At 35.5% G+C, this 144,179-nt stretch overlaps 1 protein-coding gene across 1 annotated transcript; it reads left to right on the top strand.

Moving 5' to 3' along the window:
- The first annotated feature begins 42,961 nt into the window (after positions 1-42,961).
- Positions 42,962-86,911, top strand: LOC124367279 (superoxide dismutase [Cu-Zn]-like). Its single transcript, XM_046823986.1, has 4 exons — positions 42,962-43,199; positions 70,091-70,306; positions 81,057-81,240; positions 86,246-86,911. The coding sequence occupies exons 1-4, from the start codon at positions 43,005-43,007 to the stop codon at positions 86,401-86,403; spliced, it is 753 nt and encodes a 250-aa protein (XP_046679942.1). The 5' UTR covers positions 42,962-43,004; the 3' UTR covers positions 86,404-86,911.
- The last annotated feature ends 57,268 nt before the right edge of the window (positions 86,912-144,179 follow it).

Genomic DNA, 144,179 nt, shown 5'->3' with positions numbered 1-144,179 from the left:
GGAGTCAAGTCTGTGACTGCGTCATATTCCAGACGCTGAACTTATAAAAAGGTGTACCTTAAGGCCTCTAAGAGAATTATGAGGTAATAAAGACATTAGCCATTACCACATTACTTTATAGCAGTGTCGACTAATTATTTGATAGTGTATGAAAGTGGCGCACCCGTACTAGGATTCGAACCTGAGTTCCTGGGACGCCAATTATTTACATACTAGGGACATTATTATTACTGTTTTACATTGGAATATCCAATTATATTTCAAAATACATGGTAATTGTTTAAAAATACATGTTAGATGTTGTGGTTTTTGTCAGGAAATGACCAGGTGATTAATGTAGTGCCGAGTTAATATGAATAACTAACTGCTGAGTTAATAATTAACTCGTGGTCGGTATAAAACACCAATCCGCAATAACCACATTACAGTAACCACGTGGCGGCTTGTAACCGATAACAGCAATAACTTATCGAATAACCCCCTTTCCTCCCCCCAATCTTTTACCGTCAACGCATCAATAGATTATGACTTTTCTTCCCTGAAATTTTGCTTCTTCCAGAATAATTCAAAATTGATATTAATTTTACTTTTTTAAATTGAAGTTATCGTTATAAAATATAATTTCAGTCGGCTCGTGCAGAACTTTAGCCTGAAGTAAGAAAACATCGTTTGTGGTTTTAAATTAAATGCCCGTTACAGCGCACGGCTGTGCATTTGGAACGGTCCCAGTAAAAACAAGGTAAAATACCGCTAATTGCGGGAAAACACATAATGTTTGTAAAATACTAGAGCAAATCTCGCGATTTAATTAACCTTTGTACGACCCGTGAGTGGAAAATTTAATGAAAATAGCGAGGTAATACATTTGAGCGCTTGGAACACCAGCTGTTACTTGTTGTCAAAACAATCGTGTTGGGAACTGCGCTGGATGTGGCCAAACTGGCTGAAAGGTGACACTACTTACATGGCTTTGGGTGTTTTCTAGAGTGATAAGCTTCGCGACAGGTGTCTGTGCCATTTTACCGTCCAAATTAACTGATAACATAGTGAATAAATTATACAGTAATAATATTTTTACAGGCGCTCTATATGTGACGCTAACTTTATTTTGCGATCTAACGTCCAATGAGGGGAATAAGCACTGATAACCTGTATTACACATTTTTTGAAGCTACATATCGAAAATACAAACTAAATGTGTTTTTAGGGTATGAAGCTGACTTCGGTTACCATAACTATTTGCTTGTATACCAACAGTCCTAATATGTCATCAACTCAATTAATACAATTCCTGACTTCTGGAATAGGCCACACCCTATGGGCCTGGGATAGGCGACGTAAGTTACGATTGGGATAGGAATGTAAAATGCTTCTCGATTAGGCCACATAAAAGATATCTGGGATAAAACATATAAAAGGCATCTGGTTTTTAAGAAATATAAATGTCAACTTGGATAGGCCACGTAAAAGGCGTGTGAAATAGGCAATGTAAATGGTTTCTGGGACTGGCCACGTAAATGGTTTCTTGGATAGGCCATATAACTGACGCTTGGGATAGGTCACGTAAGTAACATGTGTGTTAGGCAATGTAAATGGTTTCTGGGACAGGTCACGTAGATGGTTTCTTTGATAGACCATATAACTGACGCCTGGGATAGGTCACGTAAGTAACATGTGTGTTAGGCAATGTAAATGGTTTCTGGGACAGGTCACGTAGATGGTTTCTTGGATAGGCCATATAACTGACGCCTGGGATAGGTCACGTAAGTAACATGTGTGTTAGGCAATGTAAATGGTTTCTGGGACAGGTCACGTAGATGGTTTCTTGGATAGGCCATATAACTGACGCCTGGGATAGGTCACGTAAGTAACATGTGTGTTAGGCAATGTAAATGGTTTCTGGGACAGGTCACGTAGATGGTTTCTTGGATAGGCCATATAACTAACGCCTGGGATAGGTCACGTAGGTAACATGTGTGTTAGGCAATGTAAATGGTTTCTGGGACAGATCACGTAGATGGTTTCTTGGATAGGCCATATAACTGACGCCTGGGATAGGTCACGTAAGATAACATGTGTGTTAGGCAATGTAAATGGTTTCTGGGACAGGTCACGTAGATGGTTTCTTGGATAGGCCATATAACTGACGCCTGGGATAGGTCACGTAGATAACATGTGTGTTAGGCAATGTAAATGGTTTCTGTGACAGGCCACGTAAATGGTTTCTGAGATAGACCATATAACTGACGCCTGGGATAGGTCACGTAAGTGACTTGTGGGATAGGCATTGTAAGTGGTTTCTGGGACAGGTCACGTAAATGGTTTCTTGGATAGGCCATATAACTGACGCCTGGGATAGGTCACGTAAGTAACGTGTGTGTTAGGCAATGTAAATGGTTTTCCGGGACAGGCCACGTAAATTAGTTCTTTGATAGACCACATAACAGACGCCTGGGATATGCCATGTACGTAGTCTCGTATATGGACTCTGAGATTGACAATATGTTTATATGTTTGATAAATTTCAATGACTCATGAGACCAGATTGTGGACGAAACTCCCAGTGACAATAACAATGGGATAACTTAAACATCTGCACCCCATACCCGTTTAATTTATTTTTTTAGTACACTGAATAAACATTGTAACCAAGAATGAGACAGTTATCCAATATTGTACTAAGTTTTGAAGAAAGTTCTATCACTCGAGCGATACGTTTGAATGGATTCCCACATTTTGGCTAATATTGTTTTGCGAAATGTATATACTTGTTTCTGACAAGAAGAGTACGAATTTACTAATGTTTATTGAGTAATTTTATTATTAAGACCAACAATGAGTAAAAAAGAGTACTAACAATATTTCAACTTTAACTTTTTGTAACTTTGCATAATTTTGTAAAGCACGATTTTATTTCTTGTAATCTCAATTATTTTTGTCTCTATATTGAATGTAGCTAATGAGTTTGAAAATGGAGTTGTATGTTTGTTAGGTTCAATGGCTGTAAACCGAACAAGACAATTTGGTCACAGTTCTGTTTAAAATACGTTTGGTCACAAATCTTTGTGTTTAATTAATATACCTACCTTTTACCAGATATTAATGATGTTTAACATAAGCCTGTTACATAAATATACTGTAATAAACACAAATGAGTTAATTATTGCATAATGTCTTCCTTGTGTTATCTGTTATCATTACTAGTTTTGTTGTGTTATTGGATTGTTGTTACCACAGTTATTAGTCATTGTATGCCATCTTTATTAGTTTATTCTTAGTTAAGTCAACTCATGTGTAAATGGTGGAACCGTTGGAAAAAAAAAAATGAATGTCTTTGTGTACTGAACTGCACAATGACGAGGGTGGGAGCGGGCGGTACATAGACGGCCTCGGGTGCCATGTAATCGTGGTGATTAAACACAAACAAACACATTTTACAAGAATTAAGATTGTATTACGAGTATATTTTACAGGAACACCCATATTAGAAAAACAGCCCCCATACTGACTAGTAATGAAAAACAGAGTCAATACTATAAAATGCTGCATGGTGTATTTTTGAACGGCCACCACCAAATGTAATGCTTGTAGCCCTCTCGCTGTACAAAATAACATTACTTTTGTGTAAACAAACACTGATGATCATAACAGAAAATTAGAAACAAATAACACAGAAGTCTCATTATTTTAGAAAATTGTTCGTTAGTTGTTTGTGATGCCGAATTTGCTGCGCCAGCGTTTGTGCACGTAATCAACTGGCAACAATAATAAACAATTAAAAAACAAATGGCGAAACCATACTTACATACTTAAATGTTTTAAAACCGATCAACGGGTAGTTGATCCATTCATATTTTCTGTTTAATAACTTCCATGGGATGCTCAAATAAATGTTTGAAATTCTCGGCATCTTAAACAAACTATAACCAAATGATGATATAGGCTACATGTTTATGATGGACTTATTGACCGAACAATTATTTTTTAAATTCAAAACCTATTTATTATATTTACTATCACGATGTAAATTTTAAGGATAATTAATATTTGTTACTTAACTAACTTATTCAAACCCACTAGTTTTTTCTAACTAAACTAATAGTTTTACCATTAAGTTAGTTTTAGTGTTGAATGTAATTGGTTGAAATATAAGGGACACTTCATAATGTAATTTTACATGAAATATATTTTTTGTTGCCAATGGCGCAGTGTAGTGGGTACGGCGGTTATCGCAAGATAACCAGATCAAGCAACGTCGAGCGTGGCCACTGCTTGGATAGGTGACCGCTGAGCGATCCTGCCCTTGCAAGCGGCCCACCTGCCCGGCCATTGGTGGTGGTTCGGAAGTCACCTTTAAGCCGTTGGTCCCCAGGTTAAGTGTTAGAGAGGGCTTCTTAGCCCTAACTTCGCCTGGTAAAATAGGACAAATAGGACACATACTTTTTTACTTTACTTTATTTTTCATCTTTTTTGTCAATAAGGCCACACCATACTATACTTTGATTGCCTGCAAAGTCTACAGCTAATTTTATTATGATACTTGTATTACACTGTGACAGAATAGGATGTTAAAATGTCATGTGACTGGACTTAGTTTATTTTGAAATATACTCATTCTGATATTTTCCGTTACTATTATGGGTACGGTACCGATAAGAGTAAAGTCGAAATGTTAGCTAATGTTTAGTCTATTCCAATGGGGTGACGTGTACCATCATCGAACTCAATTTTTCTTCTGTAAAAAAAGAAGCTTTAAGCAAAATTTCTAGTCTAGGGGTCAGTTTCATTCTCCAGATATTATGTGGAAAGACAGACCATACAGTGGTTTTAAATTTCCCAGTCTTCCCTAGCGCTCAGCCAATAATTCGAATTTCTAAAAAGTTAAAAATGTATTTTGGTAACATTTTTCTTTTCAATGCGCATTGTTCATTTTTAGCATATTTTCCATAATTTATTGTCGGAAAATAATTTTGAATACATTTCCTTATATGAAAAAGTCTTACAGAGATAGTTTTATACATAAAATACTTACTCTAAAACCTGAGCGATGAGTGGGTTGTAAATTTTAATTCCATGTGAGAGTGGTTTTTAAATATTTGAAACAATTTTAGAAACAATTCATGTAGTTATTAGATCTATCTATGCACAGCTTGTCAGATTGCAATGCCATGTAAAGTTTTTATTTTTGGAATTTTTTGTCCATCATAAATTTTGTGCACTTTTTTTCTCCTTTTATGCCTTATTCTGCCCGTCCTCATGGGCCACTGGCCTGTGTGAGGATGTTATCAAAACAGAATAAGGGGGGGAGTCGATACAGTACGAGGTCGATGGTACTGATAAAAAGGGCAACGGTCACAGACAGGACTCGAACCTGCGCTATCTCTAACTCAGACTCAAGTCCAACGTCTTAGACCACTCGGCCATCGGCACTCCCAATTTTGAGATTTTTGTTCGTAACTAATCAAACCGTTCTTAATAATAAGAAATTACACCGCTTAAAATCAAGTATATAATCTAATGGCTATGATAAATTTCATATTTTATGAAACTACAAAAACATGAAAATTCATGTATAGTGCTACGATCATTTTCCATTTATGTTGCTTATAAGGAGGGTTAAATAGAGCCATATAGAAACCATAAGAAAGTGTAAATATATTCAGTTCTGTTGATACACACATGAAAATTAAATTGGTTTTGTTGTTGATTTTATATTATCATCTTAACGTTACACGGATGAGAGCACAGCTTCGTGTACGAACTCTACGGGAAGACAAACAGTCACGTCCCTAATTAAATGTAAACCCTATTTGTGGATCCCGATTAATTTAGAGATCCATTTAAGTAGATATGGAACACTGGAACACTGCTCAAATAACAGAAGGTAATTAGGTTGGCGAACAAACATCGGGCAGAGGGAACAGTGAACACCGTAAGAGAGGGGAAGGGGGTAATTGATGTAGCAAAATAGTAATTAATTGTCTCTTTTGTTTTATGTCAACTGACATTCACATTTGACCAAACCACATCACTTAAGGCACGCTATATAATATGTTGTTAATACATTAATGAAAAAAAAAAAAAAAAAAAAAAACAGCTATAAATCTCATTATATGTTTTATATTTCTTTTACATCAAGAATGAATTAGCTAAATTTTTTTTGTTTTTGTTAGATGCTTCTAGTATAAAAGAATTTATAGATAAAATTTCAAAAAAATGGATTTGGATTTTTAGTGGAAAACTATCCATCTGTTTTGGGAGCCAAAAAACAGTGGTTTTCATAAGATAGCTGCCCGACCGCCTAATGGTACGATTATGTTGTGGCTAAAAGGATAAAATAATTCACTTAAGTATAGGATGCAAAGTGTAGTTTATGAATAACCTGAACGTAAAAGCTTTTATTATAATGTCGAAGTTCTCAACTTATACCTAAAACAGTACTTGCACACAAATTGCATAAGATTAAAATCTTAGGTAAATAAAAATTGAAATTACATTATGGTCTGTATGTAACGTATGATTTGGAACGTGTCAGAAGTTTAAGGGGCATTCACAAGTCTCACTCAGGTAACTTTCTAGTGTGTTGGACTGAAAAGCTAAAACACATAATGAATTTATAAGGCATAAAAATATAATTATATACCGACGTGCTCAAAAAAGTGGATGTATTTTGGGTAGCTCAAAATTTGTAAATGCAAACAAAATATGACCACACTTTTGATACTAAAAAGTAAAAACTAGAGGTGCAGACAAAATCTCCACGTATCAGTAAATTTAATTTAATAAAAAAAATTACCTAAATTTTAATGCAAAAGGTCGATGCAAAAGATCTTATAAGTTTCAGCACATCCCAACTAATATTATAAATGCGAAGAGTTTGTTTGAGTGTTACGTTTTCACGCGTAAACTATTCAACCGATTGCACTTAAATGTTTACTAGAACACTATTAGGGTCCCTGGTTAATGTATGAGCTTATTTTTATCTCAAAATCCCTCCAGGATACGCCATACTGGTCTTTAAAGTTGTGAAAAATCACATCTTGGTCTCTAAAGTTGCGTTACCGCAAACAAATATGATTAATTCAAAGAGCCTGTTAAATACAATCAACTGTTCTGTGTAAACATTGTTTTATTACGTCACAACCATATTTTTATAAATGTAACCAATATTTACAATTTACTAAAGTTTATAGTATGAAAGTATAGAGTAAGGCCACTTCTTACTCAACATTTTTTGTGACCGCTGCTCAGCACAAAGTAAGAATATACCCACATAAGAAAAATAAAAGTTTTAGTAAAATTACACGTTTCACTGTATATTTTAGCTATTTGCTAATATGACACAGTTACGAACTTTTATTATGAATTTAAATATTAAAACCCATCTTAGTTGTCTTTTGACAGAAGTAGGCTTCTCAGACCTGTATATGTATATATTTTATTGATCGGGAAACAAGGCAAACATTGTCGTAGGAAATTAAATCGAACCAGACGTGCAATGTCTAAGAAATTACGTGCGAAGGAGCGGGTATCTACAAGTTTTCCATATATGACCCAATAAAGGATAAAAAAGAATTTAAATCTGTAGGAAAAGTTCTCTTTCATAATTATTAATTGTTATTAAATCTTAAAACTTCTTCTAAAGAAAACGACCAGACGACTGTCCTCTCATATACCATTCATGATTATGCGGCTGGACTTTGTTTGAAGTTTGTGTTTGACGATGTAAGGATTGTAAAGCAGAAATTTTTCCGGACATTTGCAATCGTTTAGTTTTTTTTTTATCACTGAACGATGACCAAATACATCTTGTAAAAGAGAGTAGTATTAACACAAACAAGAATTGAACACATGAAAATTGGGCAAAACTAGTATAGAAAAGACAATGGTGTGCTGCAAGATTGCCAGTGGCGAGGAGTGGAGCGGCATCGAGGAAGTTATGGTTATGGTGTCTCACGACGTTAGGGGCGCCACTTTTACACCCTGGCACCTCATTATCTACTTGTCTTATTACACGAGCCTAACACTGTCCTTGGTTAAGGGTGGTAGTGGTGTGCTGTTGCGTGCTGCAAGATTGCCAGTGGCGAGGAGTGGAGCGGCACCGAGGAAGTTATGGTTATGGTGTCTCACGACGTTAGGGGCGCCACTTTTACACCCTGGCACCTCATGAACTACTTGTCTTATTAAACGAGCCTAACACTGTCCTCGGTTAAGGGTGGTAGTGGTGTGCTATTGCGTGCTGCAAGATTGTCAGTGGCGAGGGGTGGACCGCGCCGAGGAAGTTATGGTCATGGTGTCTCGCGACTTAGGGGCGCCACTTTTACACCCTGGCATCTCATTAACCACTTGTCTTATTACACGAGCCTAAAAATTTCCTCGGTTAAGGGCGGTAGTGGTGTGCTGTTGTGTGCTGCAAGATTGCCAGTGACACGGGGGGAAAGGGGGTGGAGCGTCGCGTCGCCGAGGAAGTTATGGTCATGGTGTCTCGCGACATTTGGGGCGCCACTTTTACACCCTGGCACCTCATTAACGACTTGTCTTATTAAACGAGCCTAACACTGTCCTCGGTTAAGGGCGGTAGTGGTGTGCTGTTGTGTGCTGCAAGATTGCCAGTGGCGAGGGGTGGAGCGGCGCCGAGGAAGTTATGGTCATGGTGTCTCGCGACATTAGGGGCGCCACTTTTACACCCTGGCACCTCATGAACTACTTGTCTTATTAAACGAGCCTAACACTGTCCTCGGTTAAAGGCGGTAATGGAGGAGGGTGGAGTGTTATGGGGTGGGAGGGGAGCACTTGACAAAGTTGGTTCGCTGGTGTCAAGTGACAAATTGATGGCCTTAGTGTCAAGTGGCATATTTTTATTTATTTTGTAGTTATAAAAAATACTAACATCTTTTTTGGATTGTTCGTAATAGCTATTATGTTATCGTGGAAATAATATTAATTACTCATCTTTTATGGGAATCGCCTAAAACAATTTATCACCTTTTTAGATACATCTTGCAAGCAAAATCGACTTGTTGAAATTGAAGTCATGGTAGCACTAACGAACAATGTTTTCGTAACTTCACAGAAATTGAGACCCGAACCACTAAACCAACTTCAGTTCCAAAGTTTTTTTACAGAGTGTGCAAACTGTCTGGAAACACTTATAATATTTCTTGTTCAACCATATCTGATAAAAGTAACAAAGTTGTACAATGTTATACGGCTATGTTAACTAATGTTTTTGCAATAGCCATCACACACCTACACTTGGAGACGGCTCATGTAATTTTCTAATTAGAAAATATGTATTTAAAATTTGAATCGTCGCTATGTTGTATCTAATAAACATTTTAAGAATCACTCTATTGGTAAATAAAACACTTTGAGTACTGGAAATATTGAATTTCTTAACTGAATCTTTGAGTGTTTCATTTTGAGTATTAAAAATAATGTTTAGGTGATCTCGTGGAAACGATAGTTGTACCCAAACACCCAAGGAAGTTGATCTTATAAATTGCTCGCCTTAGTTCATAAGCCATGTTGGTACACCATTCCGTTCCAACATAGTGGCCTTTAAACTTAAAAAAATTAAATATAATAACAACTCATTTCATGGAAATAGAGGAATTCAAAAGAGTGTTTAGGAATTCATATTTGATTTTCCACAATTGTTGTCACAATTTCTTTTTGTGTAAAAAAACACAATATTTTCGAAATACAATATTTCGAACGGTTTCGAGATTTCGATTGCGTGTAAAATATTTAAATAAGCGTGTAAGATATTTTAATAAGCGTGTAAAATATTTAAATAAGCGTGTAAAATATTTAAATAAGCGTGTAAAATATTTAAATAATATTTTAGTTGTCACCTACTAAAACTGTAGCAAGTTCTATTTATTTAGACAAAAATGAATTTATTTAAATAAAATATTAATATATTTGTACATTTTTATGTGAAACACAGGTAATAAGTTCCATTTAGCGTGTAATTTATTAATATAATTAATTGTAGACGAAAATAACAGTTTGGAACTCTATAACAGCGTCCACTTCAAGAGAGTTTCCCGACGTTTCGGCAATGTTTGCACCATCTTCTTTCAGTCCGGTTGTTTCAATTGTTGCCCAACGCTTTTCCCACCGACATCGACAGTCCTCAGTCCACCGCCCGCTCCCGACGATGTTGTGTCTCTTCCTCGTACTGCTGCCCGGCCTCCGAGCCCTGCAACTCCTGGATGACCGATCCCCCTGGGCCACGGTCTACCCCTGGGTAGACTCTTCGCGCCCCTTCTACTATCACCAGCCGTACTCCGATGTGGGATACGACGGCTTTCTGTACCGCACAGTTCCAGCTACTCGTCCATTCTACTTCGTGAGTCTACTTCTGTTTCATTTTTTGTGATTTGATCTATACAGGGGTTTTATGTCATTATACCAACTCCTTAAAGATGCCGTTCAGTAAAATACGCCTCTTGAAGATATTTAAAAACTGAAATTCATGGATTTATCGTCATTGATGTTAAATTCAACTATTCCTGTTTTTACAAATTTACTTACTTAAGTTGTTTGACAGGTATTCAGGCTCCGACCACAACGTTACTTTAGTTTTTTAAAACACTTGTGATATATAAACGGCAAAATTCAAAATAATCAATTACACATGTGTATCTCTGTAGTGCCGCTCTCTTAGCAAGTGAGGGTTCCGGGTTAGAGTCCCAGCGGAACAAGTACTTTTTGTGAATCAATCATTGTCGATAAATATTTTATATGTAGTTTAGTTAAAAAAACCGTGTACTATTTGGAAATACTGGTAATAGCAGTAGGTGTACCAAGATTTAGAAAATCGTGTAAAATTGTACCCTTAAGACTTCCTTCACAAATAATCGGACGCGGGTCACTCTTTGAATCCAACTTTCTTATTTACAAAATAAAAGAATTAAGTCAACAACTCAATTCAGAAATCGAGGGGGATTTATTAAAGATGAGGAACCTTTTTGTAATGTTTAGCCGTGAACGCACCAGTCTCACTTTTGTGAAAAATTTGACACTTCCAACTACTTAAACGCAAACATAATTTAAATACATTTTATTTAGAGGGAGGTTTTTTATGGTTCTTATCTAAACTGAGCGTTATTCATAAATATATACGTGTACGTTAGTACATTTAACTTCCTAACATATATTGTTTAAAATAAAACTACAAAAATACTGTAAATAGGGCTGTGCCTTAAAGCTGAGTAGCCATTGCCTCGAATGTTGTTGTGCTTGTGATCCCGGTATATAGTTAGATTTAGTGACAAGTTTTCTAGTTTTATGATTAATTATAGTATATTATATAACATTGTTGTGGTTGTATTGTAGAGAAGGCTGACAGCTCCAATTTCGTCTCTTTAATAAAGCTATTTTTCATTTTATAACAGCTGTTATTTTTAATATTTGCTATGTAATCACTAACTGGATTTACTTATATTTAATTACGTAACTCATATTTAAGGTATACTTTATCATTTCACACATTGACCATTAATGGTATATTTTAAACCAGTAATGCATTATTAATACAGAGATTTAAACACAAGAAGTTGTAGGTAAGGTATTTCACTGGGTAACCAGTAACAATAGTAACAATTGTTTAATTCCCCACGATATTTTACTACTTTTACATTTCGTACATGCTGGTAATACGACTTTTCCAAACTCACATTAAAAATTTCGATAAGGCAGACTATTCAAATATCATAACCTAATTAAAGAAAGTAACTTATTTCTGTCCATCACTTGATGGTAACCCTGATTTGTTCATTTTTTATTTAATTTGATGTTTAACTCAGGTTATAACAAAAATACGTTTGTTTCATTTAAAGATAGAGTCCTAGGAAGAGTAAGATGGGATCGCGCATCTTTATACTCGGTCAGTACGTAATTATAGCTAATTAAGAATTAAGGGTTAGTCGTAAGGTTTGATATCAGTCGTAGGGCTGGTGAACAGTCGTAAGATCGGACGTCTTCCGTAAAGCCTTTTACCAGTCGTAAGGCCTGACGTAATCAGTAAACCCTGTTACCAGTCGTCATGTCTGAAAAATTTGAAAAAGCCTGTTGTCAGTCGTAAGGTCTGACGTCATTTGTAAAGCCTGTTGTCAGTCGTAAGGTCTGACGTAATCAGTAAACCCTGTTACTAGTCGTCATGTCTGAAAAATTTGAAAAAGCCTGTTGTCAGTCGTAAGGTCTGACGTCATTTGTAAAGCCTGTTGTCAATCGTAAGGTCTGAGGTCATTTGTAAAGCCTGTTGTCAACCGTAAGGTCTGCCGTCATCCGTACCAGTGTTGAGATCTAATTCTGCAAACACACCACCTTGAAACAACCTCTCGTATATTAATGTTTTAACATGTCAGAGTAGTAGACACTTTGGGAATTAATAATTTAAGTACTAGTCGAATAAGAGAATTCATTAGAATTTTGATTAGATTGATTAACTAAATACTTACTATAACTGTAGCTTCACGACACCGATATGTAGCTATTTCTTGAGATAGAGAATTAGCTCTTCCTAATCTTTACTATCATTAAACATAATTTATTTCCTATCCTGTTTCCTATTTCTTTAAAATTATTCCTCCTCATGTGACCTCAATACGCCTAATTTTCTTTCTTAACTCTTTGGCATCGCAGTAAGATTGTCTCTAGCCATTTTTCCTTGGAAACAAAGTCTCAAAATGATTTATCTACAAGGTATTATACTTTAAATCTCACTCACATCTTCTTTAGTATATAGAAATATTGATTTTACATTGCACTGTTTAGAGCAACTAAACAAAGGAGGCGCCTATCTTCTTGGGCAGCTAGCAATAAAAAGAAGGAAGCTACGTCATACTATCCATAATTATTTATTTATAAAACCACTGAGTCGTTCCTGACTGAAAACAAGCATTACTATATAAAATGAACATTTTCGATACAAATAATTTATTTATTCTATTTGTTTGACTTTTATTGAAATTAAAATTATACTATTACTCAAAACAATTGTACAAGAGCGAAAGATGTGAAATACAAAGTAAATTTGGTACACCAAACGTATAATCGTAATTATCACCTCTATGCTAATTGGCTGGAAGTGTACCAAACTCTTCGTATGTGGTAGTCAAGTCGGAGAAGGGTGCAGCTGTCAAGATAATTAGGACTACAGTTCACTCATATGATGTTGGTTCAATACACCAAACTCATAATCTAATGATCACTACCATGCTAATTGGCGTACTTTGTACCAAACCCTTCGTATGTGGTATTCAAGTCGGAGAAGGGTGCAACTGTCAAGGTAATCAGGACCACAGTTGACTCATTCAACATTATCAGAACACATGCACTTAGCAATCAGGCCAGTCTCTTGACACGTATCCGCGATACAGTGGTTTCCTCTATTACGCCATCCAAGGCCTTATAATTCATTGTAATTGGGCAAAACGTTGGGTTGAAAGTCGATGTTTTGAAGGGCATTATTAGCCTGCAGTTGTGCGGAGGCGTTACCTGAGCGCAAACGGAATAATGATCATTACTCACATGATTATTACTTACATGATCATTACTTACATGATCATTACTCATGTGATCATCATGAATGAGGGTAGCCTACATATCACCAGTCTCGCACGTGAACGCTTTACAACCCTTTTATCAAAAAGACTGAAACAGAACGAGTTTAAATTAAATAACTTCTAAAAGGACGGAGGTCAAGAAATAGATTTCACTCCACAACATCCTAAGCTCTAACGGGTAATCTCTACTCACTGTGTAAAATATTATTATTGCCTTAATACTGCTTGTTTTCAATACTACGTATATAATTTGACTAATATTGTTGAGTATTGTGAAAATTTCTAGACCAATATTTCCTTAAGCTGGACCAGTTCTAAGATGCTCCATTGCTATAATCTCAAAGATTCCTAAGTCATAAGATTGCTAATTAGAGTTAAAAATATGCTATATCGTCACTAATCATTAATGTCTTAGCTTTGAAGAAGCGTACGTAATGAAGCAACATCTTGTAATCAAAAACAGCAACATCAAAAATTGTAACAAAAAACAACTATGTCAAGATTTGTAAAGCAATTAACTATACAAAGTGACTTTACTGTATACAAACGTAACTGTTACCGAAGGTAGGAGGTTGCATAGTTATAATGATAAAACCCTCATTTATCTATTTAAAATGAAACTCTTAATCAGAAATAACAACCAGCTACGTACGTACATTATATTATGTCCTGAAGTAAGTACATGGTACGTGACAGTAATTGAGGGAAATCTTCATCTCTAATTCCCACCGTAATTCACTGCACTAGTTCGCGATTTAATGGTCTCTGATTTGTTGTCACGGGGTGTTCTTACACGAATAACAACTAGTTACGTACATTAAATAATGTTCCGAAGTAAGTACATGGTACGTGACAGTAAATGAGGGAAATCTTCATCTCTAATTCCCACCGTATTTCACTGCACTAGTTCGCGATTTAATGGTCTCCGAACGTTGTCACTGGGTGTTCTTACACGAATAACAACTAGTTACGTACATTAAATGATGATCCGAAAGTAAGTGCATGTTACGTGACAGTAATTGAGGGAAATCTTCATCTCTAATTTCCCACCGCATTTCACTGCACTAGTTCGCGATTTAATGGTCTCTGATCGTTATTGCTATGTGTATTCTTACACGAATAACAACTAGTTACGTACATCGATGTTCCGAAGTACGCTCATGGTACGTGACAGTAATGAGGGAAATCTTCATCTCTAATTCCCACCGTATTTCACTGTACTAGTTCACGATTTAATTGTCTCCGATCGTTATTGCTGGGTGTTCTTACACGAATAACAACTAGTTATGTACATTTAAATGATGTTTCGAAGTAAGTACATGGTACGTAACAGTAATTGAGGGAAATCTTCATCTTTAATTCCCACCGTATTTTACTGCACTATTTCACGATTTAATGGTCTCCGATTGTTGTCACGGGGTGTTCTTATATGAATAACAAATTACTTCTAAACATCCACGAGTTCATGTAATATGTAGTGAAAGTCATTTTGGTTAATGAAACATATGATGTTACATTTTCCACGTCCTGAAACTTGATGATTCCAGAAATGATTACAACGGAAATCTGTTGTCTAGATGGAAATATCTATATAATTCGAAATCATTACCAGTTGGTGGTAAATTAACAAAAAAAGAAATTAACAGATGCAACGTTATTTTTTTAATTACCGCTCGGGAAGTGATGATGCAGGCGGGAGTAAAAATATACTGATGTTTCATCGCGCAACGCACCGACAACTGTTTTATTAAAATCTCATTACGTATTCATAATCGACGTTGACTATATTCTTGTTTGATATAGACCCTAGAGCGACACAACTGATATTGAAAACGTGTTTATTTTCCATCTGTTGGAATGAATGTTATTTTTATAATGACATCGCAATCTCCGTGAAACATGCATAAATACCTTCAGCTTTATCTCATTATGAAGTGTTTTATGACTATTAAATTAATAGTTCTTCTCTACTGTGCATTCGATGAGGCAATTAGAACACATCTTCGTCTAGAATACATTTTTTATACTATTTTAGGTGTTTTTGATGTTGACGCAACTTTTTTGGATCTCTTCGGACGGACGTTGACTCCAGATTTCAGGAGTCGAGTCTGTGGCAGCGTCAAATTTTAGACTGCTCTAAACGGAAGGTGTCATGGAGATGAACTCAACACTCTTCATTTCCTATTAATACATTCAGGACATGTAGAGAAGTCACCAACAACCTTTTATAATTTTTTACAATATAAACTTCTCATATTTACTAAACAAAGCATTATTACTAATAGTACTGTGAAGAGTTAAATTAATAGGCTGTTACTCGGTACGAGGTATGAATATGTGACTGGGCGCATTGTACGCGCTGAATCAACAACATTTTTGTCTTTGATGAAGGGAGGCATTATCGCTTCCTCCACGAGCTGGCAAGAAATACAACAGAAAAGGCTGACCTAACGGAGAAACAGCCTGAGTTGACCTTTTTATTTAAAAAAAAAACGTTATGATAAATTAGCCCATTGAATTACTTTCTGATTGTGAAGCTTTTAAATCTTTTGGAGGCCAAGGAGCTTCTTCCTCGGTTGGAAGTCTGGACGTTCGCCAACCTTATCGTCCTTCCGATTTCGTTTTTGGTACCGGCCAACTGTAACCTTCACTAGAATTAGCAGACTCAGTTTCTCGGGAAAGATGACTCCTAATGCTGGGCTGATGCCTGGCATGAGTGTGCCAACCCGTCCAGCTTCTAAACTACACGTTTGGAATAGCCTTGCACAATCTAAGTTTTACAGAATAAATGAAGCTTTCCAGGCAGAAAAAGCTCCTTTAACATTTGTTACTTTGGTCAAATCTTTGATCCACGATCATGAGAGCGCGTGCGTCAATACCTATTGAACATTCGTTGCTGACGCCAAACATCTTCTGCCTGAGACTCAATACGGCTGTAAGTAAGGACGATATGGCTCTATAGGCCTTAAAGGATTCACTTATGGTGTACCTGCTAGTAGAACCTTTGCTAGGTACAGGAAAAACTGATTTTGGTCAAAAAAGTTTGGACTACCAGAAGCAACCCAAGAACTTTAATTACAGATTCCAAAATTCCGAGGATATCAGTAGATACCAGCATTTCTTAGATACCGCTTTTGCCTGTAGACGCTGAAATACTGCTTTTCTTCTTCTTCCAATATAGCAAGGCTGAGGTAGTGCCCACTTTCTTGCCTTATGGTGGCTATAAAATGGAACCTCGGCAAGAAGTTGCCCAATTTGATCCTGAATATCGAAAATCACTCCGTAAGCTGGGCAGATATTTAGGGTTAAATTGACGTAGAGATATTTTCAGCTTTTTTTCCTAGAGAAAAAAAGAAAGACAAGATATAATTAAGTGCAATATGTAGTTGCAGGTGTGCAACAATAGACAACTGTCCACTAAAATATCTACCTATGTTATATGAGGTTAAACTTTCACTACTGCCCGAGATTGGTGTGACTAAAGATGGCAGCGATTGCAGTTGGGTGTGTCCGAACCAGTCGACATGTTAAGTCTGACACTGATTTAAAGTTCACAGTCCGCAATTGCTATTCAAGTGTTCAATCTTTTTATAACGACATCATTTCTCCTGTCAAACAAATCTTTATTGTATTGATTGATGTAGGCGCCTTACGATATATCTTCCATCACGGTTAGTAATAATAAAATAGAAAAACAGTTTCGGTTATTGTAATCTATTTTCTTCCTCAGATGCCAAAAAACCTTAAGGCATAAGTAAAGTTTACGGATGATCCAAAAATTAATTATTTAATAAGTAGCGATAGAATCGCTCATGTTATGGTTAACAAGAAAATATGTTATTGTAAAATTAACTATGTAAAAAATTCGCAAAATGTTTTATCATTTAAGATTATCAATCATTAATACAAAATTTTAAACAAAGAATTGTTTGTGATTATTCGAGATTTTGAATATTCTAGTAGCTGATGTATAATTTACAGTACATCTTTCTGAGATTTCGTCGAAAATAATAAATATACAAATATATATATACCCACCTAACTACACAGATATATAAAAATTTATATATTTTTCAATTACTAAATACATATACAATCTACAAAAACAAATATATAATTGAATTTTGTGCGTAGAGAAGTCTAAGCAAAGAGTCCTGTTGGCCATCAAACAAAATTACAGTACACAACACTAACTGATCCGATGGCTTCCAGGCGTGCCGAACTGTAACATTTTCTGAGCCAGTTCCCATGCGACTAGAGGTTGACACTTGCTCGGCCTCGCCTCTGACAATAGATAATCAAGTGATTGGATGAACGATTGATTGACGGCTGTTCCAAGAGCAAAGGGATCACTACGACCTTGTACGTGTAGCTTATGTTGGGCGCGCACTACACATTGTCTGAGCCAGTTCCCATGCGACTGGAGGTTGACATTTGCTCGGCCTCACCTCTGACAACGGATAATCAAGAGATTGGTGGACGATTGATTGACGGCTGTTCCAAGCACAAAGGGAGCACTATGACCTTATATGTGTATCTTGTGTTGTGCGCGCATTACACATTGTCTGAGCCAGTTCCTTTGCTATTGGAGGTTGACATTTGCTCGGCCTCACATCTGACAACGGATAATCAAGTGATTGGATGAACGATTGATTGACGGTTATCCAAAGCACAAAGGGAGCACTACGACCTTATACGTGTAGCTTGTGTTGTGTGCGCATTGCACATTGAGCTATCTCCCATGTGCCTGGAAGTTCACATTTCCTGGGTCTTAAAATAATTAATCATTTTTAAAAGTTTAATCCAAAATGCGATGAGTTATTGCAATACGAAAAAGGAAAAGGATTGAAGCAATAGTAAGCAATAATCAATAATTAAGTCTTTTTGGTTTCTAGGGTTAAACAGCCCGTCTCTTGACTATATCCTACGTAATATTGTGATTTTAGGTAACTTCGCTTCAAAACATTGTTAATACAATTATAATTTGGAGGGTTTCAGACTTCAATGTTGGAAGTCATCTTCAGGCAATGGATGTAGATTGTAAATAAGAGATGTTCATAAAAAGTTTAAGAAGTGTACATAGTTTCAATATGATTCCCAGCATTTGCATGAAAATAATAACATTTACATTCCAGTTCGACCAAAGCAAGAAGTAAAGTTTTGATCAAACATTTCAGCAAACGCTCCACTGATTCTTCCTCTCAGTTGTTCTGTGATGTTTACCTTATTGCCATGTTACCAATCCTTGAAAAATCCCCAACATGAAAATTACACGGAGTAATATCTGGAGACCTAAAAGGCCAAGACACGTTATAAAGTACGAAAGTAAAGCTTTTATAAAACTGTATATGGCAAATCTGAACCAATATTCAAAATTTAAAAAAAAATGCGAATTATATTCGCATTTAGTATGAAAATGGCGAGATTTACATCATCCAGTTTTGAAGGAATAAAAATTAAAAAATAATATACAAACTGCTTTTTTTGTTTACACAATTCTCGGACCGAGGAATAGAAATACAATAACAGGAGTTTCATTAAAATTTAGCTAGTTTACTTCTGCTTTATTTATATTGGGGTAATTATTCACACAATTTTTATGATGGTGACATAGGTTACGAACTAAAAATGGTACCGGTTTTTGGTACTTCATATCCAAAGTACAATGATGAAAATTTATAATTTAGAAACGTGTAATATGATTAAAACCAAATTTTTATACAACATAGGCACCAACGTACTGGTTTTGTGTATGCAATTTATAATTACGTGACAAAAAGTTAATATTAAATTACCATCTTAAAGTTTATCTTTGATTGGTAGGTCGGTTAAAAGATTCAGCATTGGTCTCATTATTCTTTACTATAAAAATGTTTAATTTTGTACACGGATTTAACTGAAAAGGGTTTTTGTTAATTTGCCATTACCGGCGCTTGCCCATTTTAACGCGCAAACCTCCAGACTGCCTGTGGTATTGATGTATGTAACTCCCATTATAGTAGTAGCTCTCTAAAGTTAGTGTGTGGTTAACTTACAAAGCGCGGTATGTCTGCAGGTTTTCGTTTTTGATCCGAGAGTATAAAATTAAGTTTCTTAGTTAACAACACTTACAACAAGATTAATGACGTAATTTTATTACGAAATAAAAGAGTTCAGATATAAATTGAATTTAAGAAGTCATACTGCCATAAAACGTGTAAATTAATCCACTTATATAAGCCAAGTTGATGAAAAATACCAAGATAACATCACCTGTGAAGAGATATTCTGTTCTACCGTAGGGGAGAAACAGAAACTAGTGACTGGTGATGATGACCTTGGGGGGGGGGGGAGTGAAACTGGTGATTGTGATCTGATACCAACAGGTGTGTCCCATCTGATAAGGGTCGGCACGGGTGAATGGATTCTAGATCCTTTCTCGGAAAAAGAAGATTTCACCAGAAAGGCCAATGTCAAAGTGCCAGTTATCTTAAGGCATGGAAGGAACAATTGCTGTATTTTAAAAGTAAACCGTTGAAATTGAGAGCACTACTGAACAGCGTAGCTGTAGTGGGAAGGGTTGATTCAATGTGAATGTTGAGTTTAGCTCCAGTTTCCCTTCCTCTTAATTCATCGTCATCGTGCACCTGATGAGACAATGAGAATACCTCTTCATTTTGTAGTCTAGGTGTCTCTGATGTAGAAACTGTGTAAACTATTCATATTGAGCTTCTACATTACCGAATTTTTTGGATCACTTCAGACAAACATGACTCCAGATTCCAGGAGTCAAGTCTGTATTCAGATCCAAACGCTGTACTAAGAGGAAAGTGAACTGAAGCTAAATTCAACATGCACACTGTTGGACATTTTAGAATTTTAACGAGTTTCAACTTAAAATTATTTTTGAACGTGCCAACAAACTGTTCATTTAATCTGTTTAACTTTATCAGTGCCGCTGTTCGGATAACTGATATTTTGAAACATCGTTTAAAAATAAAACAGAAATATATACAGTTTGGGTGGAAAATACGTATTGTAAGTATTGTTAGGTACTGGTTAGCATGGAAAATAAAATATATTGCTGGTGAATAACTTATATGGTAAATAAAGACAGTTTGCCAAAACAAAGATTAATATATAGATGACGAAAATGGCCGGTTAATATTTAAGCAAAACTAAGAACTTTTTCGAAAACCTCTAAAGTTCTTTTTCATATTCTAAGCGATTTAAATTGCGTATTTCGAGTAATTGGGTTTTATTTGTACAATTTCTAAGTGCCCCATTAAGATTTGTTGCTTAAAAATAAAAAAATATAGAAATAAGAAATATTTTTTGATGCTCTTTTTTATAACTTTTTGCCTGTGTTTTTACTACAAAATTAAATATAGTAATGAAAAAGTTAAGAAATCGACTTTATAACTTTTTCTAAAATGGTGCAGTTAAGTTATTGGTTTATAATAACAAACAGCATATAATTAATTATTCGCTTTATACATTTTAACGTGTCCACACCTTCTGTACATTGTCCAAATTATGGACTATAAAACCAGTCACGTAACCAAGATTTTCAATTTGGACGCATATACGCGTTATGTCTTATTTGGTGCGAATTGGGGATAGGTTGATCTCTCTCGTTGTGCATACATTGTATACTAAAGCACTGAAACGTTTGGAAAATACAGACCAAATCTTTTAAAGAACAGTTGGATGGATTTGATTACATTGATTGACACTGACAGCTTGTTTTGGTGGCTGTTTATTCAGTGAACGATGAAGCAGTCCCTATTGTCCCTGGAACAATGGACATTGGCTAATGTCGTGTTTGTCAACGTTTGACTGAACCTTAAGTCTCAACACAAAGCTCATATTGACACTGACAGAGTGTTTTGGTGGCAGTTTATTCAGTGAACGATGAAGCAGTCCCTATTGTCCCTGGAACAATGGACATTGGCTAATGTCGTGTTTGTCAACGTTTGACTGAACCTTAAGTCTCAACACAAAGCTCATATTGACACTGACAGGATGTTTTGGTAGCAGTTTATTCAGTGAACGATGAAGCAGTGAACGAACTGCGTCCATTGCAGTGAACTTATTGGAACAGTGGACATGTTTGACTGAACCTTGGCTCATATTGACACTGACAGTGTTTTGGTGGCAGTTTATTCAGTGAACGAAGAAGCAGTACCTATTGTCCCTGGAACAGTGGACATTTAATGTCGTTTGACTGAACCTTAAGTCTGAACCTCATATTGACACTGACAGGTTGTTTTGGTGGCAGTTTATTCAGTGAACGATGAAGCAGTCCCTATTGTCCCTGGAACAATGGACATTGGCTAATGTCCTGTTTGTCAACGTTTGACTGAACTTTAAGTCTGAACACAAAGCTCATACTTGACACTGACAGGTTGTTTTGGTGGCAGTTTATTCAGTGAACGATGAAGCAGTCCCTATTGTCCCTGGAACAATGGACATTGGCTAATGTCGTGTTTGTCAACGTTTGACTGAACCTTAAGTCCGAACACAAAGCTCATATTGACACTGACAGGTTGTTTTGGTGACAGTTTATTCAGTGAACGATGAAGCAGTCCCTATTGTCCCTGGAACAATGGACATTGGCTAATGTCGTGTTTGTCAACGTTTGACTGAACCTTAAGTCCGAACACAAAGCTCATATTGACACTGACAGGTTGTTTTGGTAGTAGTTTATTCAGTGAACGATGAAGCAGTCCCTATTGTCCCTGGAACAATGGACATTGGCTAATGTAGTGTTTGTCAACGTTTGACTGAACCTTTAAGTCCGAACACAAAGCTCATATTGACACTGACAGGGTGTTTTGGTAGTAGTTTATTCAGTGAACGATGAAGCAGTACCTATTGTCCCTGGAACAATGGACATTGGCTAATGTGTGTTTGTCAACGTTTGACTGAACCTTAAGTCTGAACACAAAGCTCATATTGACACTGACAGGGTGTTTTGGTAGTAGTTTATTCAGTGAACGAAGAAGCAGTCCTATTGTCCCTGGAACAGTGGACATTTAATGTCGTGTTTATCAACGTTTGACTGAACCTTAAGTCACAACACAAAGCTCATATTGACACTGACAGGATGTTTTGGTGACAGTTTATTCAGTGAACGATGAAGCAGTACCTATTGTCCCTGGAACAATGGACATTGGCTAATGTAGTGTTTATCAACGTTTGACTGAACCTTAAGTCACAACACAAAGCTCATATTGACACTGACAGGATGTTTTGGTGGCAGTTTATTCAGTGAACGAAGAAGCAGTCCCTATTGTCCCTGGAACAATGGACATTTAATGTCGTGTTTGTCAACGTTTGACTGAACCTTAAGTCCGAACACAAAGCTCATATTGACACTGACAGGATGTTTTGGTGGCAGTTTATTCAGTGAACGATGAAGCAGTCCCTATTGTCCCTGGAACAATGGACATTGGCTAATGTCGTGTTTGTCAACGTTTGACTGAACCTTAAGTCTCAACACAAAGCTCATATTGACACTGACAGGATGTTTTGGTAGCAGTTTATTCAGTGAACGATGAAGCAGTCCCTATTGTCCCTGGAACAATGGACATTGGCTAATGTCGTGTTTGTCAACGTTTGACTGAACCTTAAGTCACAACACAAAGCTCATATTGACACTGACAGGATGTTTTGGTAGCAGTTTATTCAGTGAACGATGAAGCAGTCCCTATTGTCCCTGGAACAATGGACATTGGCTAATGTCGTGTTTGTCAACGTTTGACTGAACCTTAAGTCACAACACAAAGCTCATATTGACACTGACAGGATGTTTTGGTGGCAGTTTATTCAGTGAACGATGAAGCAGTCCCTATTGTCCCTGGAACAATGGACATTGGCTAATGTCGTGTTTGTCAACGTTTGACTGAACCTTAAGTCTCAACACAAAGCTCATATTGACACTGACAGGATGTTTTGGTAGCAGTTTATTCAGTGAACGATGAAGCAGTCCCTATTGTCCCTGGAACAATGGACATTGGCTAATGTCGTGTTTGTCAACGTTTGACTGAACCTTAAGTCACAACACAAAGCTCATATTGACACTGACAGGATGTTTTGGTGGCAGTTTATTCAGTGAACGATGAAGCAGTCCCTATTGTCCGTGGAACAATGGACATTGGCTAATGTCGTGTTTGTCAACGTTTGACTGAACCTTAAGTCCTAACACAAAGCTCATATTGACACTGACAGGATGTTTTGGTGGCAGTTTATTCAGTGAACGATGAAGCAGTCCCTATTGTCCCTGAAACAATGGACATTGGGTAATGTCGTGTTTGTCAACGTTTGACTGAACCTTAAGTCCGAACACAAAGCTCATATTGACACTGACAGGATGTTTTGGTAGCAGTTTATTCAGTGAACGATGAAGCAGTCCCTATTGTCCCTGGAACAATGGACATTGGCTAATGGATTGACTCAGACTCCGCTACAGAGTAGAGGCAGGACGCGTTAATAACAGTTTGTTGCCAACTGTTGCATAAGGTGGGAAGGCTCAGTCATCAGTCATTATTATTTGTAATGTTTAATGTCACTCTAATGCTTTATGGACATTTTAAATGTCATCAGCACATTTAAGTGTAATTTGGGCGTATAAATGTCATCATTAGTTAACGTTGAAAAGTTACAATTCAACAGCAAACACTAAAATATAAGGGAATATTTTTACAATATATAATAAGATTCTCATTTATGTATAAGGGTATATTATTATATGAGCACTTTGTATTGCTATGCTTTTTATATCGCTTTACTGAGAGCTGCATTTTAACACTGGTGTATGTGTATTAAGCTCTCCATAAATTTATTTATTGTAATAGACACAAACTTTCAAAAAATACATGAATGGCCAACTATGTATTAATACTTCCAAATTTATCATTATGCTAAAGTGCCATGGGGATTATCAAGTTTATAAAGAAAATAAATTCATATAGCACAAAAAGCTGTAATTAGAATGACATGAAAACGTTATACGTTACTCAATCCAGTCTCTTTTATTAACAACAAATCAATAATATCTCCAAGATAAAGGAAACATAATTTATGTAAAATTACAGAACAATTTTACAGCTCAGCACCACAAAATTTTAACTTTATTTGCTGAGTTTTACTTTGAGTATTAACTTCTAGGCTGGAAAGATTTAATTTCTGACTGTCTGTCTGTTTGTTTATCCGAACAATATCTCAAAACGAACTGACCTATAGACTTGGAATTTTGCATGAAGCTTCTTTTATGTATGAGGAACACTGCGTTTGCTCTGGTACGGTTTGCTTATTAGCTAAGCATTAGTAAGCCTATCACTTGTGTGACATATTTCATTTCTGTCTATCTGCACAATACGTTGAAAAACTATGTGAACTGCAGACTTGAAATTATGTATTAAGCTTCATTTATATATTTACTTTTATATATTGAGTTCGATGATGATACATGTTACTCCTTGGGATTTGGCTGAGCGTTCACAATATTTTACATTGGTTCAATGGGTAACCATGACAGGAAAGAGAAAATAGCTAAATAAATAAATCTGTAAACACACTGTGTACAATCAAATGTGATATATTAATGGTGACACTTTTATTCGTGTAGTAAAAAGAAAATATAATAGACTGGAGTCAGTGTTAAATGTCGGTGACAATACTTGACTTCAGCACATTCGTACCCTCTCGCTAGGTAACTGAAATTTTGTTATGTCACTGTTACATGAACCAAATTGGGAACGTATCGTGTCGAACGATATTTCGGAAAAAGATTCCATCTGTATACTACATAGACAAGAGTGAGTTGCATGATGGTGAATGTCTAACAGTGGAATTAGGCTGAGCGTCATTGAAGTCTCAGTAGGCTATTGTCTGTTGTGTGGATGTAGACATTTTTTCTGCATGACTGTGTCTGTCTATCTGTCCACAGGGCATCTAAAGAAAGAAACGACCTATATTGTTTTTAAATTTTTCAAGAAACCGTACCTGTTAAGTGACACGTAGTGTGGCATACCTGTACCTTGTACAATCTATTTCTGAATTATAAATTAATTATGAGCACTTTTGAATTTTGATGCAGGAAAGCTGGCGACTCCACATAATGTAAAACGTATAATTGTAACTCTAGAGTAATCAATGTACACAGATAATTTCTACGCTGCGTATCCGCAAAGAATGAATATGTTGTTTTTAAATTTTTCAAGAAACCGTACCTGTTAAGTGACACGTAGTGTGGCATACCTGTACCTTGTACAATCTATTTCTGAATTATAAATTAATTATGAGCACTTTTGAATTTTGATGCAGGAAAGTTGGCGACTCCACATAATGTAAAACGTATAATTGTAACTCTAGAGTAATCAATGTACACAGATAATTTCTACGCTGCGTATCCGCAAAGAATGAATATATTGTTTTTAAATTTTTCAAGAAACCGTACCTGTTAAGTGGCACGTAGTGTGGCATACCTGTACCTTGTACAATCTATTTCTGAATTATAAATTAATTATGAGCACTTTTGAATTTTGATGCAGGAAAGCTGGCGACTCCACATAATGTAAAACGTATAATTGTAACTCTAGAGTAATCAATGTACACAGATAATTTCTACGCTGCGTATCCGCAAAGAATGAATATATTGTTTTTAAATTTTTCAAGAAACCGTACCTGTTAAGTGGCACGTAGTGTGGCATACCTGTACCTTGTACAATCTATTTCTGAATTATAAATTAATTATGAGCACTTTTGAATTTTGATGCAGGAAAGCTGGCGACTCCACATAATGTAAAACGTATAATTGTAACTCTAGAGTAATCAATGTACACAGATAATTTCTGCGCTGCGTATCCGCAAAGAATGAATATATTGTTTTTAAATTTTTCAAGAAACCGTACCTGTTAAGTGACACGTAGTGTAGCATACCTTTACCTTGTTTAATTCATTACTGAATTATAAATTAATTATGAGCACTTTTGACTTTTGATGCAAGAACGCTGGCGACTCAACATAATGTAAAACGTATAATTGTAACTCTAAAGTAAACAATGTACACAGATAATTTCTATGCTGCGTATCCGCAAAGAATGAAATTTTTCGTGTAAAATTATTTTCTGATTGTAAAAGCAGCTATCTAAGAACAAAATAGTATAAAATTGGCCAGTTATGAACAGAAAAACATTAATATAATAATTAAGTACCGGTTTATAAAATTATAAGGAATATAACATTACTTAGATTAATTATTCATATCATTATAAAGAGACAAAACAATGTCAATAATCAAATTAAACTACAACTTGCCAAATTAAACAATATATTAAAATTTATTTACAATTTAGAAACAGTATATAATTGGCTGATCTTTAGTTTAGAAGCATATCATGGTGGTCGGGGGAGGGGGGGAGGGGCTGGAGAAATCTCATTGTTTCTGTCTCTCTGTTTATCGCAAGATATCTCAAGAATGAGATGAGATACATACTTGAAAGTTTGTATGTAACCTAAGCGAAGCCTATTGTGCAACATGTGGTGTGGTGTTCTCCTACCGTGTTTAATTAAATCGTGCAACGTTATTAAGTATTATACTCGCCTTCGGTTCGCTGGGGGCTACGCCCTCAGGCCCCCAAAGTGAGTGCTTAAAATTCGGGGATAGGAGTGATTTGGTTATTGGTTAAATTCGTACGTGAGGTTTTCAAGTTACGTCTTCCCTACTGTATCCTTTCTCGTGGGTTGTAATGCTTCGCTAACGCTCAGCCAAATAATGTGTTATATAAATGTATTTCGTCGAAAAAGTAAGTGACGTCATAGCAAATTTAGGAGAATAAGAATTGGGTGATAACTAAAGTCCGAGATTAGGTTTGCCAGGAAGTGGAAAGTAGAGTGTTTAATTTTAACCAAACTTTTGAGTTTGAGGGCGTTTTGTGGCTTTACCGTTGGAGATACGAGAAAAAGCCACTGAACCTTTCTTGTCGGAAATTTAATTTTATCTTTCGATTCTGACCTCAGATTTGAGCTAAGAGCGCTCTGGTTTAGGAGGTACAGAGCGTGGTAGTAAAGTCTGCACCTGTCAACTATTGTAAATTGCTTAGTGTAAATATAATAAAAACTGGCCCTAAGTCAGTATTTTTAAGTTTTTAGGGGGTTTAATTTGCTCAGGAGTTTAGGCTATATAGCCATGCCAGGAAATTCCCGAGGGGGGGTTTAATGTTACCGGGAGTTAAGACATCAGGGGTTTAATTTACTCAGGAGGTTATCTGGTCATACAAGGAAATTCCATATTCAGTGGTCTCAGGGAGTATATTTCAAGTGTCAAGACGATAAAAGCAATTAACAAGTATAAGCAAATTTATATATAATCTGCTATAAACGCCTATAAAAATAAACGAGTCATATTCTACTATATACAGATTTTTTTAATCAGGAAAAAATATAAAACAATTATTTTAAAGACAATCATGTTAGTGAATCACGTGACTGTTTGTTAGTTAATCAAAGTTGTAGGTAGTTTAACAGCTATTTCTGACTGTTACAAGACCATAAAAAGCAATTCTAGATAAATGCAGGGACAAAATTGTCACACGAACTTCACATCACAATGTTAACCCTCAACGTGTCATTAACACTTCTGCCTGGAGATCCAATTACTAGACTTATCTACAAATAATTAGAACATTGTTGCAATATTGCACATGCAATTAGTACATGGTGCGATAGGGAAACTGGTGAAAAACCTACTCGTTAATCTTACATCATAGTTGATCGCTAGAGCGACCTTGGACAACGAGGCCGGCCACTTGCAACCTGCACTGTCAACATTGCAATTTTCCGTTAACATTTCCTTGACATTTAGTGTAAGACTGAAGTATTTGTTTATTTCAACTCTTTCCCATCTACACAGGCTGGATACAATATATGAGGTAAATAAACGTAATATAGTAATTAACGACAGTAAGTTTCAAAATAACACACATGTAGGGTTAGTTTAATTAAATGGTTAAATGAGTGTAATAAATTGTTTATTCTAAGAACAAAATGAATAATAAAAATGAGAAACAATAAATATAAAACGGGTGAAAAACAACAATCTTAAAACAAACGACACGTAAAAAGTCAGTTTTTAAACATCATCCGTCTCTAGGTGTTACAATGTTACAGTGAGTCAGTATCAAAGGGGGCCTTTCTCGTAGTTTTGGAATTCTGACATTAATATTGTATGTAAAATTTTTTAAATCAGGGATTTCTTGTCTTCTTAGAACAAGAAGCTGAGAAATTCCACTTAGTTCTAAAATGAACTTTGCAAATGCTTCCAGAGGGGTAGGATAATCTGGATGGGTAGAGTTTTGGGATAGGCCTGTCGAAATTCATGAGGAAGGGTTTTTGGCACTAATCTCGGTCATGTCTCCTTGGAAGAAGTGTAGATCAGCTATCTACCAGCCTCTCCTGTCAAATCGGCCAGGTCTGGCACGCCCTTATTTCTAGGCTAGCAACTGCCTTTAACATTTAGAGTCCCACCAACTCCAACAGTCATCCCCCGCAGTAGACTAGACCTATCGATCTACCCTTGCACTCCAATATCCCTACAACTCATGTAATATCAGAGGTTACTGGTGGTCAAGGAAAGAATCACTTACCTCTAAATTTCATCTTTATCTGCCAAGACGCTTTCGGTCACCTACAAAGGTGTCTTTGCCACCTCCCCATTACATTAAACATATACAACCGTATCTGATCAACACGAATACATATCAATCTACGTGAAAAATGTTCTTTCTCAACATAGCCAAAAATATCTCTCCAAATAAGAAACCGTGAACATACACGAACTAGAAAAACTTGTTCACCTTCCTATTAGTGCATGAAGTCTGACGAATGATGTCACAAACTGACTCCAGGAATCTGGGGTTATATTCTTCTGAAGAGATCCAAAAAGAGTCGGCGACTAAGAAGCTCAACAGTTTTTACATAGTTTCGACATAGTAGACTGACTATAAAGTATATTTTAAACTAGGGGAAGAGGTAATCTCATTGTCTCATTAGGTGCACAATTGAATGGTGCAAAAGTGTACTCCCGACTAGTACGAAGAATACTGTAGCTATTCAGGAAAGTATTGGTTAACAATAGTTGGTACACAATAGACAACGACATAAAACATCATTCTGTGGAAGTAGTTGAGTTCCTGAAACACTGTTTGTTCAAGTACAAGATGATAGTACTATGATAAAGTTTCAAAAGTGATATATCAGTTACATGATAAACTGTTCAGTGTAAGCATTGTGAGCAGCGACATTCACTAAACTCGTCGGCTTACCATACAATGTCCTTTGTTAAACGTAACTAATTGTGGTTTTTACGCAACCATTACTTATTGCATTGTTTGTGGTGGTTCTCGTTGTGAATAAGGTTCTTTATTATTTTAATAAGTCCCTTGCGTGGTTAGAGCTATTTTCTGGGGATTTTTAAAATGACGATTAATGTTGTAGGATTAGTTACCTTTCAAGTATTGCTTTGTATATTAAACTCAATGTAATACTCTAGATTGGAGGACTTAGGGACAATCACAATCGCTGATTGATTATATAGACGTGTATGGTCGATCTTAGGGTCCATGAGGCGAACCACTAAACTTGAGTGATATTGATTTGTAGATTAAACTCAATGTAGTACTCTAGATCGGAGCACTAAGGGCCAATCTCAATCGCTGATTGATTATAGACGTGTATGGTCGATCTTAGGGTCCATGAGGCGAACCACTAAACTTGAGGGATATTGTTTGTAGATAAAACTCAATGTAGTACTCTAGATTGGATCACTAAAGGCCAATCTCAATCGCTGATTGAATATAGACGTGTATAGTCGATCTTAGGGTCCACGAGGCGAACCACTAAACTTGAGAGATATTGATTTGTAGATTAAACTCAATGTAGTACTCTAGATCGGAGCACTAAGGGCCAATCTCAATCGCTGATTGATTATAGACGTGTATGGTCGATCTTAGGGTCCATGAGGCGAACCACTAAACTTGAGGGATATTGATTTGTAGATTAAACTCAATGTAGTACTCTAGATCGGAGCACTAAGGGCCAATCTCAATCGCTGATTGATTATAGACGTGTATGGTCGATCTTAGGGTCCATGAGGTGAACGACTAAACTGAGGAATATTGATTTGTAGATTAAACTCAATGTAGTACTCTAGATTGGAGCACTAAGGGCCAATCTCAATCGATGTTTGATTATATAGACGTGTATGGTCGATCTTAGAGTCCATGAGGCGATCCACTAAACTTGAATGATATTGATTTGTAGATTAAACTCAATGTAGTACTCTAGATTGGATCACTAAAGGCCAATCTCAATCGCTGATTGATTATAGACGTGTATGGTCGATCTTAGGGTCCATGAGGCGAACCACTAAACTGAGAGATATTGATTTGTAGATTAAACTCAATGTAGTACTCTAGATTGGAGCACTAAGGGCCAATCTCAATCGCTGATTGAATATAGACGTGTATGGTCGATCTTAGGGTCCATGAGGCGAACCACTAAACTTGAGTGATATTGATTTGTAGATTAAACTCAATGTAGTACTCTAGATCGGAGCACTAAGGGCCAATCTCAATCGCTGATTGAATATAGACGTGTATGGTCGATCTTAGGGTCCATGAGGCGAACCACTAAACTTGAGTGATATTTATTTGTATATTAAACTCAATGTAGTACTCTACATCGGATCACAAGAGCCAATCTCAATCTCCGATTGATTATAGACGTGTATGGTCTATCGTAAGGTCGATATTTATTTGTAGATTAAACTCAATGTAGTACTCTAGATTGGAGCACTAAGGGCCAATCAGGGCCAATCTCAATCGCTGATTGATTATAGAAGTGTATGGTCTATCGTAAGGTCGATATTTATTTGTAGATTAAACTCAATGTAGTACTCTAGATTGGAGCACTAAGGGCCAATCTCAATCGCTGATTGATTATAGACGTGTATGGTCGATCTTAAGGTTGATATTGATTTGTAGATTAAACTCAATGTAGTACTCTAGATCGGAGCACTAAGGGCCAATCTCAATCTCTGATTGATTATAGACGTGTATGGTCAATCTTAAGGTTGATATTGATTTGTAGATTAAACTCAATGTAGTACTCTAGATCGGAGCACTAAGGGCCAATCTCAATCGCTGATTGATTATAGACGTGTATGGTCGATCTTAGGGTCCATGAGGCGAACCACTAAACTTGAGTGATATTGATTTGTAGATTAGTCTCTCTCCTACAGGTAGTCTGGGGAAACCCTTTAGTGTAATAGCATTAATAAACGTTTATCCAAAAACATATGTGGAACAATTACCGCGATGCCAATATTTGACGTTTAATTATTGTGTGTCACCCACCGAATAAAAAAATAGAAAAGGGCACTTGTATAAACTGAAATCTAATCCAGCAGGAAGTTATAGCAAACATTGTAATCAGTTGTAATATGCTACTAGAAGATTCTTCATACAAATTTGGCATTATAACAAAATAAATCTATATTTTTCAAATACTTATTTTTGGAAAATTTTCTGACCTTAAATGTTGTCAGATATGAGAGTTTATCAGTATTAGTTATAGCTAATCATTTATTACTGAGTTGATATACATTTATTTTATCCTCAATTCAGAGGGTATGAACAATGGCCTCCTTAATTTTTTTAATACGCCCTTTTTCCACTCAATTGTATGAAAACCAATTGTAGTTAGCTTTAATCTGTGTTAAGTGCATGTTCATTGTATTATATGTTGTATTTATTTAATTTCTACTGTTATTTGTTAAATGTTATATATTATATTTTAATTTATTAGCACAATTTATTTATGTTCGCTCTTATCAATCTTATAATTTCGTTAGCTAGTTGATTGCTTGTTCCTGTTGCACAAAGAGTTTTTATACATATTTTTTCCTTTACGTAATTATTTATTATTCTACTTTTGTTGTTGTCTACCTATACTTTAGTTGTTTTTTATTGTTTTTTAAGTAAAATACAATTTATCTAAATCAATTTTCTGAGTTGTCTCCATACTTGAATAATTATTGTTGTTTGTTAATCTTTATTTTTATTTTTTGTTATGTTTTGGATATTTATAACTTGTTATATCTTTGAATACTTATTATTTATTATCAAATTTTGTATGATACCTATTTTGTTACTTTATGTAGTTCTTTCATCTGATTGTATTAATTTTATTTTCCGCTGTATTCTACTATCTATGCTTGTCTTTGTAAATTGGCTGCTGCCGTTGGAAAATAAAAAATAAAAATAAAATAAATAAATAAATAAAATAAAACCCACAAAATTTATTTAACCATTCGCAAAATATGTTCAAACTAGCCACTTGTTAAATTCAATTTAAAATGGCAAATTTCTATTTCATCATTGTAATTCCGAAGTACGACGTATATTTATAGAGGGTTACAACACACTGTAGGTCAACAAACATTCTTCTCAGTGTACATTTGACTGAATGAAAGATATACTTCTTAAATACATAGTAAAACACTCACATTAAACAGTTACAGTGATTTCTTGTTATTGATAAAGTAAACGGTTTCCATGGACGTTATTCTCCTAGAGCGGAAATGTTAGAAGCATCTGACTTCCCACTGGGGACGTCACTGCCTGCCTACCGTAGCCCTTATCTCGTTGAAACTCGGAGTGTACCAGTGTAGACAGTGTCTCGGCCGTAACAATGCTGTATCTCGCGCTGCTCCTGGTCACCACCGCCGCCGCCCGCTCTGTCCACGTAGGCGTCAACACATACGGCGGCGGTAACTTGCACAAACACCCCCGCCCGCACACCCATGTCTCTGTTACCACCCACATTCCTGTAAGTCTACCAGATAACTTCCAAGTTTGGTTTGGTTTTCTAAGTCACCAATTTTCGTTTCTGGCAAATTTGATTGAAAATGTGTTATTAAACCTCTCAGATGTATTTCCACCAACATTCATGTAAGTTTACCAAATATGCTCCTGGTTTGGTTTAGTTTTCAAAACCACTCTTTTTCAAACAGTGTTTGGTAAATTTGATCGAAACTGAGTGATAAAACCTCTCAGATGTATTTTCACCAACGTTCATGTAAGTTTACCAAATATGCTCCTGGTTTGGTTTAGTTTTCAAAAGCACTCATTTTCAAACAGTGTTTGGTAAATTTGATTGAAACTGAGTTATAAAACCTCTCAGATGTATTTCCACCAACATTCATGTAAGTTTACGAAATACGCTCCTGGTTTGGTTTAGTTTTCAAAACCACTCATTTTCAAACAGTGTTTGGTAAAATTGATTGAAACTGAGTTATAAAATCTCTCAGATCCTTTTCCACCAACATCCCCGTAAATTTACAAAATGTAGTTTGGTTTTCAAAACCACTCATTTTATTTTTTGGTAAATTTGATTGAAACTGAGTTATAAAACCTCTCAGATGTATTTCCACCGACATTCATGCAAGTTTACCAAATATGCTCCTGGTTTGGTTTAGTTTTCAAAACCACTCATTTTCAAACAGTATTTGGTAAAATTGATTGAAACTGAGTTATAAAATCTCTCAGATCCTTTTCCACCAACGTCCCCGTAAATTTACCAAATTACGTTCCTCGTTTAGTTTGGTTTTCAAAACCACTCATTTTATTTTTTGGCAAATTTTGGTTATCGAAACTGAGTTTTAAAACCTCTCAGATATGTTTCCAGTAACATTCCTGTAAGTTTACCAAAAAGTTTCTGGCCTGGTTTAGTTTTGTAAAACCCACATTTTCAATCAGTTTTTGGCACATTTGATTGAAACTGAATTATAAAACCTCTATATATTTCCTTTAACATTCCTATGAATATATATGAAATAAGTCCCCCATTTGGTTTAGATTTAAAAGTCACCCATATTTTTCGTTTTTGGCAGATTTGATTGAAACTGAGTTATAAAAACTCTCAGGTCTATTTTCACAACATTCTAGTAAGTGTACCAAATACGTTCCTTGTTTGGTTTAGTTTTCAAAGTTACCCATTTTCAATCAGTTTTTGCCACATTGTAATTGGAACTGAGTTATAAAACCTCTTAGATCTATCACCACAACATTCCTGTAAGTTTACCAAAAACGAATCTTGTTTGGTTATTTTTCAAAGCTACCCATTTTCAACACATTAAAAAAAATTTGATTGAAATTGAGATATAAAAACTCTCACATCTTTTTCCTGTAACATCCTTGTAAATTTACCAAATACGTTCTTCGATTGGTTTAGTTTTTAAACCCACTCAATTTCAATCAGTTTTTGGCAAATTTGATTGAAATTGAGCTATAAAATTTCTTATATGTATTTCCTGTAGATGTACCATATGCGGCCCTCGTTTGGTTTAGTTTTCAAAGCCACACATTTTCGTTTTTTGGCAAATTTGATTGAAACTAAGTTATAAAACATCTCAGATATATATATATTTCCACTAACATTCCTGTAAGTTTAACAAATAAGTGTGCAACCAATTTTCGTTTTTGGCAATTTTTATGAAAAATGCGTTAAAAACCCTTTGGATATTTTTCGCTACGTAACTCCATCGCATTTAAATGTCTTTTTTCTCCATTTTAGAGGAATCGTAAGACTCTTGATGCTATTTCCCTTCAGAGTTTCGAGAAACAAGTTAAGGATTGGATTACTTAGATTCTTACTTAGAATAAATTTTCAATGCAACAAGTTTCTCGTGTTTTGTAACTTTAATACATAATTAATTGTTAAATGACAAGTAACTTTTAGTAATAGACTACCTATATTGTTTGCAACAATCTTCTTTTTCCGTAAGTTTAAAACCGACTAATTTTGTGTATACTTGCAGACATCAGTAGGAATAAAAGTCAGATTGTATCAACCTACTGTACCTTTCTTGTACATGGGCAATGTAAAAATATTTTTGTGGAAAGGTTATACTGGAATATTTAGATCTACAGATTAAGTCCATATTGTGATATCTTAGGGATCGTAATGCCACACAAATCCTCAGTCAAATGCCGTATATGGACATATAATAATCGAACAACACGTTGCGCATGTAGACATCAGGTTACATGCACCATTTCCAACACATATGTGTCCACGTATCGAACGGGGAAACTAACACATTGTTTCCTGTAGACAAGGAAAAAGTAACAAATAATTTCAGCTCTGCTACTCTGCCAGTACATACGAGAGAACGGGTGGGTGAACAACCGTTGATAACGTGAATTGCGAATAAATAACACCTATCACAAATGAAGTACAAGGATGGGTCAAGGTCACTCTTTCGCTGTGCTCTCTGAATCTATTACTTATTTGCTGACGCAGAAATTTATATTTAGCTGTTGTTTTAAGTACCGATGAGGTAGATGTTAAAGATTTCTGTCTGACATCTTTGAAATAATTTTTAACGTTTGTTTTAGAGCGCTTACTTAAAAATATGATTTTATTGTACTCAGATGTCTGGCCGTATGTGTCGTGTGGGAACTTGCGTATGAACTTTGATGTATTATTTAGCCCATTATAACCACAGGCTATTTGGATGTTTTCGATATGTTTGGTAGAAAATACAAATATTATAACGTATAATGTTTTATGTATATTTTGTAGAATGGGAAAAATTCAATGTTATATTAACCCAAAATCTCTTGTAAACTATTCTATCGAGATTGAATAAATACGTATCCTATTTAATTTCAACCACATTTTCTGAAATATTCCAAAAATGTCTCTATGAACGGTTATAGTATAAAAACTTCCTTATAGGTTAATGAGACCTACTTTTTGGCGTATCAAAAACTGTTAGGGAGCAGCCTCTCTGGGGTAGCCCACCTCAACTCAAAATTTTCAAATGACTAACTCCACATGTGACACTTCGTTTGTAAAGGAAAAAAAGAAACGTTTTAGTGCGAATCGGAAGTCGCTGCCGACCACTGTTCTAAGATGGCGAAAACATAGGGTATCAGATATTTACAATCGAATTTGTACGAAACTTGCTTTCTGCGGTTTTTCGTGTTAAGAAACGCACACCTCATGTCAGTTTTACGAAATTCCCATTCATTTCCAAGATGGCGGCACCAAATAAGAAGGTTATCCATGAATTAAACAAGTTCGAGACGGCAGCTATTTTTTGGCCTTTTCTATATGCCGTTTAATTTTTCTATCATAACCATAAAAACCGTAATTCTCTGTATTACGTTAAACATATAAGTATAACGAGAAGAGTATGTGGAGTTTGCAGTTTTGGACAAACAAAATTATATCAATATTATATTATATTATACCCAAGGGATACATAAAAATTAAGCAAAGGTGCGCTCGACGTGGTACACGATACTATCACGTATTACCATAAGCGCGGGACCAAATTTCACAAACCACCAATACAGGCAAAAATTAAAAATACTCATAAGGAAATGCTTAACAACGTGAACCCCATTGGGCGCACGACGTGTCGCGACGCGCTTTACGAAAGCGTGTAGGTTACCCGAGTGACGTCACAGGGAACGTTTTTTCAACTATTTGTAATATCTACTGAGATTTCATAGATTGGGTCTTTTACTTTCGTTTTTAATTTCTACCCAATGCCAAGTATCGTTTTAAGAGCTGACAGATATCAATCAATCAAACATGTTTATTGCAGAGACGTAATTTAGATGTATAGCAAACGTCAATATTTAAACTTTAATAGCTAAATGTCTCTTAACATTCTCAACATGACAGGATAACACCCAAACGTCTAATTCAAGATGCTTGCATCTTTCATCTATTTACCAATTTTCCACATACAGCACCGAAGTTAATCTCCTAGTTGGACTATCTCCCAGTTAAATTATAAAAACTCGGTAACATTATGAAATGCTTGTTCGCAAAAAAGCATTTCTATCGAGCTGCGGCATTCTTTATCCAATTTGGCAGTTTGTAGATGAAGTGAACATTTCTGAGGACATATGAGGGAAAGTTTTCGTAAACTACCGTTCTGTATTTTATCAATTCAGTAGTTTTCACTGTCTCTGGTCTCATACGAATGAATGTATTGGTCAGTTATCATGACAAATTTAGACGCTCAGAACAGAGTTGTTTCGAAAATGAAGAGACTTGGAAGAGTCAAGAGTTCTTTTCAGGGTTTCTCTTCAAAACTCTCTGAAATTCTAATGAGCGATTATTCTAATCACTTGCTTCTGCAAATCGAACACTCTCTGCTTTTTGGACAGGCACTCCACAATACCACTCCGTAAGTAAGGTGGGAGTAAATCAAGCCATAAAACGCCGTCATCAAATCCTGAGTTAGGCAATAGACTTAAACACATAAACGCCTGAGGATAGTTTGGCGTAAACATCGTCAATGTGATCAGTCCAGGTCAACCCTTGATTTAGGTCTATTCCAAGTAATTTAACGCTGTAGACCTCCAACATGTCGGCAGATCCACATTCTGAGTTTATAGGTCGTAGAGCAAAGTTCATAACATATGTTTTTGATGTGTTTCTTTTAAGATTGAGACTGTTGAAATGTTAAACTCAATTGCTGATTTGAACAAAAGTCCGTTCTTCCAAAAGATATTTTGATTGTCCATTGAAACAGAGACTTGTGTTTTCATCATACTGCACGAGTTTTCCATGCAGTAGTGATGGCCCAATGTCATTATACAAGAAACAAAATTGGACTAAGATTAGATCCAGGTGGACCCCATAACTCAACTGGATTAGATTTGAAAGCTGATTAGAGATTTGGACAACTTGAGTTCTGTCACTTAGAAATGATCACAATCCTGTTACCTTCACAATCCTTCCATTGTCAAAAATAACCTTCAAACAAAGAATTCATTTCTAGTTTTACACTTAATTAAAATCAGTCAACTATTTAACGAGACAGGAATTCCTTAATTTTAATTAAGTTACTTTAGACTAAGGTCATTTATATCGCGATGCAAAGAGTCTGTTCCACCGGTGGCGATACTATAAAAGTACTAATTGATAAAATTAATTCCAGAGATTTGTTTGGTACTTTAAGTTAAAACAAAAATATGAAATAACAAAAAAGTGTAGTACGAAATTAACCTCAAGGAGCTAGGGCAAAGACAATCTTGTAGGAAAATATTTAAGCTACAATTTTGACGCCGCCACTTTAGAAGAATTTTTGTAATCTTGAAAACCAATGTCAAATTCGTGCTTGTTTACCTTAAAACCCGCAGGTACTAATTTTCATCCAAATCTGCCCAAAAATGACCGGGGGACGAAGTACGGTACCGGGGGTACACTTTACCCTTGTTTAATGCTGATGTCTTGGAAATGAGTGGATGATTTTTTTAACTGAAGTTATGCATGCGTTTAGTTTCTTAACCCGTAAAACACCCACAAACCAAGTTTCGTGAAAATCCATTTGTAAAAAGCTGAAAACCCCATTTCCCATCATTTAGACCGGCCGCCAACTAGGAACGGTGATATATAGCGACTTCCATGTTGGGGTTGTGATTTTAAAATTTTAAATTGTGATGAGCACCGAGGAGGGCCGCCTCCATAAGATTTTAATACGCCAAAAAGTAGGCATTAGTAACCTACAAAGAACCCCAAGTTTTTATTTAAATTGATCAAAACTTCTAGAAATGACAGCGGTGGCCTCTTACTTTTGGATGGCCTCTATATGGTTTTATGCAATACAACGCGAGCTTGTGAACTCAATAACTACCGTACTTTTAGATCAAATCAAAACTTGGTACAGAGACAGTGTCTGCTCACAGCCAAGGACGTAGGAGCGAGGGAGCCCAAGGGGTCTCGGATGCCCCCTAAATTTTAAACTTTTTCAATTTAAATAATCCAGTATTACTAACATGTACTGCGGAAAGGTCGTTCTCAACACAGAAATGGGTTAAGAACTTTTTAAGGAACAAAATGGGGCTTTACTCCCTGTCCACTACGGGAAAATATCAGTTGTCTGGACCCCCAAACTTTTCCTGCCTACGTTCTTGCACATATCTGGGATGAATTCGTTACTCCATACGAACCAACATGTAGGTATCTTTTCAAGATTGAGCCAATTCGACATAAGAAAGATGCTAAACCTTATGCTCTTGTTCAATCTTATTTAATTATGGAAAATGCCTCTTTTTAAAGATATAATTAATAAAAATCCAAAAGTTTAACAACCTGAGACTCCTTGCGTATGCTGATGCGACGAATCTCTTTTTCAATGGAACATCAAAGGAAATGTTGGAACAACAGGCTTTTGTTGACCTGAATAATTACGTCCACCTCAAGAGTCTCAAACTCACAAAAAATGTCTTTTAACTTCTCTTTGCGGAGTGGAGATTCTGGGTGTGGAACATCCATAAAGTTGGCAGACTCCGTTCTAGAAGAAGCAAAATCCAATAAATTCCTTGTAATACACCTTGATCAAGGGTTGACATGGAGTACTCACGTCGACTCTGTTAGTGCCAAATTAGCCTCAGGCATTTATGTTATGAGATCTTTAGCCAAATACTGCCCGAGTCAGGAACTGATGACGGCATATTATGGTCTGATTTACCCACATCTTACCTACGGATTGGTGTTGTAGGGCTCTAGTGGAAATAATCAATTTGTGAGATCCTTCAAAGTTCAAAAAGTTCAAAAGAAAGCGATTCGAATAATTGCAAACATGAGTTTTAGAGAGTTGTGACGACCAGATTAAAAAACTTGCAACTCTTGACTCTGCTCTGTCTATACTTCCTGGAAACAGTTTCATTCTGTACGTCTCAATGTACCCTGATGGGCTGTGACGTACATGGATATGAGACAAGAGGCAGAGACAACTACTGTTCTGGAAAACACAGAACGGTGGTTTATTAAAAATTGGCTTCGCAAGCGGGTGTCAACTTTATCAAGCTGTAAGATTTCATTAAAAATTCAAGAACGCCGAAGGCGTTAAAAACCCGTCTTAAACGCTTTTTAGTGTCAGTGGCATTTTATAATATCGGCAGGGTTTTTGGCATTTATCTGGGAGACCACCCATTTTTAAAACAGACCCTGGCGTTGAAAATGGTAAAAATTGGTGAATGATTGGACTGAATGAATGCAAAATTTGTATGTGTGAATGTGACACTGTGGTATGATTGCAAAATTTTATACTAAATGGCTGACTTTTACCGTATAATGTATATTGTTTACGTTAATAAAAAATTTGAATTTAAATTTGGACCATTTATAGATAGTTTTGTTAGGGTTTCAGAAAAAATATCAAATTCTATTGTCCTTATTTTATTATTCAATTCTTGTAAAAGAAAATAATTTTCTTACCTTTTTAACAGGTTTTTAAGAAATTTTCGATAATTTTGTTAGTTTTCAGAGAAAAAAATACAATCGTTTTGCTCTTTATCGTTGATTACTAAAAGAGAATACACTTTACAAGAACAACTTAAAGGCGTTTGGATGAGCATCTATCACATTCCATAATAATATGATAAAACAATAATGGCATACAAGTGCCCGACGCGACGTTTCACATTGTCCTTATGGAAGGAAACTGATTGTCGTCCCTCTACAGCCAGGTCGTAATAAAGAGATAACAGGCAGTTTTAGACATTTAGACAGTGGGAATACTCTGTGCATTGTTACTTCCAGAGAACATCGTTTACAGCCATCTACTAAATGCAATAAATATTTTAGTATCATTAAAGTGTAACAGAAAAGTATGATTGCTACGTAATTGCTCGTCCACAGGTTATGAAAATTTAATCTTGCAAGTGCTATTTTTATACAGCTGTAAAGATAGTAAAATATGTATTTCAATTTTTAGGTAGATAAAAAACAGCCTACTGTAATCGTCCTTACGGTAGCACTTACAGAACATTTCTGCACATCAATAAACATTATCCCAAGTAACCAAAACCACCCTTCTCCCCATCCTAAACTTTTTATATATTTTACTTGTAGAAACGAAACTGTCCAAAGAAAGCCCAAACTATTTGAAACTTAGTACAAAATATTATTTAATAAAAATCTCAGTTAAGTTCGTGGGTCACCTTGGTACGCCATTTCGTTTCAATATGGCGGCCATTTAAACTATAACAAAATCACAACTCGGTTATTTATGAACCTATATAAAAAAAATGTTGTTTTTGAATGCTCATAACATTTACTGAACATTTTGTAATTAACGATATTTTGCTATCTTGAGCGGTTTTAGACATACCCATATCGATTACATGTAAATTGCATTAGAACATTTCTATAACAAAGAACTGGTGATAGGAATGCACAAACAAGTTCAAACTTCGTACAAAAAGTTATCATATGAAAATCTTGACTAGGTTCGTTGGCCAGTTTGATACGCTATTTTTGGTATCTCGTACGGTTTTGAGATATCGATATTGATTACATGTAAATCCCATTAGAATATTTCTATAACTAAGCAATGGTGACAGAAATGTCAAAACAAGTTCAAACTTCATACAAAAATTTATCATATAAAAATCTTGACTAGCTTCGTTGGCCAGTTTGGTACGCTATTTTTGGTATCTTGAACGGTTTTGAGATATCGATAGTGAGTACATGTAAATCCCATTACAATATTTCTATAAGTAAGCACTGGTGACAGAAATGTCAAAACAAGATCAAACTTCGTACTACAAAAAGTTATCTCATAAAAGTCTTGACTAGGTTCGTTGGCCAGTTTGGTACGCTATTTTTGGTATCTCGAACGGTTTTGAGATATCGATAGTGAGTACATGTAAATCCCATTAGAATATTTCTATAACTAAGCACCGGTGACAGAAATGTCAAAACAAGATCAAACTTCGTACTGCAAAAAGTTATCTCATAAAAGTCTTGACTAGGTTCGTTGGCCAGTTTGGTACGCTATTTTTGGTATCTCGAACGGTTTTGAGATATCGATAGTGAGTACATGTAAATCCCACTCGTATATGTCTATAACTTCGTCGGCCAGTTTTCAAAATATTGAGAGCATTTAAATCTTAAAAGGAAAAATTAATATTTCAGTTTTCATAAAAAAGTAACTAATTCTACCAAATGAGCCGGAAGGACTATTATAGATGGAACTATGACTCCAAAAGAGGAAAATTTTCAAAAATCGTAGTAATACAATATTATGTCCGTAAAGTTATGAATAATTTCCTCCGCCTGTACCATTTTTAAGCTTTGAACTCTCAGTATTTCAAAATAGTTGACAGATTTACAATATATCAACTCCAAATCCGATTGTTCTAAGAATGATTTATTATATCAAACCATGCTGTCTGCGGAACAATACCAAGGTCACGACTAGGAGAAGAGGGAGAACGAAAACAACAACGGGCCGGTGAACCATAATAACCAGGTCATCGCCGACCCCCGTACTCTACTAGTAGGTGTGACATAACTCCGTCCTAGCCTTCAGCCTTCCCCGGCCACCAGTAGTGTCCTGGCAGCGCTACCATGTTGTGGTCCGCTCTCCTACTCTTGTCTGCCGCGCAGGCTGCCCACATCCTTCAGGGTCGGCCCGTCCAGGGGCTACCCCACCGCGCCCTCTACGTCCGACAAATACCGGAGACTTTCGGCTACTCGGGAACCCTCTACCAGCCACCCCAGTACCAATACTTTGACACCCAACAGTTTGCCCCTTACCCATATGTGAGTTTAGCTCTTTTAACAAAGTTCAAAATAGTACTTTCATGATTTATATATCTGGATTTTATGTATAAAGTAAATTTTAAACAGCATCAAATATGTTAAGTAAAATAGAAAACTTGTTGACAACAATATTAAGAATAGCATTAATGTTACTATAGAATTTGAAACCGTTTGCGAAAGCAGTGCAGAAGAAATATTCAATTTTAGGCCAATTTCAGTAGTAACCATTTTTTCCATAATTTTTAAAACTGTTTCAACTATGTGAGTATTTTGAGGTATATTTTGAACATTTTAACACTCAAGTCGTATTTTTACAACAGAGCATAAGATAAAAATATTACACAGGGTATTATACCAATTCCAGCCATATTATTGAGAATAATATATGGAATAACACATTACATTCTTGATACCATTAAATTATCAAAAATATTATCGGAACAGTTAAAAAATGCACAAATATGAATTCCAAATTATTGTAACTCCAAAAGAACCTCTATACCGAGTTGACACAATTTGTTATTTTTGAAAACAACACAAATAAGCTATTCTTATGTTATCTTCCCTCAAAAATGTATTTTTGTACAAAGTTAGGCAAAATTATTAATTTGTGTTATCAGACCATCTAGAATTTCTATCTGTTACATGATAGGTACTATTTCGAGCACTGTTTTTGTTCTTCAGCATTATCTTGGGAAAGTAACGAAGACGTTGTTTCAATTGCATTTGAACTGCACAAATCACAATAAATGGCCTTTCCTTTAATTCATGGATTCAATAAAAGATTACATGAACAGTCTAAAATTTCCAAATAAATTAAAAATACTTCTACTATTGTATTTCCAGAATATAAAAATTAGGCAGATCCTAATCGATCTACAGTACTTGTTAACATACTATTCTAACGTTTTAATAAGCAATTGAAAACGTTTCCAACTAGTCCCTGTACCTATATTTTTAAAAGAATGATTTGATTTTTGCACGGTGATTTTAAGAATTGAAAGCCATTATTTTATATATATATATATAATTATATGGCATTAGTCGAAGGATCTTACATTTTAGACATGTTTTGTGGATTTGAAAACACTAAACTCTAGGGCTCTACTCACAAATGGCTTCCGAAGTTTGTATCTTATGCGAGTATGTTTGCTCGGTTTAAACAGCTGATTACTAAAACTCACGTACGTTGCTCAGGCTGCTGTTCTCAATCAACTGACTATCTTAATGTCAACTGTTTCTTGTAATTTATTCTAATGAATATGTCCTGCTTTAGCTCGAACGAATCGTACATCTATTTATTACCAATATATTGTGTTATCGTAAATTAAACACCTTTCCTTAGTAGAAAATCACACTAATGGGAGGAGCATTTACGGCTTTCTTGTGTATTTTTTGTTTCTAAATATAGGTTACAAGATATGTTTAGATGTTAGATAGATATGTTTATGATTAGATTACCGCTTTATTAGAAAGATCCAAAATTTTTCAAAGGAAACAATTTTTTTTAACTTTTAGGAACAACCTTGAATAAGAAAACTGTTTCGAAGTTTGAAGTTAACAATCCGTATTACCAAATTATAGAAGGTCACACACATGAGACATGCAATCTTCTGTAAGGTCATGGAGTTACAACCAGAGTAGTTATCACAGCCGGTTAATCTTTCATTACGGTACCGGGAAGTGGCTCGAGGTCGTAGTTTAGCCATAGTCCCCCTACTTTGTCATACCTTCGAATACATTACTGGACAATTAAACACTGTTGTTCGTGGTTTAGATAGGAGACGTTTCAGATAAATCATTAATTACAGAGAAAAGCTTATGATTGGTTTGGCCTACCACCAAAGTACCGAAAAAATTAAAAACACCCAAATTAGAAGTACGCATTTCTTCTTAGCATTATTCTCATCGACTTGATGGTACTTTGGGGGAAGTACATCCAGGTGGGTTGATGAGCTCGTGAAAAACTTGAGAGTTGGCAACACTGGCATACTCATATATTGAGGTTACATTCAGTAATTCAAATTTCTTGGAGAAAGTGACACTAATTTAACTATAGGGAATTTATTATTAATTTGATCTGAGAAAAGTTAAACTGTTCCAAAGAACCATTTAATGGGTGCCTTATATTTTATAAACTTAATTTTTGTCATTACTCGCTTGTAACTGAGGAGCAGTCCTATAAAAATTGCTGCACCAGAGTGTACAGAAAAAGGTTTTGGGACTGCCAATGTAGTAGACTAATCATATTGTGTTTTCTTGTTTAACTGAATTAGATTAATTAAATAAGGCAAACCCTACAATGTGTGATTATTATAAATTGATATTATACACATTAAAAAGGTTCTAGAAAAATACCCACGCATGACACGGAAAAAATGTTTATTGTAATTACAAAAACGCTTTGTATATTTTCTACAGAGTTGGAAGACGTAAAGAATTGAGGAAGCTTAAACCAAACCTTACTGGGATTATCAAGTTTATCGCTTTTGAGAAGATGATCGGCCAGAAAGAGATTTTCTTGAGACAAAGATGGAATTACGGAAACAAACGCGTTCTATCCTTTCTCCCTAAGAATCCCGATTCAGGGCCAAAGCCAGTGCACACTACATGAGGCTAGTGTGGCGAGGTGTGCGAGTGTACTACGCCTGCCACTATATCCACTGCGATGTTATATCGATCACGATTTGACGGTCAGCATTATAGTAGATACAGCTCTGACAGTCCCGTGGAATGAATCTGGATTTTCGTGTAGCTTATCTTGATCTGATGACAGCAACGCATCAGCAACAGACGAGCTAGTCTCTTGCATTCTTTAACATGAGCAAACAAGCGGGTGCTTCCAATCAATAGAGAAAGAAACAGTTATAGCGAATTATCAACCACTTGTAAACTCAAAATCAAATCGTGTACACAACAAGTCAAAAATCGCCAAATATCAAAAATATTTCTGTACGAGCTGAAATGTTTATAAATGTTATTAAATCACTATTAGACATGTATTTTATATTTCCCTGGTTTCCCCTTTTAGCTTATCCCCCACCTCATTTTAGTACATTGTTTGCAAACATTTTTCAAAATGGATCTTAAGAACTCCTTATTGCATACGTGTAAGAAATGAATGAAGTTGCCGCGGATTGGAGTTGCGTTTATCTGAGAAGCATATAGAGCTGCGCGAATCTTATAAAAAGGGACGAGCAGGAGTTTATGTCTTGGCTAAGGCAACATAACCCACTAACTAAAATTTCAACAGAGCTGGTTACTTTATCTTTAAGAGTAAGCCTCATTCAAATGCAAAACATTAAAAGAGTATCTCTTGGAGATATTAAAGCGACAGGAAGGTGTTCAAATGCGACAGTTCTATGTCTTTGCACCCGATAACTGTCCCAAGGAAAGTCAATAATCCGAGGTTCATCAGCATGAATCCCTCAACTTGAGCATGATTTTCGTGAAGCATGGTTATACTATAGCACAACTCCATTTTCAGCATAACTTTACAGAAATGACCAGATTTTGAGGTAGTCATCAGCCAACTTTTACTGAGGTCAACTACTCATAAAATAGTCTCTGATCAGCAGTATCAGAGCAGTGTCTCTTAGTCAGTTCTTCATAGTTACACTAAATATAAGGATACCGTATACGGAAGCTTAGGGAGCTCAAGCTCCCCAGAAATTTCTAAACATAAACATTAAAATTACTTCCAGTTGTTTGGCTAAAACACATCAATGAGGTCTTGAAGCTCAAAAATTTCCTTGGGAAAGATTCCCGAGTGGATAGATATTTTATACCTCCTAAATGACTCACTGTATTAGTCCCCTCAGAAATAGTTTTCTATCTACGCCACTGAAGAATACCAATAGCAATATTTCAAAAAATTCGAAAAAAATTTTTTTATCCAAGTGTTACATCATTTTTCATAAATTTGCTCATCAATATGTCCATTCCTCTTCTATTATTACAACTTTTCCCTGTGTGTTTTAGTTTATATTGTTGGCAAGTAAAACCAACACTGTGCTAGTTTCTGTGCGGTTACTATTCGTATTTACCATAATAAAATGCACATATAAATCACTACGAGTATAGAAGGCCTTTCCTTAGGCACTAATCCTCCGTGTTTTTCCTGTCAATGGCGATTACAAGTCCACCCACTCGTCGTAGATAGGCGGGAGGTATTGTAATGTTTGAAAAACTAGATAAAACCAAATAACTCACTAAGTAAATGTTTGAGAGTTTCTTTGTGATTTATTGGTGTCAAGTTGTGATCACAGACTTGATTAATCGCTGGTGGATTTATTGCGTTGTGTAATAAATCTGGACAGTAGTATTGGTCGGATGTGAAGCTCAACTATGGGGCAGTATTACTGATATATTGCTGTGAAATACTGCGTGCATACATCATGAGGAAACGTTTTATAACTGTGGAGGATTTTCATGAACTTGATTTATTGGTGAATGTATTAATTGCAGCCACTACTCGGTGTTTTTCCAATGTTAACACTTTGTTTCTGAGAATAATCTTCGTGATTGAAACATACTCTATGAGTTTAGCTGCAGTTCACCTTTCTCTCAATGCAACCTCTGTAATCGGACGCTGTCACAGACTTGAGTCCTGGATTCTGGAGTCATATTCGTTTGAAGAAGTTCAAAAAATGCAGCCTCTGTAATCAGGCGCTGTCAAACACTTAACTCTTGAAGTCTGGAGTCATGTCGTCTGAAGAGATAAAAAAATGCAGCCTCTGTAATCAGACGCTGTCAAACACTTAACTCTTGAAGTCTGGAGTCATGTCGTCTGAAGAGATCCAAAAAATGCAGCCTCTGTAATCAGACGCCGTCAAACACTTAACTCTTGAAGTCTGGAGTCATGTTCGTCTGAAGAGATCCAAAAAATGCAGTCTCTGTAATCAGACGCTGTCAAACACTTAACTCTTGAAATCTGGAGTCATGTTCGTCTGAAGAGATCCAAAAAAATGCAGCCTCTGTAATCAGACGCTGTCAAACACTTAACTCTTGAAGTCTGGAGTCATGTCGTCTGAAGAGATACAAAAAAATGCAGCCTCTGTAATCAGACGCTGTCAAACACTTAACTCTTGAAATCTGAAGTCATGTTCGTCTGAAGAGATCCAAAAAAATGCAGCCTCTGTAATCAGACGCTGTCACACACATTAACTCTTGAAATCTGGAGTCATGTTCGTCTGAAGAGATCCAAAAAATGCAGCCTCTGTAATCATACGCTGTCAAACACTTAACTCTTGAAGTCTGGAGTCATGTCGTCTGAAGAGATCCAAAAAATGCAGCCTCTGTAATCAGACGCTGTCAAACACTTAACTCTTGAAGTCTGGAGTCATGTCGTCTGAAGAGATCCAAAAAATGCAGCCTCTGTAATCAGACGCTGTCAAACACTTAACTCTTGAAGTCTGGAGTCATGTCGTCTGAAGAGATACAAAAAATGCAGCCTCTGTAATCAGACGCTGTCAAACACTTAACTCTTGAAATCTGAAGTCATGTTCGTCTGAAGAGATCCAAAAAATGCAGCCTCTGTAATCAGACGCTGTCACACACATTAACTCTTGAAATCTGGAGTCATGTTCGTCTGAAGAGATCCAAAAAATGCAGCCTCTGTAATCATACGCTGTCAAACACTTAACTCTTGAAGTCTGGAGTCATGTCGTCTGAAGAGATCCAAAAAATGCAGCCTCTGTAATCAGACGCTGTCAAACACTTAACTCTTGAAATCTGGAGTCATGTTCGTCTGAAGAGATCCAAAAAGTGCGCCTCTGTAATCAGACGCTGTCACACACAGTAACTCTTGAAATCTGGAGTCATGTTCGTCTGAAGAGATCCAAAAAATGCAGCCTCTGTAATCAGACGCTGTCAAACACTTAACTCTTGAATTCTGTAATCATCTTAAGTCATCTGAAGAGATCCAAAAACATAGATGACGAAGAAGCTCAAAACGAACTCTTTCATTCGTTTTCGACATCCGAGACACTTACTTAGAGTACAAAACTGTGTCTTATCAGGTGCACAACTGAGTGCACTAAGATGATTTAGACATGATCTCTAAGCACGGTGGAGCAACCGAGTTTTCTACATATAACGTAGCTATGACTAGTATGAGACGAACATGAGTGTTTTTTGGATCTCTTCAGACGGAATATGACTCCTGAATTCAGGAGTGACAACGTCAGATTCCAGAAAGTGCACTAAGACGAAGGTGAACTAGAGCTAAACTCAAAATTCATGCTGATTCAACCCTTCCCACCACAGCTAAGTTAATTATAGAAAATTTTCCTTTTCAAAGGATTCTTCAATAAAGCGTCTTAACCAAATATACGTGTAAGTTATATTCATCATGATAAATAAATATAATTCACGACTAGTATATTAATAAAAAGGTAGAATTGAATAAAAAGTTAATTTCATACAGAACCATTACTGATCCCCTATTTGAAGACCTAAAGCCTTTTAAAAATTTGCCGTAATAAATAAGGTTATTCCCGACTGAGAGGAAGATGATCTGGAGCGAAACTTAACATTCATAAACAATTTTATTTCATCTAACCTGGTATAACATAAATGAAGAAAAGAATTTTACAAGACCATTTCCTTGTTGTTATAATTTCTCAATATCGTCGTGATTCTGAAATTGTACACTTCAGTGATTTTTGAGAGCCTTGTTCATAATTCTGCCGTGTCATCTATTAAAACCGGTGAAAGCTGCAAGATGACACATTATTGAAAATAATAGACATATTCGCTACGCACGGGCCTCCTACGTTAACCATACGGTTTTTGTGTAGGCCTACAAAAATAAAATTACTTATGTCAGTAGTATTGTAAAAAGTAGCTTTTATTACATCTCAGAACCAATAGGATAGGATTGTAAATCAATGGTAATTATTTAAATTTATTTCAGTTCTTCATTATTAACTGTTTTGCATAAAAAAATTAACCGAGCAAGTTTAATATTTATATTTTTAATTTGTACTTTTTGAGGCTTTTCAGTTACCACGAAGACTTTTCAGTTATCAGGATTATCAAACAACACCAAATCGTTCTTTTTTCTGACTTTCTTTTATTTTTGACGATGATCACAGTTAATAAAAAGAAGAAAAATACAATAAACATAGTACGCAGTAAACTTTAACTTAGAACAGACTAAAAGCGCTCCAAAAAACCACAAGTGTGCTAAATTTTAATAATTAATCAATCAAATTTAACAATAACCTTAATTTGGACACATGTAAATAATGTTACAAGAAGCATGTCAAGAAGGAAAATTATGGATTCTTATCTATAGAGATTCAATATTCTCCATTCTTATAATGTTCCGAGACTTTGTAAACTAACAGTTCTAAGTAACTGGTTAATAATTTTACACATATTACATTTGGTGTTATTTTTACAGTGCTGTACCAAATCTTAGTTTTCTATGCCTAAACAAATTATAGTGAAAATATATATTATTTAAAAAATTAAACATGTTCTTCGTAATTTGTTTTGTGATACTAAAAACGTCTGACAACTAATTTTCATTGGTACTACATGTATTCAAATGCTAACATGCACACACCTTTGGGCCCTTATTAATTAATATACTAATCTGAGTAGCTGCCTTCTTCTGCTTACTAGACTAATATTTCTACTATTTAATATGATACGTTTCAACTGATTCCTTCACTTTGGACAATGGTTTAGTATAGCGGATATACGACGGTTATCGCAAGATAACCGGGTCAAGCAACGTCGAGCGTGGCTGCTGCTTGGATGGGCGACCGCTGAGCGATCCTGTCTTGCAAGCCCGCCTTCCCGGCCGTTGGTGGTAGTGCCTTTAAGGCGTTGTTCCCTAGGTTGTCAGAAAGGGCTTCTTAGCCATAACTTCATCTGGTAAAATAAGACATTCTTTATTATTTTCTGTACTCTTCTATTAGTACATCTTGTCCTGCAACCTCCCTCCTCCAGTGTAGTACCAACTCACTTAAATATTACAAGTTATATGCACTTTGGATTGGACAAACCGTTTATTTTACAACCAATCTGTACTCACGTAACTAAATAAAACGCCCCTTTCATGCAAAGTATCCTAAAATTTACGGAACAAATAATCTCATTGATTGTCCAAATCAAAATTTAGGTTAATTATTTGGTCTTCTTTAAGGTTTTGAACAAACCAAATACAAACATAAATGTGCGTAGTTATGTGCGGTGTAACACACTGAACGTTATCACCGTATCCTTTCTCAATATATGGTTCAATAGTATCCTGATTTATTTGATGAGTTTTATTGAAGCCTATCAATCGAGGTACTGGAAAATTTCATTTCCATTAGTCTGTATGTCCGCACGATATCTCGAAAAACAACTGATCTATATACAAAAAATTGTGCATAAGGCTTCATTTTTATATAGGAGGAACACTAAATTCGATGATAGTGAATATCACGTCATGGGATTTGGCTGAGCGTTAGCGAATATTTTTACTCTTATGGGCAACCGTGATAACAACGATAAAATAGAAGAATAAATAAATTTGTAAACAAACTAAATACACCCACATGTTTCATAATTGTCCCAACAGATACTACACAATTTTATATTGACTTGGTGTTTAGAATACTATTATTCAAACACTGATGTGTTTTAATATCATTGCTTTGATTTTCCAAAGCAATGAACAGAATGTGAATGTATCATGTAGCAAGAATGTAGAGAAAATTGCATACTTCAAGTCGTGTATGAAACTTCATTTCTACAATAATGGGTTCTATGATATGTAATGTTTGCGTCAACTCTGTTTGTATGATTGGCCTTCTTCTGTGTTCTAAAGGAAATTTTAAGAATAAACATAAGATATAGATTTATATTTATTTATAGACTGTGAATGCTAGCATCCTTTCTATCATGATATTTCATACACATGTTGGACGGTTAGTCTAGTCTATGTTGTGGCGTTATGAGCTCATGTATAAAAGCACAATGTCGTTACTAATTCAATACTGTATCTAAACATGAGTGAGTGCCGAATTCCCGTTTTCAAACTTACAGTTTATAATCTGAGGGATGGTTAGTCTATGTTCTAAAGGAAATTTTAAGACTAAACATAAGATATAGATTTGAAATGTTGAAAAAAACTTTGTAATTTTGTATGAATTCCTCCCTTTCATATTCAATGTAAAAAATTGCATTTTTATATTATATTGGAAGTTTTCTTTATGCGATCCTTTATCGGCTTCACACAAAATTATTGCACACCTAGAACGAATTATAACTAAATTAATTGACTATCATTATATGACACTGGTCACATTATTTTGGTAATGGAAAAAAACCACTGAAAAACATCACTATTATATAATAATATATTATTATCTGCATTATTATCATAGCACATTCCTGTTTTGTGAATGCTCAGTTTAGCTCCAGTCATCTTCCTCTTAGTGAACCTAGTGCCTCTTTAGTCATCATTCACAATGAATGAAATCCTTCCCACCATAACTGCGTTATTACTGTTTTGTTCATGTTTTTTTACATGTTTGGTGCAATATTGGTTCATCTTTCCATTTATGGTATGAGAACGATATTAACGGAAAAATACCATGCGGAAAATTACTCAGTTGTGTGATTTATTTAGTATTTCATTGTTTTTTTCCTTTTTAATTTACATATTCATGATTGTTTACGTAAACTTGCTTTTTACATAAATATGTATTTGAAAGACTGATAAAGTAATAATTTAGTTCGTTATATTACAAAACTAAGTTGTTTCCTGTGAGTCACGCTCAAGTACGAAACAAGGCGAAAACATCGTTTGTACGTTATATATTATTGATAACAAGTTATACTGTGACAAAGTATCGGCCTTGGACTGGAGGTAGTCTGTATTCAAACACTGACTGAGATCTTAACTGGTATTCTTTTGTCTTCAGGTGAAACTTTTCTCTTCTCTTTATTCACTAGAAAATTGCAAAAATGTTTACACATTTACATATCAGTATCTATTATAAATTTAACCTTTTACATAGTTCCTTACTTTACACTTTGATCAAAGGCGTAATATATTGCTTGATGAGAATTTCACAAAATAATGTATGAAGAAAATCACAATTGGGGAGCATTTCATAGCATACTTTTTTGAAGGAGGGGAGTGGCGAAAGAAAATCCTCAACAATTTTGAAACGTAAATTTGATCTTTGCATTTACATTCAGTGACGTGTAGTGTTCTCTTTCAGTTGTAAAGATTGCAGTATTACTAAACTCATCCACCTCCTCAACTTTTCCAATCCATCCTAGACCAGGGTGAAGAAGGAACATTACGTCACATCAGGTGGTAGTTAACGTTCAATTATCTTCCTTTTAAATTAGATTATCTGCTACCTAGATCCAATTAGTTTCCTTTATCATCATAACTATGTCAGTCACTTCCATCATTATTTTCACAACTTCGATATCCACCATCTATCTTCTACCTAGTGAACACAGAAACAACGAGGTTGTAAGTCCTTCTCTACCATTTATTTCAGGCTGAAGTCACATCCGTTATGATATGTACTCGAGAGAATTTTCGTCAGCGTTTTAGGAGTAAGATGATTAACATTTTCATAGATAGTCATCCAACATTAAAGGCACTAGACTCTTGTGTGTTCAACTCCAAACTTGTCTGGGATTGCTATCAAGTCGTTTTTTTACCTAGGCAGAACAAAAAATGTGAATATCTCTTTGTTGGTTCCTGGTCATCATGACGGGACCTCAACCGTTCTGTGGTATTTCCAGGTGTGAATCCTTTAGGGTTGTCTCGAAGTGGGTTCACGCCGAACAGGAGAGAAGGTGGACACTGCATCCGGTTCTGAGGATGAGCAGAATGGCCTACTCTCACTAAGTAGATCGGTGTTTTTTCGGGTTGTGGGTCTAAACACGGGACATGATCACCTGAGGAAGCATCTTCACAGAGTTGGCATTCTCCGGAAGGATCCGTAGAATGTCGTGACGAGCAGGAGGAAACTGCTGAATACCTGTTCTTTGACTGTCCTGCAATAGCAAGGGGATGCTACGCCATTTTTGGTAATTTCCCCGGGAGAACCTGATTGGTTCTTTGCGGCGGTGTGCAAAACTGATGAAACCCTAAACTTTGAAGCCGTCCCCTTAGAAGAAGAAATCTTTCAAAAAAAAAAAAAAAAAAAAAAAAAAACAAACAAAACAACTGTGGCCAATACAAAACTGCACCATTTAATATTAAATTGAACCTAGTAAAGTCAACAAAATTGTATGGCCATGAATAATCCATTTTTCCACTCTCCCGTTTGTAACAAAGACCACTCTTTCTCCTAACGCCCTCGTAAAATCTGTTATTCTTTTTGGCCGTATTGGTCCACAATCCTCTCCTTAACTAGCAGTTCCAAAAGTATGTTATTGCACTGAGATATTGATATCTCTTTGTCATTTAAAGATATTCACTGCAAACCTTTAATCCAACTTATCTTTGCCGCTTTGATGACATCTTACCTCGGTTTGCAGGAGCACTCCATCAGTTCCTTCCACGATATGGGGCTCATACGTTAGGCGTGCAATCTATAAGATCTACCTCTTTAGTTTGCATACATTTGCTTTCACCACAAAGATGTGAAGTATAATCGAGGATTCAGTCACATTCAAGATATTCCATGATTTTCTCGAGGGAATGAAAAAATCATTGACTCCATTTAGTGGATAAAAATGAGAGTCAATTCATTTCTCCATGTATTTTTTGACATTGTTGATTGATGAAGATCAAAAGTTTATTTTCGTCATGGCCAGTACAGAAATTTACCTAAATGTATCCTACAGCAGTGGCATATCACTTTGTATTGAAATTACTGAGAATACTGCACTACATATATTTCAAAATAAGCGATGTAACAACAAATACAAACTCTGTGGTACACAACTAGCCTGATTTAATCTCTGTGGTTGATAAAAATACATCAGTAACTTATTCTTGGTATGCGATATATTTTCAAAGAGTGTTGTTGAAAATATTCTCATCCATTAATACACATCATCCCAAAGTGGTATCTCCTAGACACTTTGGCTTCTCCGTATAATTTAGCAACTCAATTATCCGGGCAATGGCATCAGTAGATAAATATAACACTTAATAAAAACGAAAAATTAAAAAAAAAACTGTTGATAAAGAAACCCTCTAACATTTTTAGTTTCTATTACTCTTGATCATACCTTTAAATGGTCATGCGTTTACCGAAATATTGTTTAAAACATTTACTGAAAGTTTAAAATAAGAGCAAAAACTGCTCATATGAAGTTATCAGGATACAATCAAATCCTTAGCACTTCCTTTTTTGCGATGACTTCTGCATCCGACAAGTTCTCCTTACAGGGGAAAGAGAGATATTTGTGATCTACCTCTCCGTATTTACTCCAAAAAATTATCTACCCAGAAAGGTCTTCTTTTAAAAAAACAGGGATTATTTAGTTAAACTTTCCAGTTATATACTCTGTGGCAAACTCTTTCTAAAAATTGTCTAAACTCTCTACATTTAATTTGTGTAACATTTTCACGCAGATTCGTGAAGTAGCAAAGCTCTTCAACTCACGCTAACAGTTTACTTAAGTACTGGTTTACTGAATTAATTATTCTTTTTAACATCCTTCGTGCCCTTGGCACTCATTTATCCCAGCTGTCCACCAGTAAACCGGGATTATTTCCATTTTGCCCGATAAATTAGTCTATTACAAGACCAAGAAAGCGAAGAAATAAGTTGATGTGATGCAAAAATACCTATCCCGAAACCATATATAGTAAGGACTCTTTGAGTGCAAAGCATTCGTTCACTATCTAACAATTCCTTTGCCACTTCCGTTGTATTTCTGAATCATAATAATACCACAGCTTTTCCGTATATTTTACACAAAAGTCTTTAATTCTATCACATTATGACCATGGTTCCGAAGGTAATATCAATAATAGAGCAATAACAGCCATTCAAAAGTCGCCTCACTCCGTCTATTGAGGTGTAGAGATCCTGGTCACACTTCCGCTCACTCAGCCTTCGCACACTGACCTCTACATGAGATGTTTGCCATCGTCATTATGTTCATTGAAACCCCAACAAATTGGAATCACATTTTCAATATCACAAAATTCGAAACTTTAACTCATTTTCCTTTGTACTTCTTGTTTACAAAATCGTAGCAGTGCAGCATTTTTGTAAATCTCTATAGTGTTCGCCATGATGCCATATATGATTTTGAGAATTTAACAATCGGAAAATGAATCAGGTTTGTAATTAACCGGAAGGAATTGCATCTTCAGCTTGGACATCCCAATAAGATATATGTGATTAATTGATGTTCCTTTTATACACATGTACACTTTAAAACTGTTAGTTTTTCGCCAAATATTGTATGAGCATGATTTTAAGATTCAACATCACGATCACTTGGATTATTAGGAGAACCTCATGAGTTTCTCACTTTGTAAGTTAATGCACAGCTAATAATTAATCAGAGAGCCAAGCAATAGTTGAACGGCGACGATTGAGCAACAGAGTGAGTTCCTTTACATCTGTAATGGATTGTAAACAAAGACATCCGAATGGAAATAACTTGCTTACTTCGTTGCAAAGTTGAGCAATCCACAGGAAGTTGGCACACTTCCTGTACAAGGACAACCAATCGCAACGTCAGCCGTGCTATAATTAAACCATTGCATTTTTAATGTCTATGACTTGTAAGGCTAGCTAATTTGGATTCTATGTAGGGGTATAGGCCTACGGATACGAGGAATATAGAATAACCATTTTGCGAGCATTAACATGGCGGCTCTTTCGAAAGGAAATCCAAAACAACTTTTATTCCTACTCTTGTTTATATAACTGATGAGGTTTATAAAATTTAACCTATTGAAACTTCAAAAGAATAGTTATTTACGAAGATTATTTTTTTAGACATTTGTAAAAGGCTTTGGAAGTTTCGGGTCATTTCCTATTATAATTTCAAATTGATGGCAACCAATTCCAGCACGAATGTATTAATGTGTTGTTATCAAAGGGTATGGTTAGCGTTAATATTATTTCATGAATTTTTTTTATTATTTCACAACGCGGACTCAGTAAAACATTGTCATCTTAGTAACTTCATATATGTGTATCCCTTCAAAACTACTAATGTATGATCGAGGTGAAATGAAGTAGGACTATGAAGTAGGTGAAGCCATGGGCGTAAAAGTAGGCAAAATATAAACATTTTCTTTTCTATTTTTGTTACAAATTACTATAAACTTTGAGTGAAATCATGTCCGGTTTTAATTCATCTTTACAGACTACACCATATAAATTCCACAATGTAGTAAGTGTGCCGTTTTAAATAATACGCATACAATTTTTTGCACACAAATGCTTGAAATATTTATTAAAACATAGAAAATGTGTTATAGATTCCTGCGTTTTTATACTCTCGCAAAGTACAAACATGAGGACATTAAAAAACAGAAAATAAAGCAAATAGAATTGATTTTATCACGCGCACACAATTTTAAACTGTGCAAATTGATTGGTCCTTTATTACTTGGAAGACAATCAGTTTTACTTACTGTTTTTGAAAAAAAAAATGTATAAATCATGTTTTTCTATTTGTAATATCACAATATTTCTCAACTACTTTGAATTGAAAATATCAACTATTTACGCATTTAATTATGTATGTATATACAGAATCATTCAATATTAATACTAATCATAGCATTACTTATATTTATATCATCGACGGTAATTACACTAATAAAACTGATAATATAATGTTTTCCCAAAATATAGTTTGGTTAAACTTGAAACCCCTTGAGAAAAAGTATGACTGGACATAAATGCAACATTTCTTAAGAGATAATTTATTTGAAAAACTTTCTTTCTAACAAAATTAATATACATTTCTCAGTAATTAATTTTAAAAGGAACAATGTAATCTCACCTTGCCGCGATGAATCTACAACAGGAAGGCGTTCATATAAAAACTGTGGAGCAGCTCATCAGAACAAATGTAAACCAATTGGGACTGAATTTAAAATTAAAAACAGGCCTTCGTTTATAAAATGCTGTTACTTAAAAAACTTATTACTCTCACTCTTTCCTTATCTGAATATTTAATTATAAAATAATTTACTGCTCGATAAAGATTTAGACTTTAAAATATAACGACTGCGGAAATGTTTTAAACGTGAAGTAGTAATATACTCAACTTTATTGTTCACTTATTTATCTTCGTTTCTTACAGAATGTATATAGTAAAACTATTATTGTAATATAGTAATTTATAAATGGTCTTCTTGGAGACGTGGAATGTTCGGCAGTGTTCAATAACTGCAAAACTTTTACAAACAATACTGTTTTGACTTCAAATCTGCAATCAATGTCCATATTTTTCACAATGTCTAATATCTCGATTGTTCCAATTTTACAAAGAAGGCACTGTAAAAATCGAACGTCATAAGAAATAATTTTGATCGAGAGGAAAACGTTTGTTCATAATAAAACACAACTATTTCGTTAACACTATTCTATGCATTTCTCGTGTTGCAAAAACCTACCTCGTAGGCTGCCAATTAAAACCCTCTAACGAGTGAAACGGTAATCCGATTTTAACAAAATCTGATTGGTCAGATATTCGACAATCAGCAGCAGTCCCCAATCAGCAGGAGACATTTAGTCACCTCGTAAGCTGATTAGGATAAGGATTAGCTAGCACAACACTCCGAGTGACTAATTGGCCAGCTAAGTTCTCACAGCCATTTGACCCCTTCTCTTGTTACAACAAGGTTAGCTTTCAAGTTGGCAAATCGTTCGGTTACAAAATATAACATCTAATATCAATTGTTGTCTTGGAGTCTTTATTCAATTATACGAATGTTGATGAAGTTTGATAAAGTTGGTGTCCATAACGACTGGTATAAAATGAGTAGATCAAAAACATATGAGAACACCACCCCATTTGTCGTATAATAGGCTCCACCGAGGTTGCATACCAAGTTTCAAGTCTGTAGTCCATTTAATTTCGAGATATCTAGTGGATATATAGACAGAAAGACAGACAATCATACACGAAAACGTGTTTACATAATTTTTATCGGAAAAGGGAAATAATGTCCGTCTATGTGTTAGGCTTTAATTTATTTATTTATTTCCAAAGGTAAACCATTATAATTATACAACACATTTGACACAATAAGATGGCATAGCTGACAATACATGACATAGAAACAGCTGACCAGAAAGACTGCAATAATATACTTACTAAACTATAAATATAAATTATGATATTAACAAGTGATACCCACCATAATAAAGCAAATCAGTTGCAACACAAATAGAATAATAACGCTTACACTAAGCATACACGTTCAAATTTATGATAATTTCAAACAATTTCCTCACGCTTAAAAAAGACCTGAACATAAATTAAGTACCTAACAAAAGTAACTTAGAATAAACTATTTATAGCAGCGTAACAGAGAAAAAACTTTGTAAAATTATGTAACAGGGAGATTAACTATACATAGAAGTAACAAAGAGACTATAGACGGTAGATAACAAGGTGAATAAACTATGTACAGAGTTACAGATATAAATAAACCACAACAATATGTAACAAGAATAAACTATAAAGTTTCAACAATAAATAAAGCAATAAATCTAAAGTTAACGGTAATAAAAACAAAAAACTGAATTTATAACAAGTATAGCCAGATAATTGAATACAATTAAATAACCCAATAGGCAAATTTTCTTCTCAAACAATTTAAACTATGATTAATGTCACCAAATTCCATAGTTGAAAATGGACCATCATAGAACCCATACTTTTCTATGTAGAAATAAAGTTTAATAGAAAATATAATGTAAAGATGAAATCTTGCGGTGAACTAGGGAGGTTACAACAATGCAAGAGTGTACTGAAATCTTGTCACCGCCTTAAAAATTGACTCTCCAATACATTATTTTTTTTTTGTACTCTGTGATAAATGTATACACAAAGTCACCAAAATGTGAAGGAGTCGGGAGGCTCTATGTGTTAATGTATCACATATATCATTATTGTCTGCACTTTGTATATACATGTATTTATTCAGCTAACATCACGCTGCCACTATGGTTACCCATAAAAACAGTATAAAGATATTCACTAATTTTCTGCTAAATCCAATAAAGTGATATACACCGTAATCAAAATTAGTGCCTATAAAGATATAAAGCTTCATTCTAAAGTCTATATGTCACTTCGTTTCCGAGATATCATATCTACTGACAGACAGCTAAAAATTAAATTTGTCCAGCTCCAGAGTAATAGGCTTTGCTAACGCTCAGCCAATAAAACGAATTACCTTGAGTTATTCTGGAAACACACAAAAACACCCGTCTTACAATACTATGTTCATGATTTACTGCTTGTTTAAATGTGTTTAAAATACCGTGTCATCATTGCAGGCCTATCATTAATATTACATCAAGACTCTGTAATCGCGGTGCCATTAAGTCATCGCGGCTTCAAGAGTAAAAAGTACCGTTATAGCGAGTTGTAAGTGGGTAATTACATTGTTTATAGCAATACCGGCTAGCCTTGACTGTACAAGGGCCGACTGTATGACAGTATAATGTATGGTGTATTATACATGATGTATAGCGTTACATTTGACGCAATGGTGTATTACTGCAATATTAACATCGCGTTGGATTTTCGCCTTTTAATAGGTGTAAAACCCTTTTGATAATAGATTGTAGGGAATTGATCTTTTTCATATAACTGCTGAACGGGTTTCGGCTCATTGCCCCATTCGTAACATTCTTATTAAGTATTGTGCTTTGAAGAGTAACTTTTTTGAAATTAAGAAAAAATTATTGCTTTGAATTTCTTACTTAAAAGTGACAAAGAATTTTTTCAGAGTTTCTTCTGTGGCAATAGCGGATCTTCAAAGTGAGAGAAAATTTCTTAAATGATAATGAATATCTTCAAAACTAGTGAATTTTCTTTTGTGGGTGTGAATTTATTGTGACGAATTTCCTTGGTGATCGTTGATCTCTCTGAAAATACTTGATGTTATTCTGTGATAGTACATTTATCTGTGATGATGAATTTCCTTGGTGATAACTGATCTCTCTGAAAATACTGGATCTTCTTCTGTGATAGTACATTTATCTGTGATGATGAATCTCCTTGGTGATAACTGATCTCTCTGAAAATACTGGATCTTCTTCTGTGATAGTACATTTATCTGTGATGATGAATCTCCTTGGTGATAACTGATCTCTCTGAAAATACTGGATCTTCTTCTGTGATAGTACATTTATCTGTGATGATGAATCTCCTTGGTGATAACTGATCTCTCTGAAAATACTGGATCTTCTTCTGTGATAGTACATTTATCTGTGATGATGAATCTCCTTGGTGATAACTGATCTCTCTGAAAATACTGGATCTTCTTCTGTGATAGTACATTTATCTGTGATGATGAATCTCCTTGGTGATAACTGATCTCTCTGAAAATACTGGATCTTCTTCTGTGATAGTACATTTATCTGTGATGATGAATCTCCTTGGTGATAACTGATCTCTCTGAAAATACTGGATCTTCTTCTGTGATAGTACATTTATCTGTGATGATGAATCGCTTTGGTGATAATATTTATCTCTTCGGGAATCCTACATATTCTTCTTTAGTGGTTAATTGATTTGTGTTGATGAATCTCGTTGGTGAAAAATGAATTCCTTTTAAAATGTATTTATTTTCTGCGTGTTTTTTTAATAATGGATCCCTTCGTGATAGAGGTTTTTCTGAATTGGTGATCTTTTTTCTCTTGTAGTGTATGGTACTGATTTTTTGATTGTGGATCTCTTTATTGTCGGTGGAATTTGAAGTTGTCTGGCTCCTTCACACAATTATTTATGGTTCATCAATAATTCGGGAATCTTGCAGCATGATTACTTTAACTGTTCGAGATGAGGAAGCTCTTTAATCGATTATACTAATCTTTTCTTACAGTATAATCTGAATTAACTGAAATGATGAAGTGGCAACTACATAACTTCTCATTTTGACTGCTTTGCAACCAGTTAACAGTATTTAGAACACACTACAATCACTTTGAAGTGTGGAGTCACATTTCAATTGAAGTAAAATTATTTAATTAACTAGAAAATGTTCCCATTGTAACATACAATTATCACGATTGTCAAGTTTGTTAACAGTTTATTTCCAATTGTACATAACTTATTTAATTGTACATATATATTAATACTTTGTCTATCAAACGGATCAGTGATTGGAAGTAATTACTTACTTTGATAATGCAGCATGTGTCAGTAAACATATTACACATATTAACAATAATTAATCTATCTATAGCATACAATTCTCAATACTCTTCCTATAATGGCTCATTGCTTAATACTTCACACTGCACTTCATTACTAACCTCATACTTCTGATACTGAGCGTATTATTTTATAATACTTGTATGATGATACTTTTTATTGATAGCGCATGAGCTTTAAAGCATATTAGCTCGATATTTATGTAGTCTATCGGATCTCTGTGTGTAGTCTGTTTGCACGATATCTTCAAAACGAAATGACCTGCAGACTTACAGACTTTTGCGTGAAGCTTCATTTCTATAACAGCAACACTTCGATGATTCTAAAATGCGATAAATGGGATTCAGCTGAGCGATAGCGAAAATTTTAGTTTGCTCTTATGGGTGACAACGAAAATCTATGATGACAACGAGAAATAGTAAAATAAATAAATATGTAAGGAAACTACGTACAATGATATGTGATCTGAGCATATTAAATTTTGCATTTCTAGAGTAGAACGCAAAAATAGAGTGGAAAGTCTATGTTAATCATCGGTAATAAGAAGATTTAATTTCAGCACAATATTGAGTTGTAGTTACCTTCCTAGGTTAATAAAATAAAATTATAAAACAATACGTTAACTCACCGGAATGTTTATGTCTCATGTGGCAGAATATCTCGATAGATATTTCATTAGTAGACTTTAATTTTTGTTAAACATAATTTCTTCATAGGCAAGAATGTGTTCTAAGTTGGTGCATCTCCAGCTATGGAGTCTGGCAGAAAGTAATATTGTGTCAATCTCTTGTCTGCTTCATTGCCTGTCTGTCTGTCTATCAGGTAGCAGGACGTCACGAGAATAAAATGAGTTATGGATTAAACATTGTTTATACAACCGCAGCGATGCCTGTTACGCAAGACCTTGTACATAATAAATAAATAAAAATGCCTTTATTTGGTCGTCGCATTAAAACAAACAACAATTTTGCCAATACAACATCTTTATGTTTTTAAAGTTTTGAGGGAGTTTTACTTGAGAAGTGGTAATAGAGGTACCAATTTAATTTATTCTACCAGAGGTTTAAATCTTAAACTGTTTAGGTTACCAAAAGTAAATAAATCACAATTCAGACAATATTTTCCTACACTGTTCCAAAAATATTTAATCAGTTGCCTTTGCACATTAAGCAGATAGGAAACTTTAAGTCATTATGTGCACAAGTAAAAAAGTGGCTTTTTAGAAAACCAGAATTAAGTTATTTATTTAGAATACTATCATAACTATATCAGTAAATTTTTGACATGTTGATAACTGTATAATTTAATATATTTTAATAAGAAAATAAGTAAAATTAGTGTAAATAGTTAACTATTATTATAATATAATAATTGATTTAGGTTCGCAGAATGATTGTGGACGCTGCAGAAGCTCATATTTTTATATATGTTTTAAGAAGCTAGACATAGAAATTTATTTTGTTTTAAACCTGTAAATAGGATATTAATCGTTGTATATATTTTAGATTTTTATTTTTTTTCTCTCGCTGACCTCACTACTTGTAAAAGAGGTCAGTGTATTTTTCCTATCATTGTTAAGTTAATTCAATTTTGTAAGTTTATAGGAAATAAATCATTTATTCATTTTAAAACTTACAATTGCTTTAAAAATCTATACAAAGTAAAGAATTTGTGCTAACTGTTTCCAGTAAATTTCAAATAAATGCACTTATATGAACTAAACATAACCTAAAAGATAAAGAATTTTTTATAGTATTATAAAGTGAAAAAACTAATTAGAAATGAATTATTCTTACTTCAGACGTGTAAATTAGCTGAGTGTATTTCTCACATATACAGTGGTGAGAATCTCAACGAGTTATTTAAAACAAGAAATATTCACACTGCACGGAAATGCGTTTTTGAGCTCTTTATGCAGTTACTGTGCATTTCAGAAGACCTAGTTGCATTGCATCGTGACAGGGAACTCTATACGAGCTCGTATCTCTGGATTGAAGCTAAACAGATTGCCAAAGTTCCGATCGTAACAGTAGTCGGAATGGGTTCTCGAAGTGTATTACTTGGTATTGATATCGTCTCATTCTTATGTGAACAGTAAAACTTATTACTTCACCTAATTATTTTCGATAAATATGAAATACCACAAACCAGGTTCCAAATAAAGTAATGGCTCAAATTATATGATTTTGGATTGAATTAAGTACGTTATATAATATGTTCTTATTCTTGAAAGCAAGTTTAAGAACAGCGGATGACATAATGATATGGGAAAATAGGGAAGAAGAGTTAGAACGAGAGTTGAACAAATGGGCAAAAGTGGCGAAGAAATATGGTTTAGAGATGAACATACAAAAATGTAAAGTAATGAAAGTAGAGAGAAGGGAAGGAAATAACAAAGTTGAAGGAAAAAGACTTGAAAAGGTGAAGAATTTCTGTTATTTAGGAAGTATCATAACAGATAGGGGCACAATAAGAGAAGAGATAGGAAACAGAATATGGAAGAGTGGAAAGTTTTTCAATATGGTGAAGAAGATTGTGTGGAGTTGGAACATTGGGAAATAATCAAAAGTATTGATGTATAAATCTTATTTCCAACCTATTTCATTATATGGAGCAGAGACGTGGACGTGGACTAAAAATGATTTAAGCAGATTGCAAGCTGCAGAAATGAGATTTTTAAGAGGGATAGAGAAGACTACAAGAAGAGATAGAATAAGGAACGAAATAACCAGAGAAAGATTGAAGGTAGTTTCACTGCAAGAGACAATGGAAGGAAGAAGAATACAGTGGATGGGGCATGTGAAGAGGATGGGAGATAATAGAATGCCTAGAATAGCACTGGAGAAGGAGGAAAGAGGAAGAAGACCGAGAGGAAGTGGGAGGATCAAGTGTGGAAAGACATAGAGAGAAGGGGACTACAGAAAATGCAGGTGGAGGAAGAGGAGACCTGGAATGACAGACAAAAGTGGAGGAGGCTGTGTACGACGACCCGTGATAACGGAAACGTCAGATGATGATGATGATGATGTAATATGGAAAATGGTGCAATATTTGTAAAATATTAAAAATACGGATAAGTACGTGGTTTTAATATACAGTAAATATTTATTATATCAATATTTAATTTAGGTTCGATATTAAATTTTTAACATTAGTGGGATACAGGACGTAGAATTATTAACATATTTTCAATATACCTTCTGGGTTTCCTGGAAGGGTTCTGTATTCCAATTTTTTCTGAACACTGGAGGCATACGTTTCTAGGAAAGGCAATTTTAATATTTTAATACCACCCCAGACACTGGTGAACTCTGCTATGAAACTGGTGAGATGTAAAGCTGTCACTATCGCAACCTTATACATGTCTGATAAATATATTTGTGAAACAAGTATAGTGAATAAATGTTACCTATCTATGCACACTCTTTTCATGTTATGTAATCTGTATAAGGAAAATAGTGACATTATATGTTGTCTAGGAGTGTTTTATAAATATTGATCCAAGTGATAAGCGGCAACTGTTTATTATAAATTAACATGATAAAACTTTTGCAAGTAACATTAGTAACTACATACTGGGATGATTATTATATTTTCAAAATCACACTTGTCTAGACATTAATAACAGTTTAAAGAATTATTACGAGAAGGCTGAGCTGGTGACCATCACTATTGCAGCCCCATAAGTACAGTGTTAAAGTTCGTGCACTTTTGCTAAGTTATTTTTTATCGTAAAATTATTGGTTATGTCTCGTGTTAATGATATAATTATTATACATTCAAAGGTTGTTGTTTGATTTTCTATATTTTTATAGGTATTTCAGTATAAGTTCTCAACGAACAACAGTATTTCTCTATTTAAATACTCAAAAAGTATACACTTCACAGCAAAAAAACAAAAAAATCTTCCGGATTCGTTTCTATTATTATGTATTTGAAACGAGACAACTCACGTAACATTGGGAAACCAATTCAAGATCGTTGTGACTGGCTCTTAATATTAACTAAGATTTTCACTGTTAAATATTTGACAACATTAATTCTATTAAGATTTCAATTGTTTAAAAAGTAGATGGTATTGGTCGTATAATACAACTAACTAATCTCGAATCCAGTAAGATTGGTTAAATTGTAACAAATCTGGTACTATTTCAGTAGTTTTTTTATTTTTTACGAATAGTTTAAGCATTAGGTGATAAAATTTCAGTAAAATAGCTGACAGCTTTTAATTACTCTAAGTTACGGAAACGGAATAAAAATATCTAACTTTAGACCAATCTGCTTTATGCCCAACACAGAAACCAAATATTTGTATGCCCTTCAAATTGTTTTACATATTTCAATATCGAGCGTAAGGATATTGAAATACCTTTGAAAATGTGCAGAAACTAAATTGCAATCCCTTGCCTAACGCAAGGCCTGGGATACTGTAGAGGAGATGAGGGGTGACGGAGAAGTACGTTTGTACATTGGCTGGGACAAGGACATAATTAATACTAGTCAGCGCGGGCGGAGGTGATGCCGAGACAGGAGCAGGATCAGGATAATTGACGGGGAGTGGAATCCGTCTCCGTCTCCAGCCTCTTGAGTACCCAATTACTGCAGAGGGAAGGGTGTAAATAGTTGTGACAGAGCGGGAACTGCAACACCGTTCATTATGGGATTGAAATCCCAGTGTGGGGCAGAACGTATACTTAACGTATACTAGCGTTCTGGGGATCTCTACCAACGTCCTAGGTCATCCATTCCCCATTATCCCCAAGGGGACCACGCGTGAAGGAACAGGTTTCGCTGAGGTTGCATGAATCAGCCCAAGTATTCGGTTCATTTCATTAGGCTTCACGTGTTAATGTGACACATGATTATACTTATTTGTCTACAAATTTACTTCTTCTGTAGTATTCTCGTTGTCATCATGATTACCCATAGTAGTAACGTAAGTAAGTTCCCGAACACTCAGCCAAATCTCGTGGAATGGAATGGCATGAACCATGGTTACGTTCATGCAAAAGGTCAAGTCTTTATGTCCGTTCGTTTCCGATAACGACATGCAGTAAGACAGAGAGAAATGAAATGCTCCAGCCCCTTTAATGACAGGCTTCGATGACGCTCAGCCAATTAGTCCACTCGTTGTGAAGAGGTGCTTACCATACTACAACATAACTCTTTAACGGTGCAACGAGAAGTACATTAAGCGATATCAGAGTTGAAACATTTTGCGTTTCAGGAAGAAACTAAAACTGTTTTCCTAGCGTGAGAAAGTGCGTAACCATAAAAAACCACAAGATTTATCACCGATGAAAGACCGTTTACGTGTACCACAATACACAAAATATTATTTTATATGCGATGCAGTCTCCTTCAATTCCAGATACATTTGAGAACTGTTGTATATTTCATAAACAGTAAGATGCATATAACTGTCAATATTTCAACGAAAAAGGGCTCAATCAAACTGTCAGAATTAGTTAAAGTATGAAGCCAAATAAAATAGTTAGTGAACTAAATAACTGAGATGTTCAAGAGAAATAGGGCTGCTAAAATGCAGAGTCGAGTAATGTTAAATGGCGGTTATAGTCTCACAAGCGTACTTTCCGAAAATGTCCTGAAGAACCAGAGCGTAATGCTAAATTTATCTTTGTTAATAAAATATTAACATAAATCCATTAAAATTATTCAATGATACCATATTAACATATGGTATGTTTCAAGAACAACTTGTCATTAAGCATTGGAACTCACTCTGGAACTCAACTGTTGATGCCCTCACTCTGTATATCAGATGAGTTCCAGTCCTTTTGTCTATTACAAAAGATATTGTTTATAGATACATAAAGCATTGTCACAACCTCATCTAGAGAAACTGAAACAAAATAAGAAGGAAATATCATAAAAGTACCCTAATTAGTGCAAACATTTTTTAACTTCCCATTTTGTGTCGTGGAAAAACTCAGGCACCCTTTAAAATAAACTATTCATCGCCATAATGACAATAATGAAACTTTATCGCCACTAAGAGTTCTGCAATAGTTATTGAGTACATCAGATATCAAATATATCATATATATCACATGCGGTGGTTGATGCAATATCTCGAGCTAAACAACTTCAGGGCTGCCTAACGGCCTGGTTTACCTTCACATTTATAATCAGCAATAAAAGCACCATTGTCGGTTGACGCTGTGTAGCTGTAGTACTCCGCAATCAATCTCAACAATTGCGTACATGGAAAATTTCCAGTGTTTAGTTTTGAAACATTTTGGCCATTTAGGGTAATTTAGGCAGAACAAGGAAGGTTAAGGAGTTATTTACCGAGTATGAGCTACGTAGACTTGGTTACTTCATAAATCTGTGGCTGAGTGAGGTATGAGATTAGGGTCAAGTGGTGATAATCCCACCGTGTCACCTAATGTATATATTAACCTTTAAAACAAAATTAGTCTTGAAAAGGTGATCAGGTAACATTTTACTTTCTCGGTAATATTGGACATAACGATCTGGATTTCACAGAATACGTAATTAGATATATTAGTTAAAAATTATAATGTAAATACAATGCACTCTTAATTTTTTTTCAATCTACCTTTATGATTCTTTTGTTTGTTTTTTTTTTAAGGAGAGGCCAATCCCCTTTTGATCCTTATTCTGCCCGTCCTCGTGGGTCACTGGCCTGTGCAAGGATCTTATCAAACAGAAAAGGAGGAGAGTCAATACAGTACAAGGTCGATGGTACTGATAAAAAGTGCTACGGTCACAGACAGGATTCGAACCTGCGCTATCTCTAACTCAGACCCAAAGTCCAACGTCTTAGACCGCTCGGCCATCGACACTCCCATGTTAGTTCAAACTAAGGAATATTTGCATGAAACTGGCACTGATATTCTTCTGGTTACAGGCCGTGCAACCTCTGACAGCTGTGATGCAGCTGAAGAGGGACAGTGATGTGGAGGGTGTCCTCATCATGGAGCAGCCTCACCCTCCAAACGAGAACCTCTACCAAGCACTGATATTCTTCTGGTTACAGGGCGTGCAACCTCTGACAGCTGTGGTGCAGCTGAATAGGGACAGTGATGTGGAGGGTGTCCTCATCTTGGAGCAGCCTCACCCTACAAACGAGAACCTCTACCAAGCACTGATATCCTTCAGGTTACAGGGCGTGCAACCTCTGACAGCTGTGGTGCAGCTGAATAGGGACAGTGATGTGGAGGGTGTCCTCATGATGGAACAGCCTCACCCTACAAACGAGAACCTCTACCAAGCACTGATATCCTTCTGGTTACAGGGCGTGCAACCTCTGACAGCTGTGGTGCAGCTGAAGGGGGACAGCGATGTGGAGGGTGTCCTCATGATGGAGCAGCCTCACCCTCCAAACGAGAACCTCTACCAAGCACTGATATCCTTCTGGTTACAGGGCGTGCAACCTCTGACAGCTGTGGTGCAGCTGAAGGGACAGCGATGTGGAGGGTGTCCTCATGATGGTGCAGCCTCACCCTCCAAACGAGAACCTCTACCAAGCACTGATATCCTTCTGGTTACAGGGCGTGCAACCTCTGACAGCTGTGGTGCAGCTGAAGGGGGACAGCGATGTGGAGGGCGTCCTCATGATGGTGCAGCCTCACCCTCCAAACGGACCGGTCTTCGTCAATGGTAACATTACCGGATTGTCCCCTGGCAAGCACGGCTTCCACATCCACACCTACGGTGACTTGAGGGACGGCTGTACCAGTGCTGGCCCACACTACAACCCCTACCAGGTTAGTGAGTGCTACTACCTAGGCTGCTACTTCTGTCTATAATATTCTGCACAGAAAATATTGACCTAGTGATTTGCGAAGTGCTCGACCTTATAGTTTAGCAGTTAACAACTTTTTTACGTTGTAGAACCACACTATCTAGGTTTTCTTAGAATCGGTGGTGGAATTCCCTCCACCCCTCCACTTAAAAGGAAAAGTTTATCGTGAGCCACACTGGTTTTGCTGAAGATTGAAATGGGAGGGTTTTCGAAACGTTTATAATATTACATTTTTTCTCAGATGAAACTTTTCTTAGTTTCACATGTATAAACCTATTATCAGACACGTAATAAAAGGTTAAATGAGCATCAGCTAATCATATACAGATAGAAACGGTTCTTTCATATTTTTTAGCCCTCTCAATACCGGTCAATTTCAACCTCCACGTGGTTGGCAGTTAATTTCTGTCTTAGGAGAAAGGTCTCAATCGAATAAAAATAAAATAAGTTGTGTGTTTAAATAAATTGCAAATTCGCTCCCGGCTCGTGCTCTATTATCATACTCAAACAAAACATTCGTCTTTTTGAATATATTGTTTGGTTTTACTACAGTATATTGCTTGGAAAATCAAAGGTTTTATTTTGGGCAAAACCATTCTTTTATATTTTGTAACAGGCAAAGAATGTTTTGTGACTTTCGCGTGGCCTCGAATAATAATTTTTAATGTTTTGCATACAAGAATAAAAATCCAAAATACATAAGCACACTTGTAAAATAATGCCAGTCTTTATCATTAAATATCTATATTTTTTAAGATGGGATAATCTGAACGGAATTTTGATTTTAAAAATATTTGAATTGTAAAATACTAATTTTAATTTAATTTAAATTATACCTAGTAAACAGTAAAGGTATATTCGAAAGTGCCAAAGAACTGTACAAAACGTAAAGATTGTTTTGCAGTGTGTATGACTTTTTTATGAAGTTTTGTGAATTGTTTTAGAATTGTTGGAAAGTAAAGAAACTGTTTTATAGCGAACTGGATTTTGACACTGTATTGCTGTTTCGTTTACTTGGTGGACTGGTACTGACTGAGAAGGGGTGGACTGGTACTGGCTGAGAAGGGGTGATCTGGTATCGACTGAAGACGGTGATCTGGTATTGACTGAGAATGGGTGGACTGGTACTGACTGAGAAGGGGTGAACTGGTATTGACTGAGAAGGGGTGAACTGGTACTGACTGCGAAGGGGTGATCTGGTATTGACTGAGAAGGCGTGAACTGGTACTAAATGAGAAGGGGTGATGTGGTATTGACTGAGAAGGGGTGATCTGGTACTGACTGAGAAGGGGTTAACTGGTACTGACTGAGAAGGGGTGGACTGGTACTGACTGAGAAGGGGTGGACTGGTACTGACTGAGAAGGGGTAAACTGGTACTGACTGAGAAGGGGTGAACTGGTACTGATTGAGAAGGGGTGGACTGGTACTGACTGAGAAGGGGTGAAACCGGTACTGAGTGAGAAGGGGTGAACTGGTACTTAATGAGAAGGGGTGAACTGGTACTGATTGAGAAGGGGTGGACTGGTACTGACTGAGAAGGGGTGAACTTGGTACTGACTGAGAAGGGGTGAACTGGTACTGAGTGAGAAGGGGTGAACTGGTACCGATTGAGAAGGGGTGGACCGGTACTGACTGAGACGGTGTAAACTGGTACTGACTGAGAATGGGTGAACTGGTACTGAGTGAGAAGGGGTGAACTGGTACTGATTGAGAAGGGGTGGACTGGTATTGACTGAGAAGGGGTGGACCGGTACTGACTGAGACGGTGTAGACTGGTACTGACTGAGAATGGGTGAACTGGTACTGAGTGAGAAGGGGGGACTGGTACTGACTGAGACGGTGTAAACTGGTTCTGACTGAGAATGGGTGAACTGGTACTGAGTGAGAAGGGGTGAACTGGTACTGATTGAGAAGGGGTGGACCGGTACTGACTGAGACGGTGTAAACTGGTACTGACTGAGAATGGGTGAACTGGTACTGAGTGAGAAGGGGTGGACTGGTACTGACTGAGACGGTGTAAAATGGTACTGACTGAGAATGGGTGAACTGGTACTGAGTGAGAAGGGGTGAACTGGTACTGATTGAGAAGGGGTGGACTGGTACTGACTGAGAAGGGGTGAAACTGGTACTGAGTGAGTAGGGGGTGAACTGGTACTGATTGAGAAGGGGTGGACTGGTACTGACTGAGAAGGGGTGAACTGGTACTGAGTGAGTGGTGAACTGGTACTGAGTGAATGAACTGGTACTGATTGAGAAGGGTGGACCGGTACTGACTGAGAAGGGGTGAACTGGTACTGGCTGAGAAGGGGTTGAACTGGTACTGATTGAGAAGGGGTGGACTGGTACTGACTGAGAAGGGGTGAACTGGTACTGAGTGAGAAGGGGTGAACTGGTACTGATTGAGAAGGGGTGGACCGGTACTGACTGAGAAGGGGTGAACTGGTACTGATTGAGAAGGGGTGGACGGCGGCGTTGGAGGAAACACTGAACTGGTTTCATCCAGATCAAGATTATCTAAGCAAAACTTACCTAAACCAAATCGGTTTTAAATTTGAGTGAACTACACGGCAGACTTGTACAGGAACTGTAAGACGACTAAAAGGTATAATCAGAACAAAGATTTGTATGTTTGTCAGACCTGTTACAGGTGAATTTAAACTAACTATATAATAATATCACTTCAATTTAATCCAACAATAAACATTGTGACAAGGAAATCCTTTGAGAATAGTGTACTCAGATTTTTAGTCCATCAAACCAATTTGGGGATGGTACATAGTTGTGGACTTAAATTTGAGATACTTTTTCGTGATTTACAGTATACAAGTACACGTATTCAATAAAGCAATGCATGATTACATTTTATTTCTATAACAATTATAGTTTATTATTTTATCTGTCTACTTAATAAAGAACTTTGCAATGACGTAAGTTGGGAATAACGGGTTCAACTTTTGGCAGTCACACAAAGCGGACAGGGCTTTCCCCTTGCAGTCACAAAATCGTGCATTTATTTATGAATATACTTTTAATAAAGTGAAAGTAATAGGAAATAAAACAAAACTAACGTAGTAATTCAATGTGCAATACATTGTTACAATAGCTTTCCAAATTGAATGTACTACAAAGGTGGGAGGATGCCTCACCATGGTTTCCTAACAGGCTTCACAGGTCGTATGCATGATTTCAAGTTTAAAGTTCATTTCGGACATTTAATTCGGGTAGGGTACGATAAGCGGACCCGGTTTTTTATATCGAAATTGGCAAACGATATTACTTAATCATAACCATCGATATAATCAATCGATACTGATTAATTATTTTGAACTATTAACTTAAATAGTCTATCAACAGCTGTAAACACTTTAAAATAATACACGTAGGGTAATATTTCAATTTTACATAAGTAATTTTGATTATTAAAAATGGCAGTCAATTTTAGAAAACTACACGACATTGCTTTGAAAGATGATAAGACATAAATAAAATATATTGTTTTTGTGGCTTTAACATGTTGGACTCGTACCGAAAACCCCATTATGTGAAATTTGTGGGAAAGAATAAACTGTAACTGTGAGAGGAGCAAATATGGTCATCTCCAGTTTTCCTAACTTATTCATATTTTAATTTAAAACATATGATTGTTAATGAGGACTATAGATACTTTTATATCGATTGATAGTCTAGGATTTCAGATGCGAATATTAGGTATCGATGACTACATTCTTCGATATGAAAAACCGGGTCCGCTTATCGTACCCTACCATTCGGCAAAAAGACATTTTTAGTTCCCCCTTGGCAGACAAAAGAGAAATTCAGCCTCATAAGTAACAGGATTCAATGACGCTCAGCCAAATAAATCCCATGGATGGACATATACCAGGATCCATTGTTGTCTACGTAGGAATTAAGTTTCATGCATAAAATATTTTTGAAATATCTTAAGCTAACGTGTTATTATATCGCTATTCATAATGCGATTATTCCTGCTGGCATCACAGTTACCTATAACAACAATATAAAAATATTCGATAACGCTCAGCCAAATCCGTAGGAGTGACATACACCAATTTAGATCTTGATGTTCCCTATTAAGAAATGAAGCTTCATACAAATTTCCAAATCTATAGGTCAGCCCGTTCTCGAGATGTAGTGTGGACATACCCTCGTAGAGATACGGTTCGCTAGAACCACCAACGCCCTCTTGGCTTTTCACCCAGACTAGACCATGAAAGCTCCGTCTGGCACAGTGACTGGACGACCTAGAAGTCCCATTACTTAACGGATCTTGACCTGTTATTATGACACTTACATAACCAGTTTACTGCAACACGATCTGACTTTCCCTTCTCAAAATTTATTAATGCCACTTACTCGTTTGTTTTCGGCAGTGCGGTACTACTTGGAAAACATGTTTGCTTCTAAAACCCTGCCACATTTAAGTGTACCTTCTGGAATTCGGAGAATATATCTACATTAGATTCGAATCTGGAAGATCTACAGATGTGAACTGGGGATTATCTTTGTAAGATCCAATTTTTAGATTATGTTAAACAATTATAATACTGTCGTTTTTGACCTGAGCGTTAGTAAAGCCTATCACTCAGGGAGCTGGCAAAATGTTGGTTCTGTCTGTCTGTCCGCAGGATGATTTTGAGATCAAATTGAGCGAGAGACTTTTGCATGAAATATTGCATGATTCTTCAGTTTGGTGGTGATGTATGACCCCCCCACCCATAAAACGTTGGTTGAGCGTTAGTGAAGCCTATCACTCACGGGGCTAGATCTTGAACAAATTCATTCATAGACTGAAATCTTATTTCTGCATAGACAAAATCGAGTTCGTTGATAGAGTTTGTCCTGCCAGGGTCCCAAGGTCCCATGCTCTGCCCTTAGGTCAACATGGGGTCTGGTGACCTTCATCTTGTATATTACATTAGAGTGTAATGTCATATGTCTAACCATTTCCGTGTCTGTGGGCCTATCACTGGAGAGGGGGGAAACAACGTTGTCCTCTTGCGTGGTGAAAAATTAGATTTTGAAAAAATGGTCACACGATTCTAGAAAACTCAGTATTTATCCATAATTACATATAATTATTTTGTTTTCGTAAGTAGCGTGCCCAGCGTTGTCACTTCGAGCAAAAACTCATGGAGATTGTTTCCTGTAACATATTAATTATCCTATAATTGATCCTAATTTGATCAATGCCTGGAATACTTTCCTGTTTAAAAAATTGTAATTGAGCGCCAAATTTCAGTCCTATAGCATTACGAAATTATGAAAAAAGTATTTATTCAACTAGAAATAATGCGCACTGTTTGTTTTAAACGTGAATACAAAATCATAAACATAACCATGTAAGAATTCTTTGATACTCCTGCGTACCAAAATCATTTAGATTCATATTCTTAAATTCTAAGGCCCAGAGACAAAATATTTAGAAACTTCAATCAAAATAATGAAAATAATATGATTCCAACGCTAATTGATATGCCAAGTTCCTTTGATAGTATGAATTTTGGTTTGAAATCTGTGTCCTAGTCAATGCCTACGATAACTTCTTTGAGATGCCATATTGAAGAAGACTTGAATACTACCTGAAAGTTTAACAAAAATAGCTGGTATAAAATTCCAATAAAAGTAACAAAGTGCCGTGCCATTATGTGACGTGACTTTATAAGGCCATATAGCTAACAAGCATTCTGTGCCGTGGCAAGACGTGACGTGACGATCCAACGCCATGTGCTTAAGAAGCAAACTTTGCCGCGCATGACGTGACGTGACGTTCCACCGCCATGTAGCTAACAAGCATTCTGTGCCGTGGCAAGACGTGACGGTGACGATCCAACGCCATGTGCTTAGAAAGCAATCTGTGCCGCGCCATGACGTGACGTGACGTTCTACCGCCATATAGCTTAACAAGCATTCTGTGCCGTGGCCAAGACGTGACGTGACGATCCAACGCCATGTGCTTAAGAAGCCATCTGTGCCGTGGCCAAGACGTGACGTGACGATCCACCTCCATGTAGCTTAACAAGCATAATCTGTGCTGTGGCATGACGTGACGTGACGATTCCAACGCCATGTAGCTAAGAAGTAATTCTGTGCCGCTTGGCAAGACGTGACGTGACGTTCTACCACCAAGTAGTTAACAAGCAATTTGTTTCGTGCCATGCCATGACTTGACGTTCCGACTTAGTCTCTTTGACAGACGGAATTCTTTTGAAATAAAAGAATTTGCACTAGTAGAGTGTTACCGTAAAAAGATATCTTTCTGTAGTTGGAAGGTGCAAGTCAAGCCAATATTACATTAAAAGTTTTGACGATTAAAAAAAATTTCGCTATCCTAATTATTAAAATCTGAATTTAAAATCACGATCCCTGGGAATTCAGGATATAGCCAATAGGTGGTATTGGAATAAAAATCATATTGTGTCATTTTGTAAACCTTTTCTACCTCTTAATTCTAGAGTTTGGAATTTTACGACTTGTTAATTTCCTATCTCGTGAATTACACGTTTGAATTCACTCCAGATCTATCTACTGGAGCAGCGAGTACTGCGGCAGACTGTGGTGGTATTAGTGGTCTAGACCGCCACCTCGGCCGAACTGGAGTGAAGAAGAGGCTCGACCTCCGTGTCGTGAGAGCAGGTCGTGCCGCCGCGCGCCTGCAGATCTTATCTTAGATTTATTTCCGTGTCCACTATCAGAGTGACTTCCTGTAGCTGCCGGTACCGCAGAAGAATGCGATGGAGATACAGCCAAAGTGGCAGAGCCCCGACTTATGACTCCCGGATGGAGAGCATAAAGATAAAAGTTTCTACTTTCGAATCATATTAGGGTATGGAATCAGCTTGCTACTTTCTTATGTAATGTGCTGGAATCTGCATATTTGGAAACCTGATTTTTCTTAAGTTCCGATCAGAACATTTTACATTTCATACATGAGTCATCTATATTGGAATCTAGATAGATACAATCTTTTAGACTTTCAGGTTATGGCATTTTTATTGTATTTTGGAATTAAGACCTACGAGGTAAAGACTGAAACATTTAACCCTCCAAGCGTCCATCATCAACATTTTTGACGACTCCGACTTTCACTAAACGTCATCATAAAAGATTTTGATGATAGACATTCTTGACTTTATACTCATTTTGCCGATGCTAATACCAATCAAATCGCATTATAACCTTTACCGTTCGAAACCTCTTGAGATTTTCTTTGTGTTTAGTGGTTTTACGATTTTCTAGTAAACATTACTCTACGTAATTTTCATCAGCTGTTGTTTCCAACAAAGTGTTTTCATTGTTTGCTGTTGCTCAAGTACGAATGTGTGAATTTCGCCGTTTACAGTATATTTTGTCCTTGTTTTCATTTCAATTCGTTGTTATGAAGTCACAATTGTTAGAAAAGATATTACTGCATGTAAATATTGTTTATGTTTTTAATGAAAGATAATCACTATTATGACTGTCTTCTATATGCGTGAATATTATAAATTGCTAGAAAAAACTTACACCAATGTATATTTCTATGTTATGCCAAAATTTATAATTATATAAATTTTGTATTGCTATTTGTATTAGTGTAATATAAAAATAAAAAAAAAAAACATTGTTATATCAATGTATTATATAACTACCGCAAGTAAGACAAAATTTCAAATGTGCACTTATTCATAAACATATTTTTTTCAAAACATTATCAATATAAACAGTTCAACATTATATAGTTTTTGTCTTCAGAACAAAATTTCCTACAATTTGGCTATTCTGAATTTTGAATAGGTGTAATATCTAAAACACATATGCATACTTTATTGCAAATTTTGTTGTTATTTTTTGCTTAACTTTATTATACTTTCTACACAAAGCAATTGGTTTTTCTAACTTCATAGCTACACGGTCTGAAAGCACGGTTCTTTGCAAACAATTGGCATATAACACTTTATATTTAAGTTACTATTCAGATTTATTATAAATTTTACAAGGACAGTCTGTAAAACCTCACAAAACGGGTATGCATTTTACAAAATATGATGGACGCTCGGAGGCTTAAAACTTGGTATGTTTCCTTAATTTAAACGGTGTGAAAAGTAGGGGTTGGTTTCATACCCAGATAGGTATATAAACTTGGTTTCAACAGCGGATGGGTTGTGGTGGTGAGTGTTTCTGCAGCAAGGTTGTTGATTGGGTAAGACAGTAAGTGCTCGTACTTCGCATAGAAACGTAATTCAATCTTTAAGGAAGATCTGCAGTTGGAAAGAATTCTCTGAAAGGACTGTTTGTTCTCCGTGACAGCGGTATTTCAAATTCAACTATAGTAAGAGATTCAAAAGATACTCAAAAACATGTTATTTGATTAAAACAAACTTAAATTGTTTAACCTATTGTACGTAAATAATATCTGTTTCAGTGGTATCATTTGTTTGAATTCATATTACAATAATTTGCTTAGTAAATATAATTATTGTTATCTCATGCGTTTTTATTTCTTACTACTTACCTTATTACTAGTACCGTTTTGTCTAATATAGATGATGAAAGAGCGTCTTTAAAATAAAAAAATACATTAAATTATAAGGTGAGATAATTTCTTCTTTGATGAAAACACCTTATTGGAGTCACAAAACCACAAAGACCATTATACTTCTCTTTTAAAATCAGATGAATCGAAAAATAAAAAACTATTAGTTTAAGAGTTACATATAAGGAGCTAGTAACCTAATCCTGTGGCCATCCTATATGAGCTTTAAGAAAAAACACATATCATCATGCCATAACAAGCAATGAATTTTTGTGCTTTACGAATATTTTATGAAAGTTTATTTGTTTTTTGTTTTGAAACTCATATTATTTTGAGATATAATGAAACTATCGGTGAGCTGGACTTGCAGTCGGTTTTTCTTCATCCAAAAATACCGTTGAATTATAATTTGAATGACCGAAACATCATCCTAATGTTTATATAAGACTATCGTGTCCAACAATTATCAGAGGTTCCCAGATTTCACCAGTATAATTAATTCCGGCAATTATAGCGTAGTCTGTAATTCGGCTAATTCGAGGTCAAGTATTTGGGAGAATTTTATGTAAGAACAGCCCGGTATTTTTGCATGGGATAGAATTCGGCTGTCGTTCCATATTAATTTGGACACCTCAAGAATGCTTTAGTAAGAAAATCCAAAATCAAGACAGTTCAAAGGTTTGGAATATTTTATTTGAAAATACAATCAGACTAATACATAATTAGTCTGAACATAAAGTGTAAGAATGATTCGTCCAAATACCATGTACTACTATTAGAATTATTTTGTACATGTATAATTATTATTGTAGAGTTTGTGTCAATAAAGTTTTGCATATATCACATTTCCAGGAATGAAATAAAAATTTTCATAAATTATATTTTTTGGAAATCTAATATAAACGTGATATTAATGTAATGATGGGTCTATTGAACAGTCAATAAGTTTAGAAGGATGAAAGAACTTTGACGAGAAAAATGTTTATGTTTGAAATATTTTAGTTTATACTGTATTATGCACGATCGTAAAATATATGTTTTCTAAATATCAAGGTGATTTTCTCAATGACTGATGTTGTTCTCCTTTGAAGTAGCAAAAGATACCATGAAGTGAAAATAAGAACTTACTTTGCTTTTGTGAAAAGAACTTATAGATAAAAATAAAACGATTTCTCAGAAGGATTTCCAGCCCTTCGTATTTCTGTTTTGTTTTTATTTTAACGCGACAATAAATTGTTGCTAATACGCTGCATATATGTATGAGTGATATGAGAACAGTATGAGACCTCCACACTAGCCAACAGGAGTGATGCTACGTCTCTATAAGTGAGAGGTCACGGGTTCGATTCTCGAAAAGTTAAAAACGATTTCAAATTGGTTTTGATAGTTTCCTTAAAAACGATTAGTATAATTAATAAACATTACTACTGCGGTTGAAACAGCCTCTTAAACAAGTACTGTACCTACTCCATGATATAGAACGCTTTATTGGATCATAACTTGTTATCGATTCACGTATTGAAATATAAGGCATGTAATTGTTCTTCTCACACCATCACATTAAGTGGACTTACGGAATAAAACATTTTCCTTTTCTTTTTCTGATTGCAAGTAATATTGCAGCTTATTTGAATCGCCAAACTTAAAATGTAACTATTTTTTTATAATTAAATTTTTGTATTAATTGTATCTATAGGAAGTATGCAGAAGTGCCAATCAGGCAGTCGATCGTAATAACCACTGTATTTAGTTCTTAATATTTGTTCCTTACTTTGGACTAAATCAATATTAATTTACTGTTAGAGAGCTAAAGCTAGTTCTTATTAAGGTTAGTGAGGGTAATATTTTGTTTTGTTTATTGTATGAATAAAGCACTTTTCTTTCTTCTTCTTCTTTCTCATCACATTAAGTGGACGTCTCACTTTGCGTCAAAGGTTGGTATGACAAGATTGTAATTTTCTATAAAGAATTTGATAATCTCCAAACATTATACGATCTTGCTAAGTAACAAGACTATACAGGTATCACACTCATTCGACTCCATCAGATGTTTCGTACTTAATGGTTCAGATTTGTTCGCATTTATCTATTAAGAACTATCGTAAGGCAGCGCCCTCAATATCGCTGAAGGCTCTAGATTCTTAGTGTTCAGAAACGTGAAATGTTATCTGATTCCAGACGAACCATGGAGGCCCGGTGGACCCCTACAGGCATGTCGGGGATCTTGGCAACATCGTGGCGGGAGAGGACGGTGTGGTCCAGATACAACTGTCAGACCACGCCTTTTCGCTGACCGGACCCACCAGCGTGGTGGGCAGGAGTGTCGTCGTCCACGAGAAGGAGGATGATCTGGGCAGAGGAGGTATGAATGAATAAGCTCTTTATTGTGACAGGAGAAGTTAGGACCATTGGGTCCATTCATTATAATTTCTTGATTTAAGGAAATTTAAATAAAAAATTAACATACTTAATATAACATAAAATAAACTTAAAGTAATATATAAATGCTGAAATAATATAAATAATTATTAAAACTAAAAGTAACAATTTCTTTGTAAATACAAAATCATAAAATATAACACTTGCTCACTTTCATAAAAATATTAATAATACTATTTCTAAAACACACGGAAAATAACAACATTTATAAATAACATAACAACAAACAGTTATATTATTTACAAAAATAAAAAATATTAAAAAGAAAATTCTAAAAAGTAATACAAATTATTAAATTAAAAGGATACGAGAATCCATTATAATGCACGCACGTATTCATTCTTTTTACTAACAAAGTCTAGTCACTCTCGGGCCCCTCAACCATACGCTGCAAGAAGTAAGTCCTGACAGCAGAAGCAAACCGATCTTGGCTCTCCAAACATTTCATGGAAGCTGGAAAGGAGTTCCACGTTTGAGCTACAGTTACGGCAAATAACTTGTTGATTACGGTCGATCTACAGTGAGGAATTCGCAGCATAGAGGAATCAGTGCGGTTGTTAGTTGAGCATTCTTCAACGATTTCAAAATCGTTCAGAAAATATCTTGGGATCAAATTTTAAGGTAGAAAAAATTACTACACAAACAAAATTAAGAAGGTCTTGTATAATCCATCTGTACAATTATAAGCTGTACACAATAAGGTGAAATTTTTTTCACCTCCTCTCAAACTACAAAAAACGCAAACAATCATTTCGAACCTTCTGAAATCTATTCCTGAAGGACACAGTCATGTCTTTACCTACGGTACAGCAGTGGAGGAAATGAGGGGAAACGAGATAAAACTGTAATAAAGAAATAGAAACAAAAAACATTTTAAACCATCCCCACATGATTTTAAACACACTAACATTTGAAATTGTATCTTTCACGAAAATCCTGCCCTAGTCATCTCAGAAAATTTTCTGAAATTGAAAAACAAAGAAAACCCAAATGCATGATTATCCAAATCATCCAGAGACAAAATAAATACTCAAGTGCTGCTGTAATTTGCATCGATGATGATGAATTAGAAACACAAAATCAACTAAAGTATTGGGGGTTGTGTTGAATGATGGTTTGTGCCAGAAAGAACAGTTGATTAAGCTGGAAATTTACTTTTGTAAGGACATCTTTGTCTTTCGTAGTTTTTAAATTTATACAATCTTCAAGTTCTTGAAAAATCTGTTTACTGGTTAGCTGAGTAACATCTCTTGTTTATTCTTTTTCTGATGAGTAAAATAGCCTGCAATGAAAGAAATTTATTCTACAACAAATGCACTGCGGTCGTTGCTGAGACTGCGCCTCTGTCTCATTCTGAAGAACAAAGTACTGAGAATCATTACGGCCGGAACATTTTTTAAAATTTTAAGTTAAATAAAGGCGAACCACATTGAACACGTAAACTCATAGCTTTATAACCAGAAACAAACACCATTCGTCGGAGCAGCATAACTTGAAACCGTTTGCACCGTAGCTAATATAATGGGATCTCAAATTTATCAAAACCTATTTCTTGTTATTAAAAGTGTAATTGTAGTGAAAAAATTTAAGATTGAGCTTAAAAATTCCTGAAAACGGTTTTTAATCAATACCAGTGTTTTACCTGTCGGGTGGCATAAATACCTTATCTGTGTAAAACCACACACCTTGAAGGGATTACCATCCCTTGAAGGTACATTGACTCAACGAATGCCTTTATAGGCCAAAGGGTCAGGACAACAATTATAAAAAAGTAAGTATAAAGCAACCACAACCGACTGTCTAGCGACAGCCGCTCTATCCACCAGATTGGCCAATCAGCCATTTATCCAGAAGTGGACTGGTGACATACTCGCAACATCAGTCTAGACCATTCCTGGATGAAGTCAGGGAGACTGGTTTAGTTCACTTCTGACGAACTGATGTGTGCCAGTAGAACCTACGTTTGATGCAGCAGATGCTGATATAAGTAGTTACATCTGGGCAACTCATTAGATGTCCAGGAGCGAGTACAGCGTACATTACTGACAGCAATGTTGATATACAATTGAGCTCATGGAAATCGCTGCATAGGTTTAGTATACATAGGACGATGATTTTTACAATGGCTCAAGCTTTTTTTATTGTTAAAGGTTGTGTAAACGTGAGGGAAACCTTATGTAGTAAAAACCTCTCAAGAGAGTCAACCACTATCGTCCCTCATAGTGGATGTCTCAGGTTGAGGAAACCCCTATCCTCGATCATAACACCCTGTAAATCCAGAAGCAGCATTGAAGACCTTACAGGTCTAAATACCGTGAAGGATCTCACCAAATTAATTTTATTACACTGTTTTTTATAAAAATATTATAACGGTTAATCATTAAATTAATTAATTATGGAAATTAAATATAGCATATTTGACTTTGAGTACCTTGCCCAGTCTTCAAAGTAATTTGCAGTACAGTTTCAATTAAATTCAAAACCACTTGTCAGTGGTGTATTCAAAGAGAGTAAAGAACAGTGTAAACGATATCTTTTTTAGTATCTAAACTTTTATGTTTTTGGAAAGATAAAAATGAAAGCCATATGTTTGCACAATTAAATACAAAATTAACAATTTCTTATGATTTCAGTTGATTTCTAGTGATAGACGAAATCAGTAAAACAGCGTTTCGAGATCTGCAATCTGATCTCTTCCTCAGGTGGATAAATAACCTATCTCATAAGTACAATCTAGACTAAAATAAACCAATCATGGAAGACCGTTGTGACGTGCGTTAGTCAGAACGACCATGCTGTGTTAATTCCATGCATTAAATACAAACAAAACCCCAATAATTATTAAATCCGAAATAAGATTTCAGGTCACGATAGAACTGCGCTAATCGAGAACCATTTAGAAGTAACCAGAGGCCTATAGTAAATGGTGACCGTTATTGCAGGAACAAGGTGGCGGCAAAACGGATAACGAACGGGGGGGGGGTTTATTATTGTTTTATTCTAGATGGACTTCTCAAACCATAATGTGACTATTTTTTGGTTTATAAAAATCTAATTTCGGCCTAATTTTGACTGATGATTGACTGATCCTCTAGTTCAATGTATGAACCCTCGATTAATTTATTTTAAAAAATGTTTTATGTTGGCTTCATCCTAATTCATACGGTGGTTTTCGGACCATCAATTATATGCACTTATTAACTTTCTGTTAGTCCCTTCCTCGTGTTTTCTTTGTGTTCTTTTATCCTGATGGCAAATTTTTTTATCCTAAATTATTAGTATTTATAAGCAAAAGATGGTTTAAAATAGAGTTTATATGTTTTAGCTATATGTGGGTTAATAATCAGGGGGATGTTTAAAAAAATTAATAGAATGAAGCCATATGTATGTACAATTAAATACAGAATTGAAAATTTCTTATGATTTCATTTTATAGAAATATATATTTAAGAACGAAGACAAATTTGTACTAGTTTAAGCGATCATTATGTAAAACCTTATTACATTATGACACTTTAAGGTTGTCTGCAAGGCATTTTTAAATACAAAATAATGCTATATTTGAAACAATTAAAAGTAATTAAACGTAAAGGTAAGTTATACTGTCTTTTTGGTTACATGTTATTGTATAGCCTACTTCACAAAGCGTTGTACACCTAGCCAGATCGTCCTTTTGAAAATCTTATCATATTACAGTAAAACCTAAAAGGACCAAAGTTGGCCTAAAAAATTCTGGAATCGTTAATTTTTAATTTTACTCTACCGTGCTAATGACTTAGACGTGTATATAATCGGTCAATAAATGTAAAGGTCTTCGTTTTTAAGCTGTGGATCACTTGTATGAATAACTTATTGAAATTACTTTAGGTTTATAAAATGCTATTCCAAAAATATGAACAACCACAGGAACAATAACACAGGAAAATATCACAGTAAACACAATCTATAAGAAACAATAAGAAGCAATAGGTCGGTGTTATAGTCTTGGACGTTTCCCGTAGTAGTTCAATCTAACGTTGGTAGATTTCAGCACTAATCTACTAATAATGTACTCTTTAGTACCTTTGGTTCAACAGAGTTTCTCATACTCAAGTAGATAACGTACTCATAATTAACTAGTTTCTATATTGCTTATGTCACAGTGGAATGTTATTTAGTTATGTTTACATTAATGTAAATGCACTAATGCTTTCACACAATAGTGCATTAACACCCTTACTGGAGCTTAACACTAGAAGAACCCTTCCATAATAGTGCGTTTAAAACGTTTATTAAACCAATTTTGTGTAGAGGTTCATGATTACCGACTACAACAACCCAGTCAATTTATATTATTCATGTTTCATATTGGTCATTGTCTCAACGTACAATCTTATGAGGGCCTCAAGATTGTTTTAAGAGTCTACTACTACCGTGCTTGGCAGTGAGACCTGCTTCGTTGTTGACAGGGTTGTAAAGAAGACTAGCCTATGCTGTCTAGTTATTGGCCAAGTTTCATAAAGATGAAAGGTGTGGTTCAAGTCGATTAACCCAAAAATATTAAATAATAAAATTCTACGTATATAACCTTAACTAGCCTATTTCTTTGTTTGAAGGTTATTTTTGACGTTATTAAGTGCATGTTTATAGAGTTAGTGAAGTTGACAAACAACATGTAGGTTGTGATTCCTGACTTAGGCGTGCCACAACGCTTTGGTAAGATTTGTTTATTTTAACCTAGTTTGTAATATTATGTATTAGGTTAGTTCTTTACCTGAAGAAGAGATCAGATTGCAGATCTCGAAACGTGGTGTTACTGATTTATTGTTTCACTGAACGATGGCAAATGTCCGGAAAAATCCTGTTTCCTTCACATAGCCTATTTCATTTTCCAAATTATGTGTTTGGATAACAACTATCTTCATTCTCTCACTGATTATCTCGTTTAGGTGACCAAGAATCCCTGAAGAGTGGCAACTCTGGCAAGAGGCTGGCCTGTGGTATCATCGGTCTGGCAGAGATCTCCATTCCACCACCACCTCCTCCACCTCAACAACCTCCACCACCTCCACCACCGGCTGCCACCCCCATGGAGCCTGAGCAGTGACGTGGACGAAGGTTTACTTCTAGACAGTAATATCTGGAATTTCAACTCTAAAATTTCTTAAAATGGAAATTTGCTCACGTTAACTAAACATTTTCTATTCTATTGACGAAAATGTCAGGTATTTTAACACTAAAAATGTAAAAAATAGTACATCGCACGATACACAAATTATACACATTAGAAAAAATAAGGTTTTTTGACAGCAGTCATTTAAAAAAAAAAGTCCACTTAAAAAAAATTTTTAAATGAGTTCAGGTTATAAATGAAAAAAAAAAACAGTTACCTTCGCATAATTTTAAGCATATTATTGAACATGAGATTCGGTGATGCCAAACTACCATTTTTAGATTTAAGGTGTGTAAGTGCTTTCATTAAATACATAGAACTTAACATATCTTTATATTATGACCCGATAATATAATATAGTTGATATATAGTTTTATGTAAATAAATCCTAATAATGAATCACCACTTGTATAATTTTGTATTAAATGTACTTCCCGATGTACTTGTCTGAAACGTTTCTTCATCCTTAGTTAAGTAATTTACAATTACAGAAATTTCTTTTGTTTACACCAAAGAATTTTGATGATCAGCCAATCTCATTGAAAAAATAGAAACAATTCCTAATAGTTTTGTGCAATATTCGAAAAAATCACCTAATATTTTCATAAAATATTACTTTAACTTTCTTTTATTTCGATTTGTTCGATACAATTTCATCCACTTCATCGTAATATGTAATACCAGTTACAATACTCTATTAACTAACCTAGGAAGTGCTTTTTGTTAAGAGGTAAATGTGATAACTTTTATATAATTTTGGTTGAATTTCGCAGTGTTTGACGTGGAAGTTTGACTTGAAATTTGTTGTTTATGTGTAACCAAATATAGATTCAGGTAAAGAACTGTCATTTTATACCGTGTATTATGCAGTACACTTATGGTTTTCAGCACGTGTAATATTAATTTCCACTCAAAAGATGTCGAATATGGAGTATGAATTTGTGAATATTTCACTCATTCAATGAGAGAAGGATAGCTAGAAGTTCATCTCTAACGTACTTTTTAACTACGTAATGACGTAACTGTACGTAGTCACGTAGTGTGAAAAAATAAAATTATTATGAACAGTTAGAGTATGAAGTTGGTAAGAGAAGAGTTGGTGATTATTAGTTGTAAAATATTGTACAAGTGGCTGTTTTTATATTTCCTAAATATTCTATGATTTTTTACATTTTATTATAAAATATAAATATTAAAAAAAATAATCATCTTGAAACCTTCAACAGGAAAAACAAATACAACGAGACATGTGTCAATAATATATTAGGCTACAACTGTATAACATCTTTCAGTTCGTAGCTGCGGGCCATACAATCTACTGTTGACTTCCAAAAATAAGAGGTGAGCTCAAGGTGAAGGTGTTGATGTGTAAATATTTTGTGCAAGAAAGCAGATTCTGGAAGTGTTACCTTCTCCCGCTAGAGTTCAGCACAGGACAGAGGTATCTCTTTATATCTGTTCTCACTCCTCCACATAAATCTATACTCCTGCACCTAACAAACACGTTGATTACAATACGTGACACATTCATTCCTCAAGTACGTTTATGAAGAAATACTGGCCGTATAATGTATTATTAATTTTCATTTCACGAATTCTAAATCACTATGAATACTCAGGGATAGACGTTTACATACTATTTCAAAAACAAGCTTAGTTACTTGTTGATTCCGTCAATGATAGTACTAGGCCTAGCCGTTGGATCGCACTGCCAACATTTGTTATCGTGACACTTTAATACAATGTCTACCGCCTTCATCACGTCTGGGAACAGAAGTAAATAAAACACTAATGAAGCTTACCTAGAAAATGATGTAGCTTATCTTCATGGTGGTTTTGATGCATATCCGTTGCTAGCTAATGCTTCAGTACTCTAGTCCATGTATGTAGGCAGATTTCTAAATGATTGGTTAAACACATAAATTCTAAATTACCACACTTCACTTTTATATTTATGGCGCAGTTTTTCTAGCGTTGACTTTTACTTATTTCTTATATAATAGTTTAAACAATTTTCTAATCATTAATAGTTTCAATGCATTTTCATCAAGGACTTCTCATGTTTGTACGATTGATAAATTTTTTAATACTTCCATTAAATTATTATTGCTGTCGGACATGTTCAGTTTCAAATCGAGTCTAAAAAAATGTGGTAATTTTGAAAATAAAATAATATTGGTAAACATGGTTTAGTCGATTTTCGTTGGATTTTTGTATATTTTAAATTCATATTACTTGAGGATGACTTCCTTATGAAAATTAGAAGGTTTGTTTTATCACCCCACGAGGCTTTACACAAACTTGAAGTAGGGAATGTAGGCAATTTTCTAATCAGCCCTAATACAAACGCTGAACATTGAAATGTGAACATTTCTAGAGTACGGACATTAGTTAAAGCTTCAGACAGTGACATTAATTTATTACTTAATGAAAGTATAGTTTTTCAATTGAATGTTATTTAAAAAGTGTTTTCGTTAGGAAATAACATTTTTTAATTAATAAAAAGAACGTCACTCCCTCCAGACGTATTTCATGTACATAATGTAAAAATTCATATACTCATATTTTTATGCTTTGTGCCCGATTGTAAGATGTGCCAAAAATCAAATAAAAATCATTCCACTAGAAAAAAATGTCACTATCTCCATCAGTCATTCTCAAAAAACGAGAATTGATTTCTGTGATGTTGTTTGATGATTGTTTCCGGTCTGTTGTTTATTAATAAAAAAATTATATTTACATTCGTAGTTAAACTAATGTATCAAACACACATCCAAATTAATTGAGACAACAATTAACAATTAATAAAATTTAAGGTAAGCCCCAATAATAATATCGTATCGTTGAGTTATTAGTGATCCAAAAAGGGCAATGAATCATGACGAACTCGAATGAGTTATTGTTGTAAATGATGCAGTCAGTCGGCCATTATTTACGATCCTGGCTATGACGTGTGGACCCGGCCATAGTCCTGCATTAGTCCCTCTGCCGCAATAACTTTTCTCTTCCATGAAATTGGGTCCTTTATACTATCCAATCCCAAATATAGTATATTTAGAAGTATACCACACCACTTGACGCGTAAAAAGCTTCGCTGAGGATACATTGATTATGTCAAAACAATAACTCATTTAGGCTCAGTATATTAATGCTATCGTGGTAACCCATAAGGGCAATATAAAAATCTTCGCTAATGCTCAGCCAAATCTCAAACATATCATAATCGAACTCGATATTTCTTATATGGAGAAAAAGCTTCATGTAAATTTCAAGCCTGTAGGTGAGGTATCCTGCACACTAACAGACAGAGAGACACACAAAAATGAAATTTTCCCAGCCCCTCAAGTGAAAAAAGTTTTTTTCATTGGTGATGGAAAAGTCTGCATTTTGAAGCTATTTTATTTTTATACTTATAGGAGGGAATCCAAAATTTACCACACTTAACAGAAACATTCACCTACCATGTGCTTTGCTTGATTTGTGTGAGTTTTATCAGACAATTTTGTTCGAAGAATTGAGTTGACAGATTTTAGGGATTTTTGCTGTAAAAATAAATATATTTTTCCTAACTTAGTAATGTTAAGCAACATTCTGAGTAACTCAGTGTGTACAGTATGTATAGATTGTGAATTGGCATTAAACCACTACACGAAGAGGTTTTTGAGATTTTTCACTTTCAAAACTGTGTACCAACCTAAAAGAAAACAAATTGACCCGATTTGTTTTAGGTGGAATAAGTTTTTGAAACACTTAAATATATATTTTGTAACTGGTAAAAAATAATTAATGGGATAATGCTACGTGGGTTTGTCAGTATGATTTTTAGATCAGAAGACTTCCCAACTTAACAAAAAATGCCCCAACGCCGTAAACGCATTTTGATGTCACATGCATTTTATAACACTGAGCGAGTTTTTGGAATTCGACTGGGAAACCGCGCAATTGGAATGACCGACTCCACTGTTAATAAAGTGGGTTACATTGGTAAGCAATAAAAGAAGTGTGTTTGTAAAATTGTAAGACTGAATTATGAGGTTTGAGTGTGTAAAATTTTAGAATGTAATAAGAGATTTAAGATATTTTTGTGGATTAAATTTTACAAACAAAGACACTACGCGTGTCGATACGATCGAATGATTACTTTAAAATAAAATATCTCTCATAATCATAAAATAATAAATTAGTGAATAAAGCTACATGAGGTTAGACATTATTCTTATGGGGAAACCACAAGGTCATTTTACTCTTAATTGCTTGAGATTCCGATTAGGACAGTTCATTGGATGCATTGGGGATGTTGCATAGTTAAAAAAATTGGTAATATGCCTTAATAGTTTATATTTTTGGGAATTTACTGCAACCACATCAACACTTTTGAACTCACAACAGTACGACGGCATTCGAACTAATCCGTCAGTTTTAGCAGTAGCAAATGCGTACAGAAAAATATGGGAAATGGAGGAGGAACTGGTTAACAATTACGGTCTAAACGATTGAGGAACCTGTCGGGACAGAATTCAAATTCAATAATTTGGAGGCGAGAAAGAATGCAAATTGTCCCAAATTAGCGTACAAATCGGCGCAGGCATTAACTCGACATGACTACCCGGGCTTGGGCATAGGCATCAATCCGCGGTCACGTGATTGAGATAAACTGTGGCTGGCAGGTCCGTAGCTATATCTAGATGATGGGCTCTCTTGGTATTTTAAATATTTAAAAGTTTACATTTAAGGAACATATAGACTTTTATTTATTAAAGATAGTTAAACAACTCACTCTTTCCTATAAGGATGTATAAAACATTTTTTATTTTCTGAGGATCCTCTTTCTTCATAGAGCGAGGTTCCTGATACCCCCTTCATGGATACGGCCCTGGCAATAGCTAATTATATGGCCATTGAACGCGACATCTCACAGCTACGGGGGGGAGGGGGTTTTGTGATGACGTCAACTCATTATTGAATATTACAGGTTGAGACATTAAAGCGCAACGACTAAAACACTTGAATACTTTAAATAGCCATAATAACAAGCTATCTCACCTTTTAACTTTATTTTTCAAATCTCCCCGTTTAGTGAAAATTTAACAAACTAGTTTTTGAAGATTCTTGGAGCATTGAAAATATTTGAATTTAATACCACTAGTGAATTACAACAAATATTCCAATAATTCATTTAATTTTGCGAGGCCTTTCAGAATCGAGGATTTCATCGTCAGGCAACTTCACAACTAGTTCTTTTGGCCTGGACGCGAAATAGGCTTTCAAATTTCTTCAATTTAAACACTTTGCAAAGCAGTGCAATTCATTTATAAATTGAATTGAATTGACTAAAAATTTTACTAACAGCTCTTTAAAATGCTTTTACTAAAGGTAGAACCAGTATAAATGAAACTTTGTCAGTCCTCTAGAAATTATAGCCATTTAAAGAAAAGTAATCGTTTATTGTCACACAGTATTGGGTCATTTCCAAATTTATTTAGCGTTTTCAATTCTTTATTACTTTCAGTCTTGAGTTTCGGTCTTTGGTTTTTTAATTACTGCATTTCTTGCCAAAATGATAAATTATTGGTGTGCACTCCAAATTAATACGTCCCAAAGGCAGACTAAAATTTGATATATTTTCTCTGTTTTCTTTACTGTCGTACTGACACTTAATTTTGTATGACAGAGTCAATGGTACAAATATATATATATATATATATATATATATATATATATATAAAGTAATCTATTTAACATACAACAATGTTGTACTAAAAATAAACTTAAACTTAGCAAATTTTAAAATTTTGTAAAATATCTAAAGCATATGTAAAACAAACAGATCTAAAACATCTAAGTCAAATATAAAATCAGAGTTACAGACCAGGTAACACAGGATGAAATAAATAAAAAAAGAATCCTGAAAACAGCAAAAACACGCTAAAACTCTAAACTAGTGTCAAAGAACTCACCAACCGAGTAATAATTATTGATAGTCTTAAGAACTGATTTCCATATTCTAAATCTTAAACTAACTTAACTAGCAGAACTAGCTGTGTAAAATATTGAACTAAATCAATACAGTTTATGTATATCATCACAGTCAGCATTGCGGGGCGAGCGCGCGCGCGCGGTGTCGGTAATTAATGGCGAACCGAGTGCTGGTGATCCGGGCAGATGGAAATGGGTCTATAATCACCGGCATGAGCCGCATCACCGCCCGCTCTCGCTGCTGCCCTGGCCCACCTTGTTTATCAACACAGAAAACCAATTTATCCTCCTTAATTGATTTTAAACACTGGATATAAATGGCCTGTAACGACGATTAGAATTAAGGCTGTAACGATAGGTCAACGTTTGTTATTCTGCGGACTGGTGTTTGTGCTTACCCGATTATGGGTTTTATTGTCAGCGGTGCCAATGATGACCATACGAACACATTACTGACATAGCAGATGTTATAGATTTAAGAATATGTCTCTATATATTTATTTCCAAAGTGCTAAATTAGTTCGTAGTTTGTTTAGAAATACACATTAAGTAATATAGATATAAATAAATATCCCGAATTGGGTAACGTGAACGTTTTTTTATCACCACGTAGAATTTAATTATTTTTTTATCACGCCAAAATTTACATTATGAACGATTTTGGACAACCGGGTCAAAAACCAACCAATTACTAACTTAAAATTGCCTGTGGTATATACAGGGTGCCCCAAAATTACAGGACCAAACTTCACCAAATTGTTCAAGAGGTCAAACTGAACGAAAAATGTTATATAATGTATAGTTCTATCTTGCTTCGTTTAACTTAGATCGGCCATTTTGTTTTTTACATACAATTACAGTAATTTTATTTTTAATACGGGTGTACCGATTTTGTTGAAACTTGGCATAAATATTATAAACATGAACATAAGTTGTAAAAAAAATTTAAGATTATTTGTAAAATAAAGTTTTCAAGTTATTTAAGTTTTAATATTTTAAATGGCCGCCATTTTGAAAATACACATAAGATTTTAAAAAAATATTTTTTTTACAACTTATGTTCATGTTTATAATATGTATGCCAAGTTTCAACAAAATCGGTAAACCCGTATTAAAAATAAAATTAATTGTGTGTAAAAAACAAAATGGCCGATCTAAGGTAAACGAAGCAAGATAGGACTATACATTATACAACATTTTTCGTTCAGTTTGACCTCCTCAACAATTTGGTGAAGTTTGGTCCTGTAATTTTGGGACACCCTGTATACTTGGTGTAGTTGAGAGGAATATCTAAAATCCAGCAATCGTGCAAAATATTTTCCCCTTCTGCACAAATCATCTTAGTTTAAATTGTGGCAAGGCAGTGCTGGCGCGTGAGGAAAAGTCACAACTAGAAGCTTGCACCAAGGCTTGCGCGTATATCATTGATAACAATTTACAGCCCACACTTGCTTGCATATTGACGTACCGATTTCTTTATCACCATATTGCCACTATAGTTTCTACTTTAAACGAATACTAGACATTTATATTCTTATAATTAAAAATTGTTGGAAATTTCAAGTTATAATGCAAATTCACTGCATAAATTTGATTTCAGTGATATTAAGAAATTTTCTAACCTTAGATCCGGATGAGTGCCGCTGAAGGATTCACTCTTTCTGTTGTTACATTACCGATATAATAAATGCAATGTATCTACACTGAATTAATCTATTATTATGATTCTCAGACTGTACCGGATTTGTAACCAGACCCAACGTGTCAGTGATTTGTAACCAGAATATGCCAATAGGTGATGCTAGTGATGCGATTATCGAACCAATGGTACATCCTAAGTCTGGCCGCCGGATATCGCTGAGAACTTTGAGACTTCCGTATTCCACCAGTGTTTCAAAACCAGGTGGTATAGCACTTTGAAGAAATACGAGCATCATAAATCATCAACAATTTGTTAGATTCATTTTGGAATATTTAATTTAGAAAAAGAAGAATAAAAATATTATTTTTTATGAACTTTCAATAATGACACAAACGTTTTTAAAACCTTGAGAAAAATTGAAGTATACAACATACATGCAACGATAAATTGTTGTGACAGATTTTTCTGAGATAAATCCGAATCCAATAGAACAGAAAGTTGACGTTCTCCCAGAGGTACGTTAACTGAGTTGACGGCAGGAGATGGGGTCGTGGTGATGCAATAACGGGACGAGCCAAGCGCACAGATTGTAGCCCACAGAATAAATTATATCTGCGTTTGCCGGTTCCTGATAAAAATCCCATTAGTAGCAACTGACGTCATTGATTTGCTGATAGTGATCAAATTAACGTATTTGATGAGGTTTCATGTCCACGCTGCGGTCCTCGATAACCTGTCCTGTACCTATCAGGCGCCCAGACTTAAGGTGCAGATAACCTGTCCTGTACCTATCAGGCGCCCAGACTTCAGGTGCAGATTGCCTGTCTTGTACCTAAAAAGCGCCCAGATTTCAGCTAAGTCATGGCCAGATTCCGTTATGTGCCTACGTTTCTTGTATATGTTCGTATCTTAATTGAACGTACATGAATTGTTTATGTATATTGTTTAACATTTTAATAGCTGTTTTTGTATAGTATTTTGTTGGCTTACAAATATAACCGAGCAATTGCTTCATCTAGTTTAGTGAATCGTTCTTCATAACCTTATTATTATTTAACCTTATAATCACTGAAAATAGGCCAACATTTGCTTAGTACTAATGAAAACAGGAGTAAACATGTTGTAAATACAAAGAAATATAAGTATCTTTTTAGCCGTGTTTGCGTATTTTGTTAATGCAGGGAAATTTACTTAAGAGGGTTTAATACCTTGAGAATAAATGTTTTTAATTTCTGTTTTTCATGTTTTTTTGGTATTCCTGTTAAAATGATGTATAATACAAGTGTTTTTGATTAGTAGAACTCATATCTCATTCGTCCAAGTTGTATTATTTGTTGTAGTAAAACACGACATGAGGGGCGGTTGCTTCATCTTGTTTCTTTATAACCTTATTATTATTTAAATATACTTGAAATAGAGACAATAAATAAAATAATAATAAAATCATTTAAATACATAGAAACTTATTTACATTGTATAACTTTTTACATTGTGTATTGGACTCTGCTGACAAGTTCTAAAACTTAGTAGAACCTGTAACGGATAAATTATGTATAAATAAATAAATAAAAAAAACTGTATGTAACCTTATAATCACTGAAAATAGTCCAACATTTGCTTAGTACTAATGAAAACACAAATTAATATTTTGTTAAGTACAAATTAATGTGGAAGTTAATACGAAGCAATATGAGGATATCTTTAGCCGTGTTTGTGTAGCCTGTTAATCTATACCTACAGGTAAATTTACCTAAGGGGGTTTAGTACCTTGAAAATAGTTTTTACCAATTTTTATTTTCTTTTCATGTTCTGTGGGGTTTTCTGTTAGAATGATTATAATACATGTGTTTTTGATGAGTAGAACATATTATTTTTGCCATCTCATTCGTCCAAGTTGTATTATTTGCTATAGTAAAACACAAATTAGTTTAAGCATTAATTGTTAGGAATGGTACAGTTTGGTAACTGTGAACTTTAAACAATCTGTTTAATTTTCTGTGTTAATTTATATGTTTTAATATTTTTTTGGTTATGTCTATGATGTGGTTGCCTTGTTTTGAAAGGAGTGTTGTTAGTAATAGTTTGTTTTTTTAAGTTCTCTTGTGTATTATGATGCCTAGATTATCCCACATTCATGGTGTTTTCAAAAGCAGGAAACGTCAGGGTGGTAGGCCTAGCCTAATAACCAATCCTGGCTCTAAACTACCTACTACTAAGCCTAGATCTTTAATATAAGGCCAATTTAATGACTAAAATAAAGTTGCATCGAATAGTAAAGAACTCTTTAAGAAAGCCAACCAGACAGCAAAGATTGTTAAAAGAAATTTGAGGAAGAGATAGCAGCCAAAGACAGTGAATTTGAACTCTCCTATACAGCTGGCCTAAAACAATATAAATTAATAAAACTCTATTATTTTCAGAAAGTTTCTATTTTTAACTATAAAAAGGAAATTTCTCAGAAAGTACGCAAGATAAAGACCTGAAACCTTTACCTCATACATAGTATTCGTATATAAATTGAAATATACTGAGTTTTTTTACTCATTGGACATCTTAACAAAGTAAGTAAAATATATTATCAGAGTATAAACTTATTTTTTTAAACCCGTTATTTTTTTATAATTTCAAAATTGGAGAAATCAAACAAAAACTTACACATAATGATACTATGTGGTAAAGATTCGGTTGTTCTAAGTTTTGTCACAAATTAACATTGACAGTATAGGCAGCATCGATCCCCCTTAAGATGTTGTCTAATAATTTTTAAAGAGTAAACATCTTTGCAATGTAAGCGTCCACACATACAGACGCTCATCGTATACGCACATCTGATTTTCAGAACTGGATCGTACAGAAAAGATAGCAGACAGATAACCAAAACAGTTTTTATCCCAATAATCCCATCTTTATTAACCTCACATTAATTTAGAGTATTGGAAACTATTAATTTTATTTGTATTAAAAAAACTGAGCGGGTGGGACACTGTTATGTCATTTAAAACATTGTAGTTAATTAAAATTACAAACTCTACAAACTGTTGCATGTTCTAGTCCAGTTGTAGTTCGCTATCAGAACTCTCGAGTCCCTGGTGATGTAAATCACAGTAATATTTTATCTCCTCAAACCAAACAAAAGTTATCGTGACAAACGTAATTTTTGCGCTAATTGTACTGTATCGAAGCATGGCTACTTTCCTCGCGTAATTATAATTTTAGTTATTTATCGTTCTTTCAAGCATTCTTTAGCAATTTTATAGGTTTTTCGTATTTTGTAAACGGGAATTTATACTTGTGGCAAAAACTTTTTATTTGAATATTGACAATTGATATTCGTAATTGCATTCACGGTGGAAATCTTTAAGCATGATAAAGCAATTGGGAAGACACAGTTATGGAAAAACAATTCTGGAAGCCAAGTTAGTCGTTTGGGGCCGGCATCGTTTGGCGAGCAACCAAAATTGTTTCCGGTGTGGTGTAAAGATGTACTGTAATTTCTTTTAATACTCCGCTTCCGTTATTAAATGTCGTTTTTGTAACAACCGTACTAAGCTACATGCCAAATTGTGTTTAATTTACACAAAATTTAAAATTTGACTAAAACTGTAAACAAATTACAGTACGTATACGATCAAGTGCGGGTTTGTTTATATAAAAATATCTAATTTTGAATATATTTCATAGACGTCAGCCTATTGCAATCGCAATTTAATTTTGAATGAGAGATATTTTGAATTTATTGCCCCTACAATTCAAAAATAGCTATGAATCTTCATAACCCGAAGCTACAAAATAGGCTATGGTCACTTCCTACGAGATATTAAATTGTTCAAAGAATTAGCACATTTTTGGTAAGTAAAAATAATTGAGTATCATAAATTTTTTTAATTCTCTTACACTAAAAATCTCTTGTATCCTATTTCAAAGAAAAAGGTAACCAATTTATGTATCCCAGCATTACGTAAAAAGCATTTTTGTAGGTGAATCTAAAAGATATAATATATTGATTTATAATTGCTAAGATGTATAAACATTAAATGTATATCTATCTGTGGAGTATTTAAAAAACTCTTAAAACTATTTTGCTGTTATTTATATTGTTTGGTATTTAAATTATGTTTTTTAAACGTCATAATAGCCATCCAATCGGTTTCAATAATTATCTGATTTAATTTTGAAATTAAAGTTCGCGTTTAAAAGAAGAGGTGTCACCCACGAAGATCTGTTCTAAGAACTGATATATTAGCGGATTAATATCTCAGAATCTTGAGATGAATGAAGATAGCGAGAAGATTCTTCCGCAAGAAAGCGCAGAAACGTTCGGTCCACATCAACAATAAAGCCTTCTCTTTATCGGTTATGGGTGGGCCGAGGTCGCTAGACCCCTATTCCGGACCCTCCTATAATTTAACATGGAACACTGACCCTACATTGCGTGTGACAGTATTCAACACAGTGTCATCGTGAGTTGCTATACAGGGTGTCCCACGAGTAACCCGACAAACTTCTCAGGGGGTTTCCTCTTATCAAAATAATAGAAAAAGTTCATACAAACATATGTACGGAAACGCTTTGTTATCGATCTTCGGCTAGCGAAAGATTTTTTTCAAGTATCTTGGAAAGGACGGAACTAAAGTAAAACCGATGTTTGTATGGCGTAAATATAGTTGTTAAATGTATTGGATGTTATGTGATATTAACTGTAGAATTGAAAAAAATACGTCCCAGACCTGTTAGACCGACCACCCATTTCTGAGATATCTGAAAAAATATGGAAAATTCGGTCTCGAAAACATGCTTAGTTTAGATTAGAAGTACATTAACTCCATTAAATGGGTTATAAACACGCAAACTTTTTCACCAAATCTTTTAAAGGATTTAATTCCTAAAAAATAACGTAAATTAGGCTAATAATAAACACACAAAAAGTTTTTAAATTAATGTTTAATTAAAGCATCACATGCGAAAAATAAGACAGAAAATGCAATATGTGTTAATGAAATGAAAGTTCTTTGTAAAAACGAAACATGTAATGATTTTTTTTCAGTCAAGCAAATAGTTACAAAAGATTTACAGTATGAAACATTGAAGGTTGAGAAGCAAGATTTTTTGAAAAATAAAGCGTTAATTGAAATTCTTTTAGTTGATTGAAAATCTAAAGTTGGCAACACTGCTGCAACAATACCTAAATAAAAGTTATTATTTTACAGCGGTCAAATAATTCAGCTGTTACAGTAACTCGTCTATCGTCTTTGGTTTTTTAGTCCTCCTCCGTAATGTTTATAGGGTACTTTGGGATTATACCGACCACACCAGTATGAAGAACACAAAAATAGAAATTTATAGAAACAAACATGATAGAACGAAAAAACAACTCTTCAATTACAAAGATTACAAACTTACAAGCATTTCCAGGTATTGTGATCGGTATTGTTGTCGCTGTTATCTTATCTTTCTCGAGAATCCTGATTACGGCAGGCCGCGCGGCATCACGTGATTTGCACGGTACATAATTGCCTTTCCATTACAATTCAATTTATATTTCTGATTAGCCCCTCTAGAATTTGATATTTTACTGATAGGTACTATCTCGAGGGATGTTTTTCTTTCGTCGACATCAGCGCGGGGCAGCACCGAAGGTGCTACCGAAGCCCGCGCTGATGGCCGGAGGCACTCGCATTTTGGGTGGCGGAATGTGATCAAGAATAAAAACAAGTTTTGAGTGTTTTTTTAATAAAAAGTTTAGTTTGGTAAATGTTTGTTTTTGTTGAATTTTTGTGTTTGGAGAAATGTAGAGGTAAAACACGGAAGTACAACAAAGCGATGCACCAGCTGAACGGGCGGCGAGACTCTGCAATCACGTTATCTACTAGACGCTCGACTTTGACCTCTGTCTGAGGATGGGGAGGTGTTTGCGATAAGACAATTCCTGTTTTATATTGACGAAATATTGTTCTACGCTAATCTAGTAATCAGTAGAAACGAAATGTGAAATAACGATTCATGTCTGGGTGTGGTCGGTATAATCCCAAAGTACCGTTTATAGTCTCGGGTCTCTAACCGAGAGATCATGGGTTCAAATCCCGCGGAGGTCCAATCATGTACTTTGTACTTTAATAAAAAACCAGTGCACTTCGAAGCCGGCATAGCTGACGCTGAGGCTTAAATTAGATTTAAAAAAAAAACGTTTCGTTTGTGCAGTGTAAGTGTGTTATTTGTACTTGATTCGTGTTTTTAAACGAAAAGTTGCCATTTACGTTCCAAAATCAAGAGTATCCAGATCTTGTTTTCGTCTATGGTTTTGCCAATGGAAATAGTTGTGCAGCTTAACGTAAATATGAAAGACGATTTCTTTACAGAAGAATACCTACTCACGTAATATTTGCATAGGTTTTCAATAACTAAAGAACAAATGGATCTTTTCATACTGTTAATTGTTCAGTTCACACAGTTCACAACCATCTTTATTCAAAAAATTTAATAATCTCACAATGTATTTTCCCAATGCACCGTTGTAATTTTTTGAGAGACCGTTCCGTAATACAACCTGTACGCGAACAAGATAATATCATTGCCATGATACAGTACAGTCTTCAACTTATCACTCGCAGACTTTCCAGTAGATTAAAAATATATCGTAGTAGGCTACAGTCTGGAGAACATTGAAAGAAAAAAAACTTTTATCCATATCACTTACAAAGACTTCAAAATCCTCATCCAGGTGACAGTGCATTAAGATTACAATATCGTCAATGGGTGTTTGAAAATCTAAATAAGTTACCTTTTATCCACGGACAAATTGGGGTTTAAAAGAAACGGAATTCTAAATTTGAATAGTCACCAGTGGTCAACTGAAAATCCAAAGCAGTTGTAGAGTCAAACTTTCAAATTCGTTTTTCGATAAATGTATGGTGTGGTATAATTGGGAACCAGTTAATTGGCCCATTTGTTTTTGAAAACCGCCTTACTGACCTTTGTGCATGAGGACTTTTTAAAGAACCAACTGCCAGTTCTACTTGAAGATGTACCACTTAAATGATAACATCAAATTATATTCCAACATGATGGCACACCGGCACATTATTTCCAAAATTTTAAAGAGCACTTGCAGATTTTCCAGGCAGATGGATCGGCTGAGGTGGACCAATTAATTGGCCTCCTAGGTCTCTTGATTTAAATCCCTTGGATTACTGCCTTTGGGATCATTTAAAGCAACTTTTATACGTAGAATCAGTTAATTTTAAATATGAATTATTGAACCGAATTTTAAACGCTTGTGAACTACTGAAGAACGATCGAGATACTATCAGAAAAGCTACACGTGGTTTCGTTAAACACACTAGATTGTGCTTAAAATATCAAGGATTTTGAACGCTATTTATAAGATATGGAAATTGGAATAAAAGATTAGCGAAGATCAGTAATTAAAATATTTCATTTTTAATTTTCAACACAAGAATGTCCTCGTCAGTTCAGAGTAGCTGAAGGCAATCCCTATATTTAACATGGAGGAATGAAGCTATATTGCAAGTTACTATCCAACACGAGAACGGTTTGAGTGTTGGTTCGGATAAGAAAAACACGTGTACATATAGATAATTCTTTACTTGCAGCATCGTGTTCAACAGTTTAACAAATTAACTAATCCTCATTTACCTGAGTCGTCCAAGGCTAGAAGTTACAAATATGATTTTAAAACGTAGCCCACCGTCATAACCACCTATGATGAACATTTGACTCTCCAAAACGTTTCACTCGTCAAACAAAACATATTGCTCACTGCAAACAGACATTAATAACAGTGATTCACGTAAAGACAACACATGAATAATGCAACGAACCAACCGGGTGTAGAAATAAACACAACTTTAATAAACGTCATTTAACAATATCAACTAATTCCTCCCATTGTACAACAATAGTATCACACGGTCCGCTGCCGAGTCACAAATCGTGACCCACGCGGAGCTGTCAAGTCAACAAAGAGGAATTAATGTCTCCTATAATTCTTTCATCTTCCTACTCAACTCCTCTTTCCCTCCAATCTACATCTGGATAAACAGTGATTAAACATCTGTGCACTTCATTCCTCGAGGTTCACTGGGGTCAAATAAACCAGGGAATAGTAATCGGGTCGATGGAACAAAAGTACTATTGTAGTCACTCGATCGCTTGATTTGAAGTTCACACAATCTGCTTAGTCACTCGAGCGCTTGAAATGATGTTCACACAATCTGCTTAGTCACTCGAGCGCTTGAAATGATGTTCACACAATCTTCTTAGTCACTCGAGCGCTTGATATGAAGTTCAGACAATCTGCTTAGTCACTCCAGCGCTTGATATGAAGTTCACACAATCTGCTTAGTTACTCGAGCGCTTGATATGAAGTTCAGACAATCCACAGCGCTTGATATGAAGTTCACACATTCTGCTTAGTCACTCCAGCGCTTGATATGGAGTTCAGACAATCTGCTTAGTCACTCCAGCGCTTGATATGAAGTTCACACAATCTGTTTAGTCACTCCAGCGCTTGATATGGAGTTCAGACAATCTGCTTAGTCACTCCAGCGCTTGATATGAAGTTCACACAATCTGTTTAGTCACTCGAGCGCTTGATATGAAGTTCACACAATCTGCTTAGTTACTCGAGCGCTTGATATGAAGTTCAGACAATCTGCTTAGTCACTCCAGCGCTTGATATGAAGTTCACACAATCTGCTTAGTCACTCGAGCACTTTATGAAGTTCACACAATCTGCTTAGTCACTCGAGCGCTCGATATGAAGTTCACACAATCTGCTTAGTCACTTGATCACTATATTAAGTTCACACAATCTGCTTGGTCACTCGAGCGCTTTAAATGAAGTTCACACAATCTGCTTAGTCACTCGAGTGCTTGATATGAAGTTCACACAATCTGCTTAGTCACTCCAGCGCTCGATATGAAGTTCACACAATCTGCTTAGTCACTTGATCACTATATTAAGTTCACACAATCTGCTTGGTCACTCGAGCGCTTTAAATGAAGTTCACACAATCTGCTTAGTCACTCGAGCACTTTATGAAGTTCACACAATCTGCTTAGTCACTCCAGCGCTCGATATGAAGTTCACACAATCTGCTTAGTCACTTGATCACTATATTAAGTTCACACAATCTGCTTGGTCACTCGAGCGCTTTAAATGAAGTTCACACAATCTGCTTAGTCACTCGAGTGCTTGATATGATGTTCACACAATCTGCTTAGTCACTCCAGCGCTCGATATGAAGTTCACACAATCTGCTTAGTCACTTGATCACTATATTAAGTTCACACAATCTGCTTGGTCACTCGAGCGCTTTAATATGAAGTTCACACAATCTGCTTAGTCACTTGATCACTATATTAAGTTCACACAATCTGCTTGGTCACTCCAGCGCTCGATATGAAGTTCACACAATCTGCTTAGTCACTTGATCACTATATTAAGTTCACACAATCTGCTTGGTCACTCGAGCGCTTCATATGAAGTTCACACAATCTATTTAGTCACTTGAGCGCTTCAAATGAAATTCACACAATCTACTTAGTCACTCGAGTGCTTCATATGAAGTTCACACAATGTGCTTAGTCACTCGAGTGCTTGATATGAAGTTCACACATGCTAGGTACAAAGAGAGATCAAAGTGCGCTTTCAGAAATGTTTTAAACACAGTAGGCAACCTTCATTTCTCTGTTTGAGAATGTTAAGGTAGGTCAACGCTACAAGTATTTTTCTAACGTGTTTAATTCTAATTTCAAATCTCTTTCTGTCAAGCCTGATCGTATTAAAAACTGTGCAGTGTTCTCGGTCTAATATTTCTAACTTAGGCGAGCCACTAATATTAATTAACTGGCAGAGGCTTTTTGTAATCACTAAATATGCAGTTATTACACCACTAGTGCTGTAATTACAAGATTTATGAAATATAATTGCACTACTTTCAGAATTAAGTCTAACTCATCTATGCCAATGTCCTCGAAAATCAACTTAGAAACCATTTAGAAATAAATCGAATTCATTTAGGTTATTATTAGTAGAAAACAGTTGATAATTAAGTTTGTAAACATATTTTCTGAAAGAAAAATATATCTTACACCTTTTTCTTGGGTATACAGTATTAAGGTTATCCCATCAAGAATATTGGGGAGCAACATTAAAAAAATGTTCTTTAAAGTTTTCACCACACCTGTCCCAACAAAATAAATTCCACAGTTAAGTCCATTGTTGCTAGTCCACACGACTGTAAGCCACTCTAAGTAATGTCTGAGTCTTTGAACCAGAAATAAGGCGTGAATTGAATTGAACGCAAATTTAAACAATAGTGTAGATAAACTTTGTCCTGCATTTACTTGGCCAGAGGTATAAATATTCACCAGTACTGGACTAGAGGCGGACAATTGGAGCGTCCAACAGCACAGAACAAAGCATTCGAACTGCAGCCGTCACAACTTGGTGTCTGTTTGATCAACAAGCTTCCTGAGAGTATCAGACGAATTAGCAATTCCAACAGGGCTAAACTCGATTGAAACACCTCTAGTGTCTAATTCTTTGTTTTCTGGCTTTGTTCAGTCTCTAGCATCGGATAAATCAGTGAAAAACAACAAAACTAATGTCAAGCCACTGTGAATTAATCAATTATTCCCACAGTTTTATTAAAATGGAAAGATAAACTAGAATTTTTAAGCTTGCTCAGTTCAAAGTAAGTTATGTTAAGTAGTATTACAACTGCGTTATTGTATATTATTATTTTGATGTAAAACTGTCTTAATTACTCTTTCAATGAGAGTGTGTAATGAATGTAAATTTTTGGCGTGTTTTCCAACGTCTGTTTTGTGATTTAGAAATCAAAGAGTATGAGTTGATAAAATTTTTGATAAATAGAAAATATATCGGTAAATGATGCCACATACAACTAATCTAACATTAATGTAATAAAATTGTTACTGCATTACTGCCTGACAGGTAAAATAATACTGAATTTCGTAAATATTACTACGACTATCGAAAGCTTTTTGAAAAAAAGGTTCAGATGCTTTCAAATGACGAAACACTGATAAAACTTTATGCAATTAGACAAACTATTCAATATCTTTAGACCTAAGTTAAAACTGAATTTTTTAAATGCCTAAGATTGTGCTCAAGTATAATTTCAGTTTTATTTCTGGTATTGTATTGTAGAGATGGATAAAAACTTAAAATACAAGACTTAAATAAAGACTTAAAAACACAAATTGATACTATAAATATGAACAAAGAAGGAAATGTTTAATTATTCGCCCTTGAAATTGTTTCGTTCCAGCATTTTTGAGTCTAAATACGATTCTTCAGGATTAATGTTTAAGTTAATATTTCTCTCAATTCAATGTAACAACATAGCTATCTTTCAATATGGCTTTACGAATAAACATCATGCTGATTGATAAACAGAGAATAAGTTAGCTTTGGCTCACAGCATCGATATTTTCATCCCAAAGTGGGTTTGCACTTGTTGACTTCTTGATCACAGACGCGAGATTTCAGGACAGCACAAAAACGGGGAGTATGGCCACATCAAACAAAAGCAAGATCGACACAAAATGGCGAGCTTTAGTTAGTGACCCATTGGATCATTTCCTATCTAGCTTTACAGATAAATCAAAATCAAACCAAATCATTGATTGGATCATGGAGAATTAAATACAAGACCATAGTCAACATTTAAATATAATCTATGCTATAATAATAATTTTCTTGTGTCTTTTACTTTATAACTTACGTAGCCAAGTAAAAAAATAAAATAAAATAATGTACGGAATAAAATGCCTGAAAGTTTTGACTTCCTTTTGAAAGAACTCAACAAGATTTTATATCAGGTGGGAAGATGTTGTTAATTTTGGGCACCATATATGACATGGCCTGTTAGTGATGCTGTAGTGTTGTGTTATTACAAGAACATCCTTATATCGTGCTGGATATAAGTATGTATGAGAAGGGAAGGACAATATATTGAAACTAAAAATATAGATAACGATGGTTAAGCCAAAACAATTTTCTCTAGGAAATAACTTCCGACAGCAATTACGACTTCCCACACCACACACCACGTGAGCAGCCCTCTTTTGAAGTTGAAGACACTGTTAATCAAATTGATTTAAATAGTTCCCCAAAAATGTGTTACCTACCTAGCTAGTTTATTTATCACTCTATCTGGATTACGTAATTCATACCTAACAATACAGGTGATTAAGAATATTTGTTACAAAGGAAATGTTACTGGATCGAAATATTCTTGACAAATGACTTGATCCTTACAGTGAGAGTTTGGACTCTCCCGTAAGAGAACACAACAGGATGCTGCAGACTGGCGCGGCCGTATGGCTGGTCGAGTCGTGACCAGTCGCCGAAGAGGTTACGGGTGACCGGGGCCCAGGTTCAACTGCTCTGCCCCCGGAGGCGGCGGGCGGCGGTTTCGCCGCGAAAATTGATTTAAACAAGCGAAGCGAACGAGTCCAGCTGCACAAGCTGATTATAGGCCGCCATCTTGCATGTGAGTGCCGGCAAGGTGCGGTGTGGTGGACCCCACGGGATCGTGCATACTATTCAGCCCAAGCAGAGTTTGCCTCTCTCAAAATCAACAACAACTGCTCAGGTCAAACAGAATTTGCCTTTCTCATAATCAACAATAACTGCTCAGGTCAAGCAGAATTTGTCTTTCTCAAAATCAACAATAACTGCTCAGGTCAAGCAGAATTTGTCTTTCTCAAATCAACAATAACTGCTCAGGTCAAGCAGAATTTGTCTTTCTCAAAATCAACAATTAACTGCTCAGGTCAAGCAGAATTTGTCTCTCTCAAAATCTACAATGACTGCTCAGCTGAAACAAATTTTTCTCTCTCAAAACTAACCACTACTCAGTTCAAACAGAATTTGCCTCTCTCTCAAAATCAACCATAACTGCTCAGGTTCAAGCAGAATTTGCCTCTCTCAAAATCAACAATAACTGCTCAGGCCAAGCAGAATTTGTCTTTCTCAAAATCAACAATGACTGCACAGCTGAAAACAAATTTTTCTCTCAAAATCAACAATGACTACTCACCGCACCGCTGTACGGTCATAAGTAAAACACCATTATACAACATTTCTCCAGAATATAGAATCAGACTTGTGCTTTCCTCTATATAGCAATGCCAAGCGCCCAGCATCCTCTCGATAAAATGGAAAACGGTTGAAAATTAATTACCCAGTAGACCCGCCTTCCATGTGCTGTCCAAAACCACCGATGGGGAGTACGAGAAAATATTTACACAATTAGGATTTCCCACACAGAGGGGCGATCGAGAGTCCGCGGGGAAGGCGTTAATGTACTTCCCCTGTCAAAACTTCCAGAGGTGATATTTCAGCACTTATCTGCGGGCGAGAAACAATAAGGGTTGTCAGAAATGAAAAATACGCCGATGGAAGTGGGAAGGGGGATGACAATGTTGTCGGGTCGGGACAGGAAGCGTGAATCATTGGATCGGTTTGTCCTCGCTGTCTTTGTGCAGGGTTTTTTTTTTGTATGTAACAATGTTGCACAAGTGTAACAAAGCATTGTCATTGAGGCAAGCTGTACGTGAAAATGTTGCAGAAGTGTAACAAAATATTTTTCATTGAGGCGAGTTATACGTGACAGTGATGTACAAGTGTAACAAAGCATTGTCATTGAGACAAGCTGTATGTGAAAATATTGCAGAAGTGTAAAAAAACATTTTTCATTGAGGCAAGTTATACGTGACAGTGATGTACATGTGTAACAAAGCATTGCCATTGAGACAAGCTGTATGTGAAAATGTTGCAGACGTGTAACAAAGCATTGCCATTGAGGCAAGCTGTATGTGTAAATGTTGCAGAAGCGTAACAAAGAATTGCCATTGAGGCAAGCTGTATGTGACAATGTTGCAGAAGCATAACAAATCATTGCCATTGAGGCAAGCTGTATGTGACAATGTTGCAGAAGCGTAACAAAGCATTGCCATTGAGGCAAGCTGTATGTGTAAATGTTGCAGAAGTATAACAAAGCATTTTCATTGAGGCAGGTTAATCTCCAACACGCTGAAATAGTATACTATCAAGAAATAATTTTACGAAACTAACAATTCAAATGTAGTTTTTTTTTAAGTTCAAACATGACGATGGAAGGTTTGGAAAGATAATATGATTTAGGACATTTTCCATCGCTATATATTTTTAAAAAGTATACGTTTCGAGAATCTCTCTTCCTCAGGTGAATTAAGACACTATGACAAAAAACTAAAACAATCGGCAATGGACTGCCATGCAACACAAATATAAAATACCTGCCAATTAAGTAATACTTGAAAGAATTGCAAGTCCAGACTAAGGAGTATGAGACCAAGCGGTCTCATTGTACAGGATTACACGTCACACCAGAACTAGCGAGGGGGAAGCAAAGCTCATTGTATTGTGTCTTGATCAGTACTTGCAATCCAACCTTATGGATCTCATGGACACCCACCACCCACAACCTGAGCACTAAGTTGTACGCAAATTTGCACTTTATAAACACACAATCCGGTTGTTGTTGAAATCGATCTACGATTGTTTCTTAAGAAATTCTTTTCTAAAGAACTCGATTGTCAGTCATGCTAGTTTCGGTCATCATCGAAAATTGGGTTGGTATCAAAAAGGATAAAACTATAACTTATTCTTGTATCATATGTCTCTACTTTAGGACGCTTTAAACGGCCCGTTTGGAAAATAAACAATAACTATATGATAATAATATCACCTAGATAAACGGACTGAAAGTCGTCACTGTTATGGTCAGCTAACGCTTATTTAATATTTGTTTACCTGTCTGACGGTTGGTTAAAAGTGTGCCATGTTAAAGAAACAGATTACCTTAGAAAACATCATCATTTCATATTTTTAACCCTGTTGATACCCTTCCACTTCGATCTCCACTAAAGCTAGAACTGCAGTCTGACGGTTGGTTAAAAGTGTGCCATGTTAATAAAAGTATTACCTTAGAAAACATCATCATTTCATATTTTTAACCCTGTTGATACCCTTCCACTTCGATCTCCACTAAAGCTAGAACTGCAGTCTGACGGTTGGTTAAAAGTGTGCCATGTTAATAAAAGTATTACCTTAGAAAACATCATCATTTCATATTTTTAACCCTGTTGATACCCTTCCACTTCGATCTCCACTAAAGCTAGAACTGCTGTCTGACGGTTGGTTAAAAGTGTGCCATGTTTAAGAAAAGTATTACCTTAGAAAACATCATCATTTCATATTTTTAACCCTGTTGATACCCTTCCACTTCGATCTCCACTAAAGCTAGAACTGCTGTCTGACGGTTGGTTAAAAGTGTGCCATGTTAAGAAAAGTATTACCTTAGAAAACATCATCATTTCATATTTTTAACCCTGTTGATACCCTTCCACTTCGATCTCCACTAAAGCTAGAACTGCTGTCTGACGGTTGGTTAAAAGTGTGCCATGTTAAGAAAAGTATTACCTTAGAAAACATCATCATTTCATATTTTTAACCCTGTTGATACCCTTCCACTTCGATCTCCACTAAAGCTAGAACTGCTGTCTGACGGTTGGTTAAAAGTGTGCCATGTTACCTTACAGATTACCTTAGAAAACATCATCATTTCATATTTTTAACCCTGTTGATACCCTTCCACTTCGATCTCCACTAAAGCTAGAACTGCTGACGTCCAATTACTTTCATCAGGGAAATCTCTCCCTCGATTTACATAGAAGTCAGTATCTTATACTGTTCAAATTAGCTTGCGGCTTCTAGGCTATTATCCTATATAGCCTACTAGTTTTACTGAGTTGACTTATATATTGCTCTATTTATAATTCATAAGCCTGTTTAATAAAGGACAATTAGAACAAAATAACTTATCTGAAACTTAAATTTAAATAGATGGGTTTCTTATCTTTATAAACAACAAAGGCTCTTAAGCCACACTCATTTATGACCGTAATTACACATTTGAACAAAAATGTGTATTCATTTAGAAACAATTGTTATACAAAGACATATGTATATCTAAGACGACAATAAATTATATTTCTTCGCATATTTCTAATTTTTTACTCACATTAATACACGTAGCTTTAGCAAATGATACACAAAGAGTGCTTTACCAAAATAAACTATTTATTTGGCCTCCTTTTACGTCTTCAAAAAAAAATTAGTTTACCAAAACTTGTTAAAAATCCACAACATAAAGCAATCAAAAAACAATTACACCATTGCACTATATAAAGGAGTAACAGTCTGACCGAAGCCGTGAATGACACGTTGACTGCGGCAGACTCCCTAGTGCACTTGCTGTCAGTACCTATCACACAAGATAGAGCCGCAGTGAAGGAGTCACTGTCTGACCGAAGCTATCACACGTTGATAGCGGCAGACTCCCTAGTGCGCTTGCTGTCAGTACCTATTAAAGAAGATAGAGCCGCAGTGAAGGAGTAACAGTCTGGCAGACCCCCTAGTGCTCTTGTTGTCAGTACTTACCACTCAAGATAGAGCCGCAGTGAAGGAGTAACTGTCTGACCGAAGCCATGACACGTTGACTGCGGCAGACTCCTTAGTGCGCTTGCTGTCAGTACTTTTCATCACTCATGATAGAGCCGCAGTGAAGGAGTAACAGTCTGACCGAAGCCATGACACGTTGACTGCGGCAGACTCCCTAGTGCGCTTGCTGTCAGTACCTATCACACAAGATAGAGCCGCAGTGAAGGAGTAACTGTCTGACCGAAGCCATGACACGTTGACTGCGGCAGACTCCTTAGTGCGCTTGCTGTCAGTACTTTTCATCACTCATGATAGAGCCGCAGTGAAGGAGTAACAGTCTGACCGAAGCCATGACACGTTGACTGCGGTAGACTCCTTAGTGCGCTTGCTGTCAGTACTTTTCATCACTCATGATAGAGCCGCAGTGAAGGAGTAACAGTCTGACCGAAGCCATGACACGTTGACTGCGGTAGACTCCCTAGTGCGCTTGCTGTCAGTACCTATCACACAAGATAGAGTCGCAGAGTAGGAGTAACTGTCTGACCGAAGCCATGACACGTTAACTGCGGCAGACGCCCTAGTGCGCTTGCTGTCAGTACCTATCACACAAGATAGAGTCGCAGAGTAGGAGTAACTGTCTGACCGAAGCCATGACACGTTGACTGCGGTAGACTCCCTAGTGCGCTTGCTGTCAGTACCTATCACACAAGATAGAGTCGCAGAGTAGGAGTAACTGTCTGACCGAAGCCATGACACGTTGACTGCGGCAGACTCCTTAGTGCGCTTGCTGTCAGTACTTTTCATCACTCATGATAGAGCCGCAGTGAAGGAGTAACAGTCTGACCGAAGCCATGACACGTTGACTGCGGCAGACTCCCTAGTGCGCTTGCTGTCAGTACCTATCACACAAGATAGAGCCGCAGTGAAGGAGTAACAGTCTGACCGAAGCCATGACACGTTGACTGCGGCAGACTCCTTAGTGCGCTTGCTGTCAGTACTTTTTCATCACTCATGATAGAGCCGCAGTGAAGGAGTAACAGTCTGACCGAAGCCATGACACGTTGACTGCGGCAGACTCCTTAGTGCGCTTGCTGTCAGTACTTTTCATCACTCATGATAGAGCCGCAGTGAAGGAGTAACAGTCTGACCGAAGCCATGACACGTTGACTGCGGCAGACGCCCTAGTGCGCTTGCTGTTAGTACTTATTACCGCTTAAGATAGAGCCGCAGTGAAGGTGTTACCGTATCTGCACTGATTAATATATTTTCAGTGGAACAGTATGTATTTTCACCTAGCCAGCTTGGCTTCTAATACATGTTTCCACAATTGATGCAAGAAACAAGCTTGTGGACCTGAGGGCTTAGTCAGACGAGTGTATTCACTGAGTGTTCTCTTGGATCTGTCAAAGGACTTCGACTGAGTCCATAATAATAATAATAATAATAATAATCTCTTTATTGCATTCTTTTTAACAATTTTTACATCGTATCGCAATCGTCAATAGTTTGTCAATTTACACGATATTATCTACACATTCACGCAACCTCATACTCACAATTCCCACAATCATTCAAAACACAATCGCACTGACCTCAGATCCAGCACTCTCAAATATCCCAGCGGCTTATCATGAATTCATCAACAGAGTAGAAAGCCTTGGACACCAATAGGAGTTTGAGACGCGTTTTAAATTGATTTTGATTATTGGAAATTTTGATTTCTTCAGGGAGCCTGTTGATTAATCTGACACCAACTTCTTGCGGTAAATGTTGCGCTAATGTCAATCTGCGTTGATGAGTTCGAAAGTTGTCCCTGCCTCTAGTTTCATATTGATGAACGTCACCGCCACGAATCAAGGTGCACCTTGATCTGCAGTACATGATCACCTCAAAAATATAGAGACAGGGCAAAGTCAGCAATCTCAACTCCCTGAAAGATTCCCTACACGACTCTCTGTAATTCAAATTTTTCAATGATTCTGACAGCTTTTTTCTGGAGTCTAAAGACGCGCTCCATTTTGTTTTTTGCACAACTTCCCCAAAGTCTTATTCCATACGCAAAATGAGGATGGATTAGGCCATAGTAGGCCATTCTTAAAACATCTGAGGAAACAAAATTTTGCTAGATTGCGCAGAGCAAAAATACCTGAGGTAACTCTAGCACAGACCCTGTCAACATGATCGCTCCAGGTCAGTCCTTCGTCCAGAATCATTCCCAAAAACTTTGTGGAATTATTTTTCTTCGAGAAGGTTGTCGTCCATAAATACGGCCGGACGCACGACTCGATCATGCTGACGAAGGCCGAAATTTACTACTATTGTTTTTGACTGATTTGTTTTTAGATTCATTTCAGTGAAATACTGAATGCATGTGTTCAGTTCCATAAAAGAGGTGATTTCCAATTCTTGTATTGATTTACTTTTAAAACAAAGAGTCGTGTCATCGGCATATTGAACTAGTTTTCCATGCTGGATAACTGAATTCAATCCGCCGACATAAATCAAAAACAGGAGAGGCCCGAGGATAGAACCCTGAGGAACACCGTGGGCTATTTTAATTTTGTTTGAAATGACGTTCGAAATCTCCACGCACTGATGTCGATCCTTAAGGTAAGAACCGATCCATAAATGCGGGAGACCTCGAATGCCACAATTTCATTTCTCCAACTGGTGCAACAGTGTCTCGTGGTGCACGCAGTCAAAGGCTTTGGACAGATCGAGAAATATGCTAAGCACATGTTCTCGCCTATCCAGACCATCGACAACATTGTCCAATAGATTGTTCACAGCGTCAATTGTGGATCTGTTTTTTCTAAATCCAAATTGCTCTGGATTCAGAATTTCGAATTTTTCCAGAAAGCTTTCAAGCCTTTCGTAGAAAAGTTTTTTCAAAAAATTTTGCTGAAAACTGGAAGAATTGAGATTGGACGATAATTGCTTGTGAGACAAGGATCGTCCTTTTTGAAAATTGGGGTGATCTTGGCCGTCTTTAAAAGAGATGGAAAACTTCCAGTCTCCCATGAAAAATTGATCAATTTTGTTAGAGGACTCAAAATATGCTTAAAGCAGCGTTTGAGTAGCCACACTGACATCCCATTGGCGTCACTGGTCTTTTTTGATTTTAGTCTCTGTATGACACGTTCTACCTCCTCCTCACACACAGGAGCCAAAGCCATGGACGCAACAGGTACCCCAATCTCTCCTCCGTGAGACTGGGGATTCTTAAATGACGAATTCGTAAAAGCAACGGTTTGAAAAGTATTTATTAAACTCATTTGCCACTTTTAATTTATCTTCAACAATTTCATTATTAATTTGGATTTCAATAGATTTGGAACTCTTGTTGGAACTTCCATCTCGAGAAAAGTTATTAATTATTTTCCAAGCCGTTTTGGAAAGGTTTTCACAGGTACCCAAGGCTCTATTGATGTCATAGGCTTTTGCAGCTCTTATGACCTTCTTATAGATTCTCCGATACCTTCTAAAAAACATTTTGAAATCATTATTTTGAGTATTAGCGAAAATTTTATAGAAGAATTGGAGCCTTTCTCGAGATACAAGAATTCCTTTAGTTATCCATGAACCTTGCAGCTTTTTACTGATTTTTGTTTTCCTGAGCGGGCATGCAGCATCCAGATAGTGACTGAAGGTATCACTAAATGACTGATACATGTCGTCGACATTTCTATAACCCGCTCAAAAACGTCCAAGATTCAGTTTTTAAACATCTATTCAAGTGGCAAATGTTTTGGGAAGTAAGTGCCCTAGTAATTTTGAATTTTTGGATTTTGATTTTCTAGTTTGCATCCACGAATCAAGACCTCCTGCGCAAAATGATCAGAGATTGCAGAACTCAATACAGAAACTGTTGTGTTAGGAATGTTGGTGATCACATTGTCGATGGCAGTACGCGTCGTGGCTGTCACTCGTGTTGGCAAATTCACGGACCAATTTAGATTGAAGGAATTTAGAAGATCGCGAAGCCGCTGGGTGAGGGGGTCGGTGTTGTGATCCAAAACATTAATGTTGAAATCGCCAATTATTACAAACTTCGTTGATTTAGAGGAAAGACCAATCAGAAGGTGTTCCAAGCTCTCGAAAAAAGAATCTCTAGAGCCATTGGGGGATCTATACAACCCAATGATTGTTATTCTTTCCGAAGAGTTGGACATGATTGTGATGCCTTCAGCTTCAAAAATTCATGTCCGAACTGTTTTTAATCTTGAAAATTTTCGAATTTTGAGGAATTTTTCATAAAAATCGCCACACCGCCCCCTTTATAGCTGGTTCGACAAAAATGTTTAGCCAATTCAAAAATTTTGAATCTTAACAAGATGTATTGAATCGGATTTGAAAACCGTGTTCTGAGACTATAAACACATCGGGTTTAAGCTCTTCACACACATGATCTCTAGCTCTTCAACCTTGTTGGTTGCTATTTGTGCGTTTTGGTGAATCAATTTTATTGTTTCAGTTGTCAATTTTAAATTTTGAATGTTTTTAAAATGTTGATTTTGAATTTTGTTGTGTTTTGGAGCTGGATCTGAAGTCATCCCTAGGTCGGCTTCACACATGTCTGACCAGGACAGTTTTTTGACATTGGACAGTCTATGTCTAATGTAGTTGACACTCTGGCTGCCTCCGCATACGAGACAAGCTGGAACCTTGGAGACCGTTGAGAGACAGCAGCCGGCTCCCCGGGGGTAGCAGCAAGTGGCGGCACGAAGGCTGGAGGGACGGCGGTCACTAGGAGTGGCTTCTCGGGTTCCGGAGGGTCAGGTCTCAGCAGAGCGAGGCTCTCCACAATCATTCCAGCAAGTATCCGCTTTCCCCCGCATTGAGAGGTGCATACCATGTCTTGTGAAATGCCTACGACCGATCCTATTAAAGTTTAAGACCTTGATGTTGTGTCGGATTGCGAGCTCTTCAATGTAGGCATTCACAAGCAAGGTCTCATCGTGGATGGAGTGGTCTGGCTCCAGATCGTGTCGACGCGGAAGAGTGACAAGAACGATGTCAGTGTTGATTGATCTGGAAGTGATGTAAGTCTCCAGGTGACTGTAAATATTGTTCTGATTTCCCACCGCCAGGTCGTTTGTGCCAGCCATCAGCAGCTCGCAGTGGGTTCCGGACTCAATTGACTTCTGCCTCGAACCCAGGACATCAAGCAGCCCGGCACCAGGCAAGCACACACCGCCAACTGAGATCGTAGGGCCAGTTAAACTTTGTACAAGGCCCGCGATGTGACGAGCGTGGCTGTCACCTCTGATAATAATATTTTTGAAGTGGGCATTTTTGGGGATATTGTTGGTTTTTAGGGAGCTTCGTTTTTTTCTTACTTGCTTTGGGAAAACTATTTTCTTTAGGTTTACGGGCAGGCGGTGTTTTGGGATTAACCGACAGAATCTGGAACCTATTTTTTTTAAATACTGGAGATGAGTTTTTTTTATTTTTAACTTCGGTCCATGGCTGACCAGAGTTCAAACTCGCACTCTCACACGTTATGCTACACTACTGTCTAAGCTTGAACATTACGGGTATTAGGGGGCTGCCACACTTGTCGATTACGTCTTTTCTTGAAGGCAGATATCAGTATGTGCAAATTGAAACCTTAATCTCACCCAAAATTATAACGGACAGTGAGGTCCCTCAGGGATCCGTTTCTTGGCCCCGTTTTTTGATTTGCGCTAACAATTTGAACTGTACTATTCAAAGTGGACACCTTGCAGACAAAACGACTCTATGTATAAGATCCAAGCCAAAAAATGACTTGGAAATAGAAACCTACATGGAAATCAATTCATGCATTTATTCTTTGCCCAAAAAAAATGAAAATTTACAAGTGATCATATAAACGTTATCATACGTGGTCATACTGTGCTCTTATAGACGAAGTCGATCCTACTACATTCCTAGGAATGCACCTCGATAGAGGGCTGAATTGGAGTGATCACATCGACGTGCTATGTTCCAAAGTTGCCAATGGTATCTTTGCTCTGCGGAACCTAGCAAAATATTGTACAGAAAATTTTTGTAAATGGCCTATTACGGGCTAGTTTACCCACCCTTTTCTTGTGGGAATACGATTGTGGGGTGGCTGCGCAAAATACTAATTTGAAAGAGACTTTCGGTTACAAGTAAAGGCAAATTTAAAATTTAGAGAGTAGTGAAATTGACTATTGTAAAAATTGTGTTAATTAATGTATTATTGGTCAAAATTTATGTTTTAAACTTTAATTTATAGAATAATCGTATTGGAATCAGTTAACAACAATTGTAACACATTATCTGCTGCAATAAAGAAAATTTGAATTTGATTTTATACTTAATAAACCTCAAAAAGTTCTTCTCTCATAGAGAATGCAATATATTACCGTGCTCACAGATTGATGCGTGTTATAGGTGCGTTAACCTAGCAGGGAGTCTCACGCCTCGGCCATTGTGCGAGTCAGGACGCAGCGAGCTGACCGGCGGCCTGTCAGAGCCCCGACCGTCTCACGTCGCTCGTCTCGTATGCTAATGTACGTCTCCCTGTCGTGCGGTGCTGATAAATTATCAGAGGTCTGCTCTTAGCAATGTCATTACTTAGTTGAGGCTGGAGCCGCCAGAGTGCAGTGCCATCGTTGCTGAGTCGGGTCCTGAGGGTCGGTCAGTGTCAGTATTGTTGGCGGCGCGGTCGTTCTGGCATCGACAGTTTGTGTTCGGTAATCGTCTTTCTCTGCTTCATCCTTCAAAGGTGCGTCAATCACATTCCTCTACTGTGTTATAGGAGAGTTTATTTAGTGTTGTATAAGGCACGTTTGACTTTATAACTTTAATAAAAGTGATTTAAATAGGAACCTGTTTGAAAGACATTAGTGACAACTAACAAAATTTGTAAACTTAATTATATATACCTTAAACTTGGCCGTCCAACTTATGTAGGTATATTATTACATTAGATGAAAACTTCATAAACTGTTCTGCACCTTGACGGAACTTAAAAATAATGAACAATAAACTATGTAAATAAGTTGTAAAGTTTTGGATTGTATGAACGTTAAAAGAGACAACTTAAAAGAATGTATTTTCTAGCAGTTTGAGGCTAAAGAATCATAACTTTTAAATGCCTTCCGCTTTTGTTTTCTTTCTAAAAAGACTTAAACTGAATTTTAAACTAAATTAAACAATTCCTGTGAAGAAAGCATTCTCACACAGCATATTTCCAACTGTTCAAGCTAAGCTTGACTACTTACATACATTAGATGACAAACGGGTTCTGATATACAATCCAAACGTTAAAATATAAATTTGATCTATAATAATCTATATAATAATAATCTTTGAAAAGTATAATAAAAAGCATATATTATCTGAAAGTATGGACTATTTTATAATAAAACATAATAGGTTATACCTGAAGATATGCGTATATTTATTTGAGGTTTTGATCATTGTAAATTACAAAAAAGTTTAATGTCTTGTCTAAATCGAGATCGCATACACCGATAAAATATATAAATAACATGTGTTGATTTCATCGCCTTTGTACGGGCAGAAATTTATTAATTGGCACAATCAATAATTATTGTCACTGATTTAATGATTGATATAAGTAGGGCCTGCTCATAGTAGTAATAAGCTATATTTAGGAAGCGTTTTAGTTTTAATTCGTTACATTTTAGTTAATTGTCAATGGTGCACAGTGTTGAAATTTTGACTTTTCAACTAGTTTTTCTGGAAAGATACAATACTTTTGTCTTCAAATTCTATTAAATTATGATTGAAATCAGTGTTTTAACTCGCCTGAGTTTCTCAGTATTATAATCTATTTAAGTATCGATATTAAATTATCGATTTAAGTATCGAATCGTTATCGATAGTTATGTCGGTTATCCAGAGTTGTATAGATTTGTAGTTCTAAGACGTGTTTTACACTTTCAAACTCTGGTATGGACAAATTTCATGACTCGTTAGATTTTTAGTATTGTTAGGACCTTTACAAAAAAAATATTTCTTGTTGAGTTTGTCAGCCTTTTACTGGTGGACTCCCTGTGAATTTCGACATGACCCTCTCGAAATGATTTGAAATCGGACGTAAACCTATAAAATGATTTCACGGAATTAGATACCATAGCAAAACCAATATACTGCTTATTAATTATAGTATTAATGAAATAAAATTACTGGCCGATATAGAAATTAATTGGCAATTAGATATTGTACTACTAATAATACGTTGTCAGCAATATGAACAGTTAGAACTCATTATCAGATCTCGCGATTCCAATATGATATATGAATCAGAAACGTGAAAGAAATTTACTAAAAGAACACTTCTGTCATAAATTAGGCGTTATTGAATACGTGGTAATATGAGAGTTTTGTATTTTAATACGAGCTGTGCTTGTTACTTGTAAATTACATGAAATAATAATTTTTCGTGCCATGAATTGGAATTTTATGGAAGCAATACTTACAAATAAAGATGTCCTTAATAATTGTACAGCAATGAAACTTTCTCGCACAATCTTTGTAATCCCGTTATTTGTTGTAACAGGAACACGAATGAATGTCAAATTACTCCATACATGTTATCGTTCTTCCGTTGTGAAATTCATTTAAAAGTTAAGTAATTACAGTACACAGTTAATAATACAAAGGAAGAACGTATTTAGCCTAAAGCTAATCATCCACGTAAAATCCAAAACAATCTATAAATGGCAGATAACAGAGTATCATACGAAACGTTAAGTAATACTCTCCTCAAGTGAGGCAATCTTGAAAGGTAAATGAAGAGTCATGTATGAAGAGAATTACCTGCCGGAATATCGTATGTAACTACAAACTGAGACAGCTGCCGCTAGTAAACATATACTTCGTATGACCATAAAAGTCAGTAGGAGCGAATTTATTAATCTTAGACAATGTTTGATTCAGACAAACCGCTGCCATTAAGCATTTACATTCATTCATGGCGTATCGGAATGTTGTGATTCTGCGAAGAGGGCGAACATGTAGAAGTAAAGTAATGAGCACTTTTCCTAAACGAGTTGTAGGCCGTTAACATTTTTAACGGTTATTTTCCCTTTGGGATAAGAATTTATTAATCAAACACTTTCTTTAACCCTGTATTGAGGATTAACAACACTAGTTTTCAGCCGTCGGAATAAATGCACAGTGATAGGAATGCCAGTTCTATGTCAATTCTGGGATTGCAAAAACTAACATCAGTGGTACTAGACTGGTACCTTGAGGGACTCCTTTGTTCAGGCAATTATTGGCAAACCTTCGTCGCCTGGTTGGAGAAAAGGTATTATTAATTTAATACCTTGTTATATTATTAAAATAATAATAATTTTATTAATTAAATAAGGTACTATTGAATTAAAACATGAAAATCTTAAACTACTATTCTCGTCTATAATTAGTCTATGAGCAATAATGACAGTATATTTCTCTCTACAGTCAGTTTCCTATGTATTACACACTCGGCCTTATTAAAACATAAATGCAATAGTCTATTACGCTCCAGAAAATTACAACTCTTTTCTAAACATTGTGAATACATCAAAATCTAATTAATAACAAATCATATGAAACAATCCTTATGCACCAATAAATTGAAATATTTAAACAATAACAACATGCTCTCTGAAAAGTATTATTTAGTTTGAGTATATATCATTTACATGTGATTGAAATTGACAACATGAAAATACATGTTTATTACAGAGATCCGAATAACCTTTAAGAGCTCGTAATAGGAAGTACTTAGACATGTTTAGGGAACGTTGCTAGTTTTTCCATTGATAAAGTACAAAAATTTCAAATATCGGATGTAAAAAAACGTTCTTTCCCTGGGGAAAGTAAAGTACTTAATAATAAAAACTGCTAAAATCTATCTGTATTTACTTCTAAAGTGTAAAACTCTTGATGGAAATAAAAATTAGATACAAATTAGAAAATAATGTATTGAAAAGTACCAAGCATTTATTTTTTTTTTTTAGTAATAATTGAACTGTTGTAACTAAATAAGAGATGAAATCGTATGCAAGCATATAGTTGTAAGGCAATCTGTAGCGTGATCTCCGGAACGAATATAAGAGATAAAATCATACATAACAGAGTATTTAGTAGTAAGGTAATCTGTAGCGTGATCTCCGGAACGAATATAAGAGATAAAATCACACATAACAGAGTATTTAGTTGTAAGGCAATCTGTAGCGTGATCTCCGGAACGAATATAAGAGATAAAATCATACATAACAGAGTATTTAGCTGTAAGGCAATCTGTAGCGTGATCTCCGGAACGAATATAAGAGATAAAATCATACATAACAGAGTATTTAGTTGTAAGGCAACCTGTAGCGTAATCTCCTGAACGAATATAAAAGATAAAATCGTATACAGCAGAGTATTTAGTTGTAAGGCAATCTGTAGCGTAATCTTCCCAACGAAGATTAAAAAAAATCAAACACAACAGAGTATTTAGTAGTAAGGCAATCTGTAGCGTGATCTCCGGAACGAATATAAGAGATAAAATCATACATAACAGAGTACTTAGTTGATACGGCAATCTGTTGCGTGATCTCCGGAACGAATATAAGAGATAAAATCATACATAACAGAGTATTTAGTTGTAAGGCAATCTGTAGCGTGATCTCCGGAACGAATATAAGAGATAAAATCATACATAACAGAGTATTTAGTTGTAAGGCAATCGGTAGCGTAATCTCCCGAACGAATGATTCCCTTACTCCCACGTTTAAGGTGAAAAATAAGACAGTTAGAATAGCGGATCCCTGGGGAACGCCAGAGTGACAAATTGTGGCTCCGCAGATTGAAACGCTCCCTTGCGTCTCCCGCGGTTCTGCATCTTGTTTACGTGTTCCCTCAGCGGCGGGACGCTTCCTGCCGGATTTTCTCGCGGGTCAGAAAAAAAACTATTAATCCAAAGCGGTAAAAACTCCCCTGACAACACCTCGCGTCGTCGAGACCTGCGGGGGAGGGGGAGCCTGATGAGAAATTGAGAGTGCTACGATTTGAAAGTTCCCCGGGCTCTGAATGTTTTATACAGTCGATCGACAAGGGTGGGTCGAGTTGGTTGCGTTTCACTGAGAATGTGTGGCACGGATTTTCAATTGAGGGAGATTGAGCAATTCAATTGAGCAACTAAATTAAAGAAGTTTCTAGTGATTAATATCTAAGTATTTGAATAACGTGTATTTTTTGATATTGTAAATAAATAAGTTGGATTTCTTAAGAATTCTTCACAAACATTGCCAAATTCTGATAAATATATTACATATGATTATATAGGGTTTGTAAATTCTATTCCAGGTTCACCCTACAAAATGCCATTAACTAGAAACAGAGTGTTTTTTGCCAAAGTCTATCATGACATGACATTTTATAATTTTGTGACATATCTTTCATCTTATTTATTGTTTTGGTATTGTTTCAATTTTTAATTTTTTTTTATGTTGTAATAAATATTAGGGCGTTCTATAAGGGAATATATGAGGAACGAGCAAGCCTAGTTCCATTTTTTTTTGCAAACCTGAGTGGCGATCTTTGATGTGAGCGGATAAGGTTTAACAAATTTCTTTCTGAACTTATTTGAATGTTTAAAACATTAGTTTTCACCAAGATGTAAATCTTACATGTCATCAATGTGGATGGGAGTTATCTCATTTTTAGGGCAATAAAAACCATTAGAGGAGGAGAAACTGGTTTTTGAGTTTTTACAATTTGCTATTAGCGAATAAGTGATTAATATGTCTGAGACCCTGTTTTAATATATGAATAACAAGTTACATGACGCAAAGGTTGACTTATGGAGACAAAAATCACTGTGTGTTTTGACTTGAAACTTTACCCCTAAATACAAATATTACTTATAACGATTACTAAGCAGTGCAGAAAACGTTTTTAATGCATAGTCAAATTTATTATCGGAACGTTCCAACCTATAAATCTTAACGTCAGTTTGACAAATTTTTATAATAGGGTTTTCATTAGCAACATGAACAAGAATTATTTGTAGTTTATTGTTAATGATGGATGGTTTGAAAAGATAATAGGATTTTGAACATTTTACATTGTTATTTGTTACAAAATACAACGCTTCGTTTCGAGGATGGAAATCTACCCCTATCTTCAGGACAGAAAAACTTAAGAAAAAAGGTTAAATCTAGATAAAGAATAAAACACTAAAACGTGTGGTGATGTACTCGCTAAAGTCTAAATTTGAGAGCAGAATATATTTTACACAAAAAAAGTATTTTTTAGTATTTAATGTTTAATGTATGCTTAAGCTTATGTTTTAAAGTTGTCTATACCTGAAGAAGAGAATGGATTTGAATCATCGAAACGTAGTATTTTGTAAATATAACTTATTCAAATCTCCGAAATCGTCGTTCCGAAATATATTAGTTACTAAAACTTAGTTAGTTACTAAGGACACTTAACATTACATGATATTGTAGCACCATAATATTACTAAGTCATTATAATATTGTCAACATTGAGTATGTTATTCTAATTTAAGGCTCAACTATTTAGTTATGCTGGTTTCGTAGTTCACTATTACTCTATACAATTTTCTGTGACCTCCCGGGATTTGAAACCGTGACCTCTGGGTTGGAGAGGCGTGACTATAACGACCGATCTACGCAGGACGTTAAGATTAAGTTTTACTGATTGAATATTACATTTTTTATACAAAGTAAACAGTGTTATTTACTTTGACCGTAAGCAAATATCATTGGCAGAAGCAGGATTTGATAATAATATGATTAAGCCGCTGGTAGGGTTAATCTGAAAAGTACTACGCTAACTATTATTATACAGCGTGTATCAAAATGATTGACCTGATTTTAAAACCCAATATCTATTGCTAAAAATGTACTACAAAAATAATATTTATTGCAAAATACTCACAAAATATTAAAGTTTTAGGTTCATTTCCCAACAGGATGGAGCTTTGCCTCACTGGCACAACAATTTTCGGCAGCTTCTCAACAACACTCTGCCCCACCGCTGGATAGGGCGCACGGGACCTCGAGAAAATGCCCTTCATTCTTGGCCTCCAAAATCACCAGACTTGACCCCATGCGACTTTTTCTTGTGGGGATATGTGAAGAAAAAGTGTTTGTTTCCCCTCTAACTCATGACATCGAAGAACTAAAGAACAGAATAACTGTCGCAATAAGGTCTGTGAACGCAGATAAGTTGTGTAAGGTTTATGAGGAATTTAGCTATCGTCTGGATGTTGTTCGTGCTGCTGCTGGTGACCATTTGTAATAACATACCTAAAACTTTAAGATTTTGTGAGTATTTTGCAATAAATATTATTTTTGTAGTACATTTTTTGCAATAGATATTGAGTTTTAAAATCAGGTCATTAATTTTGATACACGCTGTATATTACGCAGACTACGTCATAGATGTAGCGCCCAATACAGCTGATAACCGTTACTACCCGTTAGCAACAGGCGTCGCTGAGGTTATATGATCGTAAAATATCAGGTATTAGGTAATTTAACTCTCGAGATGTCATACGGACAGATAGACAGGCAAATAGATATAAAAAAATGAACTTTTCATCCCCTCCGTAGACAAAAGAGAAATTGTGTAAGCCTAATGAGAGATAGGCCACCATGACGCTCATCCAAATTCGGTGGTTGGATGTGCACGATAAAATAAATTAAATGCATTTATCTCCACGTATAAATGAATTCCATCCAAAATTTCAGTACATAGATAAGTTTGTTTATGAGATATCGTGTGGACAGATAGACAGACAGAATGAAATATTTCCTGTCCTAGAATGCTAGGCTTCGCTATCGATCAGACAATATTAATAACCTTTTTTGCCCACAATGTGTATTGGTCCCGGAAAACGTTCCCAATACAACGTTCCTTGCACCTGTACAATTCACACATGAGAGGCAACTCATTGCACATGTAAGAAAGAGGCGTACAATGCCGAAGCCTACGTTTTCCCGTGAAAGAGCCGAGTACGCGGATGATAGTTTGTGACAGCAATTGCTTGAGATGAATCATTTTCAGGGAAATTATTTGACAAGGGTATTTATGACACATTCAAAGTGTAATTTATCAAGGTTGGAATCAGGTTGGTGACTAATGTATAAAAAGTAGTCGCTTCCCCACGGTATGTCAGTACTGTCACGTGACTCACAACATACGCGCTTATATTTAATTTATAAGGGACAGTTCTAGAAAATAATGTTGTATATGTAATCTTCTTGGTATTTCCGTAAGGTGAGAATGTCTTAACCCATTCAGTGCCAAGTATCTATTGAGTGGGTGTACTGAAAAGTGCCTGGTTTTTTTTCTAGTGGGTGTACCTAAGAGCTAGCCCTTTTGAAGGCATTTCGCAAATTCAAATTTTTCTTTATTGCAGTAGACAATTTTTTACCATTAATTGTGTTGCAAGTGTCTAACTATTCTAATACAAGTTGAGTTTTAAAACATTAATTTTAACAATGTTACATTAATTAAACATTCTTTTACGATCGTCAGCACAAAAATGTTATTCATTTCGGCAACAGAGTTAACAAAGTAGTTTTATCATTCCCAGCGATTTGTCATGAACTCATCAACGGAAAAAAAAAACGCATTCGACACTAAAATATTTCGTGCAAGGTTTCAGTAACAAATTCACAGTTTGATTATTCAATAAGCTATCAACATACTGTTTTTGTGTAATTTTTTTTATAAATCTTCCTAATTAGTATAAAATAACAAAGTTACCATAACTTTAAATTCAGGAAGATCAAAAAATGGACTTACTTCAAAAAATTCCAGAATTTATTTAAATTTCAATTTTTAACCTAATTATCATCACACAAAAAAATCATATCCTTTTCTTTGTCCATATCACTGGAAAGGGTATTCAATTGTCTATAAATTTTGAAAAATGTATATTATTATCTTCAATAATGAGTGAGTTATACAATATTTAAGAAACTAATGTCAAATTGTTTCCGGTAGCCATGTCAACTAAAAATGTTTATATGTGAGTTCTAGATTGATTTTCGTTAAAGTCAATTTATCGGAAGTGTACTATAATAATTAATTTTGAAAATAACAGTTCTTCAAAAACAATCTATTATAATATTAGATTAAAAGTATAACGTTTTCGATTTGTAGTGATTTTTCCCGAACGTCCGTAAAATCGGACGTTGGCATTCAAAGGGTTAAAAATGAAAAAAAAAACATTTTTAATTTTTTATAAAACATTCAATACCAGATATTGAAATTTGAAGACAGAATAATAAATTAAAATACTTGCATAAATGCGCAGTTAGAACACAATCAAAATATTTTCATGGCGTTTTATACTAAACGTTACATTGAAGTGTACACTGAAATTCTCTGATATTATGAAAGACAAGACTGACAAGTTAATTTCAATACGATAGAAAGAGAGGAACTACAAAAAGGAATGTATGAAGATCATTTTTTGTGCTGGCGAATAAAGTGCAATGCCTGGGGGTAAATATTAAAGAGTTTGAGCAGGGGGGTGGGGAAGGGGGTTGGAAGGTGCCATCCTTTATCGGAAAGTAACGTGATTTATGAACTGCTTTTGTATGAGTGCTTAAATAAGGACTCAAGAAATAGGAATTCTCGCTGACCGCTAGCGAAGAGATAGGTTATTACTTGATAAGATGAAATATTTAGTTTTTGTCAGTCCGCATGATATACCGATAACGAACTGGCCTATAAACTTGAAATTGTGCATGAATCTTCACTTCTATTTTGAAAATAACGAGTTCAATGATGGTGCATGTGATTTTGTTGAGTATTAGCGAATATTTTCACATTGGTGATGGCAACGAGAAAATTTGTAAAACATACATATATAGAGATATTTCATCTGTAAACTTTAAATTTTGCATAAACTTCTTTTCTACATAGTCAACAAATGTATTCTCTGATGGTGCATGTTCATCAATGGGACAAGGCTGAGCGTTATCATAGCCTATCCACTCAGTAAACTGACAAAAGATATCTTCAGTGATATGTAAGAATATCTTTTGTATTGACGTTTGTCTTTCTTTCTTACTATCCAGGGGATATTTCGAGATTTATATGAGCAGAACTTTGCAGAAATAGTTCATGTAACGTCTGTGATTGTACGCACCTGCATCTTACGCAACACGTGGTGGATATATATACTCCTACATTGTGAACTAAAAGAAATTATATAATTGCTTTGGCATAAAGGTTTAAAAATAGCCTTTTCTAGTGTGTCCCTGCATTCTCTATTTTAATTTCTATAAGTTAGATTACGTTACTAGAGCTACAAATGTAATTTATAAAGGTAATTGAGGTTAGGTTAAGCTAGGTTTTTGACAATAATTTGCAAAAACAATTTAAAAACGAGTTTATTCATTTGTACGAAAAAAACACAAATTAGTAATGAAATATGTTTAAAATAATATACTATTCTGGTGGCCAGAACGCTTTAATGTCCTCCAGGATTTGTTCGAACAAATCTGTGTTTTGGTGGCGATGTTTCCACAGAAACTCACACAAGTATGAGTCTAGCAAGTTGCGACTTGTACCGCATTCGTTCCTATTACGCCGTTTTGCCGACGCCCAGAGCGATTCGATTCTCTGTGTGTGTGTGCTCCTGTTGTAGGATCAACAAAATTTTCAGAATGGGTTAGATCACGCGATGCTTGCCCGCTGCTCAGCGCTTCGCGCTGCTTGCTCTTTTAGAAAAAAAATTATTTCGAGCTTGCAAAGTCCAAGCCCAGATCAAGCGGAGCGCGTTTATCACTGATAAGATTAGACGAGTGGAAAACGCACCTTATATAGGTAGGAGGTGGCCAAACTCGTGATTCGTCGGTTAAAAATGACCAACCAGAGTTTCAGGATTTCCCGCTTTTCAATTGACAATGAATTAACCGCTTTAATTACGATCTTTGTGAATGCGGGGACATATTAGAAAAGACCCAAAATAGCTCGTTGTATTTTTAATGCATTTTAAAAATTCAATATATACGATACAGGTTATGAATCCTGTTAAGTGTACGATGTTAAGATTAAGCGGCAAACAATTTGAAACGGAGTTCATTGTTGTATGGAAATATCTTCAATTGCGTTTCATAAAATGTAAGAAAACCACGTGAAATTTATTTTAACATGAACTGAAGCCAAATATATTCAAACAGTATCACAGCAGTCGTGCAGTAACAGTCTACCGAAATACCGAAACCATTTTACGGTCTCTGATTCGGTACCTAAAGAGGTTCTCACGGTTGCCGGCATATAAACATGCCGGGCCGCCAACTATGCTAATAAACACTCCTATCTGGCATTTCCGACATCTATTAGGATTCTGTTAAAAGCAACATCCTTAACTAGTTTTGGCGGCTGCCGCCAGAGCGCTCTGGAGGTGGGCGTACCGCCTGACCGGGTGCACGGGAGACAGGGCTTCTGACGATGTACAGGCTCCTACAAGAGTAAAACAGATATAAAAAATATTTTAGCTTAACAAAGGGTAGTATAGCGAATTTCACGTCTATTTCACGTTCATTTTTTACGTTTGCACAGAGATTTTACAATAATTTCTGTTAGCTCTAAAAGTGAGCTAGGACCGCCATATTATTATCTATTTGTATGTGTATATACGTGAACGAAACCGGATTTTTTCGAGAATTTGCTCAGTGATACAATACGTTTCGAGGTCTGAATCTGATGCCTTCCTCAGGTGGATGACAGCGTTGTGACACGAATAACTCAGGAATAACTACAATCATGTTGGGTGTGTCACCTCCATGCATGTACCCCACTTATGCACACACATGCACTTAATAAAAACACATTATTATTAACCAATTAAAGAATGCAGGTCACAATAGCTCCATACCGACCCACCAACCACTGAGTGACTTTTAAAAACCATAATGTGACTTTCCATTTGTTCGTTATAAATCTCAAATTTTTTCGATATTTTAGGTTTCCTTGTTAGTTAATTTTTCAGAATTGTAACCAAAGCGGCCTAATTCCACCGATCAAATTTAATTTTAACCTAGATCGTAGTTATGTGTTAGGTTGGTAATTCACCTGAGGAAGACACCAGATTGCAGATCTCGAAACGTTGCGTTACTGATATCTGGCCACTGGAAAATGGGAAACGTCTGGAAAAGTTACGTTTCCTTTACAATTCTTACATCGCTAAAAACAAACTTTAAAATAAGTACGTGTATATATTATTAAATATATTCTATTTACGTTCTTTATTAGAACGAAAACCACAGTAAATAGTAACCAGCACTGACTTTTCTGATTTTCTCCATAAATAAAAGAAGTCGTAAGCAGTTTACAGTTGGTTTTTAAACATAGAGTTGGACAGTTCCCTTCCCTCTTCCCATTTCATTATTTTGGACGCCTCTAGTGTCAAAGCAGTATTAAGGTGTCAGCCTAGAAATAGAATCGGAACTATAGAGATTGCTATATTAAACTTAAGCCGGTTACCTTAAAGGGTTGTATGGCATACAGCGGCATCGTCGGCAATTATAGCTACATTTATAGTTATAGTAGAAATAACTTTTCTGGAAATCTATCAGATGTGTAATCAGATGTATAATATCCAATCGTGTCACATTGTATAAAATTTATGTTTAAAAATAATAAACTTTTATTGTCAATTTTCTTGCAAATTATATTACATGCATTTTCTTTAATGTGAAGCCGAAAGAGAATAGTGTAAATTGAATTAAATTCATAGTATTGAAACTACGTTAACTACACGAAACGTAGCTACGTTGGGAAGAGTGGATACAATGCGATTGTTGAATTCATCTCCATTTCACTTTCCGCTTAGTGCAGCGTCTGGAATCTGACGCTGTCACAGACTGACGCCTGGAATCTGGAGTCTACGTCCGTCTGGAGAGATCCAAATAAGTCGGTGACAAATAAGCTCGGAACGATCTCTTTGCATCGTTTCGACATCAGAGACTCCTAGACTACATAATTAAATGTAATGTAGATGTAATTGTGTTCTCGTTAGCTCATCAGGTGCACAATTAAGAGGACTACGATGTTTTATTCACGATCCCAAAGCACCCATGAGCACCATTGGGTAGTAAGCTGGGTTGCTACGCCTTGCTTCTTACATGTCCTCGTCTTCATATTCCTCCACATATTGTGAACAGCTGGGATACGCCCTGTTGCAGTGTTACCAACATGCCCGAATATTTGGCATCTGTAGCTTCTCGCCAGGTCGACATAATTTAAAACGGACAAAATTCGGAAGTAGATAGAGGAGGTTAGTGCTCTGTCATACTTTTCTCTACTTATACAGGGTGTGCAGTAGGTGGTCCAATACTTTGGGATTTTGTTTTACAATAAAAATGAGGAAAAAAGTTTATTTTCAGCACGCTTGCACAAGCCGAGAGCACCAAACACGTCCCAGTTGAGAGGTATCAGTGCTACTTGCTCGGGAGCAAGCCACACCCACCCGCTTGCGCCGGGGCGTGTGTAAGCGTTTCTTTAAAGTGGCCGTGCTCGCTTATGCGTTTATGGATTTCGTTGGAAAAAGTATCGTTGGAATAATAATACCAATTTCAAAATAGTTGGTATCTTGTAAACTATTTATAACTATTTAAAAGAGCTGATGCCTATCAAAAGACAAAATCTTTGGTGCTCCCGGCTTATGAAGGCATATCTATAAAGTGATCCTGCTCACTTGTGCGTTGGCGGATTTTCTTTGAATAAATTACCGTTGGGATTGGTATAAAAATGACAACGGTCATGTTCAAAAAGGTTAACAAAAGCTTACTACAATTCTCGACTTTTATAACTTTATATTAACTAGTTCAAAAGATATAATAAAATTTAAAAACACATACAGGAATAAAACTAAAAGTTTTAGAACATACCTTCACATTAAATAGTTTTTTCATTTTTATGTGTAGAAAAAACTTCAAAAGTATTGGAACATTTTTTGTTGAGCACCCTGTATAAGTTTTAGCTGACATGCCGTTCAATGTTATTGTAATCTTTGGCAGCGAACTTTTTATATTTTTACACTATTAGCTGTATTAGACAATGTTAAAAATAACGATGTATAATACATACAGATGAGAAAAACATTTTTTCTTGTGACCTGCAAAATACCCTCTTAAAGTTTGTATAGAATATTTCTATCATACCGTTTAGCATTAATTTTTTCCGTTGAAATTTAAACTCGTCAATGTAAGAAACTCCTAAAAGTTTCATGTATTTTGATAATATTTACTTTAAATTTATTGTAGTTCTTTATCGTCCGGTACACACAGCAATGATTTTTCAGTGAAGGAGGAGCTCTTCTTAATGGAATACATTGTTTTCTAATAATTGATGAAAGAAAAGTCACAATTATCCAATATTTTTTTGTACACGAGGCCTTTCAACATCAAAGATGGCATCGTCAGGTGTGACTTTTCTTTCATCAATTATTAGAAAATTTGAAAATAACTTATTTATCAACTTATTATTTGAAAATAAGTCAGTATCCTGTGTTATAAGCAGACGTGTGTCGTAACCGTTCTAAATGTTTGCAAAGACAGATTTTCGCTAAAGTGTCTCAGCAAAGCAGTGCGATAAAAACAGACATTGCTAGAGAAACTCATCAGATTGATGTCTCTTTGATGCCTCCTTGAGAGCATTCCAAGTGAATTATTCCAATACCATCTTACAGATTTGGACTCTCAGTCGTATCGGATTGAAAGGTCAACGTTTCTTTAGCACTTTAGCACTTCTCTAGGTTTATCTCTACATAGTGAAAATAAAATCTCTGAAATATTTATTCTGCAAGCTAATATTCTCACGCAAATTAATTCACATCATTATTACGATATAAGTTTTATTCAATTTCGATTAAATCTTACTTACAATGAAAACATTACAATAATCATCAAAGACACCTCACTTCTGCCACATCGGGTGTTAGAGAATGGAGTGGGTGATTTTAGAATGTATTTTACCGCCAACCCCCCATATTAGGCGAATTACATCCCCCAATCATCATTTGGCTAATATTCTTAAAGACCATTAGAACACTAATATCAACAAAAGTAAATGTGGGTACCTGCTAACTTGATCCCTCGCAAGAACAATATTCCTAAAATGTTTTAAATTATTTTAATTTTAAAACAATGTATTTCAACTAAAACTTTCCATAAGGCCAATTTCTTCATGTGGTCTTTTCTTCTTTATGGACTTTGAACATTCTTACTTCCCCTCCATCAGATGAAAATTAGTAAATCCTTAAACCATACTATTAACTACCATTTAAAGCATTTACTATTGGAAGGAAGCAATTAACGCTTAATGTTACGTGTATTAATAGCACACCAAAAAGTTTAAAATAGGAGCTCTGAATGTTTTGAAATGTGATTTTCCCATTTTTTAAAAAATGACTCATGGTTGTAGGCATATAAGAATGTGCCACGAGAATCCAGGGCCGGTCCTTCTGCAACACGCTGCAGACAAAACTGACTTGAACAACCCGCATGGAGAAAATACATATGGTGGAGTAAAGGAGGGGTGAGGAGGGGAAAAGGAGGGAAATGGAGGGGAAAATGAGGGGAAAGGAGGGAAAAGGAGGGGGAAAGGAGATAAGAGAGGGAGACAGCGACGGTATCCACGCAGAATAAACCAAGCTGTAACTGAATACAGGCTTGGCCAATCCCAAAATACACGGTACTCTACTGGGCGCAACTCATTGTACCAGTCTACTTCTAGATAACAACAAAGAGGTCCCTTGCCTACTCCATTTCTGGAAAAAGTGACTTAAATATCTAAAATTCTTATTTGCAATCTTCCTTGTGGCTTCGAAACCGACAAAAACATATTTTTGTTGAATTTTTTGAACTTAAAATTACTTATTATTTTGCCATCTTCGGCTTTTTTGCACGTCACAGCAGTTTATATTGATTTATGAACTTAACATAACTCACTACTTTGTTTTTGAAGCTTTTGTGATACACCCAGAGAAGAGATAAAAGTCTGAAATGTCAAAAGTGTTATTTAGTTTCTTTTACTACCTCTGTTTGTGTTAGCTAAACAAGAGATAAGTCATCCTGTATTACAAATTGAGGTATGGGTAAAGTCAGCGTTCGGACTGCCATCTGTAGAGTAAGAGGTCAGGCACCTCAAGTAAGTGGCGCAGCTTAGCGTCGTAACTAAGAACTAACGGAAATAATCCCCAGACCTCAGCATCCCTAGTCCGTATGAAAGATTTATCCCCTGTGTGACTAATACAATCATAGGTATAATATTAGTAACAACAACACACATTAGTTGTCAATTTTGTTTCAATAATACTCATAAAAAGTGAATTTAATCTTCTAAAAAATCTGATTAAATTCTTACAGGGCATAAAGTCAAATATTTGCAGACAAAATGTATCATACCAATTACGAAGATGTAGTGTACAAGTCAATATTGATCTGGTCTTGTCATGTACTACCAGTGATGATATTTGCGCCCCAATTCAACTACACGATGTCCGAGTAACAAAGGAGTATTTATGTTCATAGCCCATATTAATTATGTTGATGTCTCCAAGGGATGAGGGGATGATGACCTAGACCATGTTCCGTCATTAGTGAGGTCCAGCCCTTGAGTCATGTCCGTTATTAACTAATATCACTAGTTCCATGATTGGCCTCTCCACTCGCCTTCTGTATAGACATACATGTTAGTGACACCTTCATCCAAACTTCTTACTTTTGTTTACAGTTTGTTTGTAAAGGAAAAACTTGAAAACGAAGTAAATAGTACTTTCGGCTTAGATGAAAGAAGTAGCTAGATTCTGTGACAACAGTAATATTAGTAATGTATTTATTATGGGATTTACATGTAATCGCTGTATCAAAAACCATTCAGTTGTGAAAACCAATAACAGAGATTTTTTTAACTTAAGCGTTCGCCATATAGGAACGAATGAATGCCAAGTTTAAACTTCTAGAGTTTTTTTGGGCCAGCTATCATTTGCAGAACACGTGGTCAAATGGATTAATATTAAAAAAAGTATTTTCTCAATTTAAAATTTCAAAAAAATGTCTCACTACTTTGACCTCTCATATCTTCGTTATTAGGGTAAATGCCTAGAATAAAATATTATTATAATTCCTTTATTATTGAAAATAATATAGGGTTGCTCTATAAGATAAAAGGTAACCGTCATATGGGAAAACTGAGGCAGTATTTAAACTATGAAATGCATATTTTACATGTGTTTACAAACAAAGACAGCTCACCCATTTACAGTCTGCTGTTAGATTTTTATTTCCTAAGACCACAATAACAGCCCGTTCAAAATACCCAGCCTGTGTAGGTTATAGTAGAACGTACGCAAGGAGAAACACTGAACTATTTGTCTGATCTCTACCAAAGAAAAGAACTCATTCCACAAACTGTCAGACTCCGTATTGATAATATATTTTGTGAAAGATGGATAGCTCGTACTGAACTATTTGTCTGATCTGTACCGAGGAAAACTACTCTTTCCAGAAACTGTCAGACTCCGTATTGATAATGTGTTTCGTGAAAGATGGATAGCTCGTACTGAACTATTTGTCTGATCTGTGCCGAAAAAAAAAATACTCTTTCCAAAAACTGTCAGACCCCGTACTGATAATGTGTTTCGTGAAAGATGGATAGCTCGTACTGAACTATTTGTCTGATCTGTACCGAAAAAAAATACTCTTTCCAAAAACTGTCAGACTCCGTACTGATAATGTGTTTCGTGAAAGATGGATAGCTCGTACTGAACTATTTGTCTAATCTGTACCGAAGAAAACTACTCTTTCCAGAAACTGTCAGACTCCGTATTGATAATGTGTTTCGTGAAAGATGGATAGCTCGTAGAACTATTTGTCTGATCTGTACCAAAGAAAAATACTGTTTCCAGATACTGTCACACTCTGTATTGATTATGCGTTTCGTGAAAGATGGATAGCTCGTACAGAACTATTTGTCTGATCTGTACCGAAGAAAAATACTGTTTCCAGAACCTGTCAGACTCCGTATTGCCGTGATTGATGACCCGGAACTCGTGAAGTGTTTGGAAAGGATGAATGAGTGTGGGTGAGGTAGGGGTGAATGATTCGAGGTTCAGGCACTGAGGGAGAGTTGAAGCCCGTGATTTATTGTAAGGAATAAATTTACCTAAATATATTCCCTTATAGTGAATAGAGGTTCCTATAATTTGTTTTTTGAATTTCTTTAAGAAGAATACCCTATGCTAGTGCAGCACATTTGTTTGAAAGTATTGACAAAAAACCGGGCGTGGTTTTCATCTAATATTTGCACGAAAAATCAATTACAGCTTGTCAAGAGTTTATACATTTTTGGTAGTATATTAAGTTAATTAGATACAAGCGGAAATGTAGCAGTAGAACTTGAATCGTTTATAGTATTGTATGTCAAGAAAACTTTAGATATATGAATATATGCCTTTTTTAGAAACGCTTCTATTTGTTCTCTCTTCTACTCATTTTAAAAATTGTACTAATCTTTTATGTAACCCCTGTATACATATTTTAGAAGTTCACTAGCTCCAGTGTAACTATATGATACGTAACCAGAGGTGAAAGCTATTTTTAACAATACCCCTGTGAACCAACGAACCAACAACTAGTAGTATTTAGTGATCAAGTAGAAAAGTGTGGATCTATAAAACCACTATGTTTAATTTTTATTTTATTCTATAAGAATCATATTTGTCTATATGACTTTATTTTCATCTTACATTTTAAATTCCACTCAAACTTTACTTGCTGAATGTTTCGCACAGAACCTTATCAGGTGTATATTTTAGGAAATGCAAGTAAGGAAAGATGCACTTTAGTACCAGGCCTCTGACTTTTCTCATTTATTTATTGTCAGATGTGCGCATGCGCATGCAATGTTTTCCTCCACCATCCGTTAGAGAGCGCTAGTAGCAAAAATGGTGACCCGTCCGTGAACAGAATTCTTTTTGTGTTGTGCAGTTTGCAAAGACCGAATCTGTAGTAACTGTGCTAAGTGCGTTCCGTATAAAGTTCGGTTGTGATCCTCCAAGTGATAATAACATTCTTAGATGGTATCATCAGTTTGAAGATACTTGCTGCCTTTGCAAAGGGAAGAGTACAGGACGACTAACGGTTAGACCGAGTAAGATTTTCATGCTTAGCCCACAGAAAGTACTTCGGAAGGCTTCCAGTGGCGACTATTTGGAAAAGTTTTATTACAACTACGTTCTTATCGTTTGCAGTTGTTTACTAACAGTCTCTAAAGCCTGGAGATTATCTTCCAATTTTGCAAACGAATGTTGTTGCACGATAATGAAGATTTTCGTTTTCCGTGATTAATGAACATTTCACCTCAATTGACATGGGAACACTCACAATGTGCGTATCTGAGGCTCGGAAAACTCTTACGAGATGGCAAATTGCATTGCGAGACTCCCCTAAATTGAATGTTTTGTGTGCCATATCTAGGCGGAAAGTTTATGAACCGTTCTTTTTTGGAGAAGGAACTGTAACTGGCATTTCTTATCTTATTCCTTTAGCACTACGGCTATATCCTCAATTGAAAGAACATGAACCACAGACCTTAATTTGACAGCAATATGGTGCACCGCCTCATGGGCATAATTCAGTACTCGATTCGTTGGACATCACTGTACCCGAAGCTGGATGTGCCGCAAGGGGTCTAATGACAGCTTGATTTGCATGGCCTCCACGTTCACCCGAACTGACGCCTTACGATTTCTCCTTTGGGGATTCATAAAGGACGGTGTGTATGTGCCTCCACTACCAGCTGACCTACCCGACTGAAGGAAAACGATGAAGCAGCTGTTGCAACAATCACTCCAGACACTTTGATCATTGGTTGGAAGAACTGGGCTATTAGTCCTCCTCCGCAGACTAATGGTTAGTCTCGGCTCTCTAACCGAGAGATCACGGGTTCAAATCCCGGGGAGGTCCAATCATGTACTTTGACAATAAAACCCAGTGAATATCGAAGCCGACATAGCTAAGACGCTGAAAAGAAACTGGACTATTGATTTGATGAATGCCGTGTGACGAATGGAGCTCACATTGAACACTTACACGCTTTTAGGTATAACTATAGTTGCTCTTTAATTTCACGTTTTTTAAGTTTTATATAATAAATACTACAAAATATTAAAACTCCGATATTCATTTATAAACACCTAGTACAACAAAAGAGTAGACGATTATTTTATTAAAACACATTTGTCGTTTAGCCTTAAAAAGCAGAACAGTCGATTAAACACCAATATGTATAAGATTCATCTTTGATAAAATTACAAATATGACAATGTTGAAAGCGCTGTTCAGCGGATTGAAATCTGGCATTGAATAAGCAATATATTCGATTGGATTTCCATACATTGTATAGCGAACGACATATCTGATAGCATAAAAGAGCTATCTATCCATATTTGTTGGATTAACAATACGTGACGAAACAGTCCCGATCTTTTCAATCTTAATGGATCTTTAACTGTTATGTATTCAGATATATGTGTAATACCAATATATAAATACACATTACTTTAGATGGCACACTGCAGCATATAAATAAACTGCCCTTACTTATTATAAGGCAGGTTGGATAAAGTATTAAACTTAACTACTAGTATCAAACTATAATTTGTTTGTTGTCATTTACATTAGTTTTTAACAACCGGATTTGTAAAAACAGATATAATATACTTTCATTTTACGGCAGAAGGTTGACCATTTCAGGCCAAACACCGTGGAAAATTAGAACTGAAAACCTTTCTGAATTGTGATAGTTTTTTTTAAGACACGTTGACTTCACATTAAGTTATAATATAGCTAATCTTTGTAAGGCTGAATATCTAATGTGAATTATATTGATAATGAAACCTCTTCTGGGGTCTTTTTTATTTGAAGAATAGCAATGGGTGGTGATTAAATCCCTAAAATACCGTAGTAATGTAACCAACATAAACGTTTCTCGAGTGTTTCATTTGTTCTGAACAAATATAATTGAATTTTCATGATTGTTCAAGTACAAGACTGACAATAAGCCAAAAAATATCACTACCTCAATCCTTTCTATACGTGATTCGATGAGGTAGGGTTGGGCAGAGCCAAATCCCAAAGACATTCGCCAAATTAAATCAAAACGTTTATAAGAAACAAGGGCCACAGCAGGTAAATTACCGACAAAGAAGATACAGTACGCCCCACTAGAGGGACTTGGTTGTGGTTTCGTCAGTGGTCAGTTCGAGTTTCGTTTCCCCTGCACATAGACCAGCCGGATGTGGTTTAACCACAAGAAGGATGTAAGGTTGACACATGAAACGGTAACAGTCCTTAGCCAGATTGTCAGTTGGACATAAAAGGATCATATCCTTGTTTACTCATATCCTTTTTTACTCATATCCTTGTTTATCATGTCCTTAAGAACCGCACATTATATACTGTTCATAAGAGTCCAATTTTATCAAATTTCCGGCTTGTTAAGTAATCAGCAATAATTTTTGCAACTCATTCCAGGTACAACTTTCACTCCATTACTGACTTCACTGAACTATTACAAGACAAAGAATCAATCTGAGGATTCATACACACTTTATGGAATGTTAAGGAAACAGGATTTTTCCTGACATTTGCCATCGTTAAGTGAAACAAACACTACGTTTCGAGATCTGCAATCTGATCTCTTTTTCAGGTAAACAACTCACCTATCACATATTATAAACTAGGTGCCAATAAACAAATCATACCAGAGCGCTGTGACACGTCTAAGTCAGGAATCACAACGACCTTGTTGTGGTCAACTTCACTAACTCTAAAACATGCACTTAATGAAAACTAAACAAAACAATAATTATTAAAATATAACTGCAGAATACAGGTCACAATACGTTTGCATTCGTCGACCAACCACCTACGACTTTATGGAATGGGTGTATTAATTCACCAGAATCGTTACAGAAAATGTAACAAATTTTGTGAAAACCTAATAAAATGAATTCAAAGGAAACCGTCAAACCAATCCCATTTCCGCTATTCAAACATGCAAGACCATTGTTGCCACTGAGGAAATCACGTTGCGTATGCCGGAAAACAGGTGATAAATCGCCCTGTAAAATGTATAACCTCTGCTGTACATCCCTTTGCAACCAATCTCTGTTAGGAAGCATATCATCTTTCGGTGTTTTGACACAGCGGAAAACTATTTTTAAAGAATCCAAAAGATGTAGCTGTTCATCGCTGTACTATGATAGAGTTTCCTTCTTGAAGTGCATGGCGACATCGTATTGACACTATACGATTTTTGAAATCTTAATTAATTATTGCGTCTAGAGTATTTTTAATGAACCGTTCTTTATTAAATGAATTGTAGTATACTTAAAAAATAAGAAAGGTCGTGAATTCTTTATAAAGTATGTCATGTTTCCTAGTCATAAAAAGCAAGCATTCGCATTTTTACCCTTTTAGTGCCAACGTCATGTTATAAAGAACGATTAAAAATGTGCAAAGCGTATCAATGTCCTTTCTACGAGCATTAAAAAAACGATGTAGTTATTATAAAAATAAATATTTTGGTTGTCGTAAAGAACCATTTTGTCTCATTGTAAATCTTTTTTACGGTGACAAATTTTGTTTTTAAATAAAACTTCAGTACTGTTACAGAAAACAAATAGAGAGGTAGTTTTTATTCTGTGTTGTTTACAGTTTCAGTGTGCCAGGTGTTTTTTACTTAGTAGTTATGTGAGGTTTTTATGTTTATAGACTTAGTTAAAAAAATACAAAATTTGTTATATTTGCTGTTAAAAGGGTACACAAACTGTAGGAAAACTTCAAACTTCATGTATGTGGCGTGCAAAGTAGGACTTCATCCTAATTGCATTTCTGATCAACAACGTTACAAAAAATTCCAGTTACCCACTATTTGTATAAGTTGTACGCAAATATACATTATGCACTTATTTATTACTTTTTTTGTTTTAAACGGACAATTTATCAGTACCTACTTTTATACATATATAGGCTCGTAGAATTAAAAAATACATGTTTCAGCCTGTTTGTTTACGAACTTATTAAATTTCATCTATAAAACACAATTAAATTGTATTTAAGAAAATATAAGTGGTTATTGGGACACTATTTTCCATACAAATTATCTGAGGTAAACTCAAAATATTTTCGACACCTTTTTTTATAAGTGTAAAAACTTGAATTACTTTTGTGAAATATAGAAATCTTATATATATAAAAAATCTTGAGTCACGATGTATGTTGCCAATAAACTCCAAAACGACTGAACCAATTTCAATCAAATTTCACATGTATCCGTAATTTAGTCTAACTTAGAAGATAGGATAGTTATTATCTGAATTATTCGCTTATGTCGTGAATATAAACGAATAAAATGAAGAAAAGTTTTCAAAGCGCCTGCACATTATAACCTGCAATTACGAGATAGATACGTATATTAAACAGTGAAACACTATTTGAAGGCGCTAAGTTATGATGTATAATTGTCTAAACTACATTTTTGGTTGAACTTAAAGGTTGAGTGGTAGACCACTTTGTAATAAAATACATTATGCATGTACAATACATTTTTGACATATTTTCTTGATCGTGACATCAAGGTAAAATCTACATCGGGGTTGGAAATATAATTTACTTCAACCAGAAATGCTCATACGCGGGCAAAACTTACGAAAAGCGTGCGAAGCCGCGGGAAACAGCTTCTAGGAACGTGTAGAATCACTGTACAAAAGTTCCGTTATAACTCTGGAACCAATGCACGAAACATCCTGAAATTTTGTACAGTGATTCTACACGTTCCTCGAAGTAACATAGGCATACTTTTAGAGATTTTAATAGTTTATTTCATTAATTTTTAAATTATAAATTGTTGTTGATGTTGGTGTGTTTTATATTGGATCCGACAGACTGCGCTACGACACGTAATACAAAGCGAACTGATACTTAACAGCTGATAATACTTTCAGCTGAAGTTCTTCAAAGAGGCAGAAACATTGGTTTACATTTAAAATTTAAAACATTTTTATTGTAAAGTGCTTGATCAGTAGTGTTTTAAATTCAGATTGCATCAATGATCAATAAACTATTTAATTCAAAGAAAATACTATTAAACGCTATTATGAGAACAACCTCATTATACAAATCTGTGAATGTTTGCACATAAGATAATCGTATTTGGTTACTTTGAAGGTAAATGAAAAGAGCCGAAAGAAGACACTTTACGATCGAAACTTGGTTTCTTTGATACATTTTCTTGAAGGCACACTCCTAAAATAATACTGGAAATATCTTAGACAGAAAATTAATTTTAACAAACCGAATGTGATTCTTTATAACCTTTATAATTATTTTACCGAGATTCATCCGTATACAGTAACTGTTCTGAATAACTTATCAACACCTAGCAAAAACCACGAAATATAGAGGCAGGAATATGATACATACCTTCATAATGCGCCCAAGAGGCTCACGAAGGAACGACTGTCAATTATCTCAGCAATGTTTAGAATGTGATAGAAAAATAATAAGTGAATATAGTGTACTGTTTTCAACGGGAAATCGCGTGCAAAGCCGCGGGAAACTGCTAGTTTACTATATATTGCTTTGTTTGATGGTTTATTGGGTTGTAATGGTTAAGAATTATTAATATAAATGATGATATAAACTATTTACAGTTATATTACTAAAATCTTGCAAGGTAAAAGTAAACGGTCTGGTACATTTGAAAAAATGTGAAACAATTTGAAAAGAAAAACTGTTTACCATTAAAAGGGTAGATACAGCATATCCTTCCTGACAGTGAAAATAAAATATGTTTTTCATTATTATAAATCTCTTCAATGATGAGAAAAAATTTATACAATTCTACCTACGTTAACAGTAATCTGGGTTTTGACGGTTTTGTGTACAAACGACATAACAAAATATTTAGTCACTTTTTAACTAGATATAGGATTAAATATAATTCTTTATATTCAAAAATAAGGTTTTGATTTTTAGGAAATCACAATAAAATATGATTTGATAAACACGTAAATGGTAATTCAACGTAGTGATTGAGATGGTGACGTTTCATCATGAATGATTACAATGATCACATTTTAGCGGTTAAATGTAAATTATGTAAATTATCCTATAGTATCGTTAAATAAATAAAATATCCGATGGTATAATTTCAAAATGAATGATTAAAATTGACAGGGATTAACTTTTCAACGTGAATAATTAAAATTATCAGATAGTAGCGGTCCAACGTAAATGATTGAATGTATCTGAAAGTAACGTTTCAACTTAAACGATTATAATTATCCGATAGTACCGTTTCAACGAGAATAATAAAAATTATACGATAGTACCGTTCAACGTGAATAATTAAAATAACCGATATTATCGTTTCAACGTGAATGATTACAATTATCAGATAGTAGCGGTCAACGTAAATGATTGAATATATCTGAAAGTAACGTTTCAACTTAAACGATTATAATTATCCGATAGTACCGTTTCAACGAGAATAATAAAAATTATACGAGAGTACGTTCAACGTGAATAATTAAAATAACCGATAGTATCGTTTCAACGTGAATGATTACAATTATCCGATAGTAGCGGTCCAACGTAAATGATTGAATATATCTGAAAGTAACGTTTCAACTTAAACGATTATAATTATCCGATAGTACCGTTTCAACGAGAATAATAAAAATTATACGATAGTACCGTTCAACGTGAATAATTAAAATAACCGATAGTATCGTTTCAACGTGAATGATTAAAGTATCCGATAGTATCGTTTCAACATGAATAAAATTATCACATGGATTGGTTCAACGTAAACGAATCTGATGGTAACTTTCAACGTGAATGATTAAAATTGTTCGATAGTATCGTTTGAAATATGACTGATTGACGTATCCGATAGTATCATTTCAACATGAATGATTAAAATTATCAGATAGTAGCGATTCAACGTAAATGATTAAAAGTATCTGATAGTATCCTTTCAAAGTGAATGATTAAAATTATCCAATAGTAACGTTTTCACGTGAATGATTAAAATTATCCGATAGTACCGTTTCAACACAAATGATTAAAAGCAATAAAATCTCAGATCAAATATTAGCCCGTTACCTTCATCCATAATCGCCACCCTCCACTGTTTACTCAGTCCCGGCGCAGATTGTGTGCCAATATGCCCACTGATAAATTGGATCACTGCAACCAATTTGTTGAAGCCAATTTACTTTTAATATCTCCACCCATAACCGCCGTCATTTTAAAGAAGAAATACTTCTTTTCTCAGGTTCCGTTTAAAAATAATACTAAAGTAAATACAGTTTCTTGAACCTGCTTAAATCTAACAAGCTTTGTAGCATTTGGAAATAAAAACAAGATACAGTTGTCATAAAAATAAGTTAAAATGATAATATTGTCAAATAAGTCGAGGTCAAAATGTTCTTAATTTTAATCCTATTATTCGTCATTGTTAATATACAAAACAAAAGCATTTTTTAAATAATTGCTATTACGCTATTTTATAAAACATAAATTTGGTTAATGTTTATAATAGCTTGTCGTTCATGCAAGAGATTTTAAAAATTTTTAGTTGCTAAAGTTAGATACATGCCAAATGAGGATCTCGTAACATGTATATTGAGGAATGAAATGATCGTAAGTTCAGCCTCTTTGACATTCTATTCCACTGAAATAAATACATGTCTTACATAAAACCGTTGAATGTCCAAAGTTATTAATTAAAAAGAGTGTCAAACATTTCACTAATTACTCATCTGGCTTGTAACTTTTGCTCATTTTCTTTCGTATTTGTAATAATTTAAAAGTAAAGTAAAGTATTGCCCTATTTTAACAGGCGAAGTTAGGGCTAAGCAGCCCTCTATAACACTGGGCTTAAAGGTGACTTCCGAACCACCCACCACTAACTGCTGGGAAGGCGGGCTGCTTGCAAGGACAGGAACGCTCAGCGGTCACCCATCCAAGCAGCAGCCAAGCTCGACATCGATTTGGTTATCTCGCGATAACCGCCGTACCCGCTACACTGCACCATTGCCTAAATTGAAATAAATCAAACAATTAGCGAGATCATCTAAATTGTAGTGAACGTTGCAAACATTTTCATGAATTTGACCTCATTTAATTTGACCTTCCTCTCAGACGCTGCACTAGGATGAAGGTGAACTGGAGCTAAACTCAACATTTACATTGAATCAACCCTTTCCACAATGTCCCCAACCAATCACTCTTTAGGACCATTGTTAGTCAGTCCTACTCTACCCCAGTTTAGGCCCTGCTTCGGCAGGTTCTTACTGGGACATTCCAAGGGTAGGCCAGGATAAATTCATTTTGCCGTACCTTTCTCCGTATAGGACCTATTTAAGGCTGGTTAAATTTCCGTCCCTCCCCTTGTCACGAAGGAGGATCATCTGCAATCCAACTATATTTTATACGTTATACAGATGTCCATTAATGTAGCACCCGT

The sequence above is a fragment of the Homalodisca vitripennis genome, chromosome 8 (genome assembly GCF_021130785.1).
Source record: "Homalodisca vitripennis isolate AUS2020 chromosome 8, UT_GWSS_2.1, whole genome shotgun sequence".
Classification (NCBI taxonomy): domain Eukaryota; kingdom Metazoa; phylum Arthropoda; class Insecta; order Hemiptera; family Cicadellidae; genus Homalodisca; species Homalodisca vitripennis.
Note: the sequence above shows the minus strand (reverse complement) of the source record. Positions and strands in the feature narration are given on the sequence as shown.

Coding starts and splice junctions, on each gene's coding strand:
- LOC124367279 (XM_046823986.1), top strand. CDS start 43,005: ATGTTGTGGTCCGCTCTCCTACTCTTGTCTGCCGCGCAGGCTGCCCAC. Junction 43,200..70,090: donor AGTTTGCCCCTTACCCATAT/GTGAGTTTAGCT, acceptor TTCTGGTTACAG/GGCGTGCAACCTCTGACAGC. Junction 81,241..86,245: donor GGATGATCTGGGCAGAGGAG/GTATGAATGAAT, acceptor TATCTCGTTTAG/GTGACCAAGAATCCCTGAAG.